Source organism: Diceros bicornis, chromosome 26 (assembly GCF_020826845.1).
Source record: "Diceros bicornis minor isolate mBicDic1 chromosome 26, mDicBic1.mat.cur, whole genome shotgun sequence".
NCBI lineage: Eukaryota > Metazoa > Chordata > Mammalia > Perissodactyla > Rhinocerotidae > Diceros > Diceros bicornis.
The window spans coordinates 25,017,074-25,138,969 of record NC_080765.1 but is presented as its reverse complement, the minus strand read 5'-3'; the positions used below and the strand labels follow the sequence as shown (position 1 = coordinate 25,138,969).

The 121,896-nt window shown below is 44.2% G+C and overlaps 2 protein-coding genes and 2 pseudogenes across 2 annotated transcripts; all 4 read left to right on the top strand.

Annotated features, from left to right (window-relative positions):
• The first annotated feature begins 1,137 nt into the window (after window positions 1-1,137).
• On the top strand, window positions 1,138-75,401 carry LOC131421987 (acyl-coenzyme A synthetase ACSM2A, mitochondrial-like; annotated as a pseudogene).
• Window positions 44,248-64,403, top strand: LOC131422492 (acyl-coenzyme A synthetase ACSM1, mitochondrial-like; annotated as a pseudogene).
• Window positions 75,402-92,492: 17,091 nt separating the features above from the next.
• LOC131421985 (transport and Golgi organization protein 1 homolog) lies at window positions 92,493-99,223 on the top strand. Its single transcript, XM_058568855.1, has 8 exons — window positions 92,493-92,584; window positions 93,528-93,588; window positions 93,699-93,734; window positions 93,810-93,877; window positions 94,003-94,097; window positions 95,182-95,231; window positions 96,799-96,937; window positions 98,521-99,223. Exons 1-8 carry the CDS (start codon window positions 92,493-92,495, stop codon window positions 98,532-98,534), a joined length of 555 nt encoding a protein of 184 aa, XP_058424838.1. The 3' UTR covers window positions 98,535-99,223.
• Window positions 99,224-105,108: 5,885 nt separating this feature from the next.
• On the top strand, window positions 105,109-111,744 carry LOC131421984 (thyroid receptor-interacting protein 11-like). The gene is made up of 5 exons (XM_058568854.1): window positions 105,109-105,138; window positions 107,040-107,323; window positions 107,484-107,548; window positions 107,743-107,923; window positions 108,091-111,744. The coding sequence occupies exons 1-5, from the start codon at window positions 105,109-105,111 to the stop codon at window positions 111,704-111,706; spliced, it is 4,176 nt and encodes a 1,391-aa protein (XP_058424837.1). The 3' UTR covers window positions 111,707-111,744.
• The last annotated feature ends 10,152 nt before the right edge of the window (window positions 111,745-121,896 follow it).

Genomic DNA, 121,896 nt, shown 5'->3' with positions numbered 1-121,896 from the left:
TAATAATAATTAATTAGTTAATTAAATAAAATCACCTTGCAAAACCCACTTTGAGGAAAACTGATCTAACTGAGTTCCCACTTTAATCCTAAGAAGAAAGGAGTATTATCTCCATTGAACAGAGGAGAAGACTGACGTGGTAAACACTTTGACATTTATTTTGCATGAAATTGGGATTCACTGGTGGGTATTGAGCAGAACTGTGACATGATCTGACCTCTGATCTATAGGAGCGAGGTGTGCAATCCTTAGAGTCCTCAAAAGGGAGTATCTGCCAGGTCTCAGTGAGGAGGCCACACTGGGCAAAGGAAACGAGGCCTTTAGCACAACAAAAGTGGGGGTCTGGGGTATCTGGGAGAAGGGCGGTCAAAGGGGAATGGGAGTGGGTGGTGATCAGGGAAGGAGGCCTCTCTTAGGAGATGAGGCCAGAAGAATGAGAAAGAGCCAACCGTGGAAAGAGAAGGAGCAGCAGGAACAAAGACAATCAATATTCCTGCCCAGGAGCTGGTAAGGAAATCTTCACGCCTTGTTCTTTTGGAAAATAGGAGAGTAGGCACAAGTATCGGAGACCTTGAGCATTCTGGCTGCTGCTGCCTAGATAACAGGGAATGGAAATGCAGCCAATTGGCAGAACTCCTGGAATCAAAGGTCATTAGATTTAAATTCTGCAACCCCCATCAAGGTGCACGTGGAGGAACTCAGAGACCAGCCTGCACAGCCTTGGAACTACTTTCCCTGGAGCCAGTGCATGGATGGAAACGATAATTACAACTGTTACAATTTCTACAGTGATTCTCTGTGTTAGGTTCTCTGTGCTAGGTGCTTAGTATTCAAGATGTCTGAGTCAAGGTTCAGTTGAAGGAAATAGAGGCTACTTGTATTAGTCAGCATTTACTGTAGTAACAAACATCCCAACGTCTCAGGAGCTTATAACCATGCATGTTTTTTCCCGTGGGTCTGTGGGTTGGCCGTGGATGTGCTGGGCTCAGGTCAGCTCACATGTGCTATCATTCTTGGACCAGGCTGAAGGTAGGCACCTATCTGGGACATGCTGCTCTCACGACAGAGGGCAGAAATGCAAGAGTTCCTGGCCAACCACACAGTCGCATCCACTCATTGACCAAAGTGTATCCCATGGGCAAGCCAGAGTCAATGAGAGGTGGATATTACTCTTCCCCAGATTGCACTGGGCAAGTCACATGGAAATGAATGGGGACATATATCCTACTACAGGGAACGGGCAAATTGTTGGGAACAACAATTCAGTCTACCACACCACTGTATTTTAAGAACAAAGGGATTTATTGCATGGAATTGGGTGTTCACAAAGCTGTCAGAGGTGCTGGAGATGTAGGATCTAGACAGGGTGTTGTGTTTTTGGAGAGTGGCACACCAGAAGGAAACTGAAATGTGCCAGTTCACTCACAAGCACAACAGATTAATTTCTCGAAGAACCTCGTAAAGCTGGGATGAATCTCCTTAAGCAACTGATGACTATACAGGAAAGACTGACCTCTGTCTCCTGTTTCCTTCATAGGTCTGACCATGCACTGGCTGTGGAGACTCCAGGGGCTTTGTATCCTGTAGGGGCTCAGATGTCCAAGCTCACTGTCTGCATTCATACCAGGCAATTGGCAGCCCTGCAGTGGGGCCACCAGGAAGTCCCTGCCAAGTTCAACTTTGCTAGTAATGTGGTGGATCACGGGGCTGGCGTGGAGAAGGTAGTGGGGTGGGGACGAGGCACAGGGTTGGACAAATTGGCTGAGTTCATTAATCACCCATTCATTCAATAAATATTTATTGAGCACTTACATGTCAGGCAGTAGGATGAGCTATGAAGATGTCCACTTTCCAGGAAGGCAGCGTGGGGTGGGAGCAAGAGAGCATGAACTTGGCATAAAGACGAGCCTAAGAGACTGGTGCAGAGTGGAGCGAAAACCTTGGGCAGCTGACACACAGTTTGCCTGCACATGCTGCACGTGCTCTGTTGTGACCTCCCAGAGTCAAACAAGGACTAGTGTGTTGGGGTCATAGAGGAGGTGGCTTTGGGTTTAATAAGAGAAAATCAGCACTGACCAAAGACTGCATCAGTCTTCTCAGAAAGTTATGTGTCCTTGTCATCAAGGTGTGTAAGCAGGATGGCCGCTAGGCAGGGGTTGTCAAAAGGGCTCCAACATGAGAAATCAGAGAAAGAGAGTGATGAGGAAGTTTCTGATTTTCCTTTCCCTCCCTGGAGTTCTAAAATTCCACCCCATTCACTGCTGATCCCGCCCCTGCCTTCGCTTGAAGTTCTGTGTACTTTTATGGAGGGTGGAAGGATTCATCTTGGCTGGGATGGGGAGAGAGGTGGATCTGCCAGCATGGGCTTAAAAGAAGTCATAATCACGGTGTTGTCATGACAAAGCCTTAGTGCGGAAATCGCAAATGCTGGGCCTCTAGGCTGAAGATGGCTCATGGTGCAGAGTGTTCTTAAAAAAATTTGGTCAACATTTTAAAATTGAAAAATTTCAGATAAAAATTTAGATTTCTGGCTTTTCTGTAAAAGTAAGAGCTCCTTGGAATAATGAGGAAGGCCTTTACTACCATGACTCAAAATCCTGATTCCATAAAAGAAGTAATTTAATAAATCTACTACATAAACATCATAAAAACCTCTCCTTTGACAAATAACACTATAGGCAAAATCAAAAAACTAATGACACCCAGGGGAAAAATGTTCAACTCATAGCACAGCAGAAGAGTTAATATCCCTAACACAGAAAGAGCTCCTAGAAGTCAAGAATGAAAAGACACAACCCAATGTAAAAGTGGGCAAAGTAGATGAAAGGACAGTTCACAGAAGAGTGAACTCGAATGGCCCTGAAATGTAAGAAAAAATGCCCCACCTCACTCATGCAAATTAAAACTTCGCTGAAATAAGATTTTTTACGTCTCAGTGCAGTTAAATACAAAAGTTTGACAGTATGCTCTGTGGACAGGGCTATGAGGAAATGGACACTCACACATTACTGGGCAAAGTGCAAAATGGTACAACTCTATGGAGAGGAATTTTGAAATATCTAACCCAATTACCAATACATTTTCTCTTTGACTTTGCATTATTGCTCTCAAACTATGATATGGGGACTGCTGAGGATACCAGAGACTCTGAAATCAAAACTTTACCAAAAGAAAACTAAGACAATTGGAACCCTTGTGCGTCACCAGTGGGAATGTAAAATGGTACAGCTTCCATGGAAAACAATGTGGCACTTCCTCAAAAAATTTAAAATAAATAATTTTAAAAATTAAATAATGACTGTATAATCCAGCAATTCCACTTTTAGGTATGTACCCCAAAGAATCAGAAGCAGGGTCTTGAGATATTTGTACACCCCTGCTCATCATTATTTACAATAGCTGAAAGGTAGGAACAACCCAGTGTCCATCAGTGGACGAATGGATAAACAAAATCGGCATATCCATACAAAGGAATATTATTCAACCTTAAAGAAGAATGAAATTCTGATGTATGCTACAACATAGATGAACCTTGAAGACATTATGTTGTGAAATAAACCAGACACAAAAGGACAAGTATTGTGCGATTTCATTTATAAGACGTGCCTAGAGTAGTCAAATTCATAGAGACAGAAGATAGAGTGATGGTTACCAGGCTGGGGGGAGGTGAGACTGGGGAGTTGTTTTGTAATGGGTACAGAGTTTCAGTTTTGGATGATGAAAAAGTTCTGAAGAAGGATGGTGGCGATAGTTGAACAATAATGTGAATGTACTTAATGTCACTGAACTGTACACTTAAAAATAGTTAAAATGGCAAATTTTATGTGTATTTTAACACGATAAAAAAGGAAAACAAAATAAATACACAAATAGAGAAAGGAAGAGAGAAATTAAATAAATAAACAAACAAACAAAAAATACATCAATTTAAGGTAACAGTTGCCTTCTTCACTTTCACTCTCTCACAAGTGCACAGTGGCATTTTCCAGAGGCTACACATGGGTGATCCTGCAACAAAGTAAGTGCAGAAACAGAAAATAAAATCCAACTGTCTTCTATTAAGGAAGACGTTAAAGACATTTGCAAACATGTAAAATGATGCCTCTCTTATTGTTTTTTTTTTTTGTTTGGGAAAGTATACTCACCTCTGTATCAAAATGTATCTTATTTGTGGTCATGTATAATGGTTTTATTACTGTTATTTTTAAAAGCACACATTTATAAAATTTCTCAGTTTTAATTTCTAGTACAGTAAATATTGATAGATAGAATCCATATAAATAAAAATTCTTTAGGGTTTTTAATACTTCCTAAGAACCTATAGGGGTCCTGAGATTAAAAAGCCGACTAAGCATTGGTGGGGCAATCCCAAGACTGGCATTTATTCTATGTGCTCATGTACCAGCCCAGCCTGATCAGTAGGTCTTCTCTTTCTTCAGGCTGGGAAGCGGCCCCCTGGCCCAGCCCTGTGGTGGGTGAGCAGTGATGGGGATGAAGTGATGTGGAACTTCAGCGAACTGTGTGAACTCAGCCAGCAGGTGGCCGATGTCCTCTTGGGGGCGTGTGGCCTGCAGCGTGGGGACCGTGTGGTGGTGGTGCTGCCCCGAGTGCCTGAGTGGTGGCTGGTGACCCTGGGCTGCATGCGAGCAGGTTGGTAATTGAGCACCTGGACTGGGCACTGTCTCCCTTATGAAAGAAACTGATGGCAGAGAAGTGCAACCATCACCCCCTCAAAGATGCCCCCTCCCCATAGTGTGCTGTCCTTCCTCGTATGGAAATATTATCCTTCTTCCATTTATTTACGCAAACTGTTTGCCAAGCACTCTGCTAGAGGTTGCTAGTATGGGGTGAACAAAACATGGTCTGTGTACTCATGGGACTTACAGGTCTTTGGAGAAAGATAGCTATTAAACTATTAATTGCACACATAATTATTTAATCACAATTTTAACAAGTGGCATGAGAATTTCATAAGGACCTATTCATAAGGACCTATTCATGTGACCTGTAGGCCACATCCAGGCCACAGCCTGTTTTTGTAAATAAAGTTTTATTGGAACAGGGCCATGCCCTGCTCACAGGTTCTCTGGTTGCCTTTGCACGATAGTGGCAGACTTGAGCAGTTGGGACAGAGAGCGTCTGGCACACAAAGCCTAAAATATTTACTGTTTGGCCCTTTGCAGAAAAAGTTTGACAATCTTGCTATAAAAGGAGACTCAAACTGACTAATCTGAGGGGGTCACAGAAGGCTCAGTGGAAGTGAAATTTGGGCTGAGATCTGAAGGATGAGTAGGATTTGGCCAGGAGAGGAGGCAGGGAGGAGTGCTCCAAGCAGAGGGAATGCACAGAGGGGAGGGAGGCTTGAAAATGATGAGAGAAGCTGCAAGGACGTCTGTGTGCCTGGAGTCCAGGCAGTGAGGAGGAAGGAGTGGCAGATGGCCCTGGAAAGATGAGTGGGCGCTGAACTACAGACCCTAGGGGCCGTGGTAAGGGTTCTGGCCCTTATCCACTGAGGAATGGGAAACCATGGACGGATTGAATGATGTGATCATTTTCTGTTTGTACAAGGTCACTCTGGTTGGTACGTAGACAATAGGATGAAGGAGGCCAAGAATGGGGGTGAGAAACCCAGATGGGAGACGAGGGATGATGGTGGCTTCAACCCGGATGGGGTGGTGGAGGTGGAGGTGAGTGGATGAATTTAGGAGACAATGAGGAAGAAACTGATAGCAGGATTTTTTGAGGAATGACGTATGGTAGAGGAAGAAAGCCAGGGTGATGGAGAAGTCACAGACACTTAGACAACTGGGTGGATGCGGCTCTCTTTCCCTGGAGTGAGGGACACAGGGAGAAGCAGGAATGGGGGTGTCAGGAAAGACGACTAGTTCAATTTGTTAACTGTTGTGTTGGGGGTACCCGGGTGATGTTCAAGAAGGGATGAGGAGTTCTAGTTATAAAAATAAGTCCTGGGGATGTAATGCACAGCATGAGGACTGTGGTTAACAATACTGTATCATATATTTGAAAGTTGCTAAGGGAGTAGCTCTTAAAAGTTCTCATCACAAGAAGAAAAATTTGAAATTATGTGTGGTGATGGATGTTAACCTATTGTGGTAATCATTTCACAGTGTATACATACATCAAGTTACAGACATACCTTATTTTATTGTGCCTTGCTTTATTGCGCTTCACAGATGTTGCGTTTTTTACAAGACCCTCCACCAGCACAAAGATTACAAATCACTGAAGGCTCAGATGACGGTTAGCATTTTTTAGCAATAAAGTATTTTTTATGTGGCTCCTGAAGTGTTGCGAGTGGAAAGAAAGTGAGCCAGGGCTAAGAGCTATTTAACAGGAGGAACGTGAAATCAGCTTCATAAAAGGTGAAACATAAGTCTAGTTATTGTCCAAAAGAATAAAACAAAGTCACAAGAGTTTCTTCAAGACAGAAAACAAAAACAAAGAAAGATCAAGAGCACTCTTGCCTAAGAAAATGCATTCAGTGTCCCAGGTTTGGGAAAAAAAGCCGGGACCTAGAGCACTGTGGTGCTGCAGGACCACGGACAGTTCCAGGTGCCTTTCCTTATTTTGGTGACTGTGTGAGTCTGGATACAGGAAACTCCTGCAGGGCATTTTGTGTGTGTTGGGGGCGGGGGGAGGTTGTATTGGCCTTAGACTGTCAATGGTGTAACATTAGGCAAATCAGTTTCTCTCCTTAGACCCCTTACAGCTCTGATAACACAGAGAAATCTGGGTTCAAATCACTCTGATCCTTTGTCCCCTTGTTATTGTTATTCCCCATTGGTCACCACTACCCGACCTCCCCTCCTCCATTTACTCCCCACTGGCTGTTTGCATCGGGCTTCTCTGGGGAAGAAGACAACCCTCCCTTCCAGTTCTCTCTAAGTCATTTGGCTTCTCCAGGCCTCGTCTTCATGCCTGGGACTATCCAGATGAAAGCCAAAGACGTTCTCTATAGGCTACAGCTGTCCAAGGCCAGGGCCATCACAGCTGGAGATGAAGTGACCCAGGCAGTGGACACCGTAGCGCCTGACTGCCCATCTCTGAAAACAAAGCGACTGGTGTCTGAGAAAAGCCGGGATGGGTGGGTGGACTTTCAGACACTAATACAGTGAGTACCTACACGTCTTAGCCCAGGTTTTCACGAAAAGTAGAAAGGGCACCAAGCACTTCTGTGCAGGTGCTTTATTGGGAAAGTCCAGGGAGCAGAGTGTGGGACTGGGGAGAGTGAAGCAGGGAAGAAGAAAAAGCTAATGCAAGAGTTTATTATTGAGTCACTGCAGGGATAAGTGGGGCTTGATCTGCAGGAACCTTCTGAGGAGCACACAGAATGCCTCTCAGGATTGTCCACTAAAGGACTGAATGTTGACCCATCAGAACCTGACCCCCAGTGGTGGAGAGTTGAACTGGGGGGCATTATCTACCCCATGCTTCTGGGCTGCACATGCATGCAGAGCAGGCTCAGAGTCCCGTGCCATGGTGGCAACAGAGAAGCCCTGGGGCACAAAGTGAATCACCTGTGGTCCACACTGCAAGCAACACCATATGTGTTGAAACTTGCCCAGAGTTGTTCACTGCAACCATTGCTGGAATCAGAGGTGAGGCCAAGAGTGTATGAGGCAAAACAGAAGAGCAGGCTGAATACTGAGTTTCCAGAGTCCTCCTCCCACCTTCTCTATCCCTAAGCCAGGCTGCTTCTCAATTCAGAGGACTCTATGTGTCATTCTAGCCGTCAGTAGCAGGACTGGCTGGAAGAATGCATTTCTCTGTCACATATCTGAAATCCTCCCATTAGAGACACCTACCTTAGGAAACCCCTAGGGAGAATGAAAGCTTTTCTAATGTCATGGTCTTTAAGATAACTGTCAGAGAAGTGGACAACATGAGACCAGCTTTGACACTTGAAATCGGGACACTGGAGGAGGGGTTCAGGAGATGTGCGGATGCTTCATGGGAATGGAAGAGGGTGTACTGGGAAAACTCATACTAACTGAGCACCTTCTCCTTACCTGGTGTCATGCTAGGGCTCCAAACAACAATCAGATCAACATTTATTGAGTTCTTGCTGAGCAAGTTGCTCATTTCCTTTGTGTTACAGTTAACTTTCTCGATAACTCAATGAAACAGACAGGTATTGATCCCATTTCACAGATATGGAAAGTGAGACTCAGAGAAGTTAAATAAATGGTCCAACGTTACACAGTTAACTAAGTGCCAAACCCGAGTGGTTTTCAAGCCCAAGTCTGAGTGACTCAGAATCTCATCATCTTAACCTTTCATCAGCCCCCCTCTGAAGTGGGTTGGCTGACTTGCCCTTGCCAGCATGGGGGAAGGTGGGAAGAGATGAGTCACCAAGACATCTGGTGTCCAGGGCAGATCTGAGAAGGTGACAGTCCGTGTCTCTGTCAGAACCATCCACCCATCACTGTGTGGAGACTGGAAGCCAAGAAGCAGCTGCCATCGACTTCACCAGCGGGACCAGTGGTCTTCCCAAGATGGCACAACACTCCCACTCAAGCCTGGGCATCAAGGCCAGGATGGATGCTGGTTAAGAAGAGCTCTTTCTTTGCAGAGAACTACACGACCAGGCCTTGAGACTTGCCTGAGCACAAATCGAGTTCTACTGGGGTGGGCTACCATCTGATGCTTCTGAGATAGACGGTTGGGAAGGGGGACACGAGGGAGCAGGGCTTAGCAAGCTGGGTATCCAGTGACCTCTGGTGGGACATTTCTGTTTCAGATAACATGGTATCTCAACACCTCTTCAGTGGTTTGAGCCACATGTCTACTAGACTGAATGATGAACGTAAAGTTTATATGCGTTTCTCCCCAGACTGCTCTCTATCTTGTCCTTTGGGGTGCTAGTAATTTGCTTTGATGCTCCGGATTCCGAGAGGGCGTTTGTGTCAGCAGCAAATTGCTTTTCAAATCCGTTGACGTAGAAGCTGTAACTGGGTTAGTTAGATGAACTGAGGTCTCAGAATTTCTGGATCTCAGATCTCATAATTCAGAATGTCCTTCCACTCTACACCAACACTGTCAGTGGAATCAGGAAATACTCTGCCAAGATTGTCATGCGATAATAACAAGAGCTCTTCAGGGTCTTTTTCAGTGGATCCTGCTTACCATGTTAATTTTATGATTAAAACTGGAAAAATATTTTAATACAAAAAACCCTCAAAAACTTAAATGTCCCACCTGTGAGCCAGTGGTGCCAGAAAATTAAATTATTTAATAGAAATTATTTCATGGAATAGCTATGGTAAAATGCAGTTTCTAAAAGATGAGAAGATAAATCACTTAAATGTAACTAAGATGTTAAATTCCCAGCCCCTCCAAAATTTGGTCCTAATAGTCTATGACCCAATTTCCCTACGGAGCTGAAAGCATTAATCATCTTCAGGAAGGGACACACACTATGGAGATTCCCTGCCACAAGGAAGTTCTTCATGTCTGGCGTATATCACTTTTGCTTTAAAACAGGGCTGATACCTTTTATTCTGGCCTGAAGAAAGGGAACAAGTTTTGCCCTGTACCAGACCCTCAGCTGTGCTCAGGAAATTCATGATTCTTCAAAGAAAGAGAACCAAAGGTTTACCCAGCCAAACTTGAACTTAGCAAGGCTCTTGTTAGAATATTCACTTAGATGTCTTCCATTAGTAAACGTTTCCTGGATGGTTACCACACGCCAAAACTGTACTACATTCTGGGGATAAAGTGAATGAGACCCAATTACCTGTTAAGTCATGGGAGCTGGGGTCACACCTTCTGAATACTTGCTCTTTCTTGATACAAGGATGTGTGGATAGAAGCCCTCTCCTTCCCCCTGCCTGCTCACACTTACACACACTGCTACGAGCATACACAAACACACTCAGGTCCACACAGACCTGTGTACACACACCTACCCCTCCCGACACGTATGCAAACACTCATGCTCTACTCACCCCAGCTTGCAGTCACGTATATGTACGTGTGTTTCCTCCATGTTCTCAGCATGTGGACAGACCTGAAAGCCTCTGACATAATATGGACCATCTGAGACACAGCTTGGATATTGAACCTCTTGGCCTCATTTCTGGAACCCTGGCTGTCAGGAGCATGCACATTGATCCACTCTTACCAAAGTTTGACCCACTGGTCCTTCTAAAGGTAAGAGAGGATCCAGTTTGCACCAAATGGTCAGAGTGAACCCAAGGTTTGCACACTCCAATTTATTGCAGTTTCTTTCAGTTCACCTAATTTTGACTAATCCTTGTCACACAGATGGACAGTGTTCAGTAAGCGAGATGGAAATGGTCCATGCCCTCATAGAGCTCATGGTCCAGGGAAGGAGAGAGACCCATATACAGATAAAAGGAATATATTCAGGAGACAGGCATCATGGGTCATTTATTTACTCAACACGCATTTAATGGGCTCTTGCTCTGTTGTCAAGTATCAGATAGATGGTGGTGAACCAAGTGTAAAAGAGAAGAATGGAATATTGGAGGTGGTGCCATCTGTATGTGTATGTGTGTTTGTGCGTGTGTGTGTATAGAGTGCAGTCATCTTCAGTGTACAGGTTGAAAATAATTTACATATGTTAGACACTTTAGTAGTCAGCTCAGGCTCCTATAAAAAAATAGCATAGACTGGCTGGCTTAAACAACAGACATTTATTTCTTACAGTTCTGGAGGCTGGGAGTCTGAGTTCAGGGTGCCAGCATGGTTGGGTTCCTGGTGACAACTGTCTTCTTTGCTTACAGAAGGCTGCCTTTTCCCTGTGTCCCCACATGGTGGAGAGAGTGAGCTCTGGTGTCTCTTCCTCTTCTTATAAGGACGGTAATCCCATCATAGAAGCCCCACTCTCGTGACCTCATCTAAACCTAATTATCGCCCAAAGGCCCCACCTCCAAATATCACATGGGGAGTTGGGCTTCAACATGGATAGTGGGGGACACAACATTCAGTCAATAACAGACACCCATGTAACCCCCACCATCTCAAGACGTAAAACATTCCCACCACTGCAGATAGTGCTCATCCCCCTTCAGGCCATTGTCCACACCTGTTCATAAGTTATTCACTCTTTTGGCCTCTACCACCATAGATTAATTTAGCCTCTTCTTAAACTTCATAGAAGTGGAATCCTACAATATGTAATCTTTTGTGTCTGGCTTCTTTGACTCAACATTCCCTGTGAATACTGTCCATATTGTTGCACATATTAGAAGTTTGTGCTCTTCATTGCTGTATAGTATTCCATTCTGTGGCCCTATCACAATTTCTTTTTCCATCCTATTGTTGATGGACATCAGGGTGACTTCCAATTTGGGGCTATTATCTGTGAGAAGTTTTGAAGAATAAATGTGAGTTTTTCTAGTGGAACTTGATGCGGTAGCCATTAAATGAAATCTATAAACTACGTTACCCTGGGGCAACAAAGCAATGGAAATGGGCTCATTTTGCCTGCGAAGTCATGCCCTACGTTGGACTCTATTTGTGATGGGGAGTTGGGTCACTGGCATCCTGGGGCCTCCAGGTCTCTGTAGCAGTTGATGGCCCACCCCGACTTGTGTTTCGCTGGCAAAAGAGACCCCAGGAGCAAACTGAGGCGTGGATGATATCCTTAAAGGTCAAAAGGTCAGGCATGGTCTGGGTTCTCTCAGGAGATTCTCTTCAGGTGATTCTGTCATTCTCTGTTTTAAACAAATTCTTACTCTGCCTCCTTCCAAAAAAGGATTTGAAGTGGCTTTTAAGTGTCACAAATAGAAGAAAAAAACAACATGAAAACAATGTAAAATTATAAAGCCTATTAGGAAAATACAGGGTGGAGATAGGGAAGAGGGGAAACTAAAGACAGTAAGGAGAAGTACAGCAAATAAGTGGATAATTACATGTTGAGCTTCCTGTAAGGCAACGCAGTAAGGGAAATGGGATGATCTTCATAACTTATACCAGTTCATCAAGGGCACTCAGAGGAAACAATTACATCATGCACTAATGTTAATCATTTTTTCTATATATTTTTGCCTAAACCATCTTTGTAATAAATTCTGCCCAAAGCAAAGCATGGATGGAGGTGGTATTGCATAACAGTTGAGAGTACAGGGTGCAAATGCTGGTTCCACTACTTGCTGGTTGTGTGACCTTGGGCAAGTTACTTAACTCTCTGAGTCAGTTTTCCCCTCTTTAAAATGGGAGTGATAATGCGAACTCTGTGAGGTTGTTGTGAGAATTCAGTGAGATAGCACAGGGCCTGGCAAGTATTCAGTACTGGCTATTTTTTAGTAGCACTTCTTCTGAATTGTCTGTAGGCAATTTTAACTTTTCAAAGCACTTTTCTACGTGAATTGTATCCCAAAAATATTTTTGGGAAATAGGGCTGGAATTAATCTATTATAAAGCTAGTCCCAGCAAGTTAAAGACTTAACCAAGACCACATAGCTGATTTGTTACAGTGGCTGATGTCTTTTCCTTGGTGACTGGAGGTTTATGTAATTCTAGAAGTGTGTTTATGGGGGCAAGTCATTACATTGGCAGGAATAGGCTGCCAGGATTTGACAAAAATGTTCCAAATTTGTCCTGGACCTTTTCCCTATAATGATAGGTGGTCATTTCTCTGTCATTTTTGGCTTGAGGGTGCATGAGAATTGGGGCTCATGTGGCCTGAAATAGACACAGCAAAGAAGCTAGGATTTAAATCCGGAGCCCACCTCCACAGCTCATGCTCATAACCACTGTGCCTACCAGTTAGTTTGGCATCTGACCTGATGGGCAGTGTCAGCTGGCTCTCTCCTTCCAGGCCCTGCCCAGCTACCCAGTCAACAATGTGGTAGGAGCCCCCATCATTTCCTGGATGTTGGTTCAACAGGATCTTTCCAGGAGATGGGGCTTTAGGGATTGGAAAGAGCCTCTGGTCTATTGGCGCCTCCTCTTGCCTCCCCCACATACACACGTGCTCATCTATCTGGCCCTCTGAGCACGGTTAGCCCCATGAAGCTAACTTCATTGTCAAAGCACCTAGAATCCAGCTCTAGGCAGAGTTTGGTTCCAGGGAGGCTCAGAGGAACAATGACCTCTCTTTTCAGTTACAAGTTCCCACATCTACAGAACTGCTTCAGCAGAGGGGGGACCCTCCTTCCAGACACTCTGGAGCGCTGGAGGGCCCAGACAGGACTGGACATCTGAGAATTCTATGGCCAGACAGAAATGGTACCTGCTCCTAGAACCATGGGCTGGTGAATGTGGTGGGCTTCAAAAGGCTCTTTAATAATAAAAACATGAGCCACCATTTATCATGCACTTATTCAGTGAATATTTATTGGGCACCTACCACGGAATAGGTATTGACAATTCAGCAGAAACAAAACAGGCATAGCTCCTGCTCTCACGGAGATGACATTCTAGCAGGAGTCGGGAGAGAGACATAAGCTACTAAATATATGACATGGCAGATGGTGAGAAGGTCTGTGGAGAGAAGTCAAGCTGGTGAGAAGGGGTGAGGTGGGATGAGGGGCTGCTGTTTCAGATATGGTGGTCAGGAAAGTCCCCTGCAACGGGGTAGTGTTTCTGCAGAGACCTGAGTTTATTGAACATGCAGGCACTGTACTAAGCTGCTCAGATTGAAGTGAGGGGTGGGGAGAGGAACCCACTAGGACCCCACCTCACCTGCTGAGATACCTTCTTGGAACTCTTGGGGCCCTGTGAGCACGATGTGGATTCCCGTCGCTCTACACTATGCCACTTACCCAAACTACCTGGGGAATCCTTCCCCCCAACTCCTTTCCCCAGTGCTGCTTCTTGGGACTCTCAGGACTTCTCGCCTCCTCTCTCCAGTCTTTTACCTTACATCCTTCTATGGCTAATGGGTCCCCTGGCAGAACTCCCGAGAAGGCTCATGGCAGGGCTGTGATGTGGAAGAACTTTGCACATGTGGGGAAGGACAATGGAGTCATGGCATGGGCTTTCAGCCTTTCAGAGGAGGCCATGTTTAGGGACTGCTCCTTTGGACACCAGCCTCTCTGTAGGATTCATTTCAGGATTCAAGCAGAGCTGGTCCTCTTATGGCAGATAATTTAATCCCATATTATTTTAAAGGACTTTTGGTGTCTGTGGTCACTTGTTAAAGTATGGCTCCTTCTAAAGGGATTATAATGTGGTTTTTAGTTCCTCTTCCCTGGGGAGTGGTCAATCAGATTGCTTTCCACTGTAGGGCAACCCCTAGGATGAGGGTTCCAGTAAAGGGGGAGCCAGGGAAAGGGGAGGGAGGGAGCCACCAAATGAGAGGCCACTTCAGGACTGTGTCAGGACCTGCTCTGCTGAGTCTGTCTTTCTTTTTCTGTGAGCTGTGAGCCTCCTGAGGTTTGCTGATCCACCCACGACTTCCCACAGGGAATCACCTGCAGAGTTTCCAAGACAATGAGAATCAGACCTGGCCACCTGGGACCCGCCATTCCCCATTATGATGTGCAGGTTTGTTAGGGGCACTAAGGAGGGAAGGAAAACACCAATTTTTCAGTAATTTAGTTATTACATTTCTCATTGAGGAAAAATAACAGAAAGTAAAGATATTAAAAGGAGGGAGGGAGAAAGAGAGGAAGGAAGGCAGAAAGGAAGAGAAAAGAGAAAATTATTCATATTCTTATCATCCAGAGAAAAGTACTTTGAATAGCTAGCAAATTAGCTAGCTCATTAGTTATATAAATATATACATTTATTTATTTATTTTTATTTATTTATTTTTTTGTGAGGAAGACCAGCCCTGAGCTAACATCCATGCCAATCCTCCTCTTTTTTGCTGAGGAAGACTGGCCCTGGGCTAACATCGTGCCCATCTTCCTCTACTTTATATGGGATGCCGCCATAGCATGGCTTAACAAGTGGCGCGTCGGTGCGAGCCCGGGATCTGAACTGGCGAACCCCGGGCTGCCGCAGCAGAGCGCACGCACCCAACTGCTTGCACCACCGGGTCGGACCCCTAAATATATACATTAAAAAAGAAATAGGGGTGAATCTTAACATATCATTTTGTAGCTCACTTTTATCATTGAAGAATCTTGGGTGACCCTCTTTCCGGGTCAGTTAGCACCAATCTACAGCGTGATTTTTCATGACTGCATAGTGGATAGTCTGTCTCTACCGCTCTTTATGCCTTGTGTTGGTCAATAGGTGATTTCCAAATTTTTCGCTAGTAAAAACAACACTATAACCAATATGCTGTAGCTAAAATATTGCTCCTTTCCTCTATTTCTTCAGGCTAAATCCCAAGAAATAGAATGTGTGTATGTGTATCTATGGTTATGTGTATGGGTGTATGTATCTAAAGGGTAACAATTTTTATTCAGTGTTATGTGTAATTGTCTGCTCTCCCACCCTTGACTGTGATAACCATTTACGGAGCCCTTTTTTTAGTATCTTATTTCATTCTCGTACAATCCTGTGAAATAAGCTGTCATTATCTGTCTTATAGAGGAAGGCCCTGAGATGTAGAGTTTAAGTAGCTCAAAGACAACTAACTAGTAAGGCAGCAGAGTCATCATTTGAGTTTTGATCTGTGATGTCCAGGGACGTAGGCCTCAAAGATAACGGGAGGCTGTTATATTTCCTGAGCTCCTAAGGCCAGAAGAATCTTCCCAAGCTCCTCTGGTCCAGTCTCAATAAGGGGCTTCTCCTAAACCATCCCAGGCTGGTGGACTGGAAATCTGGGTTTAAAACTCTTGTCTTCCCTTGGTTTCTGGTTCTTGTTTTCAGTGACCACTAGAGTGAGAGGGTCTTCCATTTGACCAACTCAGCCCTTCCATGCTGCCATTCAAGCCATTTCCTGTTACGCAGATCAATCTGCTTCTTCCTCCAGGTCATAGATGACGAGGGCAATGTCCTGCCCCTGGTGCAGAAGGAGACTTGGGCATCAGGGTCAAGCCCATCAGGCCTATAGGCATCTTCTCTGGCTATGTGGTGAGGAACCCCCTCTCCTCTCTCTGTCCCCTGCTGGGGATAAGGGGTTCTGAGAGGGATGAGAGGGGTCCCAAAGTTATGAACTTCCCAAGAGAGATTGGCAAGACATAGGGACAAGGGGTGTCCAGTGTCCAAGAATGGGCACTTTGCCAAGAGAAAAGATTGGCCATTCATCCCTGTCATCCTTAGCCCATCACTAAGACCCCATTTGAAGAATCATCTTTCTCCAGACACCCCTTTCCACCCCAAGAAGTGCTTCATGCCAGAAAGCTTATTGCCTGTCAACTCTATACAGCAGTGTTTTCCCAAGGGCAGCCCTGCCCCCACCCCCAACGATTGTCCCTGCTCCATGCCATTGATCTCCTTCAAAGCTGTGCTAGATGCCACATTGAAGCCACCACACAGTTGGAGGCACCCCTACCTTCGGACCTTGCAGCGTTAGAAACAGATGATTCTTGAGGCTAACCGGCTCGATTTACAGGTGAGGATGGTGAAGACAGAGATTACAAAACTCATCCAAGCCCGTTATCATTGAAAAATGGACAGGGAGGACCTCAAACACGTTAAATAATAAATTAAATAATAAATCCAGTAATAATCGTTGCTACCATTTATTGAGTGCTTACCATGTGATAAGCCCTGTCTCAAAGCACTTCACGTACGTTAAACACATTGGATCCTCCCAAAGACCCTATGAAGTCCTTGGAGACAAATTGCTTGAGTTCAGAACCCCGCTCCACTACTTACTGTATGATCTTGGGCAAGTTACTGGTCTCTCATGCCTCAGTTTCCTCACCTGTAAAACATGTATCATAATATCTCTCAGCGTTATTATGGATATCGAGAGGCATTAATGTTTGTGAAACACTTAGAACAGTGCTATGTAAGAGTGTGTTAAATAAAAGAATTGCTGTAGATCCACATGATCACTACCACTGTACAGAGGAGGAAAACCGAGCCCCAGAGAAGAGGGCACAGCCGCACTGTGTGCTTCTCCAAGCATTTCCTGTGCGCTGTCCCCTCTATCCTCACGCGCCGGAATTCTCCCCACTCGACAGATGGGAAACAGACTCAGGAGTTGGTGGGTTGACTCAAGGCTGCAGAGTTAACGCCAGCAGGGGCTGCATGGTGACCAGGAGAAAGAGTCAAGCTGGTGGCCAAGAGATTTGGCTTCTGGTCTCAGCTCTGCCAGCTGTGATGGCTGTTTGGCCTCCGACAGGCCTCTTGATCTCTCTGATCTTCAGTACCCCTATTTTCCAAATGAGGAGGCTAGGCTGTGAATTCCCTATTCTGCCTTCTAACCCAGTGACTGAACATCCAACCTGGAGCCCACACCTCAACGCTTGAACAAACACTTGATATAAAGATGCGCTAACAAGGGGCAAAGCTCAGACTTTCTCACTGCTCATGAAAAAGTGCCTCAGCTGAATGAGGGCCCCGGCCACTGTAGAAATATGCACAATGCCTGGGGCCCTGGTGGCTTGCTGATGTGTCTCTAGAACTTTCAGATCTAACAGAGGAGCCAAAAAGAATGTCTAATAAACTTTGGTGCCCTTGAACAGGGTCATGGAGTGGAGCTGGGGTTGGGCTGACCGTTGAAGGGAAGGCGGAATCGGTCGGGGAAAGTGCCCTAGAGCTTGGGTGAGTGAAGCATCAATATGACCCGTCAGACTGAACCCCGGGGAGCAGGTGAGAGACCCTGGGGGAATAACTGAAATACAGAGGGAAGTCCAGTTCCACCTGGGGTCTGGGGTTGACAGGTTCAGGACAAGCCCACTGTGTTTAGTTGTTCAAGTTGTAAAAGTACAACCTGCCATCTGTTCTTGGCAGCCCTGCGACAGAGAACTTAGGCTTTGCAGGCACAATGACTCTGTCTACTCACCAGGACAATCTTGAGAAGACAGCAGCCAACATTCAAGGAGACTTTTGGCTCCTGGGAGACTGGGGAATCAAGGATGAAGATGGGTATTTCCAGTTCATGGGGCGGGCAGATGGTATCATTAACTCCAGTGGTGAGCTTGGCTTCTGGGCTGGGAAGGGTAATCTAGATCTTTATTCTGGCTGGTTCTAGACTTTGGGGCTGGCCTAGAGGTTGTGTCCAGTCTTCTCTGAAGGACAGGTTCTCCTACAGATACCGGATTGGAGCCTCAGAAGTGGAGAGTGCATTGATGGAGCACCCCGCTGTGGTGGAGGAGGCTGTAGTCAGCAGCCCGGACCCCATCCGAGGAGAGGTGATGGGCGAGCAGCAGCTTGCGGGTCTGCAGATTTGGGAGACAAGGGCAGTATAGAATGGTGGTTAAGAGCATGGACTCTGGAGGCTGGGCTGCCTGGGTCCAAATCTTGGCCTTGTTGGTTACCAGCTGTGTGACCGTGGACAAGTTACTTAGCCTCTCTCAGCCTCAGTTTCTCATCTGTAAGATGAGAGGTTGTTGTGATGATTAAATGTGTTAATATTTGCAAAGTGCTTGGAATAAGGCCTGGCACATAGCAAGCACCACATAAGGTCTATTATTACGGGGCTGCAGGGATTCCACTGCTGTCTGTCATTTGAATGAGAATCTGATCCCTGACGAGAGGAATGAGGAGGAATTTGAAGCAAGAGATAGAGCCCCTGAGCCATGGGGTCTACAGTGAGAATAGGGGGAAGAAGAAAGACCTCCTATAACGCCAGGGTTATAGGAATAGGCCAGACGGAGTCTAACAGAGCCTGGTGTGTGTGTAGGGAAAGGTTAAGGTGCAGACGTGTGGGTCAATGTCCAAGGACATTTCTGTAAGAAGTTGACCATGTCATACTCTGGCAGGTTAGGGATGTATGGAAATCATGGGAGCCACTACGCAAATGGGGCCCGAAGGGGATCCTCTACTGAGAAAACCCTGTGTGCCAAGCACTGAGCTAAGCTGTGCTGCATATGACTTCATTTCATTTCCCGTGAAGTATGACAATTGGATCTCCATTTTATAGACATGCAAACTGTAGTTTGGAGAGGTTAAACAAGTCATTTAGGCTGATGGTCCCTAGTCTTTATTTTCCTCTCTTCTCCAATATCGAATTTCTCCCCTTCACTCTCTATTGTCCTGGGGATACGAGGTGAGCCTGGTCTCAATCTGCAGTCCTACCTGTGCATCCAATAAGCCGCTTGAGAGAGAGGTGGGATCTTGGCTGTTATTATCCTTAGTTTCTCCCTTTGCCCTGCCCCGGATATCTGGAGGAGTAATTGGGGGATATATAGGTGGTGGCTGTGGTGGAAGTCTTAACACTGATTTTGCACTGTCCCAGGAGATGACGACACACTCTGACCCCTTCTCTCTTGGCCCTCATCCTCGCTGCAGGTAGTGAAGGCATTTGTGGTCCTGGGCCCACGGTTTCTGTCCCATTACCTGGACCAGCTCACCAAGGAGCTGCAGCAGCACGTGAAGTCAGTGATGGCCCCGTACAAGTACCCGAGGAAGGTGAGGCCTCTGGGCTCCCGAACTTGAGGAAGGAGGGATGGTTCTCCTCTTGTATTTCTCTCCTTCAGTCAGAGGATGAAGCCTCTAATTCCAAAGTTCTGCCTGACTATGACCAAGAAAGCCCAACTGTCCAGATTCCTGAAAATTGTCCTTAGCCTTTAAGTCACTCTGAATTGCAAGTCAGTTGCTCCTGTGGGAACAAGTTCTAGCCAATACCTGGCCTACATTCCCACTCTCTGCACTGAGGTCTTGCCATATTATTCAGGATTCTCTCAGTTGTAAGTGACAGAAATCCAACTTGAACTTTATTGCTCAACTGAAAAGTCCAGGGGTGGGTGAAGCTTTAGTCACGGCTGGTAACAGGCGTTCAAATGATGTGGTCAGGGATGTCTCTTTCAACACTTGACTTTCCTTCTTTCTGTATTGGCTTCATTTCTTGAAATTCTCTACCTTAGTAATGGCCCCCAGAAGCTCCAAACATACATTTTTAGCAGCTTAGCAAATCCCAGTAGACAAAGAGCATCTTTGGGGCCGGCCTGGTGGCATAGTGGTCAAGTTTGTGCACTACACTTCGGCAGCCCAGGGTTCGTGGGTTCAGATCCTGGGTGTGGACCTATGCACCACTCATCAAGCCATGCTGCGGCGGCATCTCGTGTACAAAATAGAGGAAGATGGGCACAGATGTTAGCTCAGGGCCAATCTTCCTCACCAAAAAAAAAAAAAGCATCTTTTTCCTCAAAGGCACCAGCAAAAGTCTTCAAGTTGATTCTGTTTGGACCAATTCAGGTCATGTGTTCATCTTAAACCAATCCCTGCAACCAGGGGATGGGACACTCTGACTGGCCAGTTCTGGGTCATGTGATCACCCCTGGAGCTAGCACAGGAAGGATGGGAGAGAGAGCTGCCCTGAACCCATGACATGGACTGAGCGAGGGAGGGGTGGCTCCCTGCAGGAAAATGGAAGTTCTCCTACCCGAAAAGGCAAAAAGCATAGGCTCTACCGTACCTGTTTTCAACTGTTTTCACTCTGAGGCAGAGAATTAAAGCATGGAGCTTGACACAGAAGGAGGACCTAGTTTTTGGAGCCAGGTACAAAATAGGAGCTTGCCCCAGGGAACGAAGAAAAATTTACTTTTTTGAGTCTGGGGTAGAAGGTGAGAGCAAGCACATTAAGCCTCAAGCCCCTCAGATCCTCGTGTAACCCGGATGCTCTCTGATGCTTTGTCAGCACAGGCTGATTGTCACAGGTGGTTTCTGAGAAGCAGACTCTGGGAAGGAGACTATCCTGCAGAGATTTATCAGGGAGTGCTTTGGATCAAGACCTGCAGAAGGAGATGGACGGGAAGGGAGCAGGATTGGGCAGAAGGTGAAGTTGCACTATGACATAGTTTCAGTGGGGGCCTCAGCCGACCCCATGGGGAGGCCTGAAGCTAGGACAACCTTTCAGGGTCTCCTGAGGGGGTGGAGGGGATAAGGGGAGGGCCTTTATAGCCCCGTGTGGTTCAGGCGTGGATGCAGGCTGCCCTGGGAAGGGGGCGTGGCCCTGGGAGAGAGAGCTCTCCTCAGCTGTGCACTCTCCAAAGAGGCCTGGCAGTGGGGGAGTAAGCCTTTTGTTCCCGCAGGGGGATCTGGGCAGCACATTAAAGAGTCCACCATGCAGACTTTCAGCCTGAAACTGATAGAGAGGCAGGATAGCATAGTCTCGGAATCAGACTGTTGCATTCAAAATCCATATCATCACTTACTCAACAATCTCTCTGTGCCTCAGTTTCCTTATCTGTAAAATGGCGATAATGGTGTTACTGTTTCACAGGTTGTTAAGAAGAAGAATTAATATTTGTAAGGCATAAGGCACTTAGAAGAGTGACTGGCACATAATAAGCATTTAATAAGTATTTTAAAAGGAAACTAGAAATCCAATAACACCAAACATATCAAGAATTTAGAATTTGGAATTGAAACTGAGTATTTGGGGAGATTCAGTGGAAGGGTCCTATCACACAGTATAACAGTGTATTACTCAGTAGACGTGTCTCTTTTTACATTCTCTCCTCTAGAATGCCCTGGGCAGCAGGTTCCTTCCACCTCCTCCCTCATTCCAGTGACCATACTCCCTTCTTTTTATTGATTGATTGATCTTCTTGAGGTCATATTAGTTTATAACATTGTGTAGTTTCAGGTGTACATTATTATATATCAGTTTCTGTATAGACTGCATCTTGCTAACCACCAATAGTCTAGTTTTTGTCCGTCACCATACGTATGTGCCCCTTTACCCCTTTTGCCCTCCCCCCACCCCCTTCCCCTCTGGTAACCACTAATCTGTTCTCCTTATCCACATGTTTTTTTATCTTCAATATATGAGTGAAATCATAGAGTGTTTGTCTTTCCCCGTCTGACTTATTTTAACATGATACCCTCAAGGTCCGTCCATGTTGGTGCAAATGGGATGATTTTGTCTTTTTTATGGCTGAGTAGTATTCTATTGTGTGTGTGTGTGTGTGTGTGTATATATATGTATATATATATGTATGTATATATATACATATATATACACACCACGTCTTCTTTATCCATTCATCAGTTGATGGGCCCTTGGGTTGCTTCCACATCTTGGTTATTGTGAATAATGCTACAATGAACATAGGGGTGCATAAACCTCTATGGATTGTTGATTTCATGTTCTTTGTGATATGCAGAGTAGCTTTCGTCTTAGCATTAAACGTGGATCTCCCTTATGGCTTCCTTCTACCTTCTATCTACTCTCCAGGGGCCAAATAGTAAATATTTTAGGTTATACTGTCTTTGTTGCAACTACTCAATTCTGCCCTTGTAGTGTGAAAGCAGCCAGAGACAATTGTAAATGAATGGGAGTGGCTGTGTTTCAATAAAACTTTATTTACAAAAACAGGAGGAGGGCTAGATTTTGCCCATAGGGTGTAGTTTGCCAAGCCCTGCTCTACCCCACTGTGATCTTAACAAACTCCTTCCTCAACAAAGTCAGTCTTGCCCTGTGGAAGATTCCCACATCAGCTGCTAAGATAGTTTTTTCGTATCTGTATCCCTATTGTTATTATTTTTATTAAATCCAAGACCATCTGATTCCTAGACTGATGCCCTGGCAAGCTGAACCATGGGAAGCCTCAATGAACTGTCATCATCATCCACATATTAGGATTCAAGAGTGTTAGAGATGGTGAGGTCCTTGATATCAGACCTTCCTTTTCACGGGTGAGAAGAGTGAAATTGGAGAGATTTTATAGTTTTGCCAAGGACACACCAACAGGAAATGACTGAGATGGAATTGAAAACCAGGCTTCCTAACTCTTAGATGTCTGTTCTCTCCAGTCGAGCTTAATAACCACAGCTAATATTTTTGGGTGTTTACCCCATGCTAAGAATTTAGCCTTGGAATCTCATTTAGTCCTCACAACAACTCAACAAATTTGTTGTTATCCTCTGGCTTATTCAGTGGGGAAACCGAGTCTCCTAAAAGCCAGATGACCCGACCAAAGCCAGGCGAGTGGTAGAGGAAAGACTGGAGCCCAGAGAGTCTGGCATCAAAGCTCAGGTGTCTGATGTGTCGTGTTGTGTTCACGTACTGCTTCTCGCCTGGTCTAGAGTATGTCAGAGACCAGCTGACCGACTTTATGTCCAGTTCCAGCCATTCTCCTCTTGTCCTTGTCCCCGAGCACTTTCTGAAGCTTCTTATTGCACAGCGGGCTGCCCTGGGTGTTTTCCAGGCTCAGTCCTCACTCACCTGGAGCCTCCAGCCTCAAGAGCTTCCCTTCACCCTGTAGCAGTTCCTCTGAAATAGCCAACCCCATTGGGGTCATGGACAGCCCACCCTGCACTGATTTTTCCCAACAGATGGAGTTTGTCTTGGACCTGCCCAAGACTGTCACGGGGAAAATCCAGCAACAAGGACTGCAAGAGGTCTGGGCAGGCCGGGGCTCAGTGAGACCTGCAGGGGCCTTTCCTGTGCTTCCTGCCCTTTTCCCCCTTCCATTTCCCTTTGGGTCTTCTGTCTTCCCCTGGGGATATGAGATTCTTTATGGCAAGACATGCGTGTGATTTTTGTCTTTCCTTGGTTATGAGCTCAAAATCTTTCCATGTTGGATATTGAAAGAAGAAAAGGAGGGAATGCGAGAGAGGAAAGGAGAGGGGAACAAAGGAAAAGGAAAGAGAAAAAGAGTGAAACAGCAAGATAGAGCAACTGAGAAAGAAAAGGAGGGAGGGAAGGTAGAATGGAGGGAGAGAGGAAAGACAGAAGGAATTAGAGGGACGGAAAAGAAAGAGAAGGAAAGAAGGAAGGAAGGAAAGAAGGAAGGGAGGAAGGAAGGAAGGATAGAAGGAAGAGAGGAAGGGAGGGAGAAAGGGAGGGAGGAAGGAAGGATGAAAAAGAAAAGAAAGCTGGATAAACAGAGTCAAGCAGAAAACTGTGTCCTAGGAAGGAAATGAAAAGCCAGGGCGCCCATATCACCACTTGGACAAGACCTCCATACAGAGAGGCTTGTGTATGTGGTTGGGACAGTGGCGTCATCCCCATGTCACCCCATACGTTAGGGCATTCATGTCCAGTGGAGGGGAACCACCATGTACTGAGCATTTGCCACATGCCAGTCACTGTCCTAGCCATTTTATAAATCCTGTCACGTTTCATCTCGGTGTGGCATCTGCAGACCTCAGGTCATAGTTGTGAGAACAGTGTGATAAACTCAAACAGGTGTCCCTTCCCCTACAGCTCATGTTTGTGGTGTTGTCTGCTCTTCCTAGAATCAAGTAATAAAATCATTTTTAAATCAAGACCCTCTGGGGAAAACAAAGAAGGAGAGAGTGGCATTGGTGAAAGACAAACCACAGACTCAGTTCCTGGGGCCTCTGGGACCCCAGAGCCAGGAGTCCACGAGAGGGAGGGAGGTGAGGACCATGACGGCTTCACCACAACCCAGAGGCAGAAGGTGAACCTTCCTAGCAGACTCAAGTGAGCTGGAGAAGAAAGCAAAGGATTTCTGAGGCTCCATGACTCTTCTTAAGAATACTGAGTAATAACTACAACGATGGTAATAATAATGTCAAGCACTTGCCAAGTATCAGGCACTGTGCGAAGCAAACACGTATATTAATCCCGCTTAATGTTCACAGTCACCCTTTGATTCAGGTACTATTATTTTTCCCCTTTGACAGAGGAGGAGACTAAGACTTGGAGAGATTAAGTGATATTCCCCGAGGTCACACAGCGTCAGGTTCCCACACAGGCCTGTCTGCATACAATGCTCATGCACCCCTTCAATCTGCTTGCCTGCTCTTCTGGCCCTTGACAAAGCACTTCTCTTACAAGTCCTCTTTTTCAACATCCAATAGAATGTGGATATACTGTGATATATTCCTCCAGGAGTCCACTAAAATGCATCAGAGTTTTGTTTGGCCTAGTAGAGAAATGCAGTCTGCTAATCAAATAGCAAAACTTTGCTTTTAACCGACAGCTTCCAAGAATTAAAATCTGGCAGATGCTCATCCTGACACTTGCACTGCTATCTTTATCCTATAGCGAGAATGTCTTGGGTCATATCCCTTTACTCAGTGCCCAGTCCACACTCTCCTCACCTCTTCCAGGCTCAGGAATGATTGATGATGGGAACGCACACCTTTAGGGGAAGTCTGTGACCTACCTGAAGAATAGGATCTGGCTCTCCTCCCTCCGCTCCATCCCCTTCTCCAAATGGCTTGTATAAAGCTATCACAGTATTCAGCCGGTACCTTTCAGATTGGCTGAAAGGTGGCTTACTGTGACTACAATGAAATCACCACCTCTTGTCTTTTTCAGGATGAGATAAAGATAGACCACCTCATCCTGCCTGTCCTTGTCTAGTAAAAGCCTTTCTAGTCTAGGGAAAGTCCCAGGCTGGCTGCAATTATCCACAGATAGAAGGAGAAACTTCCACTGGAGAAGGGGGGTCACCTCACTTACATTCAATATTATTTCAACATCAGGTTCAAGTTGTGAAATGACAGAAGGGCTGGCCATTATATCACATGTTAAAGAGTTGAGACTTCATCTGGAGAGTAATGTACTCAGTCAACAATGCATTTCTAAATGATTACCTTGGTAGCTGAGTGGTGAATGTATTAAAGGAGAATTTGAGAAATGCTTGGAAGAATTCCTTTTCCTTGGAACCTGATGACTTGGAACTAAATAAGGCAGATGGGGTTAAGAGTAAGAAGGCACTGAAGGATGATATCTTGGTTTTTTATTAGGTAAACTGGGGTAGGTGGTTATAGTACTTTCTGAGAGGAATGGATTTGGAGGCAGGAACATTGAATTCAGTTGTGGTCATGTTTATCTATGTTATCTATGGAATATCGAGGTTAGCATATATTTAGTAATCAGTTGGATATTTAAGTTTGAACTCAGGGGAGAGGTCAATATTTTAAATGTGGTTTAGGAAATTATCGAGAGAAATAGAGAGAGAGAGGAGAGAGAGAGAGATGGACAGAGTGCATATGGAATGAGAGGAATTGTTGGCTGAGGATGAGTTCTTGGAGAACAATATTTAAAGAGAAGAAAAAGGAAGAGAATTCCATGGACAATGTTGAGAAAGAAGACTCAGAAAAGGCAGGGTATGAGAACAGAAAGATGAAAGAGAGCGATTCAAGAGTTGGTTATCATTGCCAAGAACGACCAAGAGTCAGAACTGAAAAGGACCCATTGCATTTGGCAGCAAGAACATTAGAGAACTTGCTTCCAAAAACAAAGATTCAATAGAGTAATTAAGAGTAGAAAACTGATGACTGTGGGTTATCAGTGAGGGATGGAAAGAGATGGAGACAGCTAACGTAGTCTATTCTTTTTAATAAGCATTAATTGAAAGGGGAAGGAACAAAAGAAAATATACAGAATCAAGGAAGCAACTTTTGGAGGAGGGAGGAGTTATGTGGCAAACATTGTTTTTCTCCTACTGTCATGGAGTGAATTGTGTCCCCCAAATTTCATATGTTGAAGCTCTAACTCCTAGTACCTCAGAATGTGACTGTATTTGAAGATAGGGCCATTAAAGAGGTGATTAAGTTAAAATGAGGCCATTAGGGTGGGCTCTAATCCAATCTGATGGTGTCCTTATAAGAAGAGATTGGGACACACAGAGAGACACCAGGGGTGTGTGCACAGAGGGACAGTCATATGAAGAAGCAGCAAGAGGATGGCCATCTGCAAGCCAAGAGGAAACCAACCCTGCCAGCACCTTGATCTTGGACTTCCAGCCTCCAGAACTGTGAGAAAGTAAATTTCTGTTGTTTAAGCCACTGGTGTGTGGTATTTTGTTACAGCAGCCTTAGCAGACAAATACACCTACCCAATGGCCATTCCCCACCACCACCTCCACATCACCTTGTTCCTTGCTAAAAGAACCCAGATTTTGTTCAGAATCAGAGTGAGCGCACTGCTGGGACATGAATTATGATTGGATTAACCCAGTCCTTTTCCAGTTCTCTTCAATTAAGTCAATTAGAAAGTTTCAGTTTGCTCCTTCTGTGTCTTCCACTCCTTTGTGGTGGAGTTTATTTGTGACTCAGCAAATATTGACTCTCTGCTCATCCCTCTCCACCCCTACTCAAGGGAGGAATACACTTCTCTGAGCCATGAGGTTGAGCTTGGTGGTGTAGCTTGTCTTGGCCAATGGAATACTAGCAGGCATGATGCAAGCAGAGGTTTTGAGTGTGCTTACCTGGTTTGCCTTGATTTTTGGTGCATCTGCCACCCACCATGAGAAGAGCATGCCCTAGAGAGCCACCAGTCTCAGAAGGAAAGCCTCGTGGGGCAGACATAACCCCACCCCACAGCTGAAGCTGAGCCTCCCAGACCACCTACAGGCTTGTGAGAAATAAATGTGTGTTGGTGTAAACCGTTGAGACTTGAGGATTGTTTGTTAGGCAACTTTGCCATAGCAACAAATAACTGATAAAACCTTAATTCCTCTTTTTAATAAAAAGAGAACAGACTAGTCTCAAATATTTGGCAGGCAACTGTATCCCAATGGGATTTAATAACAATAACAATGTGTACTTCCATTGTATTCATTTTTAGTTTCCTCCGTTGTGGCAGATAAAATTAATTTCTTAATGATAGTAGTGATACAGAGTTTCGTTTGGATTGATAAATTTTTTGTGCTTTAAGTTTTTAAGAGAATCAATGTAAAGGAAAATATTGAGTAAATAAGACTAGAGATAATAGCGCATGGTTATAGCACAACAGAAAGAGACAATGGAGGTGAGGCATGAATGACCGAAGTTTGAGAAACATTTGAGTAAGAATGGGCCGGGATTACAGAGGAGAAGAGAACGAACGGGACCAAAATGAAAACTCAAAAGGAAGTGCAAGTAGTGTCATCTTTCCTAAAAGGAAGTAGCCAAGGATGAGTGGGGAATGTAGTTACCTTTTAGAGTTGAAGGTTGTGAGTTTGAGGTCTTGTTCTGTTCGAGGAATGCCCTGTCCACTCTCAGCCTCAGTCTCCTCATCTGATAAATGGGAGGGATCCAACATCACCACAAGGATGCAGTAGAGATTCGTGGAGATCATGCCTGAGGAAGCATCTCACAGGGTTCAGGTAAACCACCGGGCAGGGATTAACGTTTGAGAGGTGCAGGTGCGAGGGGAAGAGACGGGGGCCCAGAGAATGAGTGCTGCCTCAGCAAGCAAGGGTGCAGTCAGGCTGGGCACAGCAGCCCAGCTGCATGAACTCTGATCGGAGGTAACCTCTTATTTAATTTTAGTTACCTTTAACTAAACCCTCAGTCCACCAAGAGAGCCAGTCTGCCCACAGAAGGAGAGAGAGGGGAACGAGTGAGCAGAGAAAGGGCATTTGCTTGGAAGAGCAGGATGTTTATGGAAAAAAGATCCAGCTTTTTGATGGAGTCGTGATTTTCTCGGTCCTTCCAGGGTCCGGGTGCTCTAAAAAGAAGAGAGCGCTGGCATAAGACAAACAGATCCCTGGGGCTGTGAGCTGGATAAAGAGCCCATCCCCGCAATGGTTTGGGAGGTCCAGATATCCCAGCAGGCCCCGCAGAAGATGAGAGAACGCAATATCTGAAAGCTGTCCTGCAGAAAGAGCCCTACAGAGGTGACAGCACCATCCTGAAAGAACCTTTGTTGTTTTCTTCTATCATTTTAATATTACTTACCTTTGCAAATTGGTAATGCCTGAAAGATATTCTGAAAAATCCGGTAAAAACCACCCCCCACTGCCATCACAGTTTTCCTCCCCAGAGGTAAATGATGCCCCTTTTTTGTGAATCCTTCCAATGGTATCTGGGGGGAAATTTGGAGGGAGCCAGACGGTAGAAGCTTAGTTGGTTTTCTCCCTCTTTACTCAGATTGTGCTGTGATTTGCACCCCATTGCAGTTCCCTCTAGCCTCCCCCTACAGGAGAGAACTCACTCTCTCGCAGATCCTTTCTTCATCTCCCCAGCAGTGTGGGTGGAACAGGGAAAGCCCCAGGCACCTCCATCACCGTGGTCCTGCCTTGTGCACGTGGGTCAGCATTTCAGCCAACATTACCCTAGAAGCCGGATGCTGTGCTGGTGTTCAGGGGCTGGTCCTCCTGCCTGGGCATGGTCACTCAGGAGGGCAAAGGCCCAGGGGCATTCCCTTCCCAAGGAGCCTAGATGGGTTCAGAAGAGCCTGGACAGCAAGCTGGTTCTGTGTGGCTCCAGAACCAATCTAGGAATAGGGAGGGTACATGGCATGAAGGCAGATCTCAGCTTGAACAACCTCAGAATTTCCTGAAAATGCAATCTTTCCGCCAGTGCTCTGGGCTGCCTTAGGAAGTAGTGAGTTCCCTCTCACTATAGAGCTGCTTGTTTGCATCAGACTAGCTGATTTCCACGTTCTCCATTTCCTCCTGGGGTTGGCACCAGTGCGATTGAACTTCTTGGGCAGAGCCAGACTTGATAATTGTGGCTCACTTGTCAGGGCAAGGGTGTGGCCTAGTTCTTACCGGCACCATCCTCTGAGATTCCCAGGCACACCAAACCAAGAAGGATGCAAAAGGAAAACAAGAGCTCAGTTGCATGTGGATAACAGTAGGTCTGTCCACCAGGTGGCTCCCAAAGCCTTGCATTCATTTACTCAACAAATAGCTAGTAAGTGGTTGCTAGTGCTAGTATTTTACCCAGGGAGGATACTGCTTTAAAAGGAAAGTTCCTTCCCTCGTGGAACTCATATCTAGTTGTTGTGGGAGGGGGAAGGGAGAAGCAGACAATAATTAAGATAAATAAGCAAATATGGAAAATAGAGATTAGGATGGGTAGTGGTAATTGGTATGGAGAAAATTAAGCAGGTGAGAATCTAAGAGAGTGATTGCATTTTTTTTCTATTTTTATGGATAGAAAATATCTGGAGTGAAGTAAATAGAGCTTTACTGCTACTTTTGGCAGATTTTTTTTCTGACAGACTTACAACAAAATTCCACCACCATTCCTACCTGCTTGCAGACGGTTGAGTGGGCCACTGGGATGTCACGTCGGGTCATTGAGAGGCACAGAAAGGGGCCCATTTCTTGTCCACCCACACTGACTTATGGAAAGGGGTGTTTCTGTTAGGCTTACTTTCTGGTTTCCTTCATTTTTGCCCAAACAAACCAGTAATGATCCAGAAGTTACCTGACATTCACAACGAATATTCATTAATTGTGAGACATGGGGGAGGAGTGAGCAGAAAAAGAGCATTTGCTTGGAAGAGCAGGCTGTTTATGGAAATGAAGATCCAGCTTTGGATTTTCGGAAGTTTTCTCCTTTTTTTGTTGTGAGTAAGATCAGCCCTGAGCTAACATCCATGCCAATCATCCTCTTTTCGCTGAGGAAGACCGGCTCTGAGCTAACATCTATTGCCAATCCTCCTTTTTTTCCCCAAAGCCCCAGTAGATGTATGTCATGGTTGCACATCCTTCTAGTTGCTGTATGTGGGATGCCACCTCAGCATGGCCAGAGAAGCGGTGCATCGGTGCGCGCTCGGGATCTGAACCAGGGCCGCCAACAGCGGAGCACGCACTTAACCGCTAAGCCACAGGGCCGGCCCTGGAAGTTTTCTCCTTTTTTTCATCTGCCCACAGTTTTTCTCATTGAGGCTGTTGCCTAGCGTTAAAGAGGTCACGCCCAGCAGAAGTGCATCCTCCCAGGGGGTCACCTTTTTAAAATTCTCACCAGGGCACCATAAGGGCTTAGCAGGGACCTTGCTTGTCAAGTGGGAATTTGTTGTTCTGCTGAGGTTGAAATTTGTCTTGGCCACCAGGCTGGTGCTGGAGTTTTAACAGAAACATCTGGCCTCCCATCCCAGTCTAGGAAGGCAGAGGGTTGAAGGAGATAGTTCAGAGTGAAAGCCAAGTGACTTTCATTGAGAACCTACCATATGCTGGATATTTTGACAAATATTATCTCATTTGATGCTTCAGCGTAAGCCTGCAAGAAGCAGGCATTATTATTAAGTCCATTTTGCTGCTGAGGAAACTGAGGATTGCAGATATTAAATTAAAAAGCTACCCAGTCAGCCATCTGGTAAGTGTTGGAGCAAGGATTCCAATCCAGGTCTATCTCACTCCAAAGCCTGTGATCTTTCACTAAGAACCACTGGAGCCGGAGACAAAAAAAGTGAAGTCTCGAGAAAGCAAGCCACCACTGCTTTTGCTTCCAATGATAAGTAGAGTTCAAAGTTCAAGAAGCCAGGGAAAGTGTTATGGAGTCATCAGATCAATGAAATGGCCTCACCAGCATGGGTAAGACTCCTGGTGGTAGGGCCGAGCTTGTCTGCAGTCTGACCTACTATCTGCAACCCCCCCATCTACCATCACTAGCCACACACCTTTCAGTGCCGCTGGCCATTGCCTGTCACCAGGACGACTGTCTGTCTCCTACCTGCTCTCCTTTCCCACTCGCTCACCTCCCCAGAGTATTCCCCACGCGGCAGCCAGGCTGATCCTCTCAAAACATGTATCAACTGATGCTATTCCCCTACCTCCACCTGCCAACGGCTTCCGCTCTCTTAGAATAAATTCCGAACTCTTCTCCATGGCCTTCAAGGTCCTACGTGATTTGGCCTCTACCTGACTCTCTGACTCCTTGTGCTGCCTCTTTCTCCCTTCTGCTTGACACTAGACCACTAACCTTCCTTCCGATCCTCAAACGGACCTTCTCCTGTCTCAGGGTGCCAGGTGCTCCACTGCTTGGCGTGCTCCTCTCCCCACTTCTTCACCCGGCTGCTGCTTCTTGTCATCTAGGTCTGGGCTCAAATGTCCCTTCCACAAACAGTTCTTCCCTGATCACCCTACGATAGTAGCAGCCCCCGCCCCGTCACTCCCCATTACATCAGCTCTTTCATCTTCTTCATAGCACTTCTCACCAACTAAAAGTATCTTGCCTACTTGTCTCCTTATTTATTCTCTGTATCTCTCTGGTCAGCATGTAGGAAGCACCTACAGTTGCAAGTTTTATGAATAAATGGATGAGAACAAGAGATTCTAAGGTGGCTGATATAGTGATCTCGCTAACCTTCCGAGTTAGATAGGAGGAGTTATGTCAGTGACACAGGTGAGGAAACAAGTGACTTGCCATCAAGTGGCAGAGGATAAGCTTGCAGCTCATCCTTTGTCTCCAAAGCCCAATTCCTTCTAACCACATGGCATTATTGCCTCTGAGTACTCTTCTAGGAAAACTGAAGACATCAACTTGCCAGCCATTAGCAACAAAACCCACCTTACTAAATGTAGTATTAGTATCAATCCCTTATAAAGTATGTTAACCTTCTACTGTGGTATGGTGAGTATCTTTGTCCAAGCTCATCAGTTCATGTAGACATGTGAAGGACAGAGACCAGGTCTTATTCATGCCTGCACCCCTACGGGCCTGCCACCATTCCTGTCAGATAGGACAGGCTCAATACATGTTTGCTGGATGAATGGATGGAGTTTGTAGGCACTTAATTATTTACAAAGTACTTCTACACCCTTCATCTTATGTAACTTCCAAAAAGCCCCGGAACATAAAGGTAAGCTGATATCATTAACAGCATTTAACAGATGATGATATGCAGGTCACACCCAAACTGCTGTTGTTTTCTTTCTTTAAGAATTATAATGAGGGGCCAGCCCCATAGCCTAGTGGTTAAGTTTGGCACGCTCCACCTTGGTCTGGTTTCGGTTCCCAGGTGTGGACCTACACCACTCATTGGTGGCCATGCTGTGGTGGCAACCCACATACGAAATAGAGGAAGATTGGCCACAGATGTTAGCTCACAGTGAATCTTCCTCAGCAAGGAAAAAAAAAGAATTATAATGGACTCATATTCCCTGTTGGAGCAGAACCCAGCTGAACTGCACACACTGCTGTTGCCCAGCACACGTCTGCTTAAAAGCCAAGATAAACACTTTTTTTTATTATCTTTCACATCTTACAAAATACGTCAAATTCTGAAAAACTCTGTGATAATTAGACAAAAAAAAAGCTGAAGCTGAACCATTCAACCTGGGATAATTATTACATTCTGATTCTTTCCCTTTCTCACCTCCTTTTGGTCTCCATTGTCTATAGCATGGAGTGTTCATTCATCTTCCTCCACAAAGAGACTCCACTTCCGACGGAATAGAATTGTCAGGGTTGTGGGAGCCTTGCTCTCCTTGTTAACCCTCCTGTTGGGTTTTACAGCACACAGCTTTGCCTGAATGGCCTCCTCCACTAGTCTCTCCTCTAGCGCTCTGTGGGCTCTTCCCAAAAATGGAGGTCTGGAGATACCAGTCCCTTACACCAGGACCCCTGGCCTTTCCCCCCAAAATACTGCACACATTTCTTAACCTGGTTCTCGGTACCCCAAATCTGTATCTTACTCAGCTGTGCAGCCTTGTCTCCCAGATGTCCTCTCCACGTGCCCTGCATTCTACCAGACCAGAACAGTCAATGATTCCTTGAACAACTTCTCTGCATTTCCCCACACCATTCCCGCTCCATCACCACTACCAGGGATGAAGGCTCCACTTATAAACACCATCCCCATCCTTCACGGGCTTTCCCTTGAAACCTCCCCTAGATCCCTTCAGCAATTCATTCAATAAAATATTTAGTAAGAATCGCCTTTATGCCCAACAAACCCTATCCTCAAGGAGCTTCATATTTACTGAACAAGAGACCCAGCTAACAAACTCAACACAATGAGGGTGCTGTAATGGTGTCGTTGCAAAGCAATGGGCCAGCATTGGAAGGAAAGCAAGAGAGTCCATTCCAATGCTCACTGAGACTACAATCTAGGCAGAAGGTTAGGAGGGGGAAAACACAGCACCAGACTGGGCTTGAAACAGAAGTCCTGTGGCATGCAGTTCTTCATTCATTCATTCATTCCTTCATTTGACAGACATTTACCAAGCCTGAATATGTGCACAGCACTCTGCCAGGAATGCAGAAATGATGTTATGTGGTTCCTACCTTCAGGAGTTTACAGTCTAGTAGGAGAGATAGAGATATACACACAGGGCTCTACCACAGGTAAGAAGCACTGTACCAAGTGCCAGGGGACCAGAGGAGGGTGGCTGGCTCTGCCTAGCAGAGTCCAAGAAAGCTCCAGAAAAGGATGGTATTTGTCAGGGCTCTAAAGGGAGTAGAAGTTTACCAGGTGGAGAAGAAGAAAAGAAGGGAAGGGAAAGGAAGAGAAGGGAGGGGGAAGGAAAAAGAACACTGCGTCAGTCAGTCCAGTCAGGAGTCAGTTATTATTATTATTATTTTTCTGGGTGAGGAAGATTGGCCCTGAGCTAACATCCATCGCCAAATTTCCTCTTTTTGCTTGAGAAAGATTGGCCGTGAGCCAACGTCTGTGCCAATCTTCTACTTTATATGGGACACTGCCACAGCATGGCTTGATGAACAGTGCACAGGTCCGCGTCAGGGATCCGAACTTGTGAATCCCAGACCGCTGAAGTGGAGTGTGCAAACTTAACCACTCTGCCACCAGGCCGGCCCAGGAGTCAGTTATTTTAACATAAAAAAGTGTTTAGTTACAAAATCATTAACTAAGTGACTGAGAGATTAAAAGGAACTCTAAGGCATCATGAAGGTAGCAGTTGCAAGCAGCAGCTACAACTCCTATAGCTGAAGAAACAAGGGAGAAAACTTAGAAACTCAGAGGAGGAAGCCCATTGGTGGGCAGATGTGTGAACTCAGATCTCCAAGGAGGGGCACTGCTCAGCTGGGCTGGTGTCTCTGAGCTCAGGGGAGGGGCCCTGTGGGCTGGCCCAGACTTCTGAGGACGGGCACAGGCCAGCTGTGCTAGTGTCTCCTAGTTGAGGCATGACTTGCAGCTGCGTCTGCAAGTGCTGGGACGAGGGCAGCCTGGATTCAGCTGCAGCTACGGGAAGGAATTGCAGGTGCCAAAGGGAAGAAGTGTCTGTACCTAGACTGTAGGTCAGTGGTACTAAACCGGGTGATTTTGCCCTCTAGGGGACATTGGCAATGTCTGGAGACATTCTTAATTGTCACAACTGGGGAGTTGCTACTGGAATTTAGTAGATGGAGGGCAGGGATGCTGCTAAACATCCTACAATGCACAAGACAGCACCCCCTGCACAAAGAATTACCAAGTCCAAAATGTCAATAATGCCAAAGTTGAGGAACCTGTTCTAGGTTACCACTGATGTCGGTTCCTGCCTTCCTTCCTCCTCTCTCCAGGGTAAGTTTCTCTGGCTTAGTCCAATATTTACTTGAACAACTGGGTTGTCAGCAAAGGCTAGATGTGCTCTTGCAGGCAAGACCTGGAATGTTCCAGTATTTGGAATTCCCATTAGCCCACTGTGTTACTTTAAGTTTTTAGCAGTAAAATTCCAGTTCAGGGAGCTCAGAAGCTGAAAAAACTTAGTATCTTTTTAGAGGAACTTGATTTCACATCAGAGTTTGAGTAGGGGAACTCCAATAGGAAAAGCATTCTGCCAAGGTGGAGCTGTGTGTGTGTGTGTGTGTGTGTGTGTGTGTGTAGGTACATATAATGTATGTACAATTATAGTATATTAATGTACATATAATATATATTATATGTTCTGTATATAATATTTTATATATTAAAATATGCATGTGAAAATACATATATTTTATATATATACAGTTATATATTATCTATATATATATACAGTTCACTGAGGCTCTGTTGATTCTTTTTCAGTATTCTTCTCTTACTTCTTCAGACTGGATCCTTTCTTTTGATCTAACTTCAGTTCACTGACTTTCTTCAGTGATCTCCAATCTGCTTTAAAGGCCATTCAGTGAATTTTTAATTTAAAGTAATGTATTTTTCAGTTAGAGATTCTCAATTTAAAAAAATAATTTCTATTTCTCTGCTAAATTTTTTTATTTGTTCATTATGAGTATATTTTACTTTAATCCTTGAGCATGGTTATTAAAGCTATAGCATAGTTATTAAAATCCTCATCTACTAATTCCAATATCTGGGTCATCAGTTTTCTCTATTGATGTCCTTTTTCTCTTGAGAATGGGTCATGTTTTCCTGTTTCTTTGTAAGTCTAGTAATTTTGAATTTTATGCTGAACATTTTCTATAATATGTTTTAGAGATTCTGGACTTTGTTATATTTTTCTGAAGTGTGATTATTTTGTTTGTTTGTTTTAGCGGGGAGTTAACTTGGCCATACCCAAACGCCAAACTCCATCCCCCTGCAGTGTCCACCAACTGAAAACTCTGTTCAGTTCTTTTAGCCTGAAACTGAAAAGATTCTGTGTAGTTCAGGGATCAGCCAGAAATTTGGGCAAAATATATACACAGAATTGGGGCATCTCCTCCTCTGGTTCTCTCTTTCTTGAATTTTCTCCATAAAAATGGGAACTCGTTCGTTTCCTCCAGTCTCCTCCCTCCATTTTCTGACTGCTTTTGGTTGCTTTCTAGTACATTCTGGTATTGTTTTTTATATTGTTTCCAGAGTTTGTAGTTTATATCCGTCAGAAAATTGGTCTTATGGAAGATACTACTCTATACTCGAAGTGTAAGTTCTGTTATTACGTTCGTAGTTGTGAATGATTTGATTAATCTCTTCCTCCCACCCACGCTTATTGTGAGTACATACATTTTAATTCAATTAAAAACGTTAACCACCCCCCCCCACAATGCTCTTTATTATAATATGCCTTAGGAGTTCCCAGGACAGTGCAGGGGAGCATTTTGGATTGTAATCAGTATACAAGCTTCAAGCTAAGCTTTGTTCTGCCTCAGGGTGTTTGCAGTTGGAATCAAGAACAGGTTAACTCCAAAAATCAAAGCAAAGCAAAGAACTGTGTGTTCTTTCAGTTAGAAGTTATCCCCAGGATCAACATGGTGAACGAACATGGTGACTAAGAGTCAAAAGATTTAGTGCCAGGTAGATCTAGATTCAAATGCTGTTTCTGCCATTCCTGGCTGTGTGACATGGGGCAAGTAGCTTAAATTCTCTGAGCATCAATATTCTCATTAGTAAAATGGTGGCAATTATAGTACCTACCACATAATGTTTTATCCTCTTGTCTATTTAATTGATATTTTGCTTCTTGTCTTTGCCTCCCTATTATGGCAATGTAAACTGCTTGAGAGCAGTAACCTTGTCTGACATGAACAAAGCTATATTCACACCTAGAGGGTGCTCATTAATTATCTATTGAATGAATGAATGAATGTACTATGGGTTTTTTATAAGATTAAAGAGATTAATGGATGTAAAATAGTCAAATTGACAGGATACTTGACTACACAAAGTCATTCAGAGAACTAGGCTGAGAGAATCCCTGCCATATTTTGATGTTACTATCTCCACACATGGTTTCCCAGACTACTAAGTCAGGAGAAGAGAGAGAACTCCTACCTGTTCTTAAATGCCCTAGACCAGAAGTGACTTGTGTCACTTCCACCTGGAGTTCATTGTCCAGAACTGGAATTTAGTGGCTTCACCCTAACTACAAGAGAGGCTTGGAAATGAAAGAGAAGTGTGTGTGGAATCTTCAGAGAGTCCTACTAGAGACAAGAACACTGAGTACAATGGGATAAGAAACCTGCTCAATGTCACAGAGCTGGTAACTGGTGAAAGCTAGACTGAAACCCAGGCGGCCCGGCCTCAGAGCCTGTCTTCTTGACCACAACACTGGTGTTACAGTTCCATGCGAGAGATCTACTGAGATCCAGAGGGTGTCTCGTGGACTCTTCCTCCTGTCCCCATTCTTTTCTCAAAGTGACTGCCTCTTCTTCTTGAGCAAAAGTGTTTTTTGTACTTTGAGTGTTTTTTTTTTTTAATTAATATATTTATTTAGTGTGTTTGTGTGTGTGTGAGGAAGATCAGCCCTGAGCTAACATCCATGCCAATCCTCCTCTTTTTGCTGAGGAAGGCTGGCCCTGGGCTAACACCCCTGCCGATCTTCCTCCACTTTATGTGGGACGCCGCCACGGCATGGCCTGACAAGCGGTGCGTCGCTGCACGGCCGGGATCCGAACCCAGGATGCCAGCAGCGGAGCACGCGCACTTATCTGCTGAACCACAGGGCCGGCCCCGATAATTTGGGTGTTTAATCGTTAGCTTACTGAGGCCAGGCAACTATCCCTCACTCACTGCACTCCATAAAATAAAAGCCTGTCCTGAGCTGAAAGTTTATCTTGAATGAATCAGCCAGGAAGAGCAAGACCCACCCCTCAGAAGCCAGGCTTGCCAACCTCAGTCCTGGCAGGGGTGTTCTAGGTGTCTCCAGCAATCTCTGGTGGTGACTTTGAGCAGAGAGAGGTAAATTTCTCCCTGCTTCCATGGAGGTTGGGAGGGAAAAGGTACTGGGAAAGTTGGGCCAGGATTTTGGAGATTCCCCATCACTCAATGATACCCCCATAAAGGCTCTAGCCATTGTAAAAACTACCAGTACAAGCCACTATCTATGACAGTCTGGGCTTATCCGATGCAACATCAGTATGAACCCAGCATCCACATGCCTGGGCCAGGTACCCTACAGACTTTACATCACGTAATCCTTTCAAAGATCACATGGGACAAATCTTATTAACAACCCCCCACTCCGCCATTTTTCAGATGAGAAGACCAAGGTTAAAAGAAGTAAATGGCTTGCCCATGGGCCATCTTGTAAGTGGCTGAGTCAAGATTTAAGCTCAAGACTTTGGGATTCCAAAGACCCTGCATTTTGCTAGTATACCAAACTTTTTCTTAGAATCCCAAATTAATAAAAACAGCCAAGACTGATTATGCCAAGCACTATGCTATGTGCTTTTCACGAACTGTTTCATCTAATCCTAACAATGACAACAACAACAAAATAACCAAGGAGATAGGTGTCACTATTAACATTCCCATTTTACAAATAAGGAAACTGAAGCTTAGAGAAAGGAGGCCAGTGAAGGTCAAAGAGATGGTAAGTGGCAGACCTGAGGCTGAAACCCAAATCTTTCTGCCTCCAGAGCACAGGCTTTACTACTAAGCCACACTGCCACTTGGCTGTCATTTAAATGAAAACATTGGAGGTAAAGGGCTGGGCAAAGGGAGCAGGTTAGCCACAGAGTACTAGTCCAAGTGCTCCATTTGACTTTATTTGTTCATTCACACTGAAGTCATCCCACAAGAATTGGAGGTAACTTCATATAGTTTGTTTTTCTAACCAATTGGCTTTCCATGGAGCCCTGTAATTACTTTCTGTCCTATCCTACCTGAGTATCTCCTCCTGCTTCTGGAACATCCAATTCCTGCCAATTTCTCCACCCCACCTGGGGCCAGGAGGCAAGTTCTTATGTGTGTACGATCCCAGGAAGTTCTGGTCAGAGAGAACTGAACATGCAAATTCCCCTTTTCTACACCAATCCAAGACCTAAGCCAACTGTTTCCTAGACAGTACCATGTAGAACTGAGGTAAGTGACAGCTTCTTTGAGTTGTGTGTGTGGGTATGTGTGTATGTGTGTTTATCTGCCACAGGGCAGTAAAGGATATACAGAGCCCTGAACTTAAAATCTGAAGACCCTGTTTCAAGTTCTGGCAATGCCGCTTACTGGTTAGCTGACCTTGGGCAAGTCTCTTAACTTCTCTGACACTTTTTTTCCTTAATTGCAAAATGAGGATGGTGATAGTGAGTGAGAGGGAAAAATGAGAATATACGTGTGATATGGCCAGGACAGTGGCTGGCACATAAAAGGTGATTGATTTCATGTTAGGCAGCTTTGAATGTGGCAGGCTGAGGGAGGAGGGTGCAGGGAGGAGCACAAGAGAGCCAGAAGGGAATACTTGAAAGAAAACTCCATTATGCAGAAGTTGGTTCACATTATATAAAGTGAATGCCTTTCACTAAAAAAAAATTTTTTTTGAATATCTAACTGCGAGGGTTTGGCTTCAGAATTTGCTGGGAGTAGAGAGCACCTCAACATTTATTGAGCCCTTACTGTGAATTAGACCCAGGGCTGGCAAAGTGATTTATGTCGATTATCTCACTAATCCTTGTGGAAAGCTGAGCTGTAGGTATTATTATTGTGTCCTCAAGTTCAGAGACATAAACAGTGGCCAAGATCACCAAGCTGGTAGGCGATGGAGCCTAACCTGGCTCTATAACTCTTGGATCCTTTATCACACTAAGTATGTTGCCTCATAAAACAAAGAGCTTTTTCAGTGTGAATTCTTGTGAAATCAGAGCTCTGTTGCAGGAACTCTTCAAGGCACTATGTACCTGGGCACATAGTGGTGAGCCTAGCCACCTCTCAAAGCCACAATGCCAAATTGATTACAAAATGCACTTTAAAGCACTTCAAAAGATTGTTCTTTATTTCATAGGATATCCTTAGACTATAAACTCCAAAAGCATAGAAACGCCTGCAGTCTAATTAATCTCTGATGATCTTAAACCATATTTGGCATATTACTAGGTCCTCAATAAATATCTGATGAAGGAAAAATATATTTTTCTATAATTCTCACATTCTATAGGCACACTGGCTCTTCTCTCCCCAACTTTCATCTTCTAGTTTTCTGAATTATGACCAAAAGGGAAGAATCTAACATTTGGTTGAGTATCTATCATGTGTCAGGTATTGTGAGGAACAGATATAGATACAGATGTAGCTATAAATATAGTTATAAATATCGATATAGTTATATAAAGCGATATACAGATATTGATATAGTTATAAATACAGACGTAGATGTAGTTATAGATATAGTTATAGATACAGTGACAGATATTGATTAGCTATAGATATTGGCATAGTTATAGACAAAGATACAGAAATATAGTTATAAAGATAGATATACATAGGATAGACATATAGATACAGGTATCTCTGACTTTTAGTCCTCTTGACACACTGTGAGATTAGGTTCTTACTTATTAGTGCAGAAGTTGGACCCTGCAGTGTCCATGTTCGGGAATTTATTCCTGATCCTTCTCTTTAGACTCTAATTCCAAGGGTTAAGCAGCCATTTCTTTTTGTGAGGCCTAATTGTTCAATGGCAGTTTCCCCAGAGAGAGTGGTAAGTGACAGTAGCTCCCATTTCTGGAGCACTTATCTGTGCTGTCTGTGCCGAATGCTTTATACAGGATGTCATTCATTCATCACCACAGCTCTAGGAGATAGGTGCTGCCTGTATGTTCGTATTTCAGAGAGAGGTTAGAGAATTGCCCAAAGTTACGTAGGTGGTGACTGGAGGGGCTGGAACTGGGACCTGTGCTGTGTGACTCCCAAGGGCAGGCTCTCAGCTACCACAGTGCTCAGCGGGGCACTGTGTTGGGCCCTCTCATGTGATGGGGGTTAAATTAGAATTGCAAACACATTTGTAAGACGATGCCAAAGTCATTTCTTTTTTATTTGATTAAACCAATGTGACCTCAATAAAATAAATTTTAAAAAGGCGGTGGGTATTAGTTTGCTAGGGCTGCCGTAACAAAATACCACAGACTGGGGGGCTTAAACAACAGAAATTTATTTTCTCACCATTCTGTAGGTGAAAAGTCTGAGATCAAGGTGTCGGCAGGGCTGGTTTCTTCTGAGGCCTCGCTCCTTGGCTTGTGGATAGCTGTCTTCATGTTCACATGGCATTCTCTCTCTGTGGGTGTCTGTGTCCTAATCTTTTCTTATAAAGACACCTGTTATATTGGATTAGGATCCATCTAATGATCTCATTTTAACTTTATCTCTGTAAAGATGCTATCTCCAAATACAGTCACATTCTGAGGTACTGGGGGGTTAGGACTTCAACATATAAATTTTGAAGGAATGTAATTCAGCTCATAATAAAGGATTAATTAATTTCCTCATTATTTCTCCCCTTTTGTTTTGGTCGTTAGCCACTTATTAAGGGGTTGTTTGCACTGTCTTTGGGTATTTTAAGGAAGATCCTGAGGTCATTTATACACCTATATGTAAAAATGGCAACTGAGGCTGGTATTCTTGCTCTAAATTGCCTCCTGCCTGTAAAGGGAGGTATGTATTGGAAAAAAAATAGCAGAGAAGGTGGGCTTCTAGAAACCAGCCCTGCTACTAAACTTGCCTTGCAACCTTGGAGAAATCCGTTTCTCTCCTGGGATGTTCGCTTGGATCAGGGATTTTAAGTTCAAATGTCCAAAGGAGCTAGACAGGTGTAGTAAGTGGAGAAGCAGACAGGTGTGACAAAATAAGGAGTGGTGGAGGCAGTGTCAAATTGGAGAACATCCCGTTTAAATGAAGCAGAAATTCTCAGCTCCAGCCAGTTGGTGCTAGCTTGAACTAAAGGTGCCGTGTTGCTAGACCTCCTAAGTTTTCAAGAGAAACCTTCATTCAAGACTTTTAAATGAAGTCTCCCACATTTTAAATGTTGGCAGTTCAAATTTTATTTCCAAAGACTGAGGGCCAAAAGGAATATGTCCAAGGGCCGGGTCTGGGCCAGCTGATATCTTAGAGTCTTCTTGCCCAAAAGTGCTGACAAAACCAAAGATGGTAGGTACTGTTGATTGATTGACAGGCACTAAAAGAAAAGAGGGCATACTTTAGTTCATGTGGCCCAAGGATCCATGCTGAGAAGCAAACTCTAAGGGGTGAACTTTTCATATATCTGTCCTCTTTTCTGCAGACAGTAACCCAATTGCATATTTAGCATTGCCTCCTCTACCAGAAATACTTAACGAGTTTTTGGGGGCAGCATCCAAATTAGTTGGAGTTAGGTGTTATAGGTCTAAACTACCTAAAAATAAATTGATTCAAGTTGATCTTGAATCTATGGGTCTGTTGTCAAACAGGATTATCTTATTACTGCAACTGAGGAGGAGGGGGTTAATTGTTTGCGGTAATAAAGTACTTGAATCTCAAAGATGTTTGCAAAGTGGCTTTCTTCAGGCAATGTTCTCATGGAAAGATAGTTCTAGCTTGAGGCAATTTGCACAATCAAACTTCAAGAAGGACCCTATAAGGGAGGGTTATAAATGAGGGTTCTGTTCCCATGTTAGGGGCGTTGGGATCTGGAGCGGCACAGAAGCTTCATTTCATGTGTCAGTTCTAATGGATTGGTAATAGCCGCCCGGAAGCTGTCCTGGGGAAGACCCTGAAGCCAGATCCCAGTCCAACGGAGAAGGTGCTGTGATGTTAACCTGGTCTGTCCTGAGTATGGTGGTGTATATTTGTCAACACTCTTATTTATAGTCTCAAGTGACAGAAACCTAATCTCAGGCAGGAAAATTGGTTGGCTTATAGAATCCAGGACAGAATATTAACAAGAGAGGAGTAGAGATGTAGATGGGCCTCAGGAACAATGTGAACCAGTGACTTGAACTCCTCTGAGATACTCTCTGCCCCTCGTCTCCACGTCTCTGCACATCAATTTTCTTCTGTCATGTAGGGTGGATACCTCCACATGACAGAAATAATAACCACAGACAGTTCCCAAAATGTGCATTTTATGGCTTCCACCAGAGAGAGACTGCCTGATAGCCTCTTCGGTAACAAGCACATACACAAAAATTTTGGAGAGGGATTATGATTAGCCCAGTTTGGATTTGAAAATTGTGGGAAATGACTGCTAAACCCTGAACCAATCAACTTTAGACAGGAGTTGGAATCATCTAAAAACATGACAGCTGGGCTGGCCCCGTGGCTTAGCAGTTAAGTGTGCGTGCTCTGGTACTGGCAGCCCAGGTTTGGAACCCCAGGCGCGCACCGACGCACCGCTTCTCCGGCCATGCTGAGGCTGTGTCCCACATACAGCAACTAGAAGGATGTGCAACTATGACATACAACTATCTACTGGGACTTGGGGGACAGGGGAAAGGAGGAGGATTGGCGATAGATGTTAGCTCAGAGCTGGTCTTCCTCAGAAAAAAGAGGAGGATTAGTGTGGATGTTAGCTCAGGGCTGATCTTCCTCACTAAAAAAAAAAAAAAAAATGACAGCTTCTATGAGAACCATATTTTTGTTGGGCTCAGCGGGAAGACAGGTCTCCAGAGCAAGGATAGCATGGGATATAGGACTTTCAGAATGGTGAGTTTCTACCACAAAGAAGATGTCCACACGGCTGCCATCTTCAGCTTAAATCCCAGGGGGTGAAGGAGAAGACCCTCAGGAACGAGTACCAACCTCATCTAGTATCTACAGCTTCTCCCTGTCATTTTCTGCCCTGTGCTTCCTCAGCTGGGAAGAACATCCCCACCTAAATCAACAAGTTGTGCCCTCCAAATTCCAGTGAGCTGAAACAAAGCCATAACTCTCGCAGTTAACCAGGAACGTGCCTCCTATTTTGTGGAGGAAATTCCTGCTCCATGACCAATCTATTAGCCATCTCTTGCCAAGGCAGATGGTGACCTGAGAATTCTGTGCCTGCTTCCTGAGGACTGCCCACCATGCAGTGGCTGATGAGGTTCCGGGTCCTCTGGGGCATCCACAAATCCTGCCATGGGGGCTTCGTCCCTGCCCCTTGGCACCTGCGCTGCCAACCTTTATCAGGAGGTGAATCCCCAAGATGGAATGACCATGACACACCCGAGGAATTTAACTTTGCAAGTGATATACTGGATTATTGGACTCAAATGGAGAAGGTGAAGAGGCATCTGTGATCGGAGGTGAGAACAGGAGTGGCCTCACTGGCCTTATCTTGCTCCTAGTAGGCTGAGGGGCACAGAACCAAGAATAGCTTCTGCCTCAGCTTACCAGTGTCATAGATGAAACTTATGTTTTGGGGTTCAATTCTCAGCCTAGTGACTTCTTCACTTCTCTGATCCTCAGTGGTTTCATCTGTGAAATGGGGATAATCTCATTTAAGAAACAAGACAGCAGGTACACAGTCAGTGCTCCATAATTGTGAACAAGTACAAAGTTCTAATCACAAGGTCAACAAATTGATGTTAGTGTGAGTCTGTTAGTCTTCAACGAATGGGATTGTGAATCTAACTGGAATTCATCTCATCAAACTTGGGCTTGACTTCAGGCTACACTCAGAGGGAGGGGACAGACCACCTCATTGTGCACATGAGCATCTGACACATGTAGGTAAGTCATGTCATCCATCTTCCTGTGAGGATGGCATGTCCAACTGGCGTCCTCCCTATCAACTACCTATGGGAACATGGCTTTAGGGTATGTCCAGAGAAACCTGTCCCTGTGGCCTCTAAAGTTTACATATCTCTGCAGAAAAACTCAATTTCTTGGTTTGCCTTTTCCCCAGAGACAGACCGGGAGAGCAGCAGTGGTAACACTAGGACTTAGGGTAGACGATGGGTGGTGTTCCGGCTACTAAGTTCCAGCTGGTGATGTCCACCACCCAACACTGTCTTTGTACAGAAGAGAGAATTCGCCTGAGATGGAGTCAGAGATTTGGTATAATTTTTAAGTTTCCTATGAACGTGTTTTCATATGTTAGTACTCAAAGCTTATATGCCTTTCATGGGGGCTTCCTCCCCACCTCCTTTTTTTCCCTTCCTCTGAATTTCTGTAATAACCCCAAGGAAAATAGAGAGCATCTTTTATTTGCCGTGTCAACACTTTACATTTAATACTCTGATTAGATGAGTGCTTTTTTTTTTTTTTTTTATTTTTCCCCCAAAGCCCCAGTAGATAGTTGTATGTCATAACTGCACATCCTTCTAGTTGCTGTATGTGGGATGCGGCCTCAGCATGGCCAGAGAAGCGGTGCGTCGGTTCGCGCCCGGGATCCGAACCCAGGCCCCCAACAGCAGAGCGTGCGCACTTAACCGCTAAGGCACGGGGCCGGCCCAGATGAGTGCTTTTATTACCCCAGTTTCCAGATGAGGAAACTGAGGTTCCTAGGGTTTAAATAGCCTATAGAAATCACGTACCTAATAAGTGAAGGAGCAGAATTTGGGTCCAGGCTGTCTGATTCTGTAATCCATTACAATTATGCACTGCATAAGGACATTTTGGTCAATGACAGACCGCATATACAACGGTGGTCCTGTAAGATTAGTACCATATAGCCTAGGGATATAGTGGGCTATACCATCTAGGTTTGTTTAAATATACTCTATGATGTTTGCACAACGATGAAACCGCCTAACGGTGCATTTCTCAGAACTCAGAATAGTATGCTCATCGTTAAGCGATGGATGACTGTTTAACCTAGTCTCACAACTGATTATGCCAAAACATCTCTGCCTTCAGACGATAAACTGAGTTTCATTGCTGCCCAGACCAGAAATCTGGTTAAGACCTTTGGAATCATGGTATAGGCTGGAGAGGGAGAAGGTAGAGAGGAGGAAGTGATGCCATCACTTTTCCCTCATTTATCTTCATAAAGTCCTTATTAGTTAGTTCATGCATCAACCCATTTAGATAACCATCAAGTAAATTCCCCCAGAGAATGCCAGTTTTTGTTGGGTTTTATATCTCATTATCAGTCATGGTCAATTCCTCCATGTATCCAAATTTCTCCCACCCCCAGGATCCCCATCCCAATAATTTTCATTCTCACAACACTTCTGATCTGTCTGCTTCCATTTTTCCAATTGCCTTGATCATGGTCAGTGTCTTTCTAATGATACATGATGCCTGACACCTAGCAGTCCCTTGATAAATGTTTGTAGAATAAATTAATTTTGAAACTTACATTATAAGCACCATAGGTTTTATTGCTGCTCCTATGAAAGACCCCCCAGAGGGCATGCCACCACAGTCCACTCTGGCTTCCTGGACCTCCCCTTACAACTTAATGAACATCACCCAGAAGCTGATCCATGGCTAACACATTACAGCCCAACAACACAGCCCAAACCATAACAGATTGACAGAATTTATTTTGACTCACTTTTCAACACATTTTACCTGTAAAATGTAAGTTAGAAATCCAACATTTTTATGTGAAATCTTCTGATTATTTTTTTAGTCTTTCCAAAGAATTCATTATAAAACAAAAGAAAATGCATTGTAGACTAGACAACATAGGTCCATGGGTGGAATACAGTTGCTCATTCAGGCCACCAATTTATAACCCCTGACTGTCCTTGTAAATTAAACCCTATGTTACTCTGGGTTCCTAGAGGGAAATTAAACCCTATGTTACTCAACTTCAATTGATTCCTGGAGCAGCCTCTCAGATCTATTCAGGAGAGGTCACATTCATGTCCAGATTCATTCATTCTGTCTCCTTGATACTGTATTCATTCATTCAGCTAAGACTTGGTGAGCACCTCACATGTGCCAAGCATTATTGTAGATAATAGGAATAGAAAAGTAAGCAAAACATAGAACTCTTCATTTTCACTCTTTAGATAATGTACTTCCCCACTTCATGTCTTAGGAAAGATGAGTACAGCATCTGTGACACTAACTTCTGTTTGTTTTGGCAAAAAATCATGACATAAGCAAATTCTTCCTGCCAGTCTCTGATGCAATTTAACATTAAACATTGCTCAATAAATATAGTCAAATATGTATTAACCACAAAGATTAAAAAAAAAAACAGCTGAATGTCATGACCACATAATGTCTGGCTCTTTGTCCTATAATGTTTGCTCAAGGAAATTAACTTATATGCTGCCACACATTCCAAATGCCTTACTATTCAATATTCGTGTCTGCCTAGATTTCTTTGAGCCAATCAGTCTGTGTTCTGTGGCTCCTGAATTTAATTCTGTAATTTTACGTAAACAATTAGTAACAGTCCTAGGACCTATACAATTTTAAAGGGTCCTCATGTTCCTCTGAAACTATTAGACTTTTGTCCCAACATCCCATAAAGGACTCCTCCATGGTATTCACAAAGAGTCTAAATCTTTTGTAATTCTTATACACATGTAGTGTCATTGGCACTACAATGTAAGCTCCATGAGATCATGGAACTCTTGCTGTTTTGTTCACTGTTGTATCCCCAGAGTACAGAACATGCCTGGCACATTAACTATATGTTGAAAGAATCTAAATGCATGCAGACCCTGGACAGCAACACAAACAGCACAAGAAACACAACATGGGGGCCTGGCCATGACTTGGTTGTGTTTTGGCAAAGGGCTGTTTACTTTCTCATGGATGTATTGTAAACGTGCACGGGAAAATACAGGAAGCTTTGGCACAGGCAGCCCTGATGCAGAGAAGGCAACAGAGTTCAGGAATCAGAATTGGGCTTTGGGGCTTCTTATGTAAAAATCACGTCTCAAAGTGAACATTCATTCCTGTATGGCAGCAGTTGGTAGAGCTAAATGGTTGCTGCCCCCTTGGAAGATGTGTGGCTCTCCAGTTTGCCCCAGAGGAACCTGGCAGGCTTCTCTCATTTATGTTACTTGCCTGGTCCCTGTAGGCTCTGGGTTTCCGACCTCTGGTATAAAAACAAGATTATCCCAACTTATCTAAATATTAATGGAATAATACATATTATTTCCCAATTAAACATAATGCAAAAAGTTTTAACTACCAGACCTTTAGAGTAATCTTCCTTGGTAAATTCTTTTAAAGTCTGGGTATCAGTTAATTACTGGTTCATCCATGTGAGTTGATTCTCCATGACTATGTCTCCCAGTTTGACATATTATACTACATATTAGTCTTTTGGTGAGCCTGTAAGGAGTTCATCCATTTTTTATCAATGGCAATCTACAAAGGAATAGCATGCCATTTATCATTTTAAATTACATTTAAACTACTTTCTTTGTAAGTTAAATTACAATCAATCTTATATGTAGCCATATTTAAAATGAATAGTTTGGTCGTAATCTACATCCAGAAAATTTGATCGCTGCCCAATTTAGAAAAACAAATCATTCCCTTTATCCAAAGAAATAAAAGCCTCATCTCATCTTTAGATTTAATTTAACCCGGAAGTTCCTTATCATTCCTTATTTGTATCCCAGAGTTGTTTTTTATTTATTCATTCAATAAATATTGACCGAACATTTACAGTGTGCCAGGTGCTCTTCTAAGTGCTTTCGTAAAGAATTTAGAAGTTTATTACTATTTTCTTTTGTTGTTGTTTTATTGAGAAATAATTGACATATATCACTTTTCTTAAAAAACCAAAAAACATCAATTTTTCAAGTCAAACTCAACACACTTGTATGCATACCAAAAATTTTAGAAATAAAATCTAGGGTTTTCATTGTAGGAAAGCTTTTAGTAATAGACTTACTTTCTTGAATAGATACAAGCTTATTAAGATTTCAATTCTATCAGATTTGACAAGTTGTATTTTTTTTTAACCATAGTCATCTTATTTTTTTTCATTCTTTTTTTTTCTTTCTTGTGAAATTTTTGTTGTACATCAGTGTTTGTCAGTCACCATATAAATGCATCCCTTCACCCCTTGTGCCCGCCCCCCACGCCATTGCCCCTGGTAACCACCAAGCAGTTCTCTCTTTCTGTGTGTTGGTTTTTCTTCCACTTATGGGAGAAATCATGCAGTGTTTGTCTTTCTCTTTCTGGCTTATTTCGCTTAACAAAATACCCTCCAGGTCCATCCATGTTGTTGCAAATGGGACGATTTTGTCTTTTTTTATGGCTGAGTAGCATTCCACTGTGTGTGTGTGTGTGTGTGTGTGTACATATATACATTCATATACCACATCTTCTTTAGCCACTCATCCATTGAGGGACATCTGGGTTGCTTCCATGTTTGGCTATAGTGAATAATGCTGCAATGAACATAGGGGTGGGTAAGCCTCTTTGGATTGTTGATTTCAGATTCGTTGGGTAGATACCCAGCAGTGGGATAACTGGATCATAAGCTATTTCTATTTTTAATTTTTTGAGGAATCTCCATACTGATTTCCAAAGAGGCTGCACCCGTTTGCATTCCCACCAGCAATGAATTACGGTTCCCATTTCTAAACAGCTTCTCCAGCATTTGTTTTTTTTGTCTCGGTGATTATAGCCATTCTAATGGGTGTCAAGTGATATATTAGCATGGTTTCGATTTACATTTCCCTGATGATTAGTGATGTTGAACATCTTTTCATGTGTCTATTGGCCATCTGTATTTCTTCTTTGGAGAAGTGTCTGTTCGTTGCCTCTTTCCATTTTTTGATCAGGTTGTTTGTTTTTTTTTGTTGTTGAGTTGTGTGAGTTCATTATATATTATGGATATTAGTCCCTTTTTGGATATATAGTTTGCAAATATTTTTTCCCAGCTGGTAGGCTGCCTATTCATGTTGGTCCTGGTTTCATTTCCCTTGTAGAAGCTCTTTAATCTGATGAAGTCCCACTTGTTTATTTTTTCTTTTGTTTCCCTTGGCCAAGTAGACATGGAATTCGAAAAGATCACTTTGTGACCAATGATGAATAGTGTACTGCCTATATTTTCTTCCAGGAGTTTTATAGTTTCAGGTCTCACTTTCAGGTCTTTGATCCATGTTGAGTTAATTTTTGCATATGGCAAAAGAAGATGGTCTACTTTCATTCTTTTGTAAGTGGCTGTCCAGTTTTCCCAGCACCATTTATTGAAGAGACTTTCCTTTCTCCACTCCTTTGTCGAAGATTAGCTGTCCATAGATGTGAGGTTTTATTTCTGGTCTTTCAATTCTATTCCATTGATCTGTGTATCTGTTTTTGTACCAGTATGATGCTGTTTTAATTACTGTCACTTTCCAGGATGTTTTGAAGTCAGGTATTGTGATGCCTCCAGCTTTGTTCTTTTTTTCTCATGATTGCTTTAGCTATTCGGCGTCTTTTGTTGCCCCATATGAATTTTAGTATTTTTTGTTCTATTTCCGTGAAGAATGTCCTTGGGATTCTGGTTGGGATTGCACTGAATCTGTAGATTGCGTTAGGTAGTATGGACATTTCAACTATGTTTATTCTTCCAATCCAAGTGCATGGAATATTTTTCCATTTCTTTATGTCATCATTGATTTCACTCAATAATGTCTTATAGTTTTCATTGTACACGTCTTTCACTTCCTTGGTTAAATTTACTCCTAGATATTTTATTCTTTTTGTTGCAATTGTAAATGGGATTGTCTTCTTGAGTTCTCTTTCTGTTAGTTTGTTATTAGAGTATAGAAATGCAACTGATTTCTGTAAGTTGATTTTGTACCCTGCAACTTTGCTGTAGTTGTTGATTATTTCTAATAGGTTTCCAATGGATTCTTTAGGGTTTTCTATATATAATATCATGTCACCTGCAAACAACAAGAGTTTTACTGCTTCGTTGCCTATTTGGATTCCTTTTATTCCTTTTTCTTGCCTAATTGCTCTGGCCAGAAGCTCCAGTACTATGTTGAATAAGAGTGGGGAGAGTGGGCACCCTTGTCTTGTTCCTGTTTTCAGAGAGAGAGCTTTCAGTGTTTCCCCATTGAGTATGATGTTGGCTGTGGGTTTATCATATACAGCCTTTATTATACTAAGGTACTTTCCTTCTATACCCATTTTTTGAGAGTTTTTATCATGAATGGATGTTGGATCTTGTCAAATGTCTTCTCTTCATCTATAGAGATGATCATATGGTTTTTATTCCTTGTTTTGTTAATGTGGTGTATCACATTGATTGATTTGCAGATGTTGAACCATCCCTGTGTCTGTGGTATCAATCCCATTTGATCATGGTGTATGATGTTTTTAATGTATTACTGTATTTGGTTTGCCAATATTTTGTTGAGGATTCTTTCATCTATGTTCATCTGGGATAATTGTCTGTAGTTTTCCTTCCTAGTATTGTCTTTGTCTGGCTTTGGTATCAGGGTGATGTTGGCCTTGTAGAATGTGTTGGGAAGTGTTCCATCTTCCTCTGTTTTTTGGAATAGTTTGAGAGGAATAGGTATTAAATCTTTGAATTTGGTAAAATTCTCCAGAGAAGCCATCTGGTCCTGGACTTTTATTTTTGGGGAGGTTTTTGATTACTGTTTCAATCTCTTTACTTGTGATTGGTCTATTCAGGTTCTCTATTTCTTTTTGATTCAGTTTTGGGAGGTTGTATGAGTCTAAGAATTTATCTGTTCCTTCTAGATTGTCCAATTTGTTGGCATATGGTTTTTCATAGTATTCTCTTATAATCTTTGATATTTCTGTAGTATCTGTGGTAATTTCTCCTGTTTCATTTCTAATTTTACTTATTTGAGCCTTCTCTTTTTTCTTGGTGAGTCTGGCTAAGGGTTTGTCAATTTTGTTTATCTTCTCAAAGAACCAGCTCTTTGTTTCATTTATCCTTTCTATGGTTTTGGTTTTGATTTCATTTATTTCTGCTCTGATATTTATTATTTCCCTCCTTCTGCTGACTTTGGGCTTTGTTTGTTCTTCTTTTTCTAATTCTCTTAGGTATAGTTTGAGGTTGCTTATTTGAGCTTTCTCTTGTTTGTTAAGGTGGGCATGTATTGCTATGAGTTTCCCTCTCAGGACTGCTTTTGCTGCATCCCATATGAGTTGGTACAATGTATTTTCATTTTCATTTGTCTCCAGATATGATTTTATTTCTCCTTTCATTTCATCAATGATCCATTTGTTGTTCAGTAGCATGTTGTTTAGTCTCCACATCTTTGTCACTTTCCCGGTGTTTTTCTTGTGGTTGATTTCTAGCTTCATGGTGTTATAGTCAGAAAAGATGCTTTTTATGATTTCAATTTTCTTAAATTTATGGAGGCATGCCTTGTTTCCCAGCATGTGGTCTATTCTTGAGAATGTTCCATGTGTGCTTGAGAAGAATGTGTAATCTGCTGTGTTTGGATAGAGTGCTCTATCTACATGTATTAAGTCTATCTCGTCAAGTTTTTCAGTTAAGTCCATCATTTCCTTGTTGACTTTCTGTCTGGATGATCTATCCATCGATGTAAGTGGAGTGTTAAGATCCTCTACTATTATTATGTTGTTATTAGTATCTCCTTTTAGGTTTGTTAATAGTTGCTTTATGTACTTTGGGGCTCCTGTGTTGGGTGCATATATATTTATAAGTGATATGTCTTCTTGGTGGAGTGTCCTCTTTTATCATTATATAGTGCCCCTCTTTGTCTCTCATGACCTGTTTTATCTTAACAGTCAACTTTGTCTGATATAAGTATGGCAACACCTGCTCTCTTTTGTTTGCCATTAGCTTGGAGTATTGTCTTCTATTCGTTTACTCTGAGCCTGTATTTGTCTTTAGAGCTGAGATGTGTTTCCTGGAGGCAGCATATGGTTGGATCTTGTTTTTTAATCCACCACACCACTCTATGTCTTTTGACTGGAGAGTTCAGTCCATTTACATTTAGGGTAATTATTGATATATGAAGGCTTAATGTTGCTATTTTATGGCTCATTTTCTGGTTCTTTTGCATTTCCTTTGTTTCTCTCCCCATGTGTTTCAGAATACCAATTCAGTTTTGTAGTTCTCCTAGTTTTCTCTTTATTTATTGTGTGTGACTCTGTTCTGATTATTTGGTTAGTGGTTACCACAAGGTTTGTATAAAAAATCTCATGGATGTGATAGTCCATTTTTTGATGGCTTTTTTTTCTCTTAGACTAAGTAGATTCAATCCTCTTCCTCGTCCCCTTCTAAGTTATTGTTGTCATGTCTTATTCCATCTTGCGTTGTGAGTTAGTCTTTAAAGTGATGAGACTATAAGTTATTTTTGGTGTCTCCCTTTCCTTGATCCTTGGTTTTATAATTAACTCTTTGCTAATCTATTCTGATAGAGAGCTGCAATTTTTCTGGTTTTGTTGCCCTATCTTCCTCCTTATTCAAAACTTTGTATCCTCTTTCTCTTTTTTTTCTCAAACATGAGGGCCTTCTTGAGTATTTCTTGTAGTGGGGGTCTTGTGGCAATGAATTCCCTTAGCTTTTGTTTATCAGGGATAGTTTATTATTTCTCCATCATATCTGAAGGATATTTTCTCCTATGTCATTCCACTCTCTCCTAGCCTGTAAAGTTTCTGTTGAGAAATCGTCTGTAAGCCTGATAGGAATTCCTCTGTACGTTATTTATTTGTTTTTTTGTCTAGCTGCCCTTAGTACTTTTTCTTTGTTGTTGACTTTTGCCAGCTTTACTACTATATGCCTTGGAGAGGGTCTTTTCATGTTGATATATTTAGGATATCTATTGATTTCATTCACTGGTATTTCCAGCTCCTTCCCCAGGTTTGGGAAGTTCTCAGCTATTATTTCTTTGAACAAGCTCTCTGCTCCTTTTTCCCTTTCTTCTCCTTTTGGAATACCTATAATCCTTGTATTGGATTTCCTAATTGAGTCGGATATTTCTTGGGGAGTTTCTCCATTTCCTTTTAGTCTTAGTTCTCTCTCCTCCTCCATCTGGAGCATTTCTGCATTGCTGTCCTCAGTATTGCTAATTCTTTCCTCCTTATTGTCACCTCTGTTGCTTAAGGCTTCTAGATTTGTGTTTAGCTCCTCTATTGTGTTTTTCATTTCTAAGATTTCTGATTGGTTTTTCTTTATTGTTTTAATCTCTTTTGGGAAGAAATTCCTGATTTCATTGAATTGTCTATCTGTGTTTGATTGTATTTCATTTAGCTTTTTTATGATAGCTGTTTTGAATTCTCTGTCATTAAAGTTATACATTTCTGTGCTTTCAGGGTTGATTTCTGGGTGCTTGTCATTTTCCTTTTGGTCTGGAGATTTAATATATGTTTGCATAGTGCCTGTCAGTATTAACTTATTTTTCCTCATAGTGAAAATATCTGGTTGCAGTTTCCTCTTGTCGCCGCTGGCTGGGGGTTAAGACCTGTGTATTCTGTGCCCAAGTCCATCCATGGATGTTCTGGTTGGCCTGCAGCTGAGCTGGGGCATGGCGGAGCTGAAGCATGGCTGAGCTGAAGTGCGGCTGAGCAGAGGCTGCTGGGGCTAGAGTGCAGGAACAACTGGAGTTGAAGTGTGGGAACAGCTGAGACTGGAGCATAGCTAGGCTGAAGCACCTGGGGCTCAGATGTGGGTGTGCTGAAGAAGCTGGAGCTGAAAGGTGGCCCAGCTTCAGTGCGGTTGAGCAGAAGCAGCTGGAGCTGGAGTGCAGGAAATGCTGGAGCTGGGGTGTGGCTGGGTTGATGCAGCTAGAGTTGGAGTATGGCTGGGTTGAGGCAGCTGCAACTGAAGTGCAGCTGGGCCGAAGAAGCAGGAGCTGGAGCACTGCTGGGCTGAACAAGCTGTGACTGGAGTGCAGCTGGGCTGAAGTAGCTGGCACCAAGTCAGCTGGAGCCTGAGCGTGGCCACACCAAAGCAGCTGGAGCTGGGGGGTGGTCGAGCTGAAGGAGCTAGGAGCAGGGCATGGTTGAGCTGAAGGAGCTGTGGCCAGGGCGCCATTGAGCCCACGCAGCTGGGGCCATGGCGCAGTTGTGCTGGGGCAGCTGGGGCCTGGGCACAGTCAGGCCTGAGTCACTGGGGCTGGGGCGCCAAGGAGCCAGAGCTGTTGTGGCCGGGGCATAGGCACACTGGAGCCGCTGTGGCCAGGGTGCAGGCGGGCTGCTGCCGTTGGTGCCTGGGCACCAGGGTCCACCACCTCTGGGGCCAGGGCTCTGGGGAGCCACTGCCTCTGGTGCTGGGGACGGGCACCCTGCTGCTGCTGGGGGGACTGGGGCACTGGGTGGTCACCACTGCTAGGGCCGGGGTGTGGGTGTGCCACCGCCACTGGTGCCTGGATGCTGGGGGGCTGCTACCTCTGGGGCTGAGGCACCCGCTAGGGCCAGGGTGCAGGTGCGCCACTGCCACTGGTGCCAGGGCTCCGGGAAGCCACGGCCTCTAGTGCCGGGGTGTGGGAGCACTGGTGCCACTGGTGGCACCAGGGTGCTGGGGGCTTGCTGCTGATATGGCCAGGGCATAGGCGCACCACCACCACTGGTGCCTGGGCACATGGGGACCGCTGCCTCTGGGGTCTGGGTGTGGGCACGCCACCTCCACTGGCACGGGGGCTGGAGTTGAGCTGAAGCTCTGCTGAGCTGAGGCTTCAGGGCCGCTGTGCTGAAGCACCAGGCGGGCAGGGTGGAGGGACGCTTACTTTGCCTCCCCAATCCCAGATGTTTCTCGCTTCACTGTCACTCTCTGCTCTCCTGAAGGGCTAGCTTGTCGAAAGTACCCTCACGACAAGGGGGAAGCAATTCCCCACGGGCTGTGAGGGATCTTGGAGAGCACTGGTTTTCTTGTGGAGGGCTGCCCCTCCCCCCTCCCTGAGAGCTGCGTGGTCTCAGTCTCAGGTTTGCTGTCCTTTGGGAGTGAGGGGAGCTCCTCTTACCTCCTTCCACTTCCTCTGGGGATTCCAGCACCTCAGTCCTCGGGTGTACAGCTGCGTGAGTGCCTCAGACGTCCCTTGTGTTGTGTTAATAACTTCTGTTGGAATGTGAATGTCCTTTTTGTTGTGTCTTAGACAGGGAGAGTTCAATAGGGGAAGCTCACTCAGCCATGATGCCGACATCACTCTTCAAGTTGTATTTTTTTCCTTTGAACAATTTGTCCATTTCATCCAAATTGTCAGATTTAATGACATAAAGTTATTTATAATTTTGTCTTATTGCTGTTTTAATGTCTGTAAGAATTGTAATAATGTATACTTTTCATTCCTGATATTGTTAATATGTTCCCTATTTTTCTCTTGATATGTCTTTCTAAGAGTTTATCAATTTTATTAATCTTTTCAAAACCAGCTTTTACTGGTATTCTCTATTGTGTATTTGTTTTCCATTTCATTGATGCATGCTCTTATCTTTATTATTTCTTTTCTTCTACTTTCCTTGGATTTGATTTGTTGGTATTTTTTTAGCTTCTCGAGATGGAAGCTTACATGCTTACCCTTCAGCCTTCCTTCTTTTCTAATAGATGCATTTAAAAATTTAAATTTCCCACTAAGCACTTCTTTCAGGTGCATTACACAAATTTTGATGTCATATTTTAGTAACACTCAGTTCAAAATATTTTCGATTTGCCTTTTTGATTCTTCTCTGACCCATAGATTATATAGAAGTGTATTGATTAGTTTCCAGACAGTGGGGGTGCATTTCTCGTTGTCTTATTGTTGATGATTTCTAGCTTAATTTCATTATGGTCAGAAAACATACTCTATTTTAATCTTTTGAGATTGGTAAATGTTCCAAATGCAACGGAAAATAATGTGAATTATATCACAGTTGGGGAAAAGTGTTTTATCTATGTCAACTAGGACTTAAATTTTCTCAGTCTGTCATATTCTATCATTAATTTACAGAAATCATGAAATTTCAACTTGTGTTTCATTTTAATTAATACTGAGGCAAACTCTTTCTATAGACAATAAACTCTTGTGTGTTTTAATATTCAGAAAGAATCTTCTCACTCATGAATCACCGAAGTATTTGATAAGCCTTTCAATTTTCCTTTTTCAAAGTATATTTTAGTTAGAGATTAGCAAGGAGTAGCTATGTAGGTTTTTGTTTATTTAAATCAACTATATTGATGTATGACTTACATAGAATAAAATGCACACATTTTAAGTGTAAAGTTTAATGAGTTTTAGAACATTTTATCACCTCAAAAGTTTCGTTTTGTCCTTTCCCAGTCAGTACCCACCCATCCCCACCCCGAGTCTGAGGCAACGACTGATTTGCTGTCACTAGAAATTATATTTCTCTCCCCTGAGTTTCATGGAAATGAAATAACACAGGATGCATCCTTTTGTGTCTGGTTTCTTTTACTCAGAATCTCAGCATAGTGTTTTTGAGATTCATCCACGTTGCTTTGTGTATTAGTTGGTCATTTATTTTTATTGCTGAGTTGCTTACTCAACATTTTATCTTTTAAAATGATTTCTTGATTTTCCTTGGCTTCAAATCTCACTGCATGAAACTTTAAATTTCAAATCCAGTGTAAGGGTTGTATTTTTTCTTCCACCCTTCTCTTAATATCACATTATCAGATTACTCCTTAGCACAAAAGTCCATAACTGCTTAAACAATATCTTCTTTAAGTTGTGAAAGTTAAGGGCTAAAATACTGTCTGAATTTTGAGCAATAACAGTTGTTTTCTACCTTGATATGCCGGCTCTTCCATCATTTTTTAAACTCCTACAGGAACATTCCCTGCTCTGCTCCCCTTATAGAAACAGTGCACACCAGTCATTTACACTTGCTAATATTCTTTAATCTGTTGGGCAAGGATTTTTTTCATAGCACTGATGTTTTCATAGATATGAATACATATATATGTATATACATATATATTAATCTTATCTCAAATGATACTTTCTTTTGTTCCAATCATCTGAGTCAAAGGTAGTAGGGTCATGTTTGTACATATGCAGAAAACGTTCCTGGAAGAATATGCACCAAACAGTTTTCAGTGTTAACATTCAGGGAGTGAAGATGTGATGAGAAATTTGAAGAAATTTTTCTGTTTCTAAGAAATTTTCCGCTCATAAGCCTCTGCATTGCCTGAATTTTTACTCTGAACATGTTTTGTTTTGGGAATAAAAAAAAATGAAATCTTTTAAAAAAAAACATGCTCATTATAGAAAATGTGGAGAAAATAAGAAAGTTGATTTAAACAAGAAAACAAAAATTGACCATAAATATTAAAAACCATTTACATATGTGTGTATATGTGTGTCTTGTTCACCATTACATCCTTTTGGTCTAAGAACATGATGGCCTCTAAAAACATTTGGCCTCAGAAATAATGAGAACTTGGAAATGTTTAATGAAGGAATGAATATTACTATATAAACTTGGATTATAATGTAAATATGGTTTTTCTTTTTTTTCTTTTCTTTTTTGGTGAGGAAGATTGGCCCTGAGCTAACATCCACTGCCAATCTTCCTATATTTGCTGAGGAAGATTAGCCCTGAGCCAACATCTGTGCCTGTCTTCCTCCACTTTGTGTGTGGGACGCTGCCACAGCATCACCCGATGAACAGTGTGTAGGTCCGCACCCAGGATGATAAACCTGCAAATCCCGGTTCTGCCAAAGTGGAGTGTGCAAACCCAACTACCACGCCACCGGGCCTGCCCTGGTCTTGCTTTTTAAAATTGATATTATATTCTGGGCATTTTTTATTGCAGGAACATTTCTGAGAGTTTTTTTTTTATGGGTTTTATCATATTCTATCATTTTGTAGACAGCATACAATTTGATCCTGTTCTTTTTATTGATTCTGCCAATATTTGTATTTTGATTGGGAAATTTAGTCCACTTACATTTAAAGTAGTTACTGATAGGGAAGGACTTACTATTGCCATATTATTAATTGTTTTCTTGATGTCATAGCTTTTTTTTGTCTCTTATTCCCTCTTTTACTGCCTTCTTTTGTGCTTGGTTGATTTTTTGTAGTGATATGTTTTGATGCTCTTCTCATTTCCTTTTGTATTGTATATATTACATATAATATCCTAAAGTTATAACAATCTACTTTAAGCTAATAACAACTTAACTTCATCCACATACAAAAATCTATTCCTTTCCAGTTCCATCTCACCTCTCCACTTCATGTTATTGGTGTCACAGATTACATCTTTATATATTGTGTACCCATTAACATAGATTTATAATTATTTTTATGCTTTCATCTTTTAAATTTTGTTACAGAAGAAAAACCAGAGTTATGCATAAAAATTACAATAATAGTGGTTTTTATATTTGTCCATGTTTTTACTTTTATCCAAGAACTTCCTATTTTCACATTTGAGTTACTCTGTACTGTCCTTTCATTTCAACTTGAGGACTCCTTTTAGCATTTCTTACAGAGAAAGTCTAGTGGAAATGAACTCCCTTAATTTGGTTATCTGGGAATGTCCTAATTTCTCCCTTATCTTCAAAGGATAAGTTTGCTGGATATAAAATTCTTGGTTAACAGTTTTTTTTCCCCCTCAGCACTTTAAATATATCATCCCACTGCCTTCTGGTCTGCAATCCACTGATAATCTTATTAAGCATTTCTTATACATGACTTTTCTCTTGCTGCTGTCAAGAGCCTCTCTTTGGCTTTGGCTTTTATCATTTGATTATAATGTGTCTCTGTGTGGATCTCTTTGTGTCTTCCTACTTAGAGTTCATTGAGACTCTTGTATGTGTATATCCAGGTCTTTACTCAAATTTGGGAAGGTTTCAGCCATCATTTCTTCAGATAAGCTCTATGTCCCTCTTTCTATCTTTCTTCTTCCTCTTTGACTCTCATAATGTGTATATTTGTCTACTTGCGATTGTTCCGTAAATCCCGTAGGCTCTATTCACTTTTCTTCATTTGTTTTCTTTTTGCTCCTCAGACTCCATAATTTCAAATGACTTGTTTTAAAGTTTACTGATTCTTTCTTCTGCCAATTTGAGTCTGCTGTGGAACCCCTCTAGTAAGGTTTTTTATTTCAGTTACTGTATTTTTCAGCATTTCTGTTTGGTTCTTTTCTGTAATTTCCATCTCTTTGTTCATCATCTCATTTTGTTCATATATCATTTTCCTGATTTGCTTTAGTTCTTTGTTGGTGTTTTCCTTTAGGTCTTTCAGCATATATAAGATGGTCATTTAAAAGTCTTTGTCTAGTAACTGAAGGCTGTGTTTCTTTAGGGTCAGTTTCTAGAGATTTATTTTGTTCCTTTGAATGGGCCATATTTTCATGTTTCTTTGTAGGCCTTGTGATCTTTTGTTGAAAATTGGACGTCTGAAAAAAGGAGCCCCCTCTCTCAGTCTGTGAAGATTGGCTCCATGTGGGGGAAGACCTTCAGTAGTTTTCTCAGTGTGAAAACTTAAGGCCTTCTCAGGTCTTTTCTGGCATGTTTCTTTCCTGGGCCTGTGCGTGTTCTTTTTTCCAATTTTCCCGTACACATGGCTGATCTTATATACCTTAATTTCCATAAAAGTCTCATCCTTGCTTCTTCTTGGGGCCTTAGATGTTCTATTGTATTCCTCTGCCTGCAGTTTGTTGCCCCTAAGTGGCTACAGGTCTACAGTCTTCACACACCATGGCATCTGCCAGTGCTTCCAGAGACCTTCAACCTGATATTCAAACTATGCCACCCTTCCCATCTGAGCACCAAGTCAGACGAGACAGAAACCAGTCCCTCAGGCAGCCCCCAGACAAGCCGGAATGTTGCAAACAAGTTACACAATTTTCCTTCTGTCCCAGGGAGGGGCTTGGAATTGGGTGGCTTCCTCCTGACTGTGCTGTGCCACATCAGAGAGGGGGTGGTGCAAGAGTAGGCAAAAACATCACAAAATGTCCTACCATTTTGAGTATGGCTCTTATTGTTTGGGCATTTGTTGGTTGCTGCAGACCTTCGACTATTTCAAGAGCTCCCATAAAACCATTTTAGTCTGTTGTTTACTTGATGTTTCTCTGAAGGAATGAGGGCCTGGAGCTTCCTAGTCTGCCTTCTTGCTGACTTCACCTCTAGAAGTAATTTATTTAAAAATATTCCCCCAAATATTCAGGAACTAAATGAGCCTATTTTATTTTATTGTGTAGCAATAATAATAATAGTAATATTTATTGAGCACCTACTTGATCCAGGCACTGCTTTGTACACTTTATTCATTTAAATAGCTCATTTAAACTTTACTACCTTCTAGGTAGTATTATTGTTGCCATTTCATAGATGAGAAAACTGAGGCATAGAGGGGAACCCACTGTCTATATGGAACTAAGACAGACACATGGGGGAATGGAGCTTTAAGTCTTCAATAGGAGACATGAAGGTTATTCATGGTTTTATGTGACTTGAGAGGAGGTGGCTACAGTAGGCCAGAAGAACTTGGTTGCATCACACCCACTCCTAACTTCTCTTGGCTCTTTAGTTGCTTTAAAATTGGGTCTCAGTGCTTGAGCTGTGCTCATACTGGAATATGACTATGGCAGTGGATTGGCCAAATAAGTGCCCTTTTCCTTTGAAGCAGGAAGTAACACATGGTGTATGATCTTGACCAGGAGGGCAAGAGAGGTCCAAACCCAGCCCTGTGGTGAGTGAATAACCAAGGGGATGAACTGAAGTGGAGTTTCAGAGAGATGGCAGACTTAACCCGCCATGCGGCCAACGTCTTCACGCAGACCTGTGGCCTGCAGCAGGGAGACCGTCTAGCCTTGATTCTGCCTCGAGTGCCTGAGTGGTGGCTGGTGACTGTGGGCTGCATCCGAACAGGTCAGTGACTCAGAGAGACCCCAATAGACCTTAGGGCTGGCCTAGAGTCAAGTGGTCCTGGAATATTAGGTGCTTTCTCTTCCCCTACCTTCTTTCTTCTTCACAGTCTTTCTCTTTCTCAGACTCCCTCATGTATTCTTTTGTCCTTTGTCACTCACTCTCCCTCACACTCATCCACTCTCAAACACAATGTCGTAATTCTCTCCCATTCACACACACACACACACACACACACACACACACACTTTCTTTTGTACAGTCTCAGACATTACTACTTTCTTTTAAAGATTCATCAATTGTTAACATTTTGTCATATTTAAGCCCCCTTCCTCACTGAATCATGTAAGAATCAGTTGCAGACATTGTGATATCCATAAATACCAGAAAAATACCCATAAGCACTGGAGTATGTATCTGCTAAGGTCCAAGACATTCCCCTCACGTAAACACAACAGAGTTATCACACAAGAAGTTTAACACTGATACAATATAGTTACTGATATACATGCATAGTCAAAATTCCTCAATTGTCCCAGTAATGCCCTTTATAGCCTTTTTTTTCTTTAAATCCAAAATCTAATCAAGGATCATGCATTGCATTTAGTTGTCATGTCTCTTCAGTCTCTAATATAGAATGGTTCCCTAGCCTTTGCTGCATGACAATGACATTTTTGAAATATCTAAGCCAGCTGTTTTACAGAATGTCTCTCAGAATTTGTATTTCTGACTCTTCCTTTATGATTATATTCAGGATAAGCATTTTTAGCAGAAATAGTAGATGGGCAATCTTGTGTCTTTCTCAGTGCATCACATCAGGGGGTATATGAGTTGGTTTGTCCCACCACCAGTGATATCGTTGTATCACTCTGGTAAGGTGGTACCCACTTTTGTAAAGGCAATTTTCCCCTTGCAATTTCCCCTTGCGATTAATAAGTAATCTGTGGTGTAATACTTAGGAGACTGTGTGAATATCTCTTTCCCCAACAGTCTTTCACCCTGTGGTGTGAGTATCCATTGATGATTCTTGACGGAATTGACTATTATTATGGTGGTTTTATATGAGGATTTTCTATTTATATCATTCCCTCTACATTTGTTAGTTAGCATTTTTCTGTCGAGATTTTCTTTCCCCTTTTAAATACCTATCAATTTAGCTATATAATTTGGAATCAGTCTGGGATTCATGGATTTTTTAAATCACTTCGGTTATTCTATGCATGCTCATACAACAATCCATCATGCTCCTGCTCATATTTGTCTCTCTCTCTCTCTCACTCATATTCTCTCACAAATAAAATAGTTGGTTAATCAATCAAGGTCATGTGGAATCAAGAACTTGTAGCAACGACAGAGGGAGCATAGAGAAACCGTGTCATCTGTAGATCTAAGAGAAGGCCCATGGGAAATCCAAGACATGAGCAGAGCACCCTGGGATGTGCAGAATTACAGAGGAGTAGAAGCAAAGGAAGGGAATTCCGTGAATGGGCATCGCACATGCAAAAGCTTAGAGTCAGGCGTAGCCTAGGTGAGAATGGCCATTTTGAAATAGAGATTAGAGTTGTGGGAGAGAAAGGTGGAGAGTGGGCAGCACCTTCAATGTCAGGAAGGAGAGTGTGGTGCTTTCCTGGAGAGAGGGCACAGGTGTTAGTGCAGAGAAGTGTGGTGGGGAAAAGTCAGTGCTCTGTGGAACTTAAGCAGGTAATAATATGAAAGATGGGTGGCTGGAAGATTCAGGACAGGGCATCTGGTGGAGAGATTAGAATCCAATAGGAGCACACAAAGGCTTGACCTAATTGTTGGTGATGGAAGATGGAGAGGAAGAGAGGAAAGTTCAAAGGACAATGAGGTTAAATTTGGATATGAGAAATGAAGGAAAGAGAAGAGATTCAAGATGACAACAGGGAACTGACAGAGAGGGAAGTGAGAGGAGAAAGACGGGGATGGGGATGTGCTAGTCCTGATGTCAGGGACACTGTCCTACTTGCACCTGTATTCCCAGATCCCATGTGAAATTGTGTAAAGTAGGGTCCATCTGTCTACCAGCTGGATCCATCTAGTGTAGGAAAGGTGAGGGCAGCATTTTCACACTTTAATGTGCATGGGAATCACTTGGGCATCTTGTTAAAATGCAGATTCTAATTCAATAGGTTTGAGGTGGGGTGTGAGATTCTGTGTATCAGTTGGTGGTCTGCAGACTGTACTTTGCAAGCAAGAGGTTAGGGGATTTCTATGCAGACAATGCAGACCTGAAGCCCATGGTTGTGAAAGAGAAACTAAGACAAACTTTTCCTTTCTCATCCCCAGGGATTGTCTTCATGCCAGGGACCACCCTACTGAAGGCCAAGGACATTCTCTACCGACTACAAGTGTCTAAAGCCAAGGGCATCGTAACCACTGATACCCTTGCCCCAGAGGTGGACTCTATGGCTTCTGAGTGTCCCACCCTGCAAATCAAGTTCCTGGTGTCTGACCACAGCCGTAAAGGGTGGCTGGACTTCCGATCACTGATTGAGTGAGTTTCTGGTCTGATGAATGTGCTTTCTGAGGAATGGCGGGAGAAGGCCCTCCACTCCCAAGTGCTGGTAGACGAGCAGCCAGTGGTGGGAAGCTCACCAGGTCTAAGGCCAGAAAACTTCTCTTCCCGGCTATGCCACTGCCTTGCTGTGTGACCCTGGGCTGGTTCCTTCTCCTCTCTTGGCTGTGGTTGCTTTATCTGTAATATAAGGAAATTGAACTTCTGTGCTTCTCTCACTAAAGTATAATCACCCTGGGACTGTGCAAAGGAGATGTCTAAAGTCGGATGGTTATTGTGTTACATCTTCCTTGTAGATAGGAAATCTAAAATATTTTTTTATATAAGAAATAAATATATGAAGAAGTTGGATGAAAGATTAAAATGAATTTTTAAGATGAAACTGGAGACTGCAAGGAAAATTGAGGCTGTGGCTGGCAGGAAGCTTTGGGAGCAAACACTCCATCTCCCAGGGGCTGAGTGCCTTTAGGGACATTGCAGGAAAAGTTAGGGAAGTGTTGGCAGTTAGGAAGACTCCCTTCCACCTCCAAAACTCTGATTCTGTGAGCCTTCCGGCACTTTTCATATCACACACACAAACCACACTGGGTCTGCTTTCCTGAGGCAACCCCTCAGTTTTTAAAGCTCTTTACTTCAACTCCCAAAGGCAAACATTACAGTGAATTCACATCTTATTCTAGATTCTGAAGTCAAAGAATTAAATGAAATAGTTAAATAGAGAATACTTTTTGAAAATTCCTTAAATTGACCAGTCAGTATGGTCTTGCCTTCTCAGCAAGACCAGTGGAGCTATTGTTTCCTCCAGCACTGGGATGATTTGCAGTTCTTTGACTGAACACCGTAGGAGGCTGGGATTTACCCTCATAGATGCCCCAAGAGACTCCCAGTCTAGGAGAAGAGCCCGGGAATCCAGGCTGACTGCAGGAACTGCAGGTTCTATCTGTCATCTCAGGCTCATGCCAGGGCAGATGCACAGATGTGTTTCTTTCACTCTCACTCTCCCTCACGTTCTCTTCCCACCCCTCATCACCATGGTTATGGAGTTAAATTTTTTGATTTCTCCTTTGATTTCTTCATTCATTCAATTGTTGTTCAGTAGCATTTTGTTTAATGTCCACATATTTGTGACTTTTCCAGGTTTCTTCTTGTAGTTGATTTTTAGCTTCATACAATTGTGGTAAGAAAAGATGCTTGGTATTATTTCAGTCTTCTTAAATTTATTGAGACTGGTTTTGTGGCCTAGTATGTGATCTATCCTGGAGAATGTTCCATGTGCATTTGAAAAGAATGTGTATCCTGCGGTTTTTGGATGGAATATTCTGTATATATCTACTAAGTCCATCTGGTCTAATGTGTCATTTAAGGCCACTGATTCTTTATTAATCTTCTGTATGGATTATCTATCCATTGATATAAGTGGAGTGTTAAAGTCCCCTACTATTATGTGTTACTGTCTATTTCTCCTTTTATGTCTGTTAATAATTACTTTATATATTTAGGGGCTCCTGTGTTGGTTGCATGGATATTTACAGGTCTTATATCCTATTGTTGGATTGTTCCCTTTATTATTATGTAGTGCCCTTCTTTGTCTCTTGTTACAGTTTTTATTTTAAAGTCTATTTTGTCTGATGTAAGTATCGCTACCCCAGCTTTCTCTTCATTGCCAGTTGCATGGAGTATCTCTTTCCATCCCTTCACTTTCAGTTTGTGAGTGTCTTTAGGTCTGAAGTGAATCTCTTTTATGCAGCATATATATGGGCCTTGTTTTTTTATCCAATCAGCCACCCTATGTCTTTTGATTGGAGCATTTACTCCATTGGCATTTGCAGTAGCTGTTGATAAGTATATACTTATTTCCACTTTGTTACTTTTTTTCTGGGTGTTTTAGTAGTTCTTCTCTGTTCCTTTCTTCTTCTCTTGCTCTCTTTCCTTGTGATTTCATGGCTTTCTTTAGTAATATATTTGGGTTTCTTTCTCTTAATTTTTTTTGTATTTATTATAGGTTTCTGGTTTGTGATCATCGTGAGGTTCGTGTATAATAACCTATGTAAATAGCAATCTATATTAAGTTGATGATCTCTTATATTGGCCTCTTACTAAAAGCCCTATGCTTTTACTCCCTCCTCCCACATTTTATGTTTCTGATATCATATTTCACCTTTTGTGTGTGTGTGTGTGTGTGTATGTGTGTGTGTAACCTCTTATCATTGGAAATAGATAATTTTAGTACTTTCATCTTTCGACCTTCCTATTAGTTTTATATGATCTGCTACATTTGCTGTGTATTTGCCTTTACCAGTGATTGTTTTTCTTTGATAATTTTCTTATTGCTGTTTGTGGTCTTTTCTTTTCCACTTAAATAAGTCCTTTTAACATTTCTTGTAAGGCTGGTTTATTGATGATAACCTTCTTTAGTTTTTGCTTGTCTGGAAAACTCTTTATCTTTCCTTCCATTTTGAATGATAACCTTGCTGGGTAGAGTATTCTTGGCTTTAGGTTTTTTCTTTTCAGCACCTTGAATATATGGTGCCACTCCCTTATAGCCCGTAAGGTTTCTGCTTAGAAGTCAGCTGATAGCCTTATGGGGTTTCCTTTGTATGTAACTTGTTGCCTTTCTCTTGCAGCTTTTAGGATTCTCTCTTTATCTTTAATTCTTGATATTTTAATTAAAATGTGTCTTGGTGTGAGCCTCTTTGGGTTCATCTTGTGTGGTGCTCTCTTTACTTCCTGTACTTGGATATCTGTTTCCTTCCTTTGGTTAGGAAAGTTTTCAGCTACTGTTTCTTCAAATAGGTTCTCTGCCCTTTTGTCTCTCTCTTCTCCTTCTGGGACACCTATAATATGGATGTTAGTACACTTGATGTTGTCCCAGAGATCCCTTAGACTGTCCTCATTCTTTTTAATTCTTTTTTTCTGTTCAGCTTGGGTGATTTCATTTATTCTTTCCTCCAGCTCGCTGATCCATTCTTCTGTGTCGTCTGCTCTGCTGTTGACTCCCTCTAGTGAATTTTTCATTTCTATTATTGTATTCTTCAGTTTTGATTGGTTCTTTTTTATATTTTCCAATTCTCTGTTGAAGTTCTCACTGTGTTCACCTATTCTTCCAAAATCAGTGAGCCTCTTTATGACTATTAGTTTGTACTCTTTATCAGGTAGACTGTTTATCTCTGTTTTGTTTAGTTCTTTTTTTGAGGATCTGTCCTGTTCCCTTATTTGGAACATATTCGTTTGTCTCCTCATTTTGCTTACTTCTTTGTGCCTATATCTATGTATTAGGTAGATCAGCTACATCTCCCAATTTTGGATATATGGCCTTGTGTAACAGGTGCCTCATGGGGCCCAGCAATGTGCTTCCCTCTCCTCACCAGTTTCAAATGTTCCAGGAGTGTCACCTGTATGGGCTACATGTTCCCTTCTGTTGTGGCAGGATTGCTCTTGCTGCAGGTGCATGGGTAGGCTAGGCTGACCCCCAGGCCAGCTGGTTGTAAGGCTCAGCTGTGTGCAGCTACTACAGTCACTTTAGTCACTTTATTGGGCACGAGGAACCCCAGCACAGCTGGCTGCAAGGTCTAATAGCACACACCTGCTGCTGATTTGCTGTTAAGTGAGTCAGGCCCCCAATGTGGCTGGTTGCTAGGCTCAGGGGCTCACAATTGCTCTAGGCCTCCAGAATGTGAGCCTGTTGTCAGCTTTCTTGGGGGTGCAGCTGAGTGGGGCTGGCCCCAGGCATGGCAGCATACAATCGTTTCAGGCATTGGAAGGTGGGACAGATTTCCTGTGTGGTTGTGTAAAGAGGCCAGTGGCACAAGTCTGCTGCAGCTTACAAGCCCCACCACCCACCGACCCACACACCTGGCCAATGCAGTCTTGTCCCATGTGCACACCTGTCCCACTGAAGCAGACCCACTTGCTCCGCTGAAGAAGTCCCACACACTCCGCCAACACAGGCCCACCCCTCCTGCATGCACTACCCCACAAAGGCGGACCCACTCACCCCACTGCAGAGGTCCCACACACCCCACCTATGCAGGCCCACAAGTTCTCTGGGCTTGCTGGTGGGTGGGGCCAGTCCCTAGGGCAGACTGCCTGCTCTGGCTGAGCTGGATTAAATCAGAGCTCTAGTGGGTGGGGCAAACCCTTGGGCTAACAGGCCGGGGGAAGAACTCCAATGGCATCTGCCAGCATCTGTGTCAGCATGCCTGTACTAGGTCTCAGCGATGGCTGCCCCCAGTGACTCAGTCCCTGGGGAGGTGGGCCTAGCTGCCTTCTGCCTCTCTGAGACAGCTTTTCAAGTGAGTCTCTGTTACCAAAGGACTATGCACCTTTCTTTCTGATGATTTTTTGTTGGTTTCTGGAACGGATGAATTTGTGTGTGGGCCTTTTAAGGGAAAGCTTTTCTTTCTCTTATGTTTGATAGCTTTTCTGGGGGTATTCCCCATTGGTTTTAATAGCCACAAAGCCAGGTATTATGACAGGCATCTCCGTTGTGCTGAATTCAAAGACTGCTTATTGTGGCGTAGCTCTCCTGCACAAACCCCCTGTTCCTCCAGGAAAAGCTTTGTACCTTATGATTGTTCCTGGCTGTGAGGCACTGCAGCTAGAATGGGTTTTTTTCTGCAGCAGAAGGGTATTTCTGCCTCTTCCACTTCTGTCAGTGTTGTCCCTTGTTGTTGGGGTTCTTTTTATCCAGTTTCCAGATCTCTCTCAGAGGTGATTGTTCCACAGGTAGTTGTAAATTTGTTGTGTCCGTGGGACGAGGTGAATTCAGAGTCCTCCTATGCCACCATATTCACAGCAATCCCCTCAGCTAATGTTTTGTCAGAGATTTCCTTGAGTGCCAGGAGCTCAAACAAGCAAACACAAACAGCAACAGCAACGACAACAGAGAACGACCCCTGTGCAGACTGGCTCTGTGTGAGGAACTCCCCACAACTTGGCCAGCCTTGCTCTGAGCCTAGGGATCAGCCTGAGGTGGAAGCTTCAGGTCCTCTCAGGACGTTCTGAGCATGCATTGCCTGGGTGTGTGATGGCTTTCTAAATCCCGCATGTTCATAGCTGTCTTGGATATCTCAATTTCCTGGAAAGTCTACCCTAGCTTCTCCCCCAGACCTTGAGGGTCTACTGTATATCTCCCCCATAGTCTCTCATCTCAGGCGTCTTTAGTTGTAGTCCACCGTGTGGCTTTTACGAGCAGTGCCTGCTGCTCTTCCCGTCTGCATTCTGAGTCGTGTGAAATGAGGGCCTTGCATCAGCCCTTCAGGTGTCCCCAGAGAGGTTAGAACAGATTACACAATAATTTGCAAATAAGATCTGCTCTGCTCCCTCTGGTTGGAGCAGGGGTACTGGGAACCGGGCTGCTGTCTACTCAAGACCAAATCTGCCATGCTGGGGAAAGGTGAGGCAAGGTTCCAATGTTTTTTTCTGGAACCTCTTAAAATCATGTCATGTCCCACAACAGGGAAGATCCCAACACATTGCTTGGTGGTCAAGTGCATGGGCTGTAGAGCAAGAATTAAATTCAAATACCAACCCTTCCACCAACCAGCTGAGTGGCTTTGAGCAAGTGATTGTGCCTCTCTGAGCATCAGTTTCCTCTTCTGTAACATGGGCTATGAAAAATGCCAGCCTCACACAAAACCTGTGCATGAATATTCATAGTGGCATTATTCCTAATAGCTAAAAACTGGATGGGGCCGGTCCCGTGGCATAGTGGTTAAGTTAGGCATGCTCCACTTCGGATTTGCGGGTTTGGATCCCAGGTGCAGACCTACACCACTCATCAGCCATGCTGTGGTGGTGACACACATACAAAACAGAGGAAGATGGGCACAGATGTTAGCTCAGGGAGAATCTTCCTCAGCAAAACAAAACAAAACAAAACAAAACAAAACTGGAAACAACCCAGATGCCCTTCAATGGGTGAATGGGTAAACAAACTGTGATTCATTCATAACATGAAATACTGTTCCGCAATAAATAGGATTGAACTATTGATGAACACACCAACCTGGATGAATCTTCAGAGAATTACACTGAATGAAAAAATAAAAAGAGCCATTCCCAAATGTTACATTCTATATGATTCCACTTATGTAACATTCTTAAAATGACAAAATTATGAAAATGGAGAATAGATTAGGCATTGCCAAGGGGTTAGGGATGGAGAGGGAGGGAGAGAAGGAGGAGGAGGGAGGTGGACGTGGGTATAAAAGCAACATGAGAGCTCCTGGTGATGACGGGACTGTTCTGTCTCTTGACTGGTGGTTGATATACACATGTGATAAAATTGCATTGTGCTAAATACACTTACACACACACACACACACACACACACACACAAATGAGTACAAGTGAAAAACTGTGGAAATCTGGGTAAGATTGGTGGATTGCATCAATGTCGGTATCCTGGTTGTGATGTTGAACTATATAGTGTTGGAAGATGTTACCGTTGGGAGAAACTGGGTAAAGGGTACATGGGATCTCTTTGTATTATTTCTTACAGTGTGCATGTGAATCTATCATTATCTTAAAATAAGTTTAATTAAAGTAATACCAACCTCACAGGCTTTCTGTGAGGATCAAATGAGGTAGTGTTTTGGGAAGAAAATTCGTTCAGCAAATATTTATTGACACCTCCCATCTGTCCAGTTACTGTGTGAACGCTGAGCTTCTCACAGTGAATCAAATACACGGAGTTCATGGTGTAGGAAATCGTATTCTACTGGAGAGCCACACAAAAGCGAGGTGTTATTTTAAAAAATTATCCTTAAAATTGGTGTAATATTGCCCACTGAATCAGCAGTAGAGTGCATTGAGTGTTTGCATGTAAAGAAAATAGACTTGGAGAGATGACAAAACTTGCCCAGGTGCCAGGTGGAGTGACAAGGAGGATTCGGACCCAGATCTGAGCCCCAGGTTGTGGCTCTTCATCTCTAGACTCGCTGCCTTCTCCACAGAGGGGTGCTGTTCTCTTTACAGGATGACCCGGTGAGGACAGCCGAAGCGGAGTGTGGGGACTTTTACAGCACTGGGGACAGAGCAACCATGGATGCAGAGGGCCACATCTGGTTCCTGGGGAGGGGCGATGATGTCATCAATGCCTCTGTGTAGGTGTGGCTGACCCTGAGCCGGGAGGTGTCACCCTCACACGCCTGGTGGGATCTAGCTGGCCCAGACGTTCCTCCATGCATTGGTCATGGGACCCTCAGCCTAATTCTGAACAGAGCCATGTCTATGGGGCCCTGGCCCGGGGGTGTCTGTGAACCTCCCCCAACCCCTGCATCCAGAAGAAATAGTCAAAATGAAGTTCAGGAAGGTCTGGAAGAACAATCATAATAAGACACCGTGCAATTTAAAGAGGAAGGGAGACCTTGCTTTGATCCCTATTGATGGGAGGAAATTATTCTCTGTGCTCCTCTGATGGGGCACAACATGTCACAGAAAATAATAATAATAATAATAGCTAACCTTTATGGAGTGCTTACTAGGTGAAAGCACTCTCCTTGATGCTTTGTATAACCCAGTAGATGTTATCATTATGCCCATTTTACTCATGAGAAAACTGAGTCACTGACCAGTGAAGTAAGTTTCCTAAAGTTTCAAAGACAGTACAGGTTGCAGCCCAGATTCAAACCAAGGTGGTGAGGCTCCCAACCCGTTGTCCCTAACCCTTACGTGATTTAGGGGGAAAAAATGACACAAGTAACAAGTTCTCTTGGTTATTTCAGGGAAATTGAGTTTGTTTTATTTTGTAATTTCTAAAACAAATGCTGACGTAGTGGGGAATAGGATGGAGAATTTTCATGAATGTTTAAGATCAAGTTTGGGGCTTCCAAAAGGTTCCATGCTGGAGGAAGCTCCTGAAGCCAGGCCGCAGAGCTCTGGGAGGACAGAGCTCTCTCTCTCCTCCTACCAGAGGCAGTGAGTGAGAAGAGAGCACCTGTGCCTTGTATTTCTTAGCATGGAGCGTCCAGGTCTTCCTGCAGTGGTCCCACTACACAGCCTGTCACAGGCCTCTGACCCCCTGTGACAGTTTCCCTCTGTCAAGTGCCAAGGGAAAATGCGATCCTCCAGAACATGAGATCTGAGGGCTTGGTCGCCCCAGCCCTGGTATCTGCTCAGAACCAGAGAAGGAACCTTTGATCCTGCAGGTATCACATCGGGCCGGCAGAGGTGGAAAATGCCCTGGCCGAGCATCCAGCAGTGGCTGAGTCAGCTGTGGTGAGCAGCCCGGACCCGATTCGAGGGGAGGTGAGGAAGAGGACACGGAGGTCATCGTGTCTGTGTGTGGGCACTGGGGAGGCAGGTGCAGGGGAAACTTCGAGGCCATGTCTACCCAGGACCTAGGGTGGAGAGAGGGCGCAGTTGGTGTGTGTGTGCACTTACACGATGGGGTCACCAGGGGACACTGTGGCCTCATCTGTGGCTGAAAATGCTGCTGCTGACATCTAACATTTAATGAGCTCTTATTATGTGCCTGCTCATTTTTCCCCCCAGTAACCTAATGAGTTCAGGACTCTCATTATACCCTTTTATAGATAAGGAAACAGGGGCCTAAAGAAGTTATTAAGTTGCCCAGATGACACAGTGGTGGAGCCAGAACGGGAATCTAAGCAATCTGGCTCCAGAGCATGCATTCATTGATTCAACAGGTGTTTTCTGAGCACCTACTATGTGCAAGGCCCTGTGCAATTAAGTGGAGACATAAATAATAACATAAGAATTATAAATTACCAACAATTATTAAATGCCCAAAGGTTCCAGGCACAGAAGTATACATACAACAATAGTAAAAATGATGAAGATAACGCTGATGATAAGAATAATAATAAAGTTAAACTAGCTTCATGTTTTACATGTATTATCTCGTGAAATCTTTACCTAAACCCAGTGAGGAATGAACCTGTACTGTCCCCGTTTTGCAGGGAAGGAAATTGAGGGTGAGAGAGGTTGAGTAACTTTCCAATCATAGAGTGGAGACTGGAGTATTGGGACTAGAACCTGGTGTGTCCTTTTCCAAAGGCTCAAGTGTCAGCTTGGTGTTTTCGCTCATTAAATAAATATTCACTTTGTAAACTAGACAATTCACTGGCGCTCACCCTGAGCCTCCGCTCTGGTTCTGCACGGCAGGTGGTGAAGGCGTTTATTGTCCTGGCCCCACAGTTTCTGTCCTGGGACAGGGACCAGCTCACCAAGGAGCTGCAGCACGTGAAGTCAGTGACGGCCCCGTACAAGTACCCGAGGAAGGTGAGTGAGGCGAGTGGATGAGGCTGGTTCCCCCCGAGCCGTCCTGGCGCTCCGCGGCCCCGAGTCTCGTCGGGTGGCTGGGCTGAAGCTTAAACAGCCAGTAGAACTAGCATTTTTCTCTTCAGAAGAAAGAATTGGGGTAGGGGTAGGGTGGAGCCAACTGAGACGGAACCTGTGGCAGAAACCCAAAAGGAATCCATTGCTGGCACGTTAACCTAAAGAAAAAAAATCAGACAAGTGCCCAAAGATATCCAAGAAGGGTATTTAATATCTTTCAAAATTTGAGAAGGAAATCCAAATCAGCAGCTTCCAAACTGTTTTTAAAAATAATTCATGCTTGGAAATACATTCTATATTGCAACTCAATACATATATACATGCGTAACAAACAAAAATTAACAAAATGATATTTATCCTTATAACATGCCATATATTCCGATATTTTTATTCTACTTCATTTGTTTTAAGTGCTGTGTGCAAACTACAAAAATGTCCAACAATAGAGAAATGATTAAGTTGTTCATGAAATTTAATATTATCCTGTATTTTAAAATGATATTGCAGATCTTTTATTTTTAATGTAAAAAGATCACAATATATTATTAAGAGAAAAAGCAGGCAATGAAAGAATGTACGTGATATTATCCTATTAGTTTAAAAGCAGAGTTTGAGCGGATACATGTGCCGAAAGTGCGCATTTCCTTCTTTTGTGATAGTGCTTTGCTCCGTCGTCTGAGTGCTGACGGTCCATCCAGATAGAAAGCTGCAGAGCTCACGTCTAGTGAACATGCGCCATGTGGGTCGGGCCCTGGACTCAGTGCTGCACACGCATTGCTATTTCATTTCATCGTCCCCACAGCCTGAGATGGTCTCATCACTCTGCTTCATAGAGGAGCTGAGGCTCAGAGACTCCCAGTAAATTGCCTGAGATTAGAGTTAATAAAAAGCAGAGCAGGAACTCAAACCCGTGTGTATCTGACAACAGAGTTCCTGCTTCTAACATCAGTCTCTGTGGCCTCACAGAGAGGAGAACAGAGGGCACGCAGCAGGCAGGATGGGCTAGATGTTACTGTGGGTAACAAAGACCCCCCAAAGTCTTAGCGGCTTATAACAAGGAAGGTATCTTCCTTGCTCATGTTACATGTTCACCATGTCCAGGCTCTCCTGGGGCCTCTGCTCCACACCCCCTCATCTCGGGACCAGGATAATGGAGCAGCCACCATACAGGTATCTGCCAGGTGCCGTAAGAGATGGACAGAGCTGGCAGCCAGGCTCACTAGTTCCCAGCTCTTCTGTTAGAGGTGGCACGCTTCACTGCCACTCACATTTCACTGGTCAAAGCCTGTCCCAAGGCTGCATCCAACTTCAGGGGGTCAGGAGGAGAACCTGGCATCCTTGGTGGGCCCCATTAAGGCCACCACATGGTGCCAGCCTGTCTGGGGGACTGTGCAGGGGCAAAGGAGGAGAGGGGGGACTGGTAGGAAGTGACGGTGGGACTAAGTCAGGATGGATTTGCTTTCGCCTCAACCAGGTGGAATTTGTCCCAGAGCTGCCCAAAACCATCACTGGCAAGATTAAAAGGAGTGAACTTCGGAAAAAGGAGTTTGGTCAGATGTGATCGTCAATAAACTCAGAAACCACTGTGTGACTTTGGGTAAATCCCTGGCCACCTCAGTTTCCCCATATGGCGAGGGTGAGGATGGGGGTGTTGAGAGAGTTGATTTGGAAGGATATCAGGAGTGCCAATATTTCAGCATTTTTGTTTCTTTCAGATTAATATCAGTCACTCTTCTTCCTCCGAGTCTCCTCCTCCTTCTGGATTGCCCAGATGAGCACACAGATTGGGGCTGGAGGTAATAAAGTACGAATAGAACATCAACGGTGCCCCTGTGTCGTGCATTAATTCTGTGGATGAACCTGTGCTAAATGTGGTTCCTCCGTAATTCTCCCCAATCCCCACTGGAGAGAGCCCAGGGCCTGATTCTCCCTGCTGGCCCCAGCTTCCTTCGTGGCCCTGTGGACCCGGTAGATGGCCAGGACTCAGAGGCCCAAGAGAGATGCTCCGAGCAGCCCCAGGCACCAGCCTGTCCTAGGTCCCAGCCTAGGTCCCGCATGAGTGAGTGAGGGACCTACTCTCTGGGAACCCAGGAGTCCCGTAGGACTCTTCCAGACCTCTCCAGAGGTACCCGGTCCCTCATTCATACCCAGAGGCTTTCACCCCTCAGCTTTCCCCCACATGAGCCCACCCGCTCATCTCTCCCCAGGGCCCAGGACTCCCCCAGCCCTTTCCCAGGCGCCCAGTGTCCTCGCCACACACCCCTCCCCCACACTCTATTACCCCTTCCTGCTATCCAGAGCCCCCCTGACCCCCTGGTCTCGGGTCCTGTGAACTGATCCTTTACTCCATCCGTCCTTGGGGCCTGAATGGGACCACTGTGGGGAAAACCAGAGGCTGGGAGGAGCAGGGGCAGAGGGGCCGAGCCTGGGGGTGGGAGAAACACATATTTTCTCCTTCTCACCCACCGCTGGGTCACCCTTGAAGAGATCCCCTCTGCGGCTGCCCATTTCTGGGGTTCACAGACACACACATTCACAGAGAAATAAGACACCACAAGCACAGAGACACACAGGCACATAATCACCCCCATCCTCACCTGGGGACTCAGGCATAGGGCTCATGGACAGGCTCACACACAGACCCACACTGCAGACACAGGCAACGACCCCTGAGAACACAGACACACACACTCAGGGCCACATGAGACAGCCCCACAGGGCAGACCCTACACACAGTGGACATACACATACACACAGAGATACAATCAGGAACACCCAAAGGGGCAGCAAATTCACACACACAACCAACACACACAGAGATATAAAACACAGACACACACACATGCTCCAGCAGGGACACACATGCCCCGAGACAGATTTGCACAACCAGCATACAATCATTCACAGATATCAGACACAGACACACAAATGCACACAGAGACACACAGAGAGTGCCACACAGTGGAAAACTCACGTCCACGATCAATACTCACACAGAGAAACTCAGACTCGCAGGTCCATAATGCAAAATTACACAACCAAACACACGTGCACACACACACACTCCCAGACCCTCACTTCCCTACCCCAGCCCACAGTGCAAACAGAGAGCTCTGGCACTCAGTGGAGGCCAGCACAGGCAGACAGGATGAATAGACCCTGGCATGACCTGCCCCACCTAAGCTGTCAACGAAGGAGGTGTTTTCCTGGTTCCAACCCGAGTGCTTGACATCTGCCCCATGCCAGGGCCTCCTGGAAGGCTATACGTGGGTGCTGAGATGCCAGAGAATGACCAGGGTAGGGTTGCTCTGGGGACAAGGGCCCAGGGTAGGGACAGGGACACTGACAGGGCGCACTTAGAGTGGAGGTGTTGCATGGAGCTTAGCAGATCCCCAGGAGAAGAGAGAGAGAGAGGCGAGCCTCCCCAGGACCCTGCCATGTGTCAGAGTGGGCTTCACCCTCTCCCACAATAACAACCACAATAACACATCAGCAGGACTATCATATGACAATATTATCATCAGCACAGCAATGACTGACCATTGGTCCCACGTCGAGGAGCAAGGGGTGTGACCATGGCTGCCAGGTTTGGCCTCATCTTTAGAGCAGGGCAGACCCCAAGCACAGCTGGGCCCTGGGCAAAGCTTCTCTCTGGCCACTTCTCCCTCTGGAGGCTCCAGGCGTCAGCCTCCCCCTCTCCCAACATCCTCTCCCAGACCCAAGTCACCTCTGACCTTTTTCTCAGCCTGGGTACAGCCCTGTCCCTGACCACTCTGAACCTGACTCCCCATCAGGGGATAGAGATGGTACTGACCTCAGGACCCCATGACATGATGTCTGCATAGTGCTGTGTTTAGCACAGGCCCGTAACAGGAGGGGCCTTTGGTTGTATCATTGTTCCCTTTAATGGCTGCACACCTTCTAAGACACCAGGTCTAGGAGGACAGGTGCCCCTGGGAGATGATGCTGCTGATGTGCTCAGGGGCTCAGCACGTGGCTGCTGCTTGTCCTTGTGACAGTCTTTGGACACAGGCATGGACACTCCCATTTTAATGAAGGAAACCTGCTCAGGGTCACACAGCTGGGAAGCAGCACAGCTGGGCTTTGAGCCCAAGGCTCCTGGCCTGGCCTCGAGTGGCCACGAAGGGCTCCCCGGCATGAGGCTGACACTGGCTTTGGGGAACAAGCGCTTCCTTGGCTACATGAATGACCTGTTCCAGGCCCCCAAGCTCTGTCACTTCTCCTTCTTTCCCTCCTCCCTGCTGGAGCCGTGATCAGGGTGACCCTGGCACCCTTCCTGGAAGCCCCCAGTCCCTGACAGGCTGGGCCTCTCTCCCATTCACTTCTGGGCTAGTCTGACTTCCGCCCCTTCTGTACTGGTCTCTCCTTGTATAACCAGGACAGGCCCCCTCTGGGGCTCTTCAGGCAGGCAACAGCATCTCACCAGAATTTAGTATGCACTGTTGTTTTGTTGTCCTTGTTTTGTTTTTGTTTTGCTTGCTTTTTTTTTAATGGTTTCTTTATATTTATGGTAAAAGACATTGATTTTCCATTACAACAGTGGTAGAATGTTTCCTGTTTAGTATAAATTTACATAATAATAAAAAGTAGTGAGATTTAAAGCAATGATTTTAAGCTACCATGGGCCTGAATGAGTTGGGGAAACACTGTGTGCAGTCATGCAGAACAGCACCTTAGGAAGCTCAGGATGGGGCCCAGGAGAGAGGATCACCAGTGGGGTTTGTCCCAGTCACCTGGGTCCCTGGGCCCCTACCCACTTACTTGGCTCTCCCCGCCCATCACTCCTGGTGCTGCCAAGTGCTCTGGATGTTGTCCCCAGGTCCCCCAGGAGAGAAGATGATGAACTTTTTCTCTTAAAATGCTGACTTGCCTGGAGATCCCGGGAGATTAATCATGAGAGTCAGCTTGGATTTTCCCCACTGAGGTTCATAACGTAAAGCCTGTGCTAACAGGTAGCAGGGTGACATAGATAAGTGACATATTCGCCATTGTTTCAGGTGTGAAAATGTCTGGTTAATTAGGAATGATTTTGAAATCATACAGTCTTGTCACACTAAGTGGAATATCCCGCCTAAAAGAAGAAATATTTTATCACCATTTAATCATGATCCTATCATTCAGTTCAAATGTAGCCTCTTTTCCTTTGGGATTTCTTCTTATACTCAGATTTCATTTATAAAGGTACTTCTCAGTTTCCAAACATATGGGAATTTCTAGTTAGCTTTCTGTCAGTGACTTCTAACACAATTACATTACCAGAAATGTGCTGGGTGTGATTTCATTCCTCTGAAATATAATAAAATTTGCTGTATGGACAAAATAAAAATAGTTAATTTAGTAAATGTATCATATCTTAAATTAATGGGCCCTCAACAGTTGTTTTATGGGTATAGGTGGATATATGGATACATCTACATGATTAAGATGGTTTGCTGTTAAGATCTTCTGCATCTTACAGATGGTCTGTCTGCTTATGGTATGAGTTGCTGAGAGGGGGGTGAGAACCTCCCACTCTGCTTGTGTATCTGATTCTTCTCTCACTTCGCTCATCTTTTGCTTTGTATGCTTTTCACCCAATGGCCATTGGAAACCTTGGGAGGTCAGAAAGGAAGGAGGGAGTGCCAGAAGTGCGGGACAGGGGACGGACCAGAAACCAGAAGATCTGTGAACGTTCCAGAGAGGACCTGTCATTGGGATGGCTCTTGGTTGGGCACCAGTGGGGAAAAGGCATTCAAAAAATGAGGTCACATGGGGTGTCCTCTGTGATGACCCAGGGGTGAAGGCAGGGGATTGGACAAAGGCGAGTATAAAGCATCACGGTTGCTAAGGCAGCGCCCAGACAGGAGAAGACTCGGAGGAAGACGAAGCCCTCGTCCCCTCCAACTGCTCCTGAGAGTCCACTTCACTGCTCCTTGTGTCCTGCTGACCTACTGACCTGTCTGAACCCTCCTCCTTCCCCTCTAGGACTTGATCTGACCCAATCCTTTCCCTGACTCAGGCGTGACACCCCTCTTCTCCTCCCAGGTGCCCAAAACTCCCCTTCCTGCCACACCCCTTCCTGAATCCCACCCCCAATTCCAACCTGTCCCCATGACCCACTCCCCAGCTCTCCCCTCACCCCCTTCCTCCCCCACCCCTCCCCTCACGCCTTTTGCATCCCTCCCTCCACACCTCCTTCCTCATGACCACAGGTCCCCTGAGAGGACCAGGACGCAGAGGCGCAGAGGTTGATCTTCTGGCTCCTCCTGCTCGGGTTTCCCGGTTACCCAGACACAAACGTGAGTAAACATGGCATCAGATGTTTCCTCCTTTTTATTGGGCTCTTCCACATGGTGGTTAAAAAACAGCTTTTTCATGGGTTCCTGGATGGGAACTCAGACATTCTTGAAGACTAAGAACCTCAGGCCAGGTTGCTTGACCAGCCTGAATGGGTTCTGGCCACAGCTGTCCACATCAAGTTCTGGGTCCTGTCAGCATTGCTTGGACCAAACACAGCAGGGTCGACAGGATGGAAACCTGAAAATAGTAACTTTATAGTGTCAAGAAGGAAGGATTTGTGAATATACTGAAAGCCATTGAGTTGTAAGTCTTCAATAGGAGAATTGTAAGATATGTGAATTATAGCTCAATAAAGTTGTTTTTAAAAATGTAAGGAACTCTTATTTAATAGGAGTCATGGGAGTTAGACTCCTGGAAGCCTTGTCAAGATCCTGCTTCAAGCTCTGCAGGTGTAGGGTCCATCTTTTGTGTAGTTTGTTTCCCTATAAGTACATGATTCATGTATGTGAAGGCTGGCAGCCCTGGGAACAGTGGTATCTAAGCATTGGTGTTGGTGCTAGTCTGCTAAAAAGTGGAATGTCATTTGTGCTCTGCGCTTTCTGACTTGTTGACTTTTAGCAACTTCTGAGTCGTCCCTTCCTTTCTGCTCTTGGAAGCTGCCCCCAAGAACTCTGTGTCCAACCAGGTTGATGGGAGCCCTGAGAAATCCATCAGAAAATAAGTGGCTGCATCCTGCTGGGATGTTTATAATGGGGAAATCATTAGGAGTGACATGACCAGGAGGTGAATGAGTTATCCTTTCCTTCGTAAAGTGTTCATGTCCAGAGTGTTGATTTACACAAAGCAAAAAGGGTCCTTAATGTCCTTAGGATTGTCCAAATATAAAGAAATTACAGATTCCTTCTGTGAAAGTTTTCCTATTCTCTCATTAAAAAACACCTCTACCCTCAGAGGAGAGAGAGAGAAAGACTCAGAACAGCTCTTCGAGATAAGTAGATTTGTTTTGATTGGCATGCACCAGATTCTTAGGGATCTGGAAAGATCCAGTGGTCAGGAATCATCCCAAAGAATACCTCCCATCAAAGAAGAATCTGTTCTGTTTCCTTTGAGTCTATGAAGGCGGAAATTCCTTGATAGTCTTTGTTGGAATTCCCCCCCGCCCCACTACCTAGGCTGCATTCTCATAGATGAGTTAAGCTCTCTCTCCTACCTCATCTTGGAGCACCTGGATAAACTCACTTGTCTTGCATTTCCCACATCCACCCATGCTCCTCGTCATTGAATATCAGAAACTCAGCTTATGGACCCCATTGGATCGAATCTAGGTAGGAGTGAACTACTGATATCAGCTCCTGACAGTTGCCAGATGTAACAAGAGTGCCCATGACTGAGGATGTTTTACCAGGTAGTGACAAAATGATCTTTGTCTTTTTTGTGCATTTGATCCACATGTCTAACCATTGTGCTGAGCTACTGCTCCCTCAGACAGTGGTGACTTCAAAGACAGTGTATGTTTCCCACGAGCACACATTTGACTGACCCCAGCTGTGAGGGCTGAAGATGAAAATGTTATTGGTTTCAGAGTCCACTTTCTAGGGAGGTTTTATTTGCACAAAACTGAATCTTGGTATATGGATTAGTATGAATTACATCATGAGTTTATTTTCTTCTAAAATACTTACAGATCTAGGTTTTGTAAAACAATGTTTGCCTTTTGTTTCAATGAACATACATCCTAAAAATTTTATATTCCTTTACAAATTAATTTTCATGATTGCTATTGATTGATTTCGGTGCAATATTGTAAAATACGAATGTGAATTCTTTTTATTGGCTAATTGGAAGTGTGTTTTTAACTAACTTCAATTCTCATAGTTTTAATTATAATATGCAAGATCACACTGTTATGCAAATGTTTATGTATTTCAGAAATCTGACATTATGTGCTCTGGTTCAGAATCAAAGTGAACATTGAAAGAAAACCTCAATAGTTTTAGAAACTTGGACTAAACAAAAATCTGGAATGAATTAATTTTTGTGGGAGTAATAATCCCAGTGTTATTATAATAGTAGCTGCCCATGTCTCTCAGTTATGTGCATTTCTATAGACATCTCTCTCTCTATTATTCTCATTTGTATCTTTAACACACATTTTTGATTGTTATTTTTCCCATTCATCCATACATTTCAGTGTATTTTTGGAGGCGTTCCCCAATAATTTTATCCAGGTACTTCATGAATATACAATAGAAGACCTAGGCTTCCCATCCACTCTAAGTTTGATTTTAATTATTTTTCAATTTTAATTGGCTTATAAATTCATAGTCTAAGTTCTGTTAACTGTTTTAAAAAAGATTTGCAATGTGTTTGTCAGCAAAATAAAATCTCTAACAGTATGCGTATTAGATTTTTTTCCTATTGCTTAAGTGTGGTAGTAATTTAAGTATAATAATAATTTGTTGATGTTTCATATATGTATGCAGCAATGAAACCATCACCACATTAAGACAGTAAACACACTCATCACTCCCAAAAGTTTCCTCCTGCTCGTTTTAATCTATCTGTCCTCCCTCTCCTCCAAGGGGAGATATTTGAGGGTATGGGTACCTCCTGGAGGGCTGGTTTAGGGTTTCTAAAGATGACTCTTTGTGACAGATGGATTGCAAATGCCTTTGAGGTTCCTCATGATCTCCAATATTATTTTAGCCAGTCCATATTCTGCCTGACCATTTCCATCTTGGGCCTGATGTTTTTGGAATTCTGTGGAAGTTGACCATTATTATTACTTCTTTGGGAATTTCTGCATTTTTAATTTTCCTCTGGAGAACTGTTCTTGCTGTGAGTATGCTAAAGTACTTTAAGGATAGACTTTTAATCATAAATGAGTATGAATTTTGACGGTCACTGGACCTTTTATTACATGCAGTACTACAAATTTCCCTCTAAGTACTACTTTCACTGCATCCCACAAATTTTAATAAGTCCTATTTTCATTATCATTTAGATTGAATTATTTTTAAATTTCTGTTGAGATGTCTTCTTTGACCCATGTGTTCTTCAGAAGTGTGTTATTTAGTCTCTAAATTTTTTGTAGTTTTCCAGCCATCTTTCTTTTATTGATTTCTAGTTTAAATCCATAATGGTCTGAGAACAGAGTTTCTATGATTTCTAGTAGTTTAAATTTGTTAAGTTGTATTTTTTGGCTCTGTGTCTGGTGTATCTGAATGAATATGTTCTATGTGAACTTGAGAAGAATGTATATTGTGCTGTTGGATGAAGTCTTCTACAGATGTCAATAGATCCAGTTGATTGAAGATGCTGTTCAGTTCAACTGTATTCTTACTGAATTTCTGTAAGCTGGATCTGTCAGTGACTGACAGAAGGTGTTGAAGTCTCCAGCTGTAATAATGGATTCATCTCTTTCTCCTAGGAATTCTACCAGTTTTTGCCTGCTGTATTTTGACACTATTATTAATACATACATATTAGGGATTGCTATGTCTTCTTGGAGAATTGACCCCTTTACCGTTAAAGTTCTTCATTATCCATGATAATTTTCCTTACTCTGTAGTGTTGTTTTGAAGGATAAGTTCACTGGCTTACAGAAACTGGTTGATGGTTCCTTTCTTTCAACATTTTAAATATTTTATTCTACTTTCTTGTTTATTGTACTGTTTCTGAAGAGAAGTCAGATGTATTTCTTATGCTTGTTCCTCTACGGGTAAAATGTTATACCGCCTACCCCTGCCCCACCCTTGGCTTCTTTCAAATCTTTGCTTTGCCTTTGCTTTTCTGTAGTTTGAATATTATGTGTCTAGGTGTACATTTTTTTCTTATTTGGTGTTTATCCTCTTTGGAATTCTTTGAACTGCCTGGATCTATGGTTTGGTGGCTATCATTAATTTTGGAAAATCATCAGTCATTATTGTTTCAAATATTTCTTCCTTTTCTTTCTTCTCCTGATAGTCCCATAATGTATATGTTACATCTTTTGTAATTATCCCACTGGTCTTGGATTTTGTGTGCTGTATTTTGGGTACTTTTCTTTGCATTTCTTTCTGTTTTGGAAGTTTCTACCGGCATTTCTCAAGCTCATTGATTCTTTGCTCAGCTATGTCGAGTCTGTTAATGAAAACATCAAAGGCATTCCTCATTTCTGTTATGGTGTTTTTGATTTCTAGAATTGCTTTTGGATCCTTATAATTTTCATCTCTTCTTATGTTCACCATCTCTTCTTGCATGTTGTCCACTTTTTTTTCTAGAGCCTTAGCATGTTAATCATCACGGTTTTCGATTCTTAGCCTGATAATTCCATCATCTCTGGCATACTGGGTGTGATTCTATTGCTTGCCCTCTGTGTTCAACCTGTGTGGTTTTTTCTTTTAGTCTGCCTTTTAAGGTTTTTTTGAAAGCTGGATGTCATGTCCTGGTTTAAAAGAACAATTGAGGTAAATAGGCCTGTAGACTGAGGATTTATATTTATCTGGCTAGGGGTTAGGCTGAGTTTACTCTTAGGTGAGACAGGAAGAAGAGAGAGCTCTGGAGTTGGGTATTTCCCTTCACGTAGGTCACTTAGTCTTTGGAAAAACACCAGTAAGTCTCTGCTAAAGTAGTTTCTCTTGTGGGCAGGTCTTTTTAAGAATAACAGAATACTATGAATTTATTTCTAAATGACTATTTTTCCCCTGTCCCTGCCAATAGCATGCGGGGATTTTTCTCCAGTATTTACTGTAAGAGCCTGTTAGGATTCCTGGAGATAAAACTCACACAAGTATGGGAACCCCTCGAGATTGGGCACTCTGGCATTTTTAAGTCTCTTGCTTATCTACAATGAGCCTCCAGGAATTCATCACTTACAGTATAAGTTTTCCTACCATGGCGTTCTTGTTCCCACAGAGATTTCTGACCTTGGGCTTCTGCTCCAATAAGTGGTGACTGTCTGTACCTGCCAGTGTGGTTCTCTAATTCTGCAGGCAAGAGTTGGCCCTCTCACATCAGTTCTCTGATACATCTATGAAGAGTTTTTGACCTTCAGTTTGTTCGCTTTTTTCTTGTTATGTGGACAGGAGTGACAACTTCCAAGCACCTTACAAGCTAAACTTGAATCTAGGAGTCTTGTTGTTTTATTTATTTCCTTTAGATTACTAGCTTGAACATAAAAATGTTTGAAATGGAAGTTAACCTTGTAAAATACTCTAAAAAGAACTCAGTGAGTAAGACAACAATATATTCTTAATGATAAAACATCAATTTATAAACCCTGCCCTTTAAAAAGAAAACATAAATATTAACTATTTTAGGAACCCATCCCTCGTTCCACTTGCCCCTGCTGTTGGGTTGGGTGACAAGGGACAGGGAAGCTCATTGTTTCCTTAGCATCATGTGAAGTTGAAGGAATATCCGTGATTTTCCATTTGCCCTCCATGGATGCATTGTCCTATAACAACATTATTATGCATGACTTTTGACACTGTAATGATATTCCAATATCTTGGCAAGTTTTTTGGACTGGCCTCAGCATCTGATCATCATTTAAAACTTTTTAAAGGGAAAATATGTTTTAGGGGTCAAGAAAATGAATCTTTCCATGGTATTAAAATGGGATTCTTTTTTTTTTTTTAAAGAGTTAATTTTTTTTTTTTTTTTTTTGTATGTGAGATCAGTCCTGAGCTAACATCCACGCTAATCCTCCTCTTTTTGCTGAGGAAGACAGGCTCTGAGCTAACATCTATTGCCAATGCTCTTCCTTTTTTTATTTCCCCAAAGCCCCAGTAGATAGTTGTATGTCATAGTTGCACATCCTTCTGGTTGCTGTATGTGGGACGTGGCCTCAGCAAGGCCGGAGAAGCGGTGCGACGGTGCGTGCCCAGGATCTGAACCCAGGCCGCCAGTAGCAGAGCGCGTGCACTTAACCGCTAAGCCGCCGGGCCGGCCCTGAAATGGGATTCTGTCTGGATTTATTGAGCTATAATTCCACAGGGGATGACTCCTATCTGGGAAGAACTTTTTGCCCTTTCTTGAAATCTTAGCTGTCATTTCTGTTGTTGATTGTGCTTGTTCTCTAGCCATCTCCCACTCCATTTCTCATTTGATGACCCTCTATTTTTAGTGGCCTGAGAAAATCATAGGACCTGATGTGCTGTAATTCTTTTTCAATTCAGCAAACAGCCAACTCTGTAAGATTTCAGAAAAGCTTTCTAGTGAGTGAAAGAGGCATATCTTAGTACAAAGATTTTGCCTCTCTTTTTCATTTGATTTTTTTTGGATGCTTTTAAAACAATCCCAGGTTCTGGACTTCAGTGTGGATATTGGGGTTGACAAAAAAATTCGAGTAAATGATGCATTGGTGTGTGTATAAAAATGCCTACCACGTTCATTATGAAAATGAAATGATCAGTGTTCATTTAGCAGAAGGTAAACAGATCTTTTGATCAACAATAAGTTAGTTGCTTTGTGCTCTTTATCAAGAGCACAAACTTTGTGAAGTTTCATGACTTAAACAGGAAATTATAATTTCTTCTTATTTTTAATCCTATGAATTATTATGCTGAACAAAATGATAATTATAATTTCATTGGGTTATTATTTTGATATTCTATCAGGAACCATACATTTTTACTACTAATAATAGTTTTGACATCAAATTTAATTTTGTTTCTTCTCTTAGATAAAGCCTCAAGTATATCAAGGTAAGATTTTAGGCTTTAGTTTTCTTTGTAACATTTTCTCAGTGCTGGTGTTTGATGTAGATTTAATTCAATTGGGAGTAAATACAGTGACTTCTGATGTCTAATTGACTTTTTAAACCTTGAAAATTTTACTCTTCCCTGGTAGGAGTCTAAATGACAATGTAGAGGGAGTTGCCATTTATTGAGATAAGAGACCAGCAGGAGGAACAGATCATGGGAGTAAGGAGAATAGGATGAGTTTAAGTTTGCATAGAAAGGTTTAGGAAGCAAGTGATGGCATGAGGCTGAAGTTTGCAGTGAGTACGTTGACATGACAAGGCTCTTGGTGAAATGTAGAGATGATGAAACACTATTGGAGCCGATCAAGAAGCTTAAGGCTTAGAGAAGAACCAGGTATTGCCAGGCAAAGCATGGGTTATGAGTCTGAAGCGGAGGGAGCCACTCATGCCAGTGGGGAATGGGTGGAAATGAACCTGATGCAAAATAGGGATAAGACATTCTGTACGGGCTTCCCAGACTGTGATGATTAAGTGGTGCTGTCTGTTGAGAGCCAGGGTGGCTGCCTGACACTTAGTAGGCCCTCAGCTGCTGGTGTTTGTCACAGCGAATGCAGCAGTGCTGGTGGTGAGAAGAGTGACCAGGGTATCAGAGCTCTCATGCTAGGCAAATAGAAGATAAGTTTGCACTTTGTGGTCAGGTGAGAGAATTAAACGCCTCTGAGAGGAGTGTGGAATTGTGGGCTATGTTCTGGAGCTTTCCATGTGTTATCCATCTGTTACTGGGTGCTTTACGTGTGCTGTATTCCTGTAATGGTGGATCGTAACATTCTCACCTTGGGGCTGAAGGATATTGTCTTATAGGGATTGTGAGTTATCCAGGTCCTCTAGCGACTAAGTGGTAAAGCCAAGGTTGTACCCAAGTGTGTTTGATTCCAAAGACCTTGTCCTCCTGAGCCTCCCACCCTGGCTCTCATGAAGGGGAATCTGCTGGGCAGCAGGAAGGCGTGAGAGACTTTTCAGTAGCCTGTCCAGTGACATTTAGAGGAATCTCTCTGGGTAATATTAAAGGGTGGGAAAACCAGGAAGAAATCAGGTGTTTTGTATTTTTCTTTCTTTTTCCTTTTGATTTTTGTTTTATAAAGCAGTTGCACTGATCTGTTCATTTGATTTGATATTTGCAGGACAGAATATAAGTACATAGGTTGCTTAAATTTTCTCTATTTCCCCTCTGGTGATGACAGGGCTATTTGAACTGTTCACATTTATAAGAATATTGCCTAACGATGGGATGTTAGGCTAAGACATTGTTTCCCCATCTTTGAAAAAACATTAAATGGGAATCTCATTGAAATAGGGTTCTTCTTTCTAAATTTGTTTCCTGCATTTAAAATGCAACTAACTGAAACTTGCTTTCTTCAGGGATCATAGTCGTGCTAAAAAGTTATTTACGCTCATGGTGCCAATAATGTGCCTTTGCTGTTGACACATTGGGGTAATTTGATTTTATTGGTTTTGGTAATAATCTGAGAAATAGTTTTTTCTCTTTTTAGTTAATTTACATCAAATTTCCGAGAAGATGAGGAATTACTTGAAAGAAAACTCACAACTTGTCAAAACAATATCCATTTGTGAACAGAAGGTATAATCCTCCTTTAATGTTTATTTTCTTGGCTTCACCTTGAAGTACTTCCTCTTTCTTCTAGTTGACTTAGTTTGCTGTCTTTTCTGTCATCCTAGTGTCCCATTTCATTACATTGTGTAACAGTCTAAATTCAAAGCAAGCCTTTTATATGTAAAGTACGTCTTTTTTTTATTTCTGTAAGGACTTACTCATGGCAGATATGTTTTGCTATCACTGTAATTAATATTTTTGAATTCTGAATCTTTTATTACATATTCGTAGCTCAAGGAAGCAAAGAAATGTGCTCAAGAAAAAAGAGGCAAAATGAGATAATCTGTGATGAAGCACATAAATTTAATGTAAAAATCCCTTCTTTTTCCTAGTTTACACTCTGAAAACGGAAGTAAAAGTAAGGAGTAAATATTACTAATCTCTATATGTTTTGTTAAAGAATAGCATCAAAAGAGTGGCATCAAAACACTTGAAAGCACTAACGAAATCATTAATAACATTGTTCAAAGTATACAGGTTAAGTTGCAATCCGAGAGAAATCGGAATGTCAAGAACCATGACTCGGTGCAAGTTTTGCTACTAAGTTATTACTGTAATTTGACTTTTGAACCTTTTTGTTCATTGGGTGAATTGAGCCTTGCGTTATTCCCTGCTGTTCCCTGCTTTTTCAACTAGTAATACCACAATGCCATTTTTAATTTAAGGATTTAGGAATGTTTTTGTTTTTATACCATGGGTTAATTTTTTATATCATTCAGCACTCCCTCCCCTCCAAGAAATGTAGAACTGAGAAATTGTAGAACAGATTTCTAGCTATGTTGGACAGTCCTGTCCCTCATAGTACAGAGCACAGAATTTCCAAGGTGAATCTGGGGACAATATTTACCGTTCACTAAGAAAAGCTGTTCATTTGAGCTGTTTGGCTTCAAGATTTTAGGTCGTCTTTGCTTTTGCCTTGTCACCCAGTCAGGTATCTCAGTCTTGAATGTAGGAAAGTCAGAGTGCCTATGAAACATTTCTGACTTCAACTATTCTCTTAGTTCCTCATTTCTTTATGTGTTTGACTTTTCTCCTTGGCTCAAACCGGATCTACTGCTTTTAATGATACAGGGGCTGATGTGGGACATGTTTTTTTGGCATTTCTTCTTTTTAGCATGTCGTCCAGTGTTTCTATTGAAATCCAGTACATGTTTTATTTCTATCCTACGTGCAAATATCAGAATAGAAAAATCTACAGAGAACTTAAGAGGTGATATTTCAATGAACACCTCAGGAATTTCAGAAGTAAACTACCTATATTTGCTGCAAGAATTTCATTATACACACCTTATCTTTGGTGGAGAACAAATGTGTGGTGTCTTAGAATATTAAATTTATATGTTATCTATTAGGGATTTTTCTTCTTGAGAACTAAGTCATTAGTGAGAATGTTTTGCTTTACGTTCGAATTCCCCTTAGTGAAGTTCATGTCAATGAAGCAAAGTTGAAGTGTGAAGAACAACATGTAGAGAAGGAAAATGCTCAGCTTAAGATCAAGAGGCGGATCAAATAGCAGAAAGTTACTCCCATAGATTACATAAATCAGAGAACTAAACATCATTACTTCTTTTTTAATTTTCTTGTTTTTAAGTATGGTTAAATACACATAACATAAAATTTACCATTTAACCATCTTTAAGTGTACCTTTTAGTAGTGTTAAGTACATTCACATTGTTGCACAATCATTACTTCTTGAATACCTTTTCTCAAATCTGTCTTAAAGTCAGGAGATATGAGTTGAGGATTCAAGGATTCGAAGCAGAGAGGCTTGACATCTGAAAAATGTAACCTGGAAGGTATGTTGCTTGTTGGGATGAAAACCCCATATGGTAAAAATGTGTTTGCAGTGGGAAGGTAAAAAATGGCTTCTTACCTTCTGGATTCTCTCCTTTCTGCTCTCCCCACCACAACCAAGTTCTTTGGAACACGTGCACACACACAAAGAAAATTGTTTTAAGCTGTACAGAAAGGAGAAAGAAACTAGAAGACAACTGTGAGGCATTGAGATCTGTTAAAGGGGCAAAGGAAGCAGAATTAAAAGTGCTAAAGAAGAACATAGTCATTCTTGATGAAATCTGTGGACAAAGAAGGTGGTCACAGAAGAGTAAGATATTCATGTGTTGATAGTTACAAATACGGTTGTATTAGTGAATGTGTAGATCAATGTAGATAATTATTATTTTTTGAGAATATTGACCACCATTTTTTTGCGATATTCAGTCAGTACAGAATGGTGTTTCTCCTTTCTGCCTTGATTTTTGTAATCTGCATCTTCCTTTCCATTCTAACTGGTTGTTAGAAATTCTTATTTGTAATTAATTTAAGATTGGAGGGCGTACTAGTACCAGCTTTAATCACTTCATTATCTGGAACCCTCTGGGTTCATTTACACTGTACTCTAGGTTTCAATCCCATTGTATTGTCCTGACCTGCCATATGTCTATCATTTCTTACTAAATTCTAGACATTGGGTAGAAAATATTTAGAGAAAAATTGAGGCCTAGTCTGATGTCATCTTGCTGCAGAAAAGATGGGAGTTTACACCTGGCATATGATCAGGGACGCCAGCAGTACTGAATCCTATTAATCCAGTTAGCGACTGAGACCACTCACTGCAGGCTTAGTCCCTCCTAAGGCCATTGTGTTTTCTGTCTGCCTTTATTCTCAGTGTGTAAATCTCCTGGGACCCCACTGAGGCCCGCAGGATTTTCTAGGGTGACCTTCGCTGACTGACCATGAAGTCCAGTTGTTTGACTTCTGTGCCCAGGCATGTGTGCAAATGCAGCTCAGCGTCTTTGCATCTCAGAAGTCTCCTCTGGGATTAGTTGATGAACCTTGGGGAAAGTGGCCCCAAAAGCCAGGCTGACCTTAATCCTGGGCATCCTTCTTCTCCATCTTGGCCTCAGTTTCTTTACTGGCTTGTTAGCAATCTGGTGTATTCTATCATGAATTTCATATTTTGGCCAATGTTTCCTATGGTTCTCAGGGGGAGATGAGGGACTTCAGACCCACTCATCCATGTTCAAAGGCAAAACTTTTCTTATATTCCCACAAGTGCCAGGTTTGTGTTCTCCCTGCCCCGGACTGGGGTAGGGTGGCTCTGTCCTCACTGGCATCTTATTTGCATTAAACTATGAGATGTTTTAGGGTGGGGATAGTGCCCTACCTCTCGCTGTATCCCCATCACCTTACAATGCACCCACTCTGTTCCAGCCAGTCCAGAAAGCATTTGCTGAAAGATTGGCTGGGTGGCCAGAAACAAATGCGTGAACTTTGTCTCTTTAGTGTTTTTGTCCCTGTTTCCTAGAGCTCTTTTAATTTTGTGTGTGATCCCTAGCAAATCCAATGTCAAGTTGAGAATCTTTTGAATCAGAACCTTGAACAAAGTAGTTTGAAGGCAACACAACACATCTGCCTTAAGCCATTGCCCTTTGCAGCCTTCACTGTCAATGAAATCAAGGTACTTGTTAATGAAATCAATCTACCTGTTATTGATATCCTCAATTTGAAAGTTTTCCATTTTCAGGACATACCCTGATTATGGGGCGATTCAGATAATTTTTCATTCAGCATGGTTTCCATTCTCCTCAACTAGGATCTTTGAAGTAGGTGGCAGGAGTTCCATTCTCGAACTGTAGAAGTGTCTAGTAGTTAATTGTCCGATGTTATGACCCCATGTCCAGCAAGGATCTATGGCTGTGTCATGGCCTCAGGTCTCTCCCTGGGAGAAATCAGACAAGTCATGAAGCTCTGCTTCATCCTAATGTGCTTACTTGTGATGAGCTGAAAGAAAATGAGCTTGTGCTGTCCCAGTCACAAGAGCCTGAGCCTGGGAGGGCACATGGTGCGTCTCATATGTGCTTTTTTTGTTTGTTTAGTTCATTTACTAATGACTAGGAACACAGAGCTGTGAAGAGAAGCTCAGAATTGCCAAAGACTTGCCAGCAAGAGGGAGTTTGATTTTTCTTTGTGCTCTAATGGGGGGCTTAAATGCTTTCCTCTGATTAGATTTGTCCATCTATGCATTTGTGGGGTAGGATCGGAGGGGACATTTGAATCTTGCCCTTTAGATTTCTGGGAGGAAAGAAAGGCAGAATTTCACATGGGCTACGGATAATGCATATGTCTTTCCCCTCTTAGGAAGCTGAGAATGAAAGACCGTGAGCGGGGGGAAAAGGAGCAGCAGCTGTCAGCGGCAGAGAAGAGACTGAAACTGGCTGCAGAAGAAACGCAGAACTACAGGTGAGTTCAGCTCCTAAATAACAGCGGCTCATAAAACCTTTGTTGGATTTTTTTTTTAACTTTTGTACAATGTTTAGACCCAATTCATACACCAATATAAGCAAATGTTCAGAAGACATTTATATAGAGATTTCACACAAGAAAGAAAAATGTTAAGTTTCACAAATGTCAAGTTAAAATATTAACTTAAAAAAAGTAGGCGCCAGCCCCGTGGTGCGGCAGTTGGCTGCGCGCGCTCTCCTTCGGCGGCCCGGGGTTCGCAGGTTCGGATCCCGGGCGTGCATCAATGCACCTCTTGTCAGGCCGTGCTGTGGCAGTGTCCCACGGAAGGAGAAGGGGATGGGCACGGATGTTAGCCCAGGGCCAATCTTCCTCAGCAAACAAGAGGAGAATTGGCATCGGATGTTAGCTGGGGTGATCTTCCTCACAAAAAAATAAATAAATAAATAAATTTGCTAAAAACTTCCTGATTCTCAATGTTGACCAGACTATGTCGAAATGTGGTTCACAAAAATGTTCCTGGAGGAGGTAAAAACTGTTGTAAATCTTAGGGAATCAGTTTGGTGTGGGATGAATCACATCAGTAGATACGAGCATGCCATTTTAGAGACCCAGTGTTGTAGCCCTGAGAATATGATCAGGGTGTAAGGAAAAGAAGCAGCGAGCTGTATGATGAAGGACGCTCATTGCAGGATAAATTAGGGAGCTATTGAGAATAGGTAAGGGAATTATATCAACTCAGAAGCTGGCGGGCATTCGATAATAAGGAAACAATGTAGCAATAGCTTTGATCATACTATACTTTTATAATCATGTGAAGTGTGTCTTATAGTATTGGATAATGTGTATAAGGGTACAGTTCAGACAATGGAAACATGGGAAGACTATTTAAAATCATCCTCAATATTGTGCTTTATCTGACGAAAGCAATTGTCACTCATAGGCACCAAATTGATCAAATGCGGCAACAAGTGCAGCAAGCAGAGTTCACCTTCAGACACCAGGTAACCTGCATTCTGCCCAAAGTTCCTGCCTCCTTCAGCACCCAATGCAGAGGGTCATAGCGGCCTTGGAAGCCCTCAACATAGGGTTTATGACGTGTTGGCTTTTTCAGATGGCTGTGTATGAGAAGAATGCTCACGACAATTGGGTACGTTTTGCTTTCTTTCCTTCCCTTTGCGCACAGTCTGCCACAACTGAAGGTGGATGTGTTTTTCTCCCACAGATCAAGGCTCGGATTTGGGAGAGGGAGATAGCAGAGCAGAGCAGGGAAGCCGCCCACTTGAAACACAGGTATGGGATGTTGACATACATTTTTTACGGGTGTTTTTGAGGTATTAAGGCAAAGCTGTTTCGTGCCTAGTAAAGGACTTGGTGTTGTAATTCTTATTGAAGTCCATTCTTTTTCTATGTTCAAGATTGGAGATAATGTCCAAAAAGAGGCTGCCCGAGGGATACAGGCTGCACAAACCAACGTCGGGAAGACCTGGGATGCAGAACCCTCCACAGAGAGGTAGGGAGCACATTGTGAAGTGCAACCACTTAATTTCTGCTGCAAAACCACTCCGTGTCCTACCTGTTCCTGTGGGGGATCACCGTGTTGCCTGGAACCAATCCCAAGCACGACCTAAAGACAACAGGTTATCTCGAGGGGTGACAGGAAGATGTTTTCCTCAGGTGCCCCAGCCAGACTGGCTTTCTGGGCCTGCGCCCTGTGACTGGTGGAGCTCATGCCCCGCCACTGACTGTGGACCCTCTCTGCCCCCAACACCCGCCTCGCGTGCTCTTGGATTGCTCTCAACTGGAGAGACGTGCCTGGAGGGGAAGTGGGTGCATGCTTCCTTCCCAACTGGAGTGAATGCTGAAGACTTGATTTTTCTTTGAGTTGAGAAAAAGGCATTTATTTACTATGCTGGAGGTTCCCTTATTCTTCCTGTTTAACTTTTGCTTGTGGACTTTAGTATTCCATTCATAAATTAAATTTCTATGTAATTTTACTCCTGACATTGTCAGTGTAACGCTACAGCTTTGCTGTTAAATCCCCGTATCTTCCATTTTCTCATTACTATAATATTAGTCTAAGTCCATTTCTGTTCATAAATATTCATATAATGTCGGTCACATGTGGAAGGCAGCTTATGTGTAGAGTGAGAGATTGAAAAGTCCACCTGCGGCCTGAAGAAAAGGACCTGTGCTGTTCATGTTGAGGGGTTGTTGCTATTATCCCATCTGAGGTGATTCTCATTTTAATTTTACTCTATGATGAAATGGTGGTTTCCCCTGATGTGTTTTGGGAAACCCCTGTTTCAGTGTTGATTTCCAGCTAGTTGAGCCCGGACCTGACCACAGGTGGTTGATGAGTTATGAAAACCCCTGAACCAGGGCCCTGTGGTGTCTTCCTCAAGGGCCAGGGGACGGGTCTCCCCTTCTCCTCGGGGGTCACCTGAGGTGTGTGGGGAGCCCTCTGCCATTGGTAAGGGCCCAGAAGTGGGAAAGAATGTCAGATGGTGGAGGAAGGCGCGGAGGGTTTGTTTTCCTTCCTCACAGTCTATGCAAGTCTGACTAAACCCCCATCCCTCCTCTCTGGCCTCTTTCAGATCCGGGACCTGTTTCTGCGGCTGTGAGGAGCAGCAGCTCCGGGGGCAAGGTAAGTGCTGTGGTCATTTTCAGTCGTAACCGTCTCTGGAAACGTTGACGTGTGTGTGCAGCAGCCTCTCTTGGCCTCATGTCTGGTTTGTGTGTTCCGTGGCACGTCTACTGTGTCATTTCCTTCCCTGAAAGCACAGTCTTCCCCAGGAGCCTTTGGGCTTCTCCACTCTCAGCTCTCATCTTTGGTGGCGCCTCCAGAAGCCTTCAGTGCTTCTGGGCTGAGGACTGCAGGGCTCTCACAGTGTGTTTCTGGAAGTAGCACTTGGAGGGTTACCTTAAGCCCACACTGAAGTCTCCTAGCAGAGCCGACTCCTTCCTGAATTCCTTGGCATAGGATTGTTGTTGTTGTGGTTCCTTTGCTCCATACCTGGTTTGGGTTTGGTGAGGAGCCTATTGGGAACGTCTGCCATCATCCTCATGGGAGAGGAACAGGAGAGGCCGTCCTTCCAACTTCATGTTGGGTGCTTCGTGCGATTTGGAATGTTCTTGGATCCAGCCGATGTCACAGTTCTTCAGGGTCCCCTCTCTGTGGGTCATTGTGCTCTCCAGGATCCCTCCAGTGGTAGCCTAGGTCAGAATAGTCTGAATGATCACAAATGGCCTATTTGCAGTAGGAAATGGGCACGGACACCAAAGGAGTGAAGAGTGAACATCAGGACTGCGCTGCAGGACCTATTCCCGCCAGAGGCCATCACTTGTGCTGACATGAGGGTGGTCCTGTGGTGTCCGGTGGTGCCGTTAGAGCCAGGACGTTCCCTCATCCCCCGTCACGGGGTTTTACCACCGGAATCAAAACACGTCTGTGTTCATTCTGTCCTTTAGAATCCCCTCCTCACGTTTCCGTTGGACACAAATTAGTCCGCGTCTCACGGAGGGCTTAGAAATCTGCCTTCCCTGTGGGTGACGATAGATAGAGCTGAGCCTAACCGAGTCCTGTCGGTCACACCGTTCCCCTCAGAAAACGCAGGCCCCCGGGGGTGCCCAGCGCCCCAGAGGTCCTGGTGCCCGTGGGCAGACCCCGAGCGGAGGAGAAGACCCCTTTGTCGGGGAGGGAAACTGAGGCGGGGGACGGGCAGGGCAGGGGCCTGCAGGCAGAGCTTTTCCCCAGGAGCAGCTCGGCTTCCAGAGGTGGGGAGCGGGCTTTTCCGTCCCTCTCGGGCGCTGTCTTCTGAATAGAGAGCCAACAAGCTTCTGTGGTGCTGGGGTGGTGAGGAGGGTGGAGGCCGGTCCTGGACCATGATGCCGGTCTGCCTGGAGTCGGCTCCTTTCTCAGTCTGGTGTTGCCTCGTCCAGCGCTCTAGGACAGGACCCCTTGCTCTTGTGCTTTCGCAGACACGGGTGGTGACGTGTGGTGACAGTGGTTCATCCCCGTGGTGTTTGTTCCTCCCCAAGCTGGGCGGGCCCCAGTGGTGGGGGTAGAGCGGTCTGGCACGGATGCTGCTCTCTTGGCACCTGGGGGCGGGGAGGGTGCCAAGTGCTTCCCCGGGTTCACTGGGTTTCAGCTTTGGTTGGTGCTGGCGCTTGTGTCTGCCACATCCACCTGACTTTAAACTTCTGTTCCGCAGGTCAATGTTGAGGCAAGAGGGCCTCCTCCTTTTGCAGCACCACCCTGCACAACCAACCCTGTAGGCTCTGGGCCACATCTGTCTCCTCCATCCTGGAGGCCTCTAGGCCCTCACCCACTGCCTCCACGTGTCCCACTCGGTAAGATGATCTGAAGAGTATGAGTTGACTGTAAAGCATATTCATCTCTTTTCCTATGGAGTTTTTGGAGGAAAGGTAGATATGGTACTGAGGGCTTTGCAATGCAAGGGTAAACCTGGCTGAGGACATTGTAACGTTCCTCAAGTTTCTCAGGACATACGTACAATGGGCCGTGAATTGCCCCATCCTGAGCTGGGCAGCAGGTGTCTCATAGAGAAGGAAAGAAGCTGTCTACAGAAAGGCAGAAAGAGCAGTTCTGCAGATGCACATTGTACACAGACCATGTGCCGGGCTCTGTGGGGGATGAGGCGCACCCCTAACTTCAGGGGCTTAAGGTGTCCTATAGCAGAGGGAGATTTCCATTCGAGATCCTGTGATCACGTAATGGAAGCAGCAGTGAAGGGACCCAGAGAACAAAAGAGGGCGACGTGAATCTCACCAGAGTGAAGCGGGAGGTTGTGAAGAGAAGGAAGAGTTGAGGAGGTGCCCAGCGGGGGTGGGTTGGTTTCCTTAGATGGAGCTGGAAGGCCATTCCCAGCCGGGCAAGCAGCTTGAGCAGGGAGTGTGAAGGCAGTGCGAGGTCCACGCAGAGCTGCTGCGTGTTTTCAAATCACACAGTGTGGGCATGTGATTATCCTCATCAAAATGTCACTGTTGCCCTAAAGCCCTTAGTTCATAATCGAAATCAAGATTCTTGTTTCCCTTGGATTTCTGAAAGTTCTGGATCTGTACGATGGAAAAATCTCTGGAGGTTTGGAAATGTAACTTGGCTCTTTGAGGATCCTTTATCTGCCTGAATTTATAGTGCCCCAGTGAGACTAAACGTGAAGACAGGGTCTAGATCAGCAGAGCAGAGGCCTTGGCCTTCAGTACGAGTCAGACTCTTCCTGGTATATTCAAGGTTGATCAGGAGCCGCCCCTGCTGGACCCCTCTCACCACATCCCTGCATCCTCTAGTCACCACCCCTAACTGTCAGCTTTGCATCTCCCCAAACTTACCACACAGTATCCCGATTCTTGGCCTGTGTACCTGCTGTCTCGGCCCCTAATACCAACTCTCAGTGGGGCGTACTCAGAGCCTCAGCCCCGTTGTGTGTGTAAGGGGGTGATACTGGTTTCTGAGGTCATTGTGAGGAAGATGAGATTAAGTGCATAATGAAAGTGTCTGCAAAATGGCTGGGACATGTTGGCACTCACCATTCTCACTGTTTAAATGAAAATATCTCCACACAGAAGATTATCAGAAGATAGTCATTGAAGTACATTCCATTAAACTAAGGGTGTAAGAGCTCAGGCCTAGAGATTCACAATCCCTGTTTCAAAAGATAAGGAAAAGACCCTCCTTTTTTCTATTGAAATTCGGATCCCACCAGTTAAAGATGGAAAAGATAATTTTGAGAATGTGTGAGTTCAGAGATCTATACCTGAGACCTGAAGACAATTATTTTCCATTCACTATAAACACACAGATGCAGCCACACACTAAAGTGTTCATCAGAAGCCAGAGATATGTTATAGAAGACAAATGTAGATAGGAGGAATAGCCTATCATTGAAATAACCCCAAATCTCTTTGCCTTACAGGACACTCATTTTGAAGGAGGACACTGAGCGGTGATAAACTGGCTGTGGCAAATTATTATGGTTTTTCTTGCCCAATCCTGCCCCCTCCACTTTTATCTTTCCTGTTGTCACCCCTAATACACTCTTTACAGTTCTAACTCAGTATCAGCGTCTGCTTTTTGGAGGACCATCCAACTCACCCCAGGGAGTGTATACAGTGTGATTCTTGTACACACAGTTCAAAAACAGGCAGAAACCACGGGGATGGGGCAGAAGCAAGGTTATTCCTTGGGGGTACTCTTGACTGCAAGGGGCCTGAGAGATCCTTCGGGTGGTGGGCACATCCTACATCTAGATCTGGCCGTGGTTATGTTTATTCAGTCAATAAATACTCAGCACATGGTGCCTGCCAGTCCCAGGGGTGTCTGGTGATCAGAGAGACAGCTCTCTTTCCCCAGGAAGTGGCCAATTTCTGATGGTGGCGAATAGATAAGGGGCCAGGAGTGGCTCCAGGAGGCCAGTGAGGAGGCTCTGCAGTAATCCAGGTTTTGCGCCCTTCACTCAACTTGCCAGCAGGCCCCCAATAGCACCAAGTCCAGGCAGTCTTTGTGGGGGCTGATGGCAGCAGAGTTTTTTGGTAAGTCCCATGAGCTCCCATAATCCTCCCACAGGTTCCTTATTGAAGGATGGGCAAGGCAGAGGTCAATGGCATGGGACCCCCCCCCCCCCACACACACACCAAGGAGAAGGTGCTGGGGTGGAAATATCTGGCTCCATCCAGGTCCCCCAATCCAATCCATTCTGCCCTGGCAGCTCCTGGAGCCTGAAGGGCCCTCCCTCCTGCCAAGTCGGGGGAAGCAGCCAGCCCGCCAGCAGCTCTGGGGACACCAAGCTGAAACCGGTAAACAGTTAGCTATTGATGATTAGGTAGCTAGCAACTAAGGTGTTTTTCTTTTTCTGCAGTTACTAATTATAGCGTTTAGTCGTTCACCTACCCATTGTTAACTGTGCTGCTTAGGCAATATACTGACTCCCACTAGGTTCCTATAGATAACATCTCCCTCATGCCTGGGTCACCATGGTAATGGATGTTTGAGCTGTTTCTCAGGAATTAGGAGCCCCTTGTCCAGTTCAGACCAGTTGAGACCACCAACCCATCAACTGGGCCTGTACACATGCCTGATAAGTGACCTTTTGACATCAAGAAGCTAAAAACTCCACCCTCAGATCATGCTAATGCCACCATTTTGTGAACATGTGTCCTATGGAGAGGCGTGAAGTGTGACTACACTTGCACAGATCATCAATTACCTCACCTCTCCTTACCTCCAATCATCTATCTATCTACCCCGCTACCCTATAAATATCCTTGAGGCCCTGTTTTTGAGGAGGCAGATCTGAGACTAGTTCTCCTGCTTCGTCACTTGGCTGCCTTGTGATTAAAACACTTTCTCTGCTGCAATCTTGTCATCTCAGTGATTGGCTTTCAGGGCAATGGGCAAAAATGAACCTGGTTTGGTAACGGCACAATCATCACAATGAATTGCTGTTATGAAGGAGTGAAAGGAGCAGGGAAGCGGGTACTGCAGCTCTCAAGAATGAGGCGGGACTTCTGGGGAGAGGAGATGACTGGAGACTGGCAGCCAGCCTGTTAGAATCCACTGTGGGCTGTTGGCGCCTGCTGGGCTAGTCTGGCTGTCCCTAGTGCTGCACACACCTTGGGCTCCAGCACCCCTAAACTCAAGGAGGTCCTGGCTTCTTTGGACCCTGTGTGCCCTGGCACAGACTCTAAAGCTCCTGCTTTTCTTTCTGTTTGCTGCCCATCTTTGCCACTAGAAATGCAGCCCAGCTCTGAAGTGCAGCCTGACTAGTTGGGACTGCCAATCCCTACCCAGTGGACCCCACACCTTCCCCAGGGATCAGACTCAGGCCCTCAGCCTCCAAACCTTGGGCCAGACCTTCTTCTCAAAGGACAGTTAGATGAGGAGCCTCCTGGCCTATTCAGCGGGAGCAAAAATTCTTTCTAACAATATTCAGGGTGATTCCATACACATTTACTTTTTTCTCCTTGAAGAGAAAGAAGCAGGCATCCTCAGAGACTGGCATGTGCCTCTGACACCCTTTTTCTTATAACAACCCACTGAGGCCCCTGCACTCACATAGGAGCAACCCGTACATACACATTCACACAACACTTCCACACTTTGGAAACTAACACAGCTTTACACAGCCTCCAAACAAACATACAACACTTCCACACCCATGAAGCCTGAAACTACACCCTCCACAAATACCAGTGCCAATAAACACCTGAAATAGACACAGATCTCTCAACCCCTGCCCACATGCACACATACACAAACCCTGAACATATACTCTCCACTCTGCTCTTCTATCATTATAAACAAACACTCTTCCATCTCTTAGCCCCAGCACCTCCTCCAGGCCCCTCAGAGAACCTTTTGAAATTGCTGGAAAAATTGGGATTCTGATGTAGGTGACTGTTAAATAGTTGGGCAAGTTTACCATGCATCTCCCACTACCGCTCCCTCACCACGTCATAGCCACACACACACACACACACACACACACACACACCTCACAATGACCATACACCCTGTAACCACATGCAAATACAACACACACACAGATTTTCCAAATGTCTATATACCTTGTGACTACACATAAACACTGATACAAAACACCTACTCTGACCACATATGCACATCCTGACCACACATTCTCAGGTCTTACAATATTAATCCACCTTCTTACCACACACAAACATTGACCACACTTATGTATTTATTTCACATTCATCCAGATCTCACACAACCATAAACTCTCAAACCATAACAAACATCAGTACACACACATACACACACACACACACAGAAATGAATGACTGTATAGCTTCTGATGATAAACTCTAAAAACATGTGCACACACAACCTAGCAACATACCCACCACACACACAGATCACACGATAACTGAAGACGCTCCCTGAATACACACACAGTCACACTAAGAGACCTCTGACTATGTGTGTGTGGACTTTGATCAGAGGACATCTAATACCTCAGCCTCTACACAGATACCCAGGATGAGAGTGGGAGGCATGTGTCAGAGGGACAAAATGCGAGGTGCGTTAGGTTGCACTTAGATAAAGTGCATCAGAGCCTTGGAGATCTGGTTGCTACAAGGACACATGAAACAAGAGAGGAGAGGCAAAGAGGATCTAAAACATAAGAGATGTCTGTTATAAACCTGTCTCCACAAAGAGATTAGAGATATTATAACTAGTCTTGAAGGAGAATGCATCAGGGATTTCATACGATTCATTTTAATGTGATGATGTAGAATTGCTCCTGAAAGACAGTCAATATTTCTGGTAAAATTCCTAAATGTTTCTCTTTGTAAAAATAATATACATCTATTTTTCAGATCAAAACAACAGGGTAAAATCATTCCAGTTTTATCTATGACAGAGTATCTTGTATTAGACAAACTGTCTAAAAACAAACAGCTGTAAAAGCTGAAAAAATACATAAAACCAGAGTGAAGGCAGTGGAGAAAAACCAGCCCAAACAGGGCTTGAAGGGCTGCCCTCCTACCTGGGGGGTATTAGGCTCAGCGAAATAAGCCAGACAGAGAAAGACAAATACCACATGATTTCACCTATATGTGGAAGATAAACTAACACAGGGACAGAGAACAGTTTGGTAGTTAGCAGGGGGAAGGGGGTTAGGGGGTAGGCACAAGGCGTGAAGGGACACATTTATATGGTGACTGACAAACAATAATGGACAACTCAAATTTCACAATGTTATAAACTATTATGACATGAATTAAAAAAAGAGGAAGATTGGCAACAGATGTTAGCACAGGACAAATCTTCCTCAGCAAAAGAAAAATACATGAGTAAATTAAGATATGGCATTAATATTTTCTTACTGACACTTAAGATCTGCTAGAATAGGTACAACTGCAATATTCAAATTATCTGCTTATATGTCTACCTCCTCACTCAAGTCCCTAGGAATTCCATATATCTTTAAGCCCAGCCCCTAGTGTTTGACAAGTTCTCATTAGATAATTGTTGAACTGAATTGGTAATTGAAGAATGAAATTGACAACTGAACATTAATTCCATGGCAATTAAATAAACACATACACATGCAGAAAACTTACAGAAGGCAATACAAATATAGAGACTTCATTTCAACCTTAGTGGAAATAAAATTAAATAGGTAGCAAATTTTATAAAAGACGATGTCCAGTGCTACTGAGGTGATGGTGAAACATGACATCCATCACGTCGTGCACAATGACGTGCATTGCGTGCAACGTTACTTCTGCACGGTACACTACACGACAGCACTATCACTTCAGAAGGCAATTTGGTAATCCTATGACTACATAAAGATTAATTTCCTACAAATGTAGTGATTCTAAACTCCAGAGAATTCATCAGAAAAAAATAATATAGACAAGAACGGCTATAATCCTTGAAATGGTGACTGGCCATGTCAAAGTAAAGTGGAGGCCTACATATCCCTCAAAAGGGATAAACCAGCTCAAGCCAGCAGAGGCCAGCTGGAAGACAATAGCGAGTCCAGGTGAACAGAAATGAGAGCTTGAACTAAGGTAACTGGAGGAATGGCCATCGAGAGGCAGACACAAAATCAAAAGACACTAAGGAGGCAGAATTGCCAGATCCTAGTGAGAGCCCGGATATAAAGAACATGGAGGAGAGGGGTGACAGGTGACCCAGTAGGTGTGGTAGCATTCAGTGCACTAGGGCAGGTGTGGGCAACTCCTTCAGTAAGGGCCAGACGGTACACAGCGTAGGCTCTGTGGCCACACAGTCAGTGTTACCACTACTCCATTCTGCTGCTGCAGTGCGGGGCTGGGCGCCAATAACCTTTCTCACAGAACTGGCAGCGGGCCAACGTCAGCCGACCTGTAGACTAGAGAATACAGGGAAAGGAGGCCAACTTGAGAATGAAGTTGTTGAGTCAGTTTTAGCAGGACATTTACAGGAGACGTTCAAGACAGAGGTCAACGTAGGGATGAAGAGATGCCAGGGCTGGAGGCATGAAATGGGGAGTCATCAGCCACGAGGTGGTGTTACGGGGCTGAGGTCACCTAGGGGTGTGGTCTGAGAACAGTCGACACTAAGGCCGCTTCCCTGTCCAATACAAGGGCAGATACGGAATGTCACTTCTGATCACGAAGGCCCTGGAAAGGGAGGGACATTATAGCCTAACATCCCTGAACTCAAACTTTGTGAAAAGAGGCTCCCCTTTTAACTTGGGCTTTCATTCCCTTTTCCAAGATAAGTAACTTGAAATTTTCCAATTCACAGATGGAAAAGAAAACTTCCCACTGGCTAGAAAATAAGGCAATTCTAAAATAAAATCTCTATCAACTTTGTTATATTTTCTTTTTATTATGAAATATTTTACATTCAAAAACATATATTTGCAAAGTACGATGAATCATGATAAAACAAAGGTCCCCCCCATCTCAAGAAGTAGTTTATTACCAAAACACTACTGTCCAGCTGTTCACACCATAAGAATTAGTCTCTAAAGCAGAGGTCAAAGCAGGCAGCCCAAGGCCAGATCAAGCTTGCTGATATCTTTTCTTTGGCCTACACAGTGGATTTTTTTCCTTTTAGCTGACTTAAAATGACAAGAACTTCACACGGAAATCAGCATTCTGGAGTATCACTAAAAATGGGAAGATGTGGCAACACTGTACCCCCAATCACCATGGCAACAAGTGGCTAGAGCTGAGAGCAACTTTCCGCTTTAATGGACAGGGACTCACTGGTTCACCAAAGTCCTCAGCACTCTCTATTGTCTTATAACCAATCTCCCACTTCACCTCTTAATTTTACCTCTCCTGGCACTTGAGCACCTGTGACCCCTGCTACAGAATATAGCTGTGATTTCCAACTTTTTGGAGTATGGGAAACGTGATTGAAAGCATAAAAATTTCACAAGCTCTCTCTACAGGAACATTACTAAAAGTAAGACAGGTCCACAAGCCCTTATCCACTCTTATCAAATCTAAAAAATAAGTGTTTTGTAACTCATCAGGCAACAGAACTGGATGTGAACTAACATGAAGCTATTTACAATCCTTATGTATTCCATTTAGCGTGAAATACAGTCCCATATTTTGCTATGGAAATACTAATGTTTGATTAAGGGCTGCTGCCCAGACCCTGCTGGAGATATTATATAATGGCATATGCACAGTACTACTCTTCACAACTCTGAAAAATTCTGAATTCTGAAACTCATCTGACCCCCAAGAGTTTTGGATAAGGGACTGGGTGGCTGTGGTATTTTTAATATCTATGGTTAAGAAAATACACACAGACACACACACACACACGTGCACGCACAAAGCAGATAGAAGTGTAATAATATTTTTAAGTGCATTTGTAGTTGATTAATCACTATGGCATCTACTGACATGTGAGAAACAGAAGTAGAATGATATATGCAAAACATCTGTAGTCTGACAAGAGTGTGTGATGCACATACTCATTCTAGGCGTCTGTACCTCAATGTCCACTCCCTGAAGAGTCGGCCATGTCCACACTGGGAACTGCAGCCACAAAGGTAATTCCAGGTTAGAATCACATGCTGCTTTCACATATAAAAAGGACGCTATATGACCACTTCCTTTCAGGGTTCATTTTCACTCATCTATAAATACCCTGTTTGATATTCCAGGACATCACAATATGTCAAGTACATAAAAAAGCCACAGAAGATCAGATCAGAAGAAGCTGCAAAGATATCAGATTTCTTTCCACTCGAGCTCCATGCAGAGGCGGGATGGAATCCACTCAGATTGAAGCAAAGCACAGCTACCTGCCCTTTCTCAGAAATCCTGTTCAGACTGGTCCTAGAAAAGGCAGAGGAAATGAGTGGGAGGAAAAGGAAACAGTGGAGTAGGTGAGGGATGGAGAATGTCACTGCTGAGAAAGTAAGGAGATGGTTTGTGACGTCAAATAGAGGAAGGGCTGTCTCATGGGAGAGAGACGAGGCACGGCTGCCCCTACTGGAATGGGCTGTCTCGTGAGGTAGTGAGAGTACCACTCCTGGAGACGGTCGTTAGATTTCTGTGATCAGGGAGGGGTCGGCCAGGAAGGTAGGAGTAAGACAAGCCGGGTAGGGACTGGGGGGCACTGGACGGCTGATGCCACACCCAGATGGGACAGCTGCTGCTCAGCTACTTCTACGTGTACCCGGAAGCAATGCCAGTTATTGCAAGATTACAACATTTTAGAAGCTGGAAATACAGGTTTTCATGTGAAAATTCCTAAATTTTAAATATGGGCTAATGAGTGTAAAAACAATTAAAATAAAATATACATACGTACATACCTAGATACTGAATAGGCCAAACAGAACACATCCTGCCCTGCAGGCAAACAGTGTGGATCTCTGGTTTTGATAATTCACCTACCCAGAACCTGGAAGGTCTAGACCAGGGTTTCTCAACCTCAGCACTCTTGACATTTGGGACCAGATGCTTCTGTGCCGTGAGGCTGTCCTGTGCATTCTAGGATGTTCAGCAGCATCCCTGGCGTCTATCTACTAGAATGCACTAGCACCCACCACCCCAACCACATCATGACAGTCAAAAACGTCTCCAACATTGACAAATGTGCCCTGGGAGGCAAAACCATCTCTGGTCAGAGACACTGGACTAGAGCAACATCCAACTCTTCGCCTCCAGGATTTGATGAAAACATCACTCATAACTCAAACATAGGGTTTCTCATATAAGAGTTTCCCACGTGAAGTATGGGAACTTACAGCTGCTTTGAAATCAGAAACCAGGGTTTGAATCGACAGCTCCGCCATTTACTAGCTTGATGACCACTCTGAGTTCTGGCTTCCACATCGTTAAATCAGGAATAACTACCATCACCTCTTAGGGTCGCTGTGAGAATGCGGTGAGAGAATACATGCAAAGCACCTAGCCCAGCAGCTTAATAAGCACCAAAGACGTTTCATAAACAGTATCCTTCCCTGGAGAAAAGACAGCCCCGTCTCTGTAGCTGGATGCACATGGGATCCAGAGTCCGAAGCCCTGGACTCAAGTCCTGCCTGGGCCACTTAGTCTGTGTGACCTGGGCAAGCCGTTCTTCCTGCTTTATGAAACAGAAATGATCATTGCCAGGAGCTGAGAACCCTGCCCGGTGGTTTGATACGGCACTTGGTAAACTAAGCCACTACGGAAACGTGGATGGTGATTACTATCGGATCTGTAAAGGAAAGGATGCGCTCTTGAACAGATCCAAAGAACCGAGAATGTAGTACTGTGAGGGGAAGGTACAGGAAAAAAAAAAGAGTAACAGGGTCCCTTAACCTGCAGGTCCTTCTAGACAAGCGAGTGCCAACTGGCGACTCACAGAACAAATCTGGCCGCGTATATATTGTGTTGTGTCTCGGGAGTGGTTTAATTGGCGTGAAAGGCCACCGAATTTTCGTTAAAACCCGGATTTCAGACTCGCCTGCCCGCGGTCTGCTGGGCCCGCGGCTTCCTGCGGCTGAACCGCTGCTTCCCGGCGGCGGACGGGCCCGCCCGGCGGCTCCTCCACCGCCTCCCGGCCCAGGCGGCGGCGGCTCCCCAGGCCGGCGGCCCCGCCCTCCCGCGTGCCCTCCAGCGCCGCCCGCCGGGCCGCCGGGGCGGCAGCGCAGCCAGGCCCAGGGCGCGGCCCCCCGTCGGTCCCCGAGGAGGACGACCCCCCGGGCTGAGCGGGCCCGGGCAGAGCGGGCCACTAGGACCCCGGTGTCCTTTCCTCATCAATGCTTCCTCCACGGATGTGGAACTCACTTCCCTGACTAGATTCAAACACGTGTTGACGGAAGCAGACACACGGCGTGTCCACGGTGTGACACCCGTATCACAAGAGCCCCCAAACTCATCCAGGGGACCCCTCTCCCTGCAGGGCTGCTCGGGGAGGAGGCGAGGCTGTGGGGAGAGGACCCGGGAACCGCCTGGATGATGGAAACGGTCAGTGTCTTCATCAGGGTCGCGCTTCTGCGCGGGTGTAGACATTTGTCCAAACACAGAACTCATCAGATGGGTGCCGGTCACCGTGTAAATTTTACCTCAGATTATTTTAAGGGGAAAACCAGCAGCTGCAGGACAATACGGACCGTGTGCTCCACTTGGTGACATCAGAGCAACGGGTCCTCTCTTCACAGCGCGGACACGCGCACGGGGGAGGCCGTGTGGGGACGGCCGCCTCCAGAGCGGCTGTCATGGCGGCCGGCGCGAGGTGGCAGGAGGGGCGCTGGCACCGGGGACGTCACTGGGGCAGCGGGAGAAGGGGCCCGACCCCGCGGTGGGAAGTCATCGGGATGAGCGGAGGCCCCGGGTGACAGGGTGGGTGGGGAGGGTGACTGGCGACCCATTGGTGAGGTCCAGGGCCAGGCCCCGGGCTCCAGGCAGCCCCTCCCCCACCCCGGCGGTTGGCGCCCCCACCCCACCCCCACCCCGGAGCCCCGTTGCCTAGGAACCCTCGGCGTGTTTGGACTCTTCGTCTTGCGCAGGCGCCGGTGCCCCACACTTGGCGGGACTGGCCGACTGGGCTGGACGCTTTGCGCCGAGCGGACCAGGTCAGCCCTGCAACCCGCGGCGATGGCCTCCTGGTTTGGTGGCCTAGGCTCTGGCTTAGGCCATTCCCTGGGGCAAGTGGGCGGCAGCGTGGCTTCCCTCACTGGACACATCTCTAACTTCACCAAAGATGTGCTGAGGAAGGGAAGGGAGAAGGCGGAAGAGTCACCGGACTCTGGGAGGACGGAGATGGAAGACGTTCAGGCAATTGTAGCGTCAGAGGAGAGACTGAGAACCCAAGCTTTGAGAAAAGCTGAAATTGTGCAGCAGACCGTGGAGGAGAAAGACACAAGGCTTGCCTCCATGAGAGAAGAAAACAGTCATCTGATAGAAGCCCTGGAACGACTGAGAGAACAGACTGGAACTGCACCTGTGGTTGACCCTAAAACCCTGGACAGGGTGACACGACTAGAATCTGAGGTCTCTCAGGTGATGGTGATAAAAGGTCACCTGGAGGAGGAAGTAAAACATCATCAAAAGATGAGTGAAAAACAAGACCAGAGGAAGACACAGCTCCTTCGAACTTTACAAGAGCAGAGACGGGAAATGGATGAACTTAAATACCAGCGTGAGCAAATGCATATGAAACACACTCAGCTCTTTTCAGCCAAAGATGAGGAAATTAAGAATTTGCAAAACACGATAAAACAACTGAAAACCCACTTGCCTGAAAAAACCCAGCACATGCAGACAAAACATTCGGAGATTTGTCAAGTGGCAAAAGGTCAGAGTCTTAGTATGCAAAACGGAAGTGAAAAGCATGATTTATGTAAAGTTGAAAGTGAAAGATTAGGAAAAGGAAGAAAAGAACAGGAATGGGAGATGAAACTTCGAACTGAAAAGACTGTCCCTTTGAAGGAGCAGATTGATCAGCCATACAAAGATGAGATTGGTCAACTAACTCGGATTATCCAGCAAAAAGAGTTGGAGATACAGCGTCTTCACGCTAGAATAGCTTCAGCTCCCTACATCCAGGCTGTGAGCGACCTTCAGCAGCAATTGCAAGCTTACGCTTTGGAAAGGGAACCAATGTTAGCTGTTTTCAATGAGAAGGTGAGGGAAAACAGCAACCTAAAAAGAGAGTATCACAAAATGATGGACATACTGGTTGCCAAAGAAGCAGACCTCGTGAAACTGCAAGATGAAAATACAAAATGGTCCACGAGATTTGAAAGTAGTGGTCAGGATATGTTTAGAGAAACTGTTCAGAACCTCTCACACATCATTCGAGCGAAAGACGTGGAAATCGATGCCTTGAGTCAGAAATGTCAGACTTTATGGACAATCTTGCAGACATCTGGCACTGGCGGTGAGGTTGGAGGTGTTACTGTGAATCAGTTGGAGGAGCTTCTGCAGGAACGTGACACGTTACAGCAACAGGTCTCCCTAATGGAGGACTGGACACAACAGGTGATGACTGCGGTGCACAACATGAAGCGAGAGTCAGCCCAGCTTCAGAAAGAACTTCCACAGCTTCAGGCTCGGGTCTTGATGGACATTGATAATAAGTCTCAAGTACGGATGGCCTCTACTGACCTGATCCAAAATTGTAAAGAGGATGAAATCCAAGTCACACATTTGGCAAAGAAGTTAGCACGAATGCAGCTCAACCTAGAGCAGCTGTGCAATGCCAAGGATGTTCTTTTAGGTCCACTTGACCTTACTGCACCACAGCCTCCCACCACATCATCACTCACTTCAGAGTCAGCCGACTCGCTGAAGGCAACTAGATCTGATGCAGCGAGTGAGTCTTCTAAAGCGCTCCCAGAAGAGATAGAAGAGTTAAGGAAATCGATGGAGGAAAAAGAGGCTACCATTCGAAGCCTCCGGGAGGAGAATCAGAGACTGTCTGCTGCGATTGCTGCCACCTCCGAACGAGAAAGAAAACAATGCGAAGAAACAGATTCCGAAATCCAGCAGCTCAGGGAGAAACAGGATGTTTTAGAAAACTTACTTCAGGAAAAAGAGCTCTTAGTCAACGCAAAAAGTGAGGAATTACTTTCTTTGAGTGAAAATTACACAACTGAAGTGAATGAAAATGAACTTTTGAGGCAGGCGGTAACAAACCTGAAGGAGAGAATATTACATTTTGAAGTGGATTTGTATAAAGTAAAACGAGAAAATGAAAAAATACTAGAAAAGTCCATGGAAAAGGAAACAGAAAACCGGGCATTACAAGAGACGAATATGCGGCTTTCTATGATGCTGAGAGAGAAAGAGTTCGAATCTGCTGCAGTGAAGAAGAAGGCTCTTGCTTTGGAGCAACTCCTGAAGGAACAAGAGCAGGGCCAGGCTGGGGAGTTAAACCAGCTTTTACACGCAGTTACGTCCATGCAGGAAAAGACAGTTCTGTTTCAGCAGGAGAGAGATGAAGTCGTGTTGGCACTGAAACAGCAACAAATGGAAAACTGTGCCCTACAGAATGAAGTTTGTCATTTAAGGGAAAACGAAATACGCTTAAGGCAGGAGCTAGAAAGATCTCGTAACCAGGCTTTAGAGTCAGAAGATGCTCATCTCCGTGAAGTGCTGGTTGCAGAAGACAGAGCGGCTCAACTAAGAAAGAGAGTCACAACACTAGAGGAAAAGCTACTTTTATCTTCCCAGGCAACGCAAAAGGCAAGCCATCAAGCCAGGGTACAGGTGGAGTCACTGCAGGAACAAGTGAACGTTGTCACCAAGCAGAGAGATGAAACCGCATTACAGCTTTCTGTCTCCCAGGAACAAGAAAAGCAGTATGCTCGAGCACTAGCCAACCTGAAGATGGCACTAGCTGAATGGATGGAAAAGGCAGACGATCTGGAAGGAAAACTGATGTCCTTGCAGGGACGACTCGATAAAGCCAATGCCATCTTGGATCTGAAGGAGGAACAAGTTGGAGAATTTAAAAAGCAAAGTGAGGTCCAACAGGAAATGCTGGATGAGGTGCAAAAGAAATGGATGAACTTAGTAAGTAGCATGGAAGGAAAAGTAGACAAAGTCCTAGTGAGAAAGCTCTTCCTGGACTATTTTCAAACACCCAAACGTGAACGTCAGGAAGTGTTACGATTAATGGGAAGCACTCTGGGAATGAAAAGGGAAGAAATGGAGTGGCTCATCCAGGAAGAGCACGGCGGCCTTACCAGGTGGATGACTGGGTGGCTTGGATCAAGAAGTGTCCCCAGCACACCTCTGACACCAAATCAGCAATCTGATCTCAATGGTTCTTTTTCAGAACTTTTTGTTAAATTTCTAGAAACTGAGTCTCATGTAGCTTTTCCACCACAAAAGCTCTCTGCTCAGGATAGGAAGCCTCTAGATGCACCCAGAAGGAAGAAACTGGCGAAAAATGTACCAGCACGTCTTAACACCACCCTCGGATCCACACCCAGAAAATCAGATGTGAATGGCTGCTCCACAGCTGTGTCTCTTATTGACCCACCCGGCCCTGGGACTGGGGGGTCGGGGCATCTTCTTTTAAATGCCGTTACTGATGTTGTGCCCGCGTGTACACCTTTGCTCCTGTCACCTGCCAAGAGTGCTGCAGTTGCCCTGAAAAACACTTCAAAGCGGTAGAAGATTCCAAGTCGGAGACGAGACAGCACTGTAGAGAAACCAGGTCACTTTGTTTGTGACCTTATCATCAAGTGGCCTTCCAGGAAAAGTCATAGATTTGTTTTTAGTTTCACTTTAAGTTTAATATAAATAGTCTTCGTAATTTAAAAAAAAGTATCCTTTAAGGTCTTCACCCCACTTAAAGCAGAGGTTACTTCTTGGGAGAGTGGGCCTTGGAGGGACTGGAGGCTGTGGTCAAAGGACACTTCCAGTCGTGTTTCTAGCACTTTCATTTTTTACAAGGAGAGGGTGTTTTTTTTTAGGTGAACCTTGGGTAATATGAACAGTAACTTGTGTTAATGCTCAAAAATTATAAAATACACGAGTGCCTGCTCTTTGTATATTAAGAAAGGAGAACAGCGCAAAAGGGCAAGATGCATGAAAATTTACAAAGGAAAGTTCAGTTTTCCTGGCTCAGTCCTACTCCTCTTTTGTTGCCTAGGAAACCACTCTATTGGGAACCTGGATTCTCTCAGGCATTTTAAACATATATGTATATTTGTATATATGGGAGGTTATTACTCCCTGACTGACTTTTTAAAAAAGGGTCACTACACCTTAGAGATCTTTCCAAATGTGTATGAATTCCATCTTATTCTTTTTAAAAGCAGCAGTTTGTCGTATGGATGTACCCTAATTGATTTAACTATAGCCTAGTGATCAACATTGAAGCAGTTTCTACCCCAAATCCTATCAAAGGTCCATGGTCCGCTCCCTTGCCCATTTCCTTAAGAGCCACTCCAAGTCTTCATCCCTTTCCACAAGCATGATCATCCTTATACCCTCTTGAAGAGATCAGAGGCCAGCTAGTCAAGAACTCTCCATTTCCCGCACCCCCTTCCTAGATTCCACCATCCCTCTATTTCTCTCCATCCATCTCTACTCTTTCCCTTTTGTCCTACAGGAAAAGGGATCCAGCTTTGCATTTCCAGGGGAATTGCTCCATTCTGCCCTGAAAACCATCTATTCAGACTTCGTCAACGACCTGAGTCCATTAATTTTCCATCTGCTTTCTCTTCAGCCTGTCTCTTTCCCTAAGCAGAGGAGCACTCCCGCGTTTCTCCCAGCATCTACTCCTCTCCTTTCTGCTCCTCCAATGACCCCCTACTCTCTCTACCTTTCATGGCTGACCTTCTGCAAAAATTCTCTACTCGTCATCATTTCATCTCTCACTGACTTCTTCTTGAAAGATTCACAAAATCTTGTGTCCGTAATGTCATAAGAATTTTCAAATGCACACTCTTTAGTCCTTTATTACCTAAACTCTCTCTGGTGTCTGATAAATTCTGCCCGCATGTTCAGTATTTAAACATTCTCTCTGCCCTATTTCTTTTTGGGATGCCACTCTCCCCAGGTGCCCTTACTGACCTCAGACCCTTCTTTCTCAGTCTCCTTTGTGGCTTCTTGTTCTGACCGCTTCTTAGGGTTTATGTTCTCTAAGGCATTGTCTTCAGGGAACAGGATCTTCTCACTCCCCTGTGGTCTCAGGGAAGCTCATCCACTCCCATGATTGGACTCTCACCTGGATGCTAATGTCTTCTGAATGCCTATGTCTAACCTCACCCTTCTCCTGACTCCACACTAGTTTATCTCACTGTCTGCTGGACACCTCTACTGGGATGTCCATTGGCTTCTCAAAATCAACATGTTCAAAAGGGAAGTGGTATCTTCCCATACAACACTCCTCCTCCTCCTATGTTCCTTTTATCACCTCATAAAATCTCTGTCCATCTTATCACCCAAGCAAGAGGCCTCAGAGCCATGGTTGATCTCTCTGTATCGCCTACTCCATATCCTGTCAACTACCAAACAGAGCTTAATTCCTTCCCTTCTTTTCTGTTCCCACTGCTCTGGTCCATCCCTTCCTGTCTCCTGCATGGACTAGCACAGGAGACTCCTTACTGATCTTGCTGGTTGCGCTCTTGGCCTCCCTTGAATCCACCCTCCACGCTGCTGGGAGGGAGGACTCAGGTGAAAATCTACTGTTACTGAAACCGTGCCTGGTACCCACGAGGTTGACCCAGTAAGTAAAGTAACCAAAGTTTCTGAGCTTGTTTTGCAGAACAACAGGAAGACTGCTGATAAGAGAGCAGCTTACTGACAGCCCCCTGACCCCCGCCTGACTACATATCATGCAGATGCATCGAGAAGCTCAAGTGACCGATCGTGAAATCTGGACGTCACACACAAAGATCCACTTCATGCCACACATAGAACCCCAGCGGATGCACACGTGACCCAGGAAGAAATATGGAGGACAGTGGCACCTGAGCAGAGGACTCCTCCAACTTCAGCCCCCAAAGCCCTCCTGCTCCCTCTCCTACCCAAAACCCTAGAGAAAAACCCCAACTTTTTTCCTTTGAGGAGGTGGATTTGACTTTTCTTCCCACCTCCTTGTCTGGCTGCCTTTTGATAATAAACCTCTTTCTTTGCTACAATCCCGATGTTACTGTGATTGGCTTTGCTGCGTATCTGGTAAACGAACCTGAGTTTGTGCTCCATTTCATTACTTCCATGTTTTAAATTATTTCAGGGTTCCCCATTGCCTGGAGTCCAAACTTTAGCAGAATAGGCAAGGCCTTGCCTCCGCAGCCTTCCTTCCTGCTCGTCGCCCACACATAGGCTGCCCTGCAGCCTCGTGTGACTTTCTGCACATCCCAAACAGATTCTTACTCAATTAACTTCAAGCCCATGAGCCTAATCACCGCAGGGTAATTGCTTCAAGAAAGTGCACACCCGAAGTGTTTCATTTGCCTCCTCTTGACCCGGAAGGTGAGGGAGGGATTCCCATCCACCCTAAGGTGATAGGGATGGCTGAATGCTGAACAAATGAGCTCAACAGCAATTTATTAGTCAGGTAAAGAGAGATCCCAGGGGAGAACACCACACACCGTGTGGAGCCACATGGGTGTGCTCTTGGGAAGAGAGTAAAGATGTAGGGTTGTCGGGGGCAGACTTTGTAGTGACAAGAGGGTGGAGCGGACCCCTGGTTCCCGCAGGAGGGTGTGATTGTCTTGTTTGAATAATTTGACAGTCTGGCAGGGAACTGGAGCCCGCTACTCGGAGAGCAACTGTGCCTGGTCCCTGTGATAAAGCGGGTTGTTTGGTGAAGAGACCTTAACTATGGGAGCAGAGGGGGAGGGGAACTTGCAGTTATGCCATTGGAGGCCCTCTGATTTGACCAGATGTCAAGGTAAAACTTCATATTGAATCTTCATTTCTGGCCTTCTAGTAAGTGACTCTTCAATGCCTTGACATCAATTTACACCTTGGTGATGACTGAGACGTTTAGGGAGGAGGCGAAATGCTTCTCTAGGAAGTGAAGTGGGCACTTGACCAGGAGGGAGAGGTGGTCATTGAACCTCAAGTGTATGAATTCTCATTGAGGTACACCCAGTTGATCCCAAGGGATTCCCCAGGTTGCCAAGAACTGGAGAAGGAGTGACATCCTCCAGCACCATGGCATCTGACAATGGAGTGATGACAGGGGAGGCCACCTCCACCAGCAGGTAGGACATGCCACAGGGCCCGGGTTTTGCTCTCTCCTGTAGCAAGGAGGCCTTGGTAACCTTCTTGAACTTGTCGGGTGCTGCTTCCATGACCCAAGGAATAATGGGCAGCTGGGTATGGAGGCTCAGGGTCTTGGAGAGACTCTATTTCCAGAAGAGCCCAGGGCATGGCTAGTAATTGCTGCTCTAACACTGTATAACGCAGGGCCAAAGAGGGCAGTTTCTCGCATCAGAAACCAAATGACATATTTATACAATGTTATCAATCAATGTTACAGCAATAACAAAAAGAAAAGATAAGAAAAGAAAAAAGAAAACAAACACACAAAAAAGAAACTGAGAGGCAAGTTAGGCACATCGTATGTGGTCCAGAGAGTCCAGGAAGCATGAAGAGGTTGCTGAAGCCTCTTCACTGAAGGAGTCTCTGAAGGCTCCAAGAGGAGTGCCCACTGAGTTTTCATTTGGACAGATTCTAGAGCCATCTGTTGGAGGGATCCCCCACTGAAGGTGGGCTAATTTATAAGTTACAGCATAAATGGTCTTAAGTAAAATTTGTGAACAAGAATTATGTTGGCTCCAGAATCAAAAAAGGACTAAAAGACGTTGGACTTGTATGTCCTTAACAAGTGTGCTAAACAAATGTCGTCAAAGGAAGATGTCATAAAAGTCATCTCAGAACTGTACTCCTGGGGAAAGGTGGACGCAGTGAAGGTCCTGTCTGCAAAGATTGTGTGTGAGAGCAGAACAGCCTAGGTACCTTGGGTAACATGGTAAAAATGTGTCCCTCATAGGTGACAGTAAGGCTGAGAGGATGTTGAAACAAGCTCTGAACAGAACATATTAGGCTAATCTATAATAGTAAAATATGCAGCCATGTGTAAATATAGTGGGATCCCAGGTGTTTTAAAGGTACCCAGATTTGTTTTCATCAGGTACAGTCGGACACAAAGATACAGAACTAACTGTCATGAAGGAGAAGTTTTCTATCCTCACAGGTCCTGAGCAGCTGGAGGCAGGGCACACCATGGAGGGCCACACAGGGCAGAATCAGGGTCAGTCAGGAGGCAGAAGGAGGGAGGGGAAAACATGGGCAAGAGCCTTTCTTGTGGATTCCATGGGAAGGAAGGAGTGAGGCTGGGTGAGCAGGTGTAGGATTGGTTAGTTTGAATCACTTCAATGGGCTCAGGGCACAGTGGTGTCCTTGGCGGTCTGGTCCCTGACCCTGGGGTGATGAGGGCAGGGGAAGAGTGGCCCAGAGTGGGAGAGCCTGATAGAGGAGGAGGTTGGGGTGTGGGCTCTGGATGGTTTAAACATGAAAGGTGTGCACAGAGGAGTCATTTACTATCTCTAGGAATTAGTTAATCCTGGCAGGGACAGTCCCTCCCAGGTCACCAGGGCCTCAGATGTCAAAGCATTCAATACAGGAAATAGAAAATGGTTATTATATTATGTATAACCTTAATTCAAGCCCTAATATGAAGTCTGTGAAGTTTTGCCAACTGGTGCATTCAGCAGATGTTAAAGTAGTTCGGAACCTCTGTGGTGGAGGCACAAAGGCCAGTCAGCTCCCTTTATCTTTTTGCCATATAAATCATTTTAGTAAATTTTGGATTTCCAATTGGAACAATTGTGAACTTTTCTTGAATTAATTATTTTGTTTGATTGTTCCCTGCCCATGTATCCAGGTCTCTTTCTGTCATTTATCTTTTTATTGGTTTGTTGGTCTCTGGATATACTTGGGGGTGGGGAAATGTCTTTCTCCCCTGCTCCTATTTGTCACTTTCTTCCTCCAGAGAGTCTCAGGTCAGTATCATCAAGGTTAGGGCCTCTCTCACTGAGGGCAATGGTTGTATGGTTTAAGGATACTGGGCTGAAGTCAGGTTTGAACTGACACCTTCACTGTGCCACAGGGCTGCTGTGGATCATTTACCCCATAGCCCTGAGGATCAGGAGTTTGTGCCACACAGGCATAGGCAGCAGGGTACAGTGGAGGAGCACAGGGCCCGCCCACCATCCAGATGATGAGGGATGGAAGCCATCTTCTGCTGTGGCCCTACCTTTCCCCCATCTGTGCTGCTTCCCTTCCCCACCTTCTCTCTGTACATATGCCCTCTGGATATTTTGGACTGTAGAGTCACAACTTTTGTGGTTCTCCATCCAAGCACATGTGGTGCAGACCTTCTGGGTGGTTATGGGGAAAGGGAAGCAGGTGTTGGGCCTCATAGATGAGTACCCTCTTCCTCCATGGAATGCCAGTCAATCTCCCCAGTGTTGAAGTCCACATCCAGTGGGTCATTTTGTCTATGGCCAAGGTGGGGGCCTCAAGCCCCTTGATGACAAGATTCGCCCTTTGGTGTGCTGGTAAGGAACAACGCTAAGCAAAGCCCAAGTGTGCTGGTTGGGTTTTGGCATTGGGAGAGAAGTTGAATACCAAATGCTACCCCCGCAACATTTTGGTTTTTCTCATCAGAGCCTGAGCCACGGGCTGCCACGCATGTGCACCTCGAAACCCTTAGGGGTCAGGAGAGCACGTGACAGCAGCAAGATGAGCAGCAGCACAGGAGATGGGTGAGGTCACTGCCTTTGCCTGAACAACGATTCAGGAGGGAACCAGGGAGTCATTCTGTAATCCTCCTGGGGTCGTGGCCTCCTTCCTTTTCTCAAGCTAAATAGGGAGTCATCCCCAGGACTGTGCTGGGGTTACACTTTCCCAAACAGCGTCTCTGTGACTGCCCCAAGCAGCCACTGATGGTCATCAGGCTAGACACAGTGACCAAGGAGCACTAGCCCTACATTCAGTAATTGGAACTCAAGCGCCCACCAGTGAGGATGTTGTGTGTCACTGCCCTCATGTGGGAGCCAAGGAGACTACCTGCCAGACACAAGCCACACCCGATGGCACCTCGCTCTGGAATATAGTCAATTAAGAATAGTTCTCGCCTTGCGGGCAAGAATGAGACATTAGGGTGGGAAGAGATGGCAGCATCCTCTTGAGAGAACAGAATGCGAGCTAAAGCCCGGGCTGGCCAACAATTGGCCCTCACATCCCAGACAGGAAATGCTGCCTATGACCCAGTTAGTTAGCAAAGGAGTAGTTAGTGAAAGCTGGCCAGGTGTCCTCAGGTGAGGTTGGGCCATCCTGTTTGTGATGCCAACTGTTTTAGTCCCCTCCTCTTCACTCCACTGGTGAGAGAGAGAGTCCCACCCTAGACTCATTGGCATGGCAGAACACAGGACACCCAACAGTGGACATTTGGGATGGGCAGCAGTTTATTAGTTTTTACATATACTCACAGTTCAGGGGAGGAGGACCTCACACCATGCAGGGCCACACGGGGATTGCACTTGGAAACAGAGTGAACAAGCAAGGGCTTGGGATGTTGACTTTGCAGTAACAAGAGGGTGAAGTAAACCCTGGTTCCCGCAGGAGGGTCTGATGGGCTTGTTTGAATATTTCTGTGATGGGGAAGTGAACTCTGAGCTTGGGAATAAGCAGGCACTGTGTCTGGTCCCCGTGATGAGAAGCGTTGTTTGGCCAGGGACCCTTACCTCTGGGAGAAGAGGGAGAAGAGGCGTGGAGAATTGCAGTTAGACCATTTGAGGTCTCCTTGATTTACCAGATGTCAAGACTGCTCATAATATTGAATCTTAATTTCAGATCTTATACCACAAGAAGTTATTAAAAAGTAATTATTTCTAGAAGCAATAATTGAGTTCAACAATCTCATAGGATAGCAAACAAATGTATAAAAGTTAGTGTATTTCTGTGTGCTAGGAATGAACATGTGGACACCAATATTAAAAATACATTTATGATCACCAATAAAAATAAAAGACTTAGGTGTAAATCTAACAAAACATGTCCAGGACTTGTACGCTGAAAAGTACACAACACTGATAAAAGCAGTGAAAGATCTAAATAAGTGGAAAGATATACCATGTTAGTGAATTGGAAGACGAAACATAGTAAAGATGTGAATTCTCCCCAAATTGATATAGAGATGTAACAAAATCAAAATCCAGTAAGATTTTTTTTGTAGCTATAGACAAAATAATTCTAAAATTTATATGGAAAGACAAAGGAACTAAAATAGCTAATACAATTTTTGTGTGTGTGTGTGAGGAAGATGAGCCCTGAGCAAACACCCAATGTCAATCCTCCTCTTTTTCCTGAGGAAGATAAGCCCTGGGCTAACATCCATGCCCATCCTCCTCTACTTTATGTGGGATTCCACCACAACATGGCTTGACAAGCGGTGCGACGGTGTTTGCCTGGGATCCGAACCTGTGAACCCGGGGCCGCCGCAGCGGAGTGCGCGCACTAAACCACTGCGCCACCGGGCTGGCCCCAAGCTAAAACAATTTTGAAAAAGAAGAATAAGTGGGAGCAATCAGTCTAGCCAGTTTCACAACTTACTGTACAGCTACAGTAACCAAGACTGTACAGTATTTGCAGAGGGATAGATGCATAGATAAATGGAACAGAAGAAAGAACCCAGAAATAGTCCCAACAATTATGCCCAACTGATTTTTGACAAAAGTGCAACAGTGAGTCAATGGAAGAAAGACAGCCTTTCTAACAGACTACAGCCATTCAAAGCTTATGAGGAAATCATAGGCTAAAAACTAGGAAAGTGGAACCACAAGGAAGGAAGATAATGGTTTGACTGAGGTACTACCAGGTGGCGATGGGAGGGGAGGGATAGTCTGCCCCCACTCAGGAGGAGAGCTGCAAGACCTGAATGACTGTTTATTTCATCTTTTTGAATTTAGCTTCTTCTGACTGACCAGCCCCACAGGCTCTGGTCATTTTTGCATCAGCTCCCACGCTCCGAAATCAGGTCACCCGTAACTGAGCATACAATGATCCAGACTCCATTAGTCTTCCCATTAGCATCTTTCTCAGCCTATATGAGGTGGCAAGATGGCTCTCAGTAGTTTCAAAGGTACATCTTCCCAGGTTCAAGTCTGGCCCAAAAGAGAGCTCTTCTAGACTTAGCAATTGCCATTCAACTCCTAGGATTCAATCTGATTGGACCAACCTAGTAATCCCCCCGTTTGCCCCCCCACCCCACATACACACCCCTGAAGTATATCTGGGGTGATTTGTATGTGATTGCCAGGCCTTGGTAAGATTTCACCCCCAGTGCCAGGCATGCAACCTCACCTGATCCACATGGACTGAAAGGAGAGTTTACTTCTCCAGAATAAACTCCAGCTGTTGTTATAGAAGAAAGGAATATTGGACAGCCAATGCAACAAATGCCACTGTAGTCTCTCAGGAAGAAACTCCACAGTTCTTGTCCAGCTTTTGCTCCCAATATTAATGTTCACAGGGATTATAAACTCCAGTTTCTCTTGTTTTGAATTTGTCAGAGGATGCAGATTAGCTGACAGTGATCTTTCTCTGGCTGGGACCTTGTTCACGACTACCCCAGTGCAGTCACATATTTGGAGGCATCGTGCAGCCTGAGACAGCTAAGCTTGCCGTTTTCAGACTCCACTGCTGTGTCATAAAGTTCCAGCCCCTTGATCAGGAACTTAAAGGGAAGGAGCTAGCCCTGCCTGCTGGAAGCCTTTGGGGTGGCCGCTCAGTGAAAAACTGACCAAAGTCCTCTGAATCGTCAGTTTTTCTGAATCAAACGCTCAGCAAAGAACACAAGGATTTTTTGCTCGTCAATCAACAGAGGTGTATCAATGCATCTGCCTCCACCTTCTTCCAGTCACCCTCAGCCTCACCATCCAGACGTCTGGCATCCTCACCTTCTACTATTTGTTGACACTTATTACCCAGAAACACACATGGAATGTCTACACTGCGAAGCTGGAAGACTATGTTCAATGGTTTGCATTACCCTTTAGGCTGAGGATGAGTCAAAGAAAGTGGTGTATTTCATCTCATCACTACTCCCCCTGGGTCAACTCCCTAACCTCAGGCTTCCACACTGTCATTTCTACCTCGGGTATCAATGAGCTCTTGTTCCTCCATTAAAAACCTTGCAAGTATTTAATATCTGATCTTGACCCAAAATATGTGTACTGGGTTTTTTGTTGTTGTTGTTTGTTAGTTTTGCTTGTGTGTGTGTGTGATTGAAGGTTCTTCAAGTTTGAGTATATCCATCCCCTGGCTCCCAACAGATAATGAAATGGAATATACAAGCACACTCCTTTTCTTATTTATTTAGAAAATGTTTTATAATAAATCCAGTAGAAAATCTATGTTATGAACATCTTGAATACGCATAAAATGAAACATACACATGTGAATGCACCCCAACTTGAGAAATCATTGAGGTGTACTCCTTCCATATTCCCTTTCTTTGCCCTCCAGTGTCCTAGCCCCCGACTCCCCAAAGGTCACAAATAATCTGATTCCTGATTTTCTCCCTCATTCTTCTACTTTTTTGTATAGCAGTTTACCATATATGTATGTTTCTCTAAACATTAGTTTTGCTTGGTTTGAACTTTACAAAAATGTTATATTTTCTTCTTTCACTGAATATTATGTTGCTGAAATTCAGCCAGTGATGCTTGTAACTGATAGCTCTAGTTTATTTTCACTGCTACATAGTTTTCCACACGGTCCTTCCTTCACAACAAGGGCGAATATGTGTGCAAGGCCCATAGCACAGTTCCTGGCTC

What these genes read in the sequence shown, in the direction of transcription:
- LOC131421985 (XM_058568855.1), top strand. Translation starts at nt 92,493, where the DNA reads ATGAAAGACCGTGAGCGGGGGGAAAAGGAGCAGCAGCTGTCAGCGGCA. An exon ending in AGAATGCTCACGACAATTGG is followed by an intron (nt 93,735 to 93,809) that starts GTACGTTTTGCT and finishes TTTCTCCCACAG; the next exon opens with ATCAAGGCTCGGATTTGGGA. An exon ending in GCAGAACCCTCCACAGAGAG is followed by an intron (nt 94,098 to 95,181) that starts GTAGGGAGCACA and finishes GGCCTCTTTCAG; the next exon opens with ATCCGGGACCTGTTTCTGCG.
- LOC131421984 (XM_058568854.1), top strand. Translation starts at nt 105,109, where the DNA reads ATGTCCACACTGGGAACTGCAGCCACAAAG. An exon ending in AGCGGGCCACTAGGACCCCG is followed by an intron (nt 107,324 to 107,483) that starts GTGTCCTTTCCT and finishes CTCTCCCTGCAG; the next exon opens with GGCTGCTCGGGGAGGAGGCG. An exon ending in CCGCCTGGATGATGGAAACG is followed by an intron (nt 107,549 to 107,742) that starts GTCAGTGTCTTC and finishes CTCTCTTCACAG; the next exon opens with CGCGGACACGCGCACGGGGG.